Genomic DNA, 143,887 nt, shown 5'->3' with positions numbered 1-143,887 from the left:
GGGATCTGAACTCAGGTCCCCAGGTTTATAGGGCACACACTTTACCAGCTGAGTCATCTCCCCTGTCCTTGGGCACAACATTTTAAATGATCACCATGTCTACGTGTAAAGCTCAGAAGAATTTGACCCCAGGGTTAAGGAGCAAAGGGAACAGACATGACATAAAGACAGATGCCAAGCCTTTTATGTCACTTTAGTCATCCATCAGATACTATCTGTAGGTTACAGTGAAAAGCTAGTGTTTATCAAAGGGCTCCTTCAGGTTCTGAGAAGTAACCTAGGCAACTGTTACCATAACCTACAACAGAGATCTTATCTCCTGCAGGCCAATAGGAAGTCAATAATGTATTGCCCAGCTGTGGGACCTCCAAAATTAGGAATTTTCAGGTCAAGAAAGAGCAAATGCTGTGATTTAGCTTTGACAAGTTGATATTGAAGTTGGTTCTGGAACTTACCAAGGGTGTTTCATGGCACAAGGATCTTCTGGTTAATAGTTTTCCCTGCTTTCATCAGGCGATCTTGTGGCTGCCTTGAGCCACACCGCTTTTAACTTGGTTTGGTTGTATAGGTCCCCTTGTCTGTAAACATTCCAGCCTGTGACTTAATCTACTATTTTATCTCAAAGCTATTGAAAGCTTGCTTTCAGTGCATTTTAGGTTAGGGCCCAGAGTTTGTCCTTTTTGTCCCCTGTGGTCCCTAACTCTTTCTGCACAGTATGCCCCATTATAAACTGAAGGGTACACACTTCTAACACTGGGGCTGGAGATGGAGCTCCTTTGGTAGAATGCTTGTCTGGCATACACAAAACTCTGGGCTCAATCTGAGCCTTGCAGAAACCGGACATAGGGCACACACATAATTCCAGTTTGCAAGAGGTAGAGGTAGAATGATCAGAAGTTCAATGTCATGTCCAGCTACATGGTGATTTCAAGGCCAGCTGGGATACCTAAGACCCTGGGTGCTGGGGATGTTGTTGTTTTAAGAATTGTCTGGTCTAATGATGTGTGCTTTTAACCTGAGCATTTGGGAAGCAGAGGCAGTAGGATTTCTTTGAGTTTGAATGCCAGGCCTGTCTACATGATGAATTCCAAGCTAGTCAGGGTTACATAACAAGATTCTTCTCAAGAGAGTCTGGAGACTAGACATCCTGATTTAATCCAGGAGGAACTGATTCAGAGCCTTCCCATAGAGTGAAATGGGTGCTTTCTCTGGTTCCCTTTTATTCGGTCATAACAATGTTTGCACAGCATTTTGCACAATTCAGCCTTTTTCCATTCATCAGGGAACCTGTGAACTCTGACATCATGAAATAATCTTGTGTGATTCATTTATCTGTCTGTGGTGTGTTTAGGGGCATGTGTGTGTACATGTGTGCCCACTCATTCATGTACCTAGGGACACTAAAGGTCAATGTCAAGTGTCTTCCTCTATGGCTTTCTGTCTTTGTTTTGTTTTATTTTTCCAAGACAAGGTTCCTCTGTGTAGCCCTGGAGGTCCTGGCACTCACTCTGTAGACCAGACTGGCCTTGAACTCAGAGATGTGCCTGCCTCTGCCTCCTGAGTGCTGGGATTAAAGGCATGGGCCATCCCACTCACCTTTTTTTTAAAAAAAATATTAATTTATTTATTTGTAGGAGTGTGTGTGTAAGTCAGAGGACAGACCATGGGAAGCAATCCTGTCTTTCTACTGTATGGGTCCTAGGGATTGAACGCAGGTCATTAGGCTTGGCAGCAAGCACATTTGCCCAGGAAGCCATCTTACTGTTCTTCTATCTTGTTTCTGTTATTGTTTGTTTCATTTGTTTGGGTTGTTTTAAAGTTTTATTTATTTTATGCCAGGTGGTGTTGGTGCGAAGCTTTAATTCCAGCACTTGGGAGGCAAAGGTAGACGCCTCTGAATTCCTGGCTGGTCCATATGATCTGCTACTATCATTGTACTGAAAGCACTAGGGTTTCATGCACTGCCATGCCTGGCTTTCTACACAGGCATCAGGGTGTCATGTCTTTGTGCCTGCTCAGCAGGCAATTTACCCACCGAACCCGCAAGTGCAGCCCTAATTGTTCTTTAAAGAGCTAAGGAGCCAGGCATTAGTGGTGCACACCTTTAATCCCAACACTCAGGAAGCAAAGGCAGGTGGATCTCTGTGAGTTTGAGGTCAGCCTGGTCTACAGAGTGAGTACTAGGACAGTCAGGACTATTTGGAAGAGAAACTCTGTCTCAAAACAAAACAAAACAAAAACAAAAACAAAAAACAAAACACCAAAGGAAAACCAAAACTTTTAAAAAAGAACTAAGTTATGGCTTGGTGATAGAATGCTTGCCTAGCATATGCAAGACCCAGAGTTTGAGCCCCAGTACTGGAAAAAGAAATCATTTTGAATATAAAGCTATTCGTGTTAAAGATTTTTTTGCTTGTTTGTTTTCTCGGTCAACATCTTGGTGGATTCATGGAACTGCAGAAGTCCAGAAGATTTCAGGAACCTGCTATAAAGCAGATTCCTAGTTCCCAGCAACGTTTGCTCTTCTCATCTTTCCTAGCAATAAAAATTTTAATGGTGAACATAGCCACCCAGAATGGAAATGATTCCTGGCTTCCCTATGGAGCAAGCAAGGTCAATGGACTAAATTGGGGCCAGCAGGATAGATGGATGTGAGGTCCCTGTGGCTCACAACCCTTCGTTTTGTTCTTTTTCTTCTCTGTCTTGTTTGTCCCTTCCTTACTTTCTTCTAGTTGGAATTTAACATCACTGGGAGGACTGATCCCTAAAGATTTTCCGAAGCAGACTGCTAGTGTTCAATTTGTCTGTTTTGTTAAGCAACTGTTATTTGGGGTTTTCTTCTTTCACTCACAGCCAAGCCAAATCATTACTAATTCAGTGGCAAGTGGTGTAAGTGAAGCGATGGAGGAGGTGGCACTTAGTGACAAAATTAATAGCTGCATGGCTTCACTGAGGCTCCATCATACAGGCAACGAAGACAATGCTTTTTAATTGTGCATGCTTTTAATAATTTCAAATAGTTTCTTCTTTGGATCTTCACAATAACTGCCCAGGTCAGAGAGGGGAAAGGACCACAGGGATACCTCTAAACTGAGGGCCTGGTGTGTGTGTGTGTGTGTGTGTGTGTGTGTGTGTGTGTGTGTGTGTATTTTGTTTATTTGTTTTTTGTTTTTTGTTTTTTTCTTTTTGAGACAGGGTTTCTCTGTGGCTTTGGAGGCTGTCCTGGAACTAGCTCTGTAGACCAGGCTGGCCTCGAACTCACAGGATCTGCCTGCCTCTGCCTCTCGAGTTCTTAGGATTAAAGGCATGTGCCACCACTACCTGGCAGACCAGCATCCTTGTAAGAAGAGAAAGACACCAGGGATTGCACACGGAGGTGAGGCCTTGGAGAAACCACACCTGTCCACACCTTGACCCGGAACTTCAAGCTTCCAGAGTTGTGAGAAAATAAATTCTGTTACTTAGGCATTTATTTTACATAGAAACCTCAACTTGAGGATACAGGGACTATATAATTATGTCCAAGACATAACCCTGGACTCTCTTCTGCCAATACTAGAATCTTAGCCTCAGCAGCCAACCTGCTTCCTCATGGAGTCTGTTGTGACTCCTGACCCTACTGGGCACAGCTCTCAAGGTCCTGCATTACCACTATGAAGACAAGTCTTCCACAAGCCCAAGGCTGGATCCTAAAATTTAGGTGCTGGGGGCTGGGGCTAGAGAGAGATCTCAATTGATTGAGTGCTTGCCTACCATGCATGAAGCTCTGAGTTTGATTCTCAGCACTGCATAAAACTGGGCATGGAGCTGGGTGGTGGTGGCACATGCTTTTAATACTAGCATTCAGGAGGCAGAGGCAGGCAGATTTCTGTGAGTTCAAGGGCAGCCTGGTCTACAGAGCTAGTTCTAGTTCCAGGACATCTAGACCAAAAACCAACCAACAAAATAACACACACACACACACACACACACACACACACACACCACAGATGGCTTAAATGGCAGATGATTTACACATCAGAGCCAGTCTGCCCTGTTCTGTTCTAACAGTATTTTGGAAATTTGTTCACTTTGGAATTTGTATGTTTATATATGCAGGGTCCAGAAGGATCAGAGTGAAGTTTTGTTTGCTTTGTGACATAATCTTGCCTCAATCCTTCTGCCTCAGACTTTCAAATGCTGGATTGCAGGCATGCACCACCAAACTCACACCACACTTGGCTTCAAGCATGCTATCATTCTGTTTTCTGTTGCTATGATGGACACCATGACCAAAACAATGTATAAGAAAAAGCATTGGAGCCAGGTGTTGGTGGCGAACGCCTTTAATCCCAGCACTCGGGAGGCAGAGGCAGGTGGATCTCTGTGAGTTCGAGATCAGCCTGGTCTACAGAGCTAGTTCCAGGACAGCCTCCAAAGCCACAGAGAAACCCTGTCTCAAAGAAACAAATGAAGGAGAAGGAGGAGAAGGAGAAGGAGGAGAAGGAGAAGGAAGAAGAAGAAGAGGAGGAGGAGGAGAAGGAGGAGGAGGAGGAGGAGGTGAAGAAGAAGAAGAAGAAGAAGAAGAAGAAGAAGAAGAAGAAGAAGAAGAAGAAGAAGAAGAAGAAGAAGAAGAAGAAGAAGAAAAAGAAGAAGAAGAAGGCGGCCACAGAGTCAGGGGAGACATGTCAGCAGGCAGCCAAAGCAAGAGAGCACACCTCTTCCTTCAAGCAGAAAGAAGAAAGAACAAATTCAAAGTGGGGTGAAATTATAGACTCAAAGCTTGTCTCCAGTAATGTCCTTCCTCAAGCAAGGCTCTGCTCCTTTCATCTTCCTTCCTAACTGCCCCAAACAGCACAACCCACCGGGGGACCAAGTATTCAAATTCAAGAGCCTATTGAAGACATCTTTCATTCAAACCACCATCTGCAGTATTTTTGTTTGTTCTTTGTTTGAGACAAAGTCTGATTATGCTGCCTACATTGAATGAATCCCTGGATCATGAGCTTGAACCTCTTCAGTAGGTGGTACTGCAGGCAGGGACCACCTAGCAAGGCTTGAGGTGTTTGAATTACAGAAAATGTTAAACATATACAAAATTCTAAAGCAGGTTAAAATTTCATGTATTATCTCCCACCTTTGTCAATGATGGACTCAAGACAACGTACCCCCTCCCTGCTTCCCTCTATCCCCAAAATTATTGTGAAGCAAAAACTCAGACAAGATTGTTTCATCTGCACCAGGCATTGGTGGCGCACGCCTTTAGTCCCAGCACTCGGGAGGCAGAGGCAGGCCGATCACTGTGAGTTCAAGGCTAGCCTGGTCTCTAGAGCGAGTGCCAGGACAGCCTCCAAAGCTACACAGAGAAACCCTGTCTCGAAAAACCAAAAAAAAAAAAAAAATTAAAAAAAAGATTGTTTCATCTGCAAATATTTTGACATGATTCTGTAAAAGACAAGAAATACTATAGATCTTTGTTTACTTCTGTGTTGGTAGGGTTTTCGTCAACTTCATATAAGGGAATCTCTATCAGATTGGCCAGGAGGTAAGCCTGTGGGTCGTTTTATGATTGATGTTTGAGGTGGAAAAGCCCATCCCACTGTGGGTGGTGCCATCACTGGGCAGGTAGTCCAGAGGGCTCTAAGAAAGCAGGCTGAAGCAGGCCTTTAATCCCAGCACTGAGAGGCAGAGGCAGGCAGATCTCTGTGAGTTTGAGGCCAGCCTGCTCTACAGAGCGAGTTCCAGGACAGCTAGCATTGTTACACAGAGAAACCATGTCTTGAAAATCAAAAAAAAAAAAAAAAAAAAAAAAAAAAGAAAGAAAGAAAGAAAGAAAAGTTAGGTTGAGCAAGCCAGTAAGCAGCACTCCTCCAGGACCTCTGCTTCAGGTTTGCCTGTAGGTTCCTACTTCAGTTCCTGCCCTGACTTCCATTCATGATGGAGTGTGACCTGAGAGTTGTAAACTAAAATAAATCTTTCCTAATCATCAGTTGGCTTTGATGAGTGTTTATCACAGCAGCAGAGAAGCCTATCAAGAACAATTTGCTTCTTTGAGCCACCATAGCCTGTGAGCTATCTGAGAATGTGGCTTCAAACCCTTGTTTTCTTGGAGCCAGGGATTGGGTTTGCTTCAAGAAACCTGCTCAAATAAAGAACCCAGCATTGGGCAGTGGGGGGGGGGGGGGGGGGGGTTGGTTGGTTGGGGGGTGGGGGGTGGTTGGGGATTCCTGCTTGGTTTAGTGTTCTGTAGTTGCTATGTTTGGAGTTTTAACTTTGGAATAAGGGGTTTTCCTTCTTTCTTTTTTTTTTTAGTTTATTTTTTATATATTTGAATTACAAACAAGATTGAATTACATGACAATCCCAGTTCCCTTCTCCCTCCCTTCCTCCCCTACCATTCCCCCCCCCAGGAATAAGGGGCTTTCATTTTCATGATTATATTTTTATTAGGGGCAGGGTACATGCCATAGCACATTGGTAGCAACTTGCAAGAGTTGGTTCTCTCCATCAACCATGTAAGTCCCAGTAATTGCCTTTAGATAGTCTGGTGAGGTGGCAAGCACCTTTACCTGCCTGAGCTCCCTCTCCACCTCTTTATTTTCATCCTGCCCTAGTCTTCAGAAGTCATATTTCTGGTTCTGGATGTAGCTACCCATGCAGTAAACAGCTAACAGGCTTTCTATGCAAGGAAACTAGTATCTTTACTTAAGATCTTTACCAAAGCTGCCATCCTTCAGCAACCCTTAGCTCAAGGGTGTCACCATCCTCCTTCCAAATGGGTAGATCTGAAGCACAGGAATCAGACTGGGCATGTAGCTCAGTAGAAAAGGGTGTGCCTTGCATGTACGAAGCCCTGGGTTCCATCCCCAGCACCACACAATCCAGATCCAATCTTACCCACCTGTTACCCCAGCATTAGGAAGGTAGAGGCAGTAGAATCTGGAGTTCAAGGCCAACTTTCACTACACAGTAAGTTCAAGGCCAGCCTGGGATACATGAGATCAAATCTCAAAATTAATTAATTAAAATGTACAACCTGGTATCATTTTTGTCTCCTTCCTCTCCTTAAGCCTCCCATGCCCCTCCATGTCAGTGACTGCCACCTCTTGCCAGCCTCTGTGTGAGATGAAGAGGGAAGGAGAGATGGTTTTGAGCTGTCTTTGCAAGGTAAGGTTTTTATTTGCTCGGGTTTCTACTTGCTTGAGCGGCCTCTGGGGTTGTGCCTTAGTTTTGGATTCTCTCAGGTACTGGTGGTTTATTTGGGAGGTGGCTTCAGGAAACACTGTGGGTGAATGGGGAAGTGAAACAGGGAACATAACGGAGATACCAGTGTGTGTTCCTGGTGGGTTATCTCTTTACACAACTGGGGGGTGGGGTTCCGTCCTGTACAGTACCTCCTGAGAGACTATTAAGGGCTCACAGAAGATTGTCCACTGTCGGAGAGGAAGCTAGAGGATGTATCCACCCACTCCTGTGTCCTGTTTGGTTTATTGGGGTTTTGCTGGGTGGTGCTTAGGGATTCATAACTGTGAAACACACATCAGACCACTGAGCTACCCCACCAGTCCCCTGAAGCCTGGTATTTGTGTTGCTTCAGGGATCTTAATGCAACTTTTCTATCTGTGTGCACGCTAGCCACAGGCTGCAGGCTGGGAGGCAAAGGGCCTGAAGCAAGAAGGTGCCAAATCGCATTATAGATGTTTGTGAGCCACCGTGTGGTTGCTGGGAATTGAACTCGGGCCCTCTGGAGGAGCAGCCAGTTATCTTAACCTCTGAGCCTTCTCTCCAGTCCCAGAAGTCTTTCTTTTAAAGGGGTCCTTTGCACCTACGTACAGACTATGCAATCATGGAACCCTGGGCTGACCAGAGTACTGCCTGACTGCATTCTGCCAGGTGACAGGGGCAGGCCAGCATAATGCCTGAATCCTTACAGCTGGGATTAAATGTGTGTGCCACCAAGCATGGCCTGTTTTGGTGTTTTTAAATGGTAGTTTTGCTGTTGGTTTGGTTTGAAGACATCTCTTTCTGTTTCTTTCTTCTGTATTATTTATTTGTTTGTTTACTGAGACAGGGTCTGTCTGTCTAATGTAGGTCTGACTGACCAGGATCACAGAAATTCACACGTCTCTGATCCCAAGTGCTGGGATTAGAAGCATGTTTCTGAGTTTAGAGAAAAAAACTAATTACATTTATATATTTTTAATTTTTATTTATCTGTATCCCCTCTCCCCCCTGTAGGGGGAATATGGATTTCAGGGGGAGGACTTTGGAAAGTCATTCTTTTTCATACCTGGAGGGTTCCAGGGATCAAACTCAGGCCAATGTAAAAGACAAGCGAAGCTGTATTTGCTATGCAGTGCCAGCGATTGAATCTGGGCTCTCAAGCAAGTAGGAAGTGTTCTCACCAGCCCAAAGATTTTGTTTTGCTATCAAGTGTGTTCTTTCTCTCCGTATGTAGGTGCCAGTGGAGACCAGAAGAGGGCAGCAGACCCCCCCTCCCCGCCCCCCTGCAGCTGGAGTTACAGGGTATTGTGAGCTAGGAACCAAACTCTGGTCCTCTCCAAGAGCAGCAAACGATTAGACTGCAAAGCAACTGTGGCAGAGGAGGAAGGACGTAAACCTTCAGGTGGGTGTTATTTCTCTGAGTTCCTAAAACACGTACTGGGATGAAAATGCTGGACCTGTCCTCAGCTAGTGTGGCTCAAATCTGTGGTCGTTCACACCAGTTTTTGTTAAGCTGAAATGTGCTGGCTGTACTGTGCAATACCTTTGGAGTTTCAGATGATTTGTACTTTGAGCCGATGGCTTTTTTTTTTTTTTTTTTTTTTTTTTTTTGAGCGGATGGCTTTCTAATGAGCAATATACATGTCACCTCACAACAAGAAATTTCTGTGATGTTGCTAGATTTTTTTTGCCAGGTTAAATTCAATTTTCAACTATATAATTCATGACACCACTAAGAGACCCAAATTATGTGACTCATTGAGCAGGACAACCATGTAAAATATTCTATCATGCATTTAAATTTTTTTATTACATTTTCGTGAGCTTGTGTGTGTGTGTGTGTGTGTGTGTGTGTGTGTAGAAAATTTGAGGGAACCAGTTCTCTCCTTCTCCATGTGTTAGATGGGGATCAAACTTAGCTCTCCTGGCTTTGCAGCAGTTGCTCTTACACGCTGAGTCGTCTTCCTAGCCTCCATCATGCACTTTTTTTTTGTGGTCAAGGCAAAGTTTCTCTGTGTAACAGCCCTAGTGTACTCAGGCCTTCCTGGAACTCACTTTGTAGACCAGGCTGGCCTCAGAGATCTGCCTGCCTCTGCCTCTCTGCCTCTCAAGTGCTGGGATTAATGGCATGTACTAGCCACACCAGGCTCCAACAACATTTTCTTAGAGGTAGGGTTGAGCCTTAGACAGGTCAGGGCGATGAGAGGTGAACAGAAACTTTAGGAAGTTTCTGGAAAAGTTTTTCATTTCCTGATGAAAGGGAACAACTGATGCTCCAAACTTTCCTCTTTGTCCTGTTCAATTGGGGATGTGAGGTCTGTATCTCCAGTAGCTCCTTTCTACCGGGATAGGGTTCTGGGCCCTGCCCTGGGCAAACAGTCCTGGTTGTGTGCTGTCTCCTTTAACTTGGATTATGTTGCCTTCTAGACTGAGTTACACTGTTGCTGACCTGATGTGAGAAATTTAGAGGGGCTAGAATTACCTAACACTGTAAATATCCCAGAGACTATCATAGACTTTAATGTCATGGGCTTCAAAATAGCTCCAGGCAGTGTTGCAAGCTGCTAGCCAGTCCAGCCAGCAGACTCACCCACAAGGGCAGGACTTCTGTGTTTAGAGAGGGATTACAAACCTCTGAACTGGTCTGGTGGGCCTCAAGACTATCCCGTGGCCCTTCTGAGCCCTTTTGAATCAGACCTTGTCATCTAAGGAAGGGAAGAACAAACAGATACATAGGGTTAAAAATGAAAAAAAAAATTTTTTTTCCTCTAGGGTTTTTAAGCCAAGTTCTGAGGTTAAGACTTGTTAGTGGGGCCCACCTGCTATCCTTTTAAGTAGATAAAAGACTACATCCACCATCACCCCTTCTACTCTCTTCCAGTCCACTCCCCCCCACCCCAAACCCTATAATTAAAAAGGCTCTTTTCAGACTGGGATACAATTCAAGCACCATCATTATGAAAGCCCTGCCCCGTTTCTGTGGTTACTGACAACCCCCTTTGTGCAGATCTCATTAAATCAAACCGGGGATTCCTGATTAGGGGATGTGAGTGTGTGATAATTTCTAGCAAGAAAAAAAGCTATGTTGCTCTAAGAAATAATGTTGCAAATACAGGTATGACACCACTTTGGATTAGAAAGTAATATTATTTCTCTTGCTGGAGCCGCTAACAAATCAACCATGAGAAATTGATAATGGTTTTTGTTACTGTGCCCTTTCTCTGTCCTGGCAGCACTCTCTGTCATCACTGAAAGGGAGACACACAGCTTTCTCTGAAAAGCTATTTTATTGCCAGGCCTTTACAGAGATAAATGAAGCTCTACTTTCATCCTATACATCTTGGGTTGTTAAGAGTATTTTACTTCTCATAAAGAAAATGACTCTTAGTCAAACCATAAGCAATAGCAGGTTTTTCTTAAACCTTGAAAAGTAGAATGTGGGCTGTGGAGACAGTCCTGCAGGTAAAGGCACTACCATCAAGCCTGAAAACCTGTGTTCTGTCCCTGCTTCCCACATGGTGGAGGGAGAGAACTCCCTACACATTGTCCTCTGACTTCTACCTGTGCAAAGCGACACATACACACAAACACACACACACACACACACACACACACACACACACACACACACGGGACAAAATCAAATGTAATTTAAATTTTTAAATTGCCTAGTTTGTGTTAGCCGCTGTTATATTTTTCCCACCTTAAATTTTTGCCATTCTAGAAGTTTTTCTAACGTCTTTGTGCTATTTTTCTTGTCTCTGAAACTCAATACCTGGAAGAAGCAGCTTGAGGGAGGAACAGTGTATTTTGGCTCATGGTTCAAGAGACACAGTACAATGTGTTGCAGGGAGGAGGACAAGGTGCCGCTATCTGTTTGCAACGGAGCTCAGGGAACGATGGTTTACATCTCAGTAGTAGCAGACAGAATACAGAAAGCTCTGGCTGGAACCAGAGTCATTTACAACCTTCAAGACCTAGGTAGGCCCCGTGTCTCAGTTTTCATGACCATGCAAAATGCTGTCACCATCTTGGGACCATATGTTTAAACACCTGAACTTGTGCAGGACATATCATAATCAAATGAAAAGCTGGAGGTGACATGGCGGCACACACCTTTATTTAAACCTGATGGGGCAGAGGCAAAAAGATCTCTGTGAGTTCAAGGCCAGTGTGGTATTCAGGACAGCCAAGGCCACACAAAAACTAGCTCAAAACACAAACAAACAAACAAACAAACAAAGAACTAATTAGTTTGGTGTGTGTGTGTTTTAATCAAAAAGGACCCTTTCTTATCATAAAATTCCTGAATGAGCCAGGCAGTGGTGGTGGCACACGCCCTTAATCCCAGCACTCAGAGGCAGGTGGATCTCTCCGAGTTCAAGGCCAGCCTGGTCTACAGAGCTACAGAGTTCCAGGACAACCAGAGCTACACAGAGAAACCCTGCACAAAAAAAAAAAAAAAAAAAAAAAAAAAAAAAAGATTCCTGAATCATCCCTTTTGGAATGCTCGGCCTACTCCTGACAGAGGTACTGGTCTGAACCAACCTTGTATTCTCGTCTCTCAGAGTCTTTATTCAGCTTGAATCAGGGCTCTTTCTTGCCCCTGAATCTAGTCTTAGTGACTGATCAAACCTCTACAGGGCTTCACTTTCTATCTATCTATCTATCTATCTATCTATCTATCTATCTATCTATCTAGTTTGTTTGTTTGTTTGTTTGTTTGTTTGTTTGGAGACAGGGTTTCTCTGTTGCTTTAGAGGCTGTCCTGGAACTCGCTCTTGTAGACCAGGCTGGTCTCGAACTCACAGAGATCCCTAACCTGCCTCTGCCTCCTGAGTGCTGGGATTAAAGGCATGTGCCACCACTGCCCTGCTTGGGCTCCACTTTAAAAAAAAAAAAAAAAAAAAAAAAAAGATTTACTTATTTATTTAATGTATATGAGCACTCTACCTGGATGGCTTCATTTTAACACTTATTTTTACAGACCCATTGCTCTTTAAGGGATCTTGGTGTCCTGCCTCCTGCAAATTCACACTTGTTTCTAATTTGCACCCATTTGCTGAAGCCAGTCCCTGGAGGACACTAGAACAAAGGAAATAGCCTGTTTGAGGATGATGAGTGTGGCTGGGAGCAGAGCTCAAGGGCAGAGCATTTACCTAGCATAGTTGGTCGCTGAGTTTGGTCCCCCAGCACTGAGACTTGTTAGAGAACAGTGTTTCTTTTCGGACACTGTCCACGAATTAAGCTGAGTGAGGATTCTGAGCCTGTGAGAAAACTCCAGGTGTTTGTAACCAAGTGTCTTGTACCCTCTGTCCTCCAAAACACAGGTTTGTTCTTGGAATGTGCTTCTGTGCCCCTCCCAGGCACAGTGAGCAGGAATGGATTTACTTTAGATTACCCGTCTTCTGACCTGTTATTATTCAGAACGGTGTCCTCATGACTGTATACAGCCTAAACTCACATGACCTTGTCCTTGTGACTGTACAAGTGAATTTAAGTGAACTTGGCTTATGTGACCTTGTCCTTGTGACTGTACATGTGAATTTAAGTGAACTTGGCTCACATGACCTTGCCTAACCCTTAGAATATAAATTGTCCAATGCTCTTGAATAAAGATGACTATTACATGAGTCTTTAGTCTGCCTCATTTTTAGGTTCCACTCTCCCAGGTTCACACCGCCCAATAGAGTGGCAGCAGCTTTCTTGATTTCTTTTTTAATTGTATGCCACATGTGTGCAGGACCACAGCAGCCAAAAGAGAGCATCATATCCTAATATAATATAATATAAATCCTCCGGGATTTATAGACAGTTGTGAGCTGCCAGGCTGCTGGAAACCAAACCTGGGTCATCTGCAAGAGTGATAACTGCTCTTAAATGCTGAGACTGTTCAGCAACACTCCCCACTTTTTGAGACAGGGTCTTGGTGTGTCTCAGCTAACGGGGACTCACTGTATAGTCCTGGCTAGATTGAAATTTGGGACTATTGATGGGATTACAGATAGAGGCCACCACGTCTGTAACCTGCCGCTCCACTTGTCTTTCCTGGGCACTATGCTTCAAGGTGTCCTGCTTCTGGGTGGCCCCCAGCCCTGGCACCATGCTTGGCAAAAATGTGCTTTGGTAATCGCATCCTCCTTCTCCATCACAGGGAGTGTTTACAAGTACAGATGCCTAAGTGGAGCAAGGCGGTGCCTAAGCAGGGCAAGGTGGTGACGCCCATGCTTCCAGGACTTGTGAGGCTAAAGCAAGAAAGAGGATTGAGAATCAGAAGCCAGCCTGAACTACACAGTTAAACAGTGTCTTTAAAAAGAAAAAAAGAAAAAAGAAAAACACAAACAAGCAAAATAAAACAAAAAGCCACAAAAAGATGTTTTAAAAAACAACATGGAGGCTAGAAAGATGGCTGCATGGTTAATAGCATTTACTGTTCTTCGGATCACCCTAGTTCAGTTCGCAGAACCTACATCAGGTGGTTCAATCTGTGTGATTCTAGCTATAGAGAATCTAACAACTCTATCCTGCTCAGTCATATGCATATACATACATAAATACATACAGACATACAGACACACATAATTCAGAAAATAGATCTTGCTGAATGAGGTGGACCTGAGTTTAATCTCAGCACTTGGGAGGTAGTCTGAGGCCAGCCTGGTCCACAGAATGAGTTTCAGAATAGCCAGAGCTACACAGAGAAACCCTATCTTGGAGAACCAAAATACATAAATAAATAATAAATTAAATATTTTTAAAAAGGCATTTCCCAATATTTTCAAGGCTGAGGCAGGTGGATTTCTATAATTTTGTGACCAGCATGGTCTATATAATAATGAGTTCCAGGCCAGCCAGGACAACATGGTAGGACCCTGTCTCAAAAGAAGAAATAAAATAAAATTTTATATAGATGCCCGAGAATCTGCAGCTGTTGGAATCTGATCAGTTACACTTTGCAGAAGGTTAGCCTCCTGGTAGTCATCTTCTGACAGAGATAAATAAAGCAAGCTTTAACTCATGAACCAGAAATATCTTTTCCTGAATAAGATGGTGAAGACCTGGAGAGACATTTGGAGGCTTAGGGTTGGAAGGGAAAAGTCTATTGGGCAAAGGGAGGAGGGAGCAGAGGGGAAGAGAGCAGGGTTGCTTCCTGTGAGATTGCCAGTGATTAGCCTGGTAACGATGAATATTTATGAGAGTGGCACTGACTGTTTTGCAGGGCTTCATTTGAATAATCATGAATATGTTTCCATGCATTTGCACCTAATGGGATGGTTTGCAATCTGTACAGTGCCAGGGAGAGAGTGGGAGGGAGGAGACAGGGGATGCAGTGGTAGTGGGGATCACCACCCCTCGACACCTCTATCTGAGTGCTGCCCTCATCCCCACCATGCTGTTCGCATAAAACTTGGAGGAAAAATGTCTAAAATCATGTGTCTGATGCCTAGTAATGATTAAGTGGATACTGGCTGCCCTTTCTTCTGAACCTCTTTTATCCAGGAAGACAAGGGCATCTGCGTGCTGCTGTCTGCCACTCGGGTCTTTATAGTTTCCAAGCTGATACCGCTGAATTTTCAGGGATGTTGAATGACTTTTCCAAGTTCACAAGGCTGTCTGATGTTTGGTTTGGGCATGTCCCCTCTGCTGGGGTCAGTCCTGGCCCCTATCTATTGTCCTGTCATAGTTAGTATTGAACTGCCTGCCCCTGGCACACTCAGTAATAGAACAGTTGGGATGTTAGACCCTTCGGTTTGTTCAGTGGTTTGAGGAAAGCAATCATTTATTCCTTCCACCCTCAGTCCTGTATTAGTTTTCCTGTAGCAGTGACCAAAGCACCTTAATAAGAAGTCATGACAACAGGAACAGGAGGCAGTTAGTCTCATTGTATCCTCAGTGTAGAGAGAGATGATGCTGGTGATGGGCTTTTTTCCTCTTACTCAGTCTGTGACACTACCCCCTCCACCCCCCCGCAGCTCCTGAGACAGGACCACTCACACATTCAGGGTTCGTCTTCCCTTCTCCACTTTCTGGAAACACAATTACATCCAGAAAAGTGTTCCATGGTCATTCTATACCCCATCAAGTTGGCAATCGGGATTAAGGATATCAGGTACCAATAAGAGATGATGGTTGTTTTGAAGGGATTGATGCCTGGAGCACAGGGTGGTGCCGGCAGGGGAGGCAGAAAGATGGGAGCATGGCTGTGTTCCCATGAGCTGTTCTGCGGGAGGGAGCAGCTGAGGGCAGAGGAGGAGAACTTCAGTCCCGCACACGTAGTGGAAAGGAAAAGCAGATGAGAAACCTCCCACAAAAGGCATAAACTAGAAGGAAGCCAACTTAGTTATTTTCTACAAAACATGCAGGCATTATTTTGGGGGCAAGGCATGCCCAGAAAGAGGCGAGATCATCCGGTGTTTGTAGCTAGCCAGTGTGAGTCCAAACTGCAGTTCTAGCCTTTTCTGGCGCTGCTGATGTTGAGCAAGCCCGGTAGCCTTCCAGGCTCCCAACCCCACCCCAAGCTGGGCTGAAAGGCAAGGAGGAGTGTAGGCCAGGGCCTAGCACAGATGCAGCCCAACACGTGGGAGCTATTATTAGGCAATCCCTACGGGCGGAAGCGTATGGCAATGGACTTGCCGGCTCCACCGGAACTGAAATGGGGGAGGCAAGCCAGTGAGTCAGCTGTCGCGGCATCCTTCCTGTGCCAGGCCACACCTGCCACATCAGCCTGCCCCTCCTGCCTGGGAAAGTCTGCATAGGAGTTGCAAAAGCAAGACTCCGACCCTGAGTTTGTTTTCCCAGATCCCACACTAACCCATCCCTTTCTTCTGATTTACATTTTCTTTCTTTGGCTACGGTAGTACCTTCTTCAGTTACATCATTGTCTCCTCTTACTTGGACAGCCTTTGCCTTTTAAGGATACTTTGGTTCTCATGGGCCTTATGCAAAAGGTTTTTCAGTAGTTCACTGTAAAGAGCCATATTTCCAGCCTTGTCTCCGAATATATTCCTTCGTGGGTATCTCAGTCCAGATGACCCCAACTGGGTTCATCCAGAGCTCCATGTGTTTGAGTGACTCTTGGTCAATTTGTTTTTACCTGAAAAAGTTACATATCATTTTCCTAAACTACGAACTGTTAGAATCTGTATAGGAGAGTTCACGAAATGCTGAACGTAGTGGTGTACGCCTTTAATCCCAGCACCCAGGAGGCAGAGGCAGGCGGATCTCTGTGATTTTGAGGCCAGCCTGGTCTGCATAGTGAGTTCCAGGGCCACCTTGTAACAGTCCTGGCTGTCCTGGAACTCAGCTCACTTTGTAGAACAGGTTGACCTTGAACTCCCAGAGATGGGCCTGCCTCTGCCTCTGGACTCTGCCTCTGGAGTGCTGGGATTAAAGGCTCATGCCACCACAGCCCGGCCCCACATCTGCGTTTTTATTTGGGTTCTGAGAATCTGAATTCAAGTCATCAGGCTTGTATGATAAGCACTTTTTACTTGGTGTGCCATCTCCCTGGTCCCAGTTACCATTTTTTCGTTTTAGTTGTTCGATCTCCCTCCCCCCCTCCCTCCCTGCCTGCCTGTATTTCATCCATTCTGAGACTGGATCTCTGGGATTGTCCTCAAACATGTTGTGTAGCTGAGAATGACCTTGAACCCCTAAACATCCTGCCTCCATCTCTCAAGTCCTAGGATTACAGGCATGAGCCAGCATGATCTGTGCCTGAGATTTTTTTGTTTTTGTTTTTGTTTTGGGACTTTTTACTTGTTTGGTGTGTGTTATTCTTTTGCTTAAATTAGAAAGAAGGCACAAGATGAGACATAAGACTATAGCGAATACATTAACCAGTTTATTATAAGGTGGGAAAGCGTGAGGGAGAGAAATGGAAGAACAGAGCAGGGAGGAAGAGGAAAAGACAGAAGTGTAAAAGTAGAGAGTAAGTGGAGAAGGAGCATAAGTGAGCGGGGGTCTGTCTTTTAAAGGAGTCCTCTATACCTGTGTGCAGACTCAGTTCCCATGGAACCCTGGGCTGACCAGGGTACTTCCTGAGTGGATTCTGCCAGGTAACAGGGGTAGGCCAGCATAATGCCTGAACCTTTCAGTGTGTGTGTGTGTGTGTGTGTGTATGTGCGTGTGCGTGTGTGTGATACCTGTGATGTGTGTGTGTGTGTGTGTGTCCATAAATATATGTGAACATGTTCATGTGTGTGAGTGTGCTGGCATGAGTGCACACACGAGTATAACCTCCAGTGTCAGTACATGCCTTTTTCTCTTTGTTTGGGAAAGGTCTCTTTGTTGCTCTCCCCAGTGTATGCCAGGCTAGCTGTCCCACAAGCTTGTGTGGATTCTCCTTTCTCCAGTTCCCATCTCACTATGGGAGCCCTGGGATTATCCTTGTACTATTGTGCCCAGCTTTAACATAACTTCTGGGGATTCAAACAAAGGTCTTCATGCTTGCATGGTACCCATTGAGCCATCTCCCAGACCTGGTTTTGTCTTTTCTTTTGAAATTTTATTATATTTATTTGGATCACGTGTAAATGTATTTACTAGGCAGTACCCAGGCATACCACAAAGCAAACAGAGGTCTGTGGACACCTTGGGCGGTTGGTCTTCTTTCTACCATGTAAAGATCAAACTCAGGTGATGGGGGTTGGCAGCACGTATCTATCCTCGCCTGATGAGCTTGGTTCTGGTTTACTTAGAGTGTTTTGTATAGCTCAGGAACTCTTGCCTTTCCTGCCTTCACCTTTCTGAGTGCTGGGACCACAGACATGTGCCACTGTTGGGAAGAGAGCAATCTCGAAGTCCCACAAAGAAACACACAAAGAGAAAGTAATTCAGCAAAGCGATTTCTTTTTACAAAATGGTTGTACCATAACACAAACTGGGCAATCGAGCACTCACAGGCCTATATCTTTTATCTCTGCTATAGGTGGTAAATTCATCTCATTTACCATTGGTGAGAGCTTAAGGTCACAATCTGATGCAGTGACCTTAAGTACAATCAGTACAAAGGGGAAGGGTTCAGGAAATATGGGCTAGTAGTAGAAAACAATGTTTTTCACACCACCATGCTGCTTTGGACTTTTGAATGAGGAACTATCCCCACATACAGTGTAGAGTCTGTGAAGGATAGAAATAAATTAGCCAATCCCAGTGGTTCCAAAAAATGCAACAAGCAGGGAAAGAAGGAGGAAGAAGTGCAGTGGAGCTCCTAGCATCTGAGATGTGCTACCTAAGTGATGATAACTTCTCTGTTGCTTCTGGGAAGAAGTAAGAACCACATTACATCACTGAGATATAGCCACGGGTCTTCTCAGACCTTTTTTTATTTTTATTTTTATTTTTATTTTATTTTATGTGCATTGGTGTTTTGCCATGCTGTCAGGTCCCCTGGAACTGGAGTTATAGACAGTTGTGAGTTGTCATGTGGGTGCTGGGAATTGAACCCAGGTCCTCTGAAAGAGCAGTCAGTGCTCTTAGCCACTGAGCCAATATCTCCACCTCCATTTCTCAGAGCTTTTTTGTTTGTTTGTTTGTTTCAAGACAGGGTTTCTTTGTGGCTTTGGAGGCTATCCTGGAACTAGCTCTTGTAGACCAGGCTGGTCTTGAACTCACAGAGATCCACCTGTCTCTGCTTCCCGAGTGCTGGGAGTAAAGGCGTGTGCCACCACCGCCTGGCCTTCTCAGAGCTTTTTAAGACAAGGACTCACTAAGTTGCTTCAGCTAAACTTAATTGAAATCATTCTACAGCCCAGGAAAGCCTTGAACTTGTGCCTCAGCCTTCTGAGTAGCTGGAATTACAGGTCTAAGCAACCAGGCTTGACTGACTCAAGGCTTTTAGACCTGGAGATTCAATTCAGCAAGAGACATAGGATCATGGCTCTCACTGCTTGACTTGACTAATATAGATACATGCTTGAGACATCTACTGCATGCCTTAAGTCCCAGTACTCAGGAGGTAGAGGCAGGCAGATCTGTGAGTTCGAGGCCAAGCCTGGTCTACAGAGCAAGTTCCGGGACAGCCGGGGCCACACAGAGAAACCCTGTCTCTGGAGAGAGATCTATTAAGTTTCTTGTTCTGTTGTTTGGTAAAATATCTTGACAGACACAACTTAAAGGAGAGCCCAGCTTGTTTCAGTTCACAGTTGAAGGGTGCAGTCCATCATGGTGATTAAATCAAGGCCTCAGGACCTCAAGACAGCTGGTCATATGACATCTACAATCAGGAATCAGAGAGTGATCAACACATGCTGCTGCTTAGCTTCTTTTTTCCATATATGCAGCCTGGGATCCTAGCCAGGGAATGATGCCACCCACAGTGGGCTGTTTGTTCCATATCAATTAACACAAGATAATCCCTTGGATATTTGTCTAGAGAGGCTGTGAAAAAAAATGAGATATATCCAAGGTTTGTTTCCCAGCAAACCTTGACTTTATCCTCACCATTACAACTCCTGGAAGCCATGGACCCTCTTGGGCATCTGTTGGGGATAGAGGAGGGGATGTCAGCTGCAAGCTAATTTGAGATAGAAACCCCAGGCTTTAAGTTATTTCTTTTGGCTCCATCTTGGTTCTTGCAAACTACAGGTTTCAATGGCTGTTCAGAAAGGGGGATCCAGGGCTAGAAAGATCTAGAAAGATGGCTCTGTGGGTGTGGGTAAAGGCGGTGTCCCTAACAAGCCTGACAGCTGAGCACAGTTCCCAGAACACTTGCAAAGATGAAGGGAGAGAACAGACTCTACAGAGTTGGCTTCTGACCTCTATGTGCACCATAGGTCTTGTTTACATCCCCAAAGAAGCTAATGAATGAAAAGGTGTGACTTGGGGGGGGCTCCCTGCCATGGGGAAAGTGGCCATGAGAAGAATGCCATAACTCACATGAGTTAGTTAGCTGACTAAATAGCTATGAATGATTGGAAGAATATTCCAAACTCCTCCTTATGTAACTGAGGAGTCCAAGCTAACAATACTCAGTTGTCAGAACATTGGCTGAGGCTGTCCTAGTTATCACCTCAGTGTCCACAAGTGTTTTAAAGGCTAGCTGTTGGGAACAGTATCAAATGGATATCATTCTCTTTCATAGCTTAGAAGAACAGAGTATCTCCATGCCAGAAATGCAGAGTTTCTAGGTGAGAATATTCATCAAGACAAGCTGGACATGAAAGGGGACCAAAACCATTTTCATGGCAATTTTCTGACTTCAATCTGACTTGTGTTGGTGGGACTGCAACTGTCCTTTGCCTGGAGTTCAGTTGTTCAGCGTGTTCTGGTAGTAGCCCAGAAAGCAATACTTGTGAGTCCTTGGAATCCCCATGACAACTGGGAAGTTTCTGAGGAGACAGTGGAGGCTAGAAAGGAATGTGGCATGGATTGCATGATTATTGCTGATACCTAGGCCGGTGTGGATTGCCTTCTGCATTCTATCTTCAATTTCAGTATTGTGGGTGCTAACCCTCAGCCAAGCCTGATGATGTCCAACACTAGATGATAGGGATGTATAGCAACAGATCTAACAGACCATGTCTGCACCCTCACAGAGTTTGCCTTCAAGTGGGAGAGAAAGGAATTGAATACAGACTATTTCTAGGGTTTCCATGATAACAAAAATAAACAACAAAAACCCAAGACAACCAGTTCAATTGGAATTTCAAATAAGCAATAGATGATTTTTTAGGATAAGTATGTTCAAAGTATGTTGAGACAGGGTCTTCTGAAGTCCTGCTGGCCTTAAAGTAAGGTGTAGTAAGGTGTACCTTGGACTCCTGATCCTCCTGCCTTTACAGGTATAGGTTGTTTATGTGGTGCTGGGAATTGAATCCTGAGCTTTGTGCATGCTAGTCAAACACTCTACCAACTGAGTGACATCCCTAGTATGCCTCTAGCTCTTGAGTGCTTGGATGAGGTATGTGCTTCATCACGCCCAGCTTCTCGTTCTGTTTGGCTTTGCTGTGGCATGCTTGGCCCTGGTGCCTCTTCTATGCTAAAGGTGTTTAACCGAGCTACATTCTCAGCTCACATTTAATATATAAACTCTGGTTACCTAAGGGCTATTTGATGAAGGGCGGTTGCATGAAAACTATATGATAGTTAAGGAATCATTGTAAAAAAAGGGAGGGTGAGCGGCCATTAGTAGTGCACGCCTTTAATCCCAGCACTCAGGAGGCAGAGGCAGGTGGACCTCTGTGAGTTCGAGGCCAGCCTGGTCCCCAGAGCGAGTGCCAGGATAGGCTCCAAAGCTACACAGAGAAACCCTGTCTGGAGAAAAAAAAAAAAAAAAAAAAAAAGGGAGGGTGCTGGACATGATGATGATGGCCTTTAGTACCACCAAGAGGCAGAGGCAGGCAAATCTCTGTGAGTTTGAGGCTAGCCTGGTCTATTCACCCCGTCTCAAAAACAACAACAACAACAACAACAAAAAGAACTCAGGTGGGAAAATGGTTTCCTTAAAACACATTGACTTGGAGGCTGAGTGTGGTGGTGAAAGAGTTCAATCCCAGCACTCGGGAGGCAGAGGCAGAGGCAGAGGCAGAGGCAGAGGCAGGTGGGATCTTTGAGTTTGAGGCCATCTTGGTCTACAGAGTGAGTTCCAGGACAGCCAAGACTACATAGAGAAGCCCTGTCTTGAGTAACTTACAAACAAAAACTGACATTGATTTAGACAGGTACAGGGCTAGGGTGCTAAGGAAGTTGCAAGAAGAAATGTGCTCTTGTTCCTCTAATGTGGAGGGAGGAAGAGATGGGAAGAGCAGTGTAGATGACCTTGAATGACAGGTTGTGGTGGAGCAGGAGGCCCCTTTTGGACCTCCTGAGCTGTGCAGTGGGGGAAAACATATGTGACTTGGCACCTTACTCGTGTAGGATTAGAAGAGAGATCAAATCTAAACCTTCAAATTTTGGGAGTCATCCGAAGAAATCTGAAGCCCCGAGAGCAAACGCATTCCTTTAAAAAGAACAGATTTAGGAATGAAGAGAGCCAAAGATAGAACCTGCAGCAAATTTGTATTTCAGAGAGGAATGCAGGAAACGAGCCAAGAAGAAAGACTGAGCAGGAATAGCCTTATGGAAAGGAAGATGTCACAGAAGCTAAGAAAGGGGAGACGTGAGAAGGCCTTCCACAGGCATGCAGCGTCCACCACATAATATTTCATCAAGGAAGCTAGCCATCAGCGGCCAGAAGGTTTACCTCAGGTGCCAAGGGAGAGGGGCTATATTTCTTTTTACTTTTTAAAAAGGTTTTATTTTAATTATGTGTAGATGTGGGGGTGAGGGGTAGGGTCTTTGTATCTGTGTGGGGTTTGTACACATGTGTGCAGTGCCAAGGAGGAGGGCTAGGAGGAGGGTGTCGGATCTCCTGGAGCTGGAGTTGCAGGTGGTAATGGGTGCTTGAAACCAAACAGTACATCCTCTTAACCTCCCAGCTGTATCATCAGCCTGTATTCCTTTTTACTTAGTAATTTATGTTGAGAACATAGGAGTCAGGAGGACCAGTTATAAGTGTAGACAGATGGGCAGCATCAGCAAGGGCTTATTGAAGATTCCCTCTGCCAGTCTCCTAAGGATTGTACTTGGTACAGTACTTAAGTACCTGGAGTACTTAAAGGGTGCCTAACTGGTGAATATGTCCTATATATATTTTCTTTTTTGTTGTTGTTTGTTTGTTTGTTTGTTTTTCGAGACGTGGTTTCTCTGTGTAACAGCCCTGGCTGTCCTTGAACTCACAGAGATCCTCTTGCCTCTGCTGCCTCAGTGCTGGGATTAAAGAAATTCACTACCACTACTGGGCTATGTTTTCTTAATATGTTACAGTAAGTTGACATAGTATCTGGGACAAACATACTCAAAGGTGAGAAGCTTGGCATGATGGCTCATTTCTATAATACCAGCACTTGGGAGACTGAGGTAGATAGACTGGTATGAATTCAAGGACTCTGTTTCATAAAACAAAACAAAACAAAACAAAACAGCTGGGGGATGTAGCTCAACAGGTAGAATAGCTGCTTAGCATATGTGATGCCCTAAGTTTGATCCAAGCAGGATGACCCACACCGTATCTATAATTTAGCACTCTATTGGGGGAGGCAGAAGTAGTAATTTTCTACTACATAATGAGTGTCAGGCCAGCCTGGGCTACTTGAGACCCTTTTTTTTTTTTTCAGAGACAAGATTTCTCTGTCTAATAGCTCTCGATGTCCTGGAATTCACTTTGTACTGGAACTCACAGAGATCCGCCTGCCTCTGTCTCCCGAGTGCTGGGACTAAAGGCGTGTGCTACCACCACCCAGAGAGACCCTTTCTTAAAGAATAAGAAAGGAGGAGAAATAGGAGGAGGAAGAGGAGGAAAAGGAGAGGAAGGAAGAGGAGAAACAAAGAGGGAGAGAAGAGGCATTGCCAATGTGGGTGACCCGAAAACCCTCCACACATGGGGACATCCAGACTCTCTGTGTGTCTGGTCAGAGGATGTTATGGTGTGTCAGTGACTTTTGTAAGTGCTAGGATGGAGTGATGGATTAAAAAAACAACAACTAAAGAAAACCTCTGTCTCTCATCTGGCTTCCTACTTTTTCACTTTCTTTTGTCCAGGCCGAAGCCCACAAAATGACACGCCCACACTTAGTGAGTGAGTATTCCCAACTCCAGTTAGTCCTCTCTGGAAGCACCCTCACAGATCAAGACACGTGTCTGTCAGTCCCCTGTTCCGGTTTCTATCTGTTTTTTTTTTTTTTTTTTTTTTTTTTTGAGGGTGTCTGGGGGTACAGAGTCTTATGAAATCCAGGCTGGCCTCAAACTCACTGTATAGCTAAGGATTTCATCCTCCTGCGTTCACCTCCCTAATGCGGGGATTACAGACTATGCCACCATGTCCAGTGAGTCTAAGTGATTTGGCAATGAAGATTAACCATATTAACCATCACACGTGCTGATTTACCAGCCTGCCAGGATCTAGAATCATCGAGAACTCCAACCTCTGGGTGTGTCTTTGAGGGAAATTCTAGGTTCAGTTTACAGGGTAAGACATCTATGTTAACTATGGGGTGTGGTCCTGGGGGCATAAAAGAAGACCATGAGCTGAGGACCAGAGATGCTGTCTACCTCCTGCCTCAGGCTCTGCTGCCAGGCTTTCTCCACCATGACAGACTACTCTGACACTGAGCCAAAAGAACTTTTCTCTTTTTCTGCCATAGAACAGAGATTTTAGGGCAGCTCTGGAAGTAAGTGCCTTGGAGGTTGCATACTGGGTTCAAAGGTATCTTTTACTGTAAATGGGGTTTCTTGTTAGAGTCCTAGAAAATTGCAGGTTTACAGCTGAGAAAGGAGAAAAGCTGTTTGGTCTTACATGGTTCATTACTGTGTTAACATTTTCTTCTTCTTTCTTAAAAAAAAAAAAAAAAAGCAACAAAACCAACAAATAAACAGGCTCTCACTGGGTGGTCTAGAACTCAATCTGTAGACCAGGCTGGCTTCTAACTCACATTGATCTGCTTTCCTCTGTCTCCTGAATGCTGGGATTAAAGGTGTACACCACCATACCTGGCCCTTATTCTTTCTGAGACAAGGCCTCTTGTTACTGGCTGACCACAGAGCCCCAGAGCCCCAGAGATCCTCTTCTCTGTCCCTATCCCCAACAGCCTTGAGATTACAGACACCTAGCGAACAACTCAGCTCTTACCCATGTGCTACGGAACCAAACTCAGGTCCCCCACGCTTGTGTGGTAGACACTTTGCAGACTCAGCTATTATCTCTTGTTACTATCCACTGTTTCTAACATCACCTCAGCCCACAGTGAGACCCCCAGGAAAAAAAACAAAACAGAAAAGCCCAGAAATAGCCAATGTTTCCTTAGAGATACATAGTTTCCATTTAAGACTTCAAAATAGAGTTCAAATATTTATCAAAAAATTCAGCAGTAAACTATAAAGGATTTGATCATCTTAGCCCCCTACATCCATCCATCCATCCATCCATCCATCCATCCATCCATCTTTCTATTGATTGATTGTTTTTCAAGACAGGGTTTCCCTGTGTAGCTCTGGCTGTCCTGGCCTCAAACTCACAGAGTTCCACCTGTCTCTGTGTCCCAAATGCTTAGATTAAAGGCATATGCCACCACTGCCTAGTCTTAATCTTTTATCTTTAAAAGCTTAAAAAAGAAGAAAAAAACAAAACCAAAAAACTTCTATAGGGGCAAATCTAATGCTCCAAATGACTACTTTAAAATGTCAAGCTAGTTGTGATTGCATGGAGTTGTGGAGAGTGGATGTGTGTGTATGGAGGGGTGGGGGAGATCCAATGTGACCCATATAACGTCATTATCTCTGTCCTTTATAGGCATCTTGTCTCATGGTGACAGAATCATACAAAATTTACATGCCACATAAAAAGGAAAACTTGTGGGTCTAGAGAGATGGCTCAGAAGTTAAAAGCACTGGCTGCTGTTCCAGAGGAACCAGGCTTGATTCCTGGGACCCACATGGCTGCTTACAACCATCCAGTTTCAGGGCATCTGACACCCTTTTGTGGCCTCCACAGGAACCAGTACATCCATGGCGTACAGATACACATGCAGACAAAACACATGAAATAAAATGAAAGGAAAGAAGAACAACTTAGTAGTGAGTGCACGTTAGCGAGGCCTTCTCTGAATGACATACATTTAGACCTAAAGAGAAGCAGGCATTAATCAGAGCAAAGTGGAGAAGGCCAGAGACTCTTTCAGAAAGAGGGAATGGGAACAGCATGTATAGACTTGACAGCAAGGAGAAGTAGGTCACCTTTAAAGAATGCAATGTTTACCAAGCCTGGTTCTTACAGTGTTCAGTGGATGAAGCAAGGGAGGCCTTGGAATGGGTTGCATGATAGGAGCCCTTCTAAGTTATGTTTACAGAGTCTTATGAGGAGCGATGGATGCAAAGTCTGAGCAGAGGGATGGTGGGATGGTGGCCTCAGAAAGACTCCCAGAGCATCAGTGTGGAGGATGCTATGGAAACTGGTCAGATTAAAGAGGAGGGGACCTGGTAGTGACCGTATCTAAACTGACCTGAGGGGCTGGAGGTGGAATGTTAGGCAATGGATGTGGAATGTAGGATTGTGATTAACTGTTGGGGATGGCAGTGGTATAGGGTTTCTCTCAGCCTTTGGTGATGGAGTGGATAAGAGGGAACAAGGGACACTTTCAGAGAGAGCTGTTTCTGAGGATGTATGCCAGTGAGGGCCTTGAGCTACAATTACCTGGAAGAAGAGGATCATACAACCAACCTCTGGACCACATCTGTGGGGGAGTGCAGAAGACAGGATTAGAAAGTTCAACCCCCCCAGAACTGTCCATGGTGAAAGGCCTCAGTGGACAGGGCTGTGGAACCAGATGGCTCTTGTAACGAGGTGTGGTCAAATGCAGAGGGAGGGCCAAGTCTTCCTAGCAGTCCTTACTCTGACTTTGTTTTCTCTGGGCACTGTATTATATACCCTCGTGCCAGACAGTTCCTAAGGACTGTCATTAAACAGAGACTGAGGCTATTTGCAGTGAGTGACCAGAAGTCAGAATTCTCAGAAGTGGCTCAGGGGCTAAAAGTGCTAGCTGTGTAAGCCTGATGACCCAAGTTCGAACCCCAGAACCTACATAAAAAGCTGGATATTGTGGTGTGTATGTTAAAGTCCAGCACTCCTACAGGGAGGCTGTGATAGAAGACTGGGTCAGAAGCTTGAGGCCCAGCTAGCCTGGAGTACACAACACAGTACAGCAACAGAAATGAGAGATCCTGCCTCAACAAGGTAGGTAGAAGGAGAACAGACTCCTGAACGTTGTCCTCTGACACCTACACATATGTATGGACATTCATGTCTCTTCCTCCCCACACATTCTCAGCAGCTATAGGCTAGAGGTGTACACTCTGAAGAAAACAACAAAACCCTACAGCATCCAGGCCAGTGGCAAAAGATCTTAGTTTTACTGGGAACATATTTGCTTTTAGGTACTTGAGTCTTTAATGAGTTCGTGCCACCTATGGGATACACAGAACACTGTGACATCTGCAGATGGTGTGGATGGAGGGAGCAGGCAGAATGGTTAAGATGAAGATACAACATGGTGCCCAGGCTTCGTCCTCACTGCAGGAGACTTACCCATAAGATCCCTTCCACCGGGCATTGGTGACACATGCCTTTAATCCCAGCACTCTGGAGGCAGAGGCAGGCTGATCTCTGTGAGTTCGAGGCCAGCCTGGTCTCCAGAGTGAGTGCCAGGATAGGCTCCAAAGCTACACAGAGAGACCCTGTCTGGAAAACCAAAACCAAAACCAAACCAAACCAAACCAAAAAGATCCTCTCCAGGGAGGTACTTAGACGCCAAGGCTTGAAACCCAGGAACCAACCCCAAGGCTTTTTGCTATAGGAGTGTGGTTGGGTGATGGTGGTAGAAGATGGGGGTCCGGATACTCAAGGGATGGAGCCCCATGGTGTTTTCTTTCCTCAGATGCTTTCTCAGCTTTTTCTTTCCCTCCTACTACTCGATAGTTGGAAACAAGCTGGAGCATTGGTTCTTGTCATGGCAGTCAGGTGGAAAGGGTAAGAGAAATGCCTCTAGTTCTCAACAGAGTTCATTTCATCGCCATTTCTGAACAGAATTCTTAACTTCCCCCTAAGCCCCATCCATGTGGCTCTCTGATTCTTCAAGGAACAGCTCACAGACATCACCCCCTTTCTCTTGTCCCCACCCCTCTTCTTCCTTTGAATAAGGCCAAATATCATCGACTTACCAGACAGGTGGAATTAAGCATTGATGTATTTAGTCACTCCTTAGGACCTGGGAGGCCCTTCAGACACTTAGGAGCCCTCTAAGTGCTGCCCAGTAGGAAGGAGCCAGCCACCACAGCCCCCCTTTCAGGACTTCTAGTAAAAGGTCTTTACGGGTCTGGGCTGAAGCTCCAAGCTCCAGAAAGGGAAGGAAGGAAGTGTTCCCACAGAAAGTCCGAAGTCACTAACAAAGAGCAAGTCTGGGGTCTGTTTTACAGTCCAGTTCTGACTGATAACAATGACAAACTGGCGATGACTTCTTTTGGGGGGTATGTTTTTGGAAATATATATGAAAAGAAAAATCCCAATTCTATCAAGTTTGCTGTACTTGATAGGAAATGCTCCCTGACTTTGATGTAACCATCTACACATCTGCTACAAATCATTAAATTATGTTCTAGGGTCAAATATTGAAATGATTCCTTTAGAAACACGCTAGCAAATGGTGCATGTTAAACCCTCTACAAACTACACATACCTAGGCCTATCTTGGTTTTGAGCTAAAAAAAAAAAGTGCAGCTCAAAACCTCCAGCCGCAGTTGAGGAGTTCGTCTGCAAGGCCTTTGATGCTGAGATAAAGAAAAGGCTTTTCTCCCGCCCTCCTCCCTCCAGGAACACACCTTTTGTATGCTCTGCCTAACAAAGGAATTTCCTAATTTCAGAGTGGAAGGAGGGAAAGTATGGTGGCTACAGGCTTTTACAGAGCTGGCTTCCAATCGCAAAAGATTAAATAAAACAAAAAGCAAAAACGAAGCTGGGATTCTCCGATACACTGGAGGGAACACTAAGGCATTCAGCGTTAGCAATAAAAACATCAATAACAAAATCCCAAAGGACTTGGGATTCCTTTAGTTTCTATCTGGCATGAGAAGGGTATGTTTTCTTTGTCCTGTCCTTATCTACTGTACAAAGACAATGCTTTTTCCTTTGTTTTTGTGGTCAAATTACTATTTTATTGCTGCTCAAAGCAATAAAAGGTATACAAGGTAGTCTGACATATGTAGAATATTCGAATGTACCTTTTTGTAGTGATTGTTTTGGAAGAGCTATCATGCCCCTTCACCCCCAACTCAGAATCGGTCTCTTCAGCTGTGAAATTCAATGATTTTGCAAAATGGGTTCAAATGGCTGCTTTGTTTTTAACTATCGGTTCATCTGGCCAAGAGGTTTCTCTGAAACCTTCGTTGTAAAAATAGAAACAAGAGAATTTGCTAGAAATTGTTATCTTTTACTTTTTGGTTGTTTCTGGTTTAAAAGCAGATGCAATGTTAGCTAGCTCCTGTCTTTTGTCCAATTTCCCCCAGCCAAGGGTTGACCTAGCAAGATTCTGGGCTTGTCAGAACCCTGGTCTCAAACTCTTTGGCATTACAAATCCGTGGGGCAGTTGCACAGCTGGATTTCTGGGATAAGCAAGTTAGACTTTGGTTTAGGGGGCACAACTCTTGTAGCCATTTAAATGGTGTTTCCCTAAGCTCTCAGTGCTATGAAGAGGGTGGGGGAGGGGCGGGAGAGCACTATAAGTACAAAAGATTTCAAACCAACCCTCGACCTTCTTATGACATCTGCACGTTCAAATTCCATATATTGCGACGGAGCACGAGCCTATCAGGGTTTCAGATTAGCAGGTCCTTGTATTCTCTTCAATGCACATAATTTTTTTTACATGCATATTAACAAGGGCCTACCTTCAGAAGAAGGAAAAGGCTTCCTTTCAAACGAAATCAAGTCCAAGCAAGGCTGAAACTCAACACACAGAGTGTGTTGGGTGGCATTGTTCTCTGGCTCCAAGAAGATGAGAGTTTCAGTTTCATCACCTTGTAACACTGGCAAACATGATGCTGTGGCTGGCAAAATCTGCAGATTCATAGGTCTTCCTAAACCTGGGCAGATATGCATTGCAACTTGTGTGCATCACAGCACAGTCGCCGGCTGAAACTAAAGAACTCTCATGTGAGACAATAATTCAAGTCATTTGCATGGAGAGTCTCAAAGAGCAAAAGATCTTTTACAGTGTGTACATCCTACAGCGCCCTGTAGAGAACAATGGCTTCCCCAACGGAAGTTAGTGCAAGAGAATACTGAGATTTAAAAGAAAAACTTCTCTGTACACTTTGCAGACAGAAATCCACCAGTCTGTTTTAAAATAAAGCACACAGGATTACTTCTGCTGGGATTCTTTACAGCTATTCCAGTGATAGTGTTGTCTTCAGAGCACAAGCAAACAGGAGGGAGCCTTTTTAGGAGGTAATGGTGGCATTTTTTTTTTTTTTTCAGATCCTTCCATTTTGTCCTACTTCCAGTCAGCACAATTAGCTCGACATGGAGGTGTCTCTTGTTTAAAAAAAAAAAAAATGAAAACAACAACAACAACAAAAACCCCTTCAGTGGCGAGCCCGACTGTACACAATATGGGCACCAGGACATAGGGCTGGAAAACAGTATACTTCATCTGGCATGGAAGGAAACGCTGCATCTCCCTCCCTGATGGGTTACAATTATCTCTCTTCCTGGTCTTTGGCTGGGTTTCTGTATGTATCTTTTTGCCTGTGTTCTGTAAGCCATGACCACCTGCTGTATATACAACTTGTGCTTGTTACATTTGTGCACCATTTCCCTTATAGAACTTAAAGACCCAGCTATTACATTGTGTTTACTCAGTATCATTCCCCCAGTTTAAAAAAAAAAAAAAAAAAAAAAACACCCTACATGAACCGAACATGCCATGCTTCAATCTGGCCCCAGTGGCTTTTTCTCTGAAAGCAAAACGTGTGTCTTTTACACCAGGGCTTTCTCCCCACCCCAGGGGTGTCTTCCATTCTTTTGTGGCTCAGTTTAAGGCGAAAAGGGCTCCAAACCACTAACTAACAGAAGGGAGCCCTTTCTTTCACCTCCTGGGAGAATCTCAGATTGAATTTATCTGAAGATAGCTTGCTCTCTTCTTACTTATTTGCCACCATTACGAGGAGGACAGCACAACCACCACCTTGGCTTCAAGATCCTGGGTAGAGAGGCTCACGGGCATTTTTTTTCAACCATCTTTGGCGAGGCCTTGCTTCCTTCCACTCCAGTAAGTCGCGGCTTGGGGCCATGGAAAAGGACTGGGTGAGAGTCTCAAGTGTCGTTTGAAAAGACAGCAAAACAGCCCCCGCTCGGCCCCGTCCCCAGCACCGCCACCAGCACCTCCGGGCCCGGCCGTGCCGCCGTCTACCCGGGCGAGGCGCCGCGGGCCGGTGGGGCGTCGCGGCCGCGGGCTTCGCGCTCTGCAGCCCGGCTCGGGCTCCCTTCCCCCACGGCCCCCCCCCTCGCCGCGCTCCCTTTTGTTCGCTCGGGGCGGCCCGAGCGCTAGTGGCCGGGCCGAGCCGCCGCCGCGCGGCCTAGAGCCCGCGCCCGGAGCGGGGCCGGCGTCCGGGCGCACGGCGAGGCCGCGGCGGCGGGGAGCCCCAGGGCGGCGAGGCCCGGCTCTGCTCTCGCACACAGACCCCGGCGGCGGGGAGGCGCGACACGCCCGTAGCATGGAAGGCCGCCGCCGCCGCCGCCGCCGCCGCTCGCACTGCAGCGGGCGCAGCAGCAGCAGCCGCCGGCGGCGCGCGGAGCAGAGGTCGCCCGAGCCACGGCCCGGACACTCGGGCTTGAGCGCTGCGGAGGCCCGCCCGGCCAGGGGGTGGGTGTGCGCCTGGGACAGGGGACCGCGGGGGTACGGGCGGACGTGGGCGGGAGGGGGCATTGGGCCCCTCGTGCCACCCCGTGGGTCACGGCGAGCGCGAGGCTCAGGCCCCTTGGCTTGAGTGCGGCGGCCTGTCCCACCCTGGCCTTGGGGACGGCCGGCCTTCGCGCCCAGCCAGCTTCTTGAGGGGGGGCCCGAGGCAGGGCCGGTGTTGCTAGGCCCCAGCGGCTCCAGAGGGGGCCACGTGAGCACGGGCTTGCCTCCCCCGCCAGAGCTGGTTGTGCACAGATGGTTTTCCCAAGGCCTGGGTGCCCCCTCTTCCCTACTGCCCCTTGACTGACTTGTCCCCTAGCGCCCCACACCTCACCAGTGTACTACCCAGAGGTGAAGGGATTTGGACTTCTACCCCCCAGGTGCTTGAAAGAAGAGAAGGTTGGAGGAGGAGGAGACTGGGGGGGCTGCTGCTTGGTGGTGGTGACAGGGCTGGGAGAGAGAGGAGAAGGACGGAAGGGAGGAGGGGGCTGGGTGGGGTGGGGGTGACAGGCAGAGAGGAGCCTGGTCAACAAGCCAGCACCACTCTGCTAGGAGGCCAGGCCGGCTCCTGCAGCCGACGCATCCTGTGTGAGGAGACACACATAGATTGCTTTCTTGGGGGCTCTTTGTCAGCCACCAACACAGAGAACACACACTGACACACACGTACACAAAGATCTGAGCCAGGTTGTGGGAGGTAAGTGGGGGAAAGAGAAGGAGGGGGAAACAGTATCTGCGGTGGGCTTTGGGGTAGAGGGGAGGGGAATGAGCCCTGAGAGGCTGTGGGGGGCTCGTGAGGTGAGCATTTCCAGGGTTCTCTGCTTGTGTGGAGGGGGCACACACAATGACCTTTCCCTCCTCAGGAAGCCCTAAAAGGGAGAGGCAACCCCCAGCGAGCTCCCACCCCGTGCAGATGATTTTCAGGGACTTGTTGGCAACTCAGCGAGGGTTGCCATAGCTTTTTTATGTAGGGTGACCAGAACCGGCTGAAACTGGTTTGAGGCAGATCAGCTCCTGAACACAATGCAGTCACTGAGCTACTACAGTGGGATAGCAGCTTCCTCCCTTCATGGCAGCCAAAAGCAGAGGAACTTGCAGGAAGGTACCATCCCAACACAGTATGTAAATGCACACTTAGACACCACACAGCACTGGTACGTGACTAATGGAGCCCTAAAAGATCCTGTGTAGAGATGATGGGAGAAAGGTGCAGGTTCGCAGGATCTGAGATGAGCTGGGCTTTTCCTGCCTTTTGCTTTTGCTTAAGGGAATGGACAAGGAACTGAGATTTATGACCCTTATTAAAGAAAAAAAGTATGTGCCTTATTAGGGTGGGACACTTGGTTTGTGCAGTCTTTCTCTCTCTCTCTCTCTCTCTGTGTTTTTAGGGAACAACCAGAATGAATTGATGGATTTGTAATGGTAGTTTGTTGCTGGAGAATGCTACTTTGCATGCCTTTTCTTCTCTTGCAGGCTATGTTCTGTTTTGTGCTTTTCCTTTTAGATGCTACTAAAGGGTATTGGGGATACTTGGGACTATTATGAAGGCCAAAAGGTAACAATATTGTTCTAGGAAATGAGCATAAATGCGTTCCAGTGATGCTGTCAGCCATACATGCTGTCTTTTTTTTTTCCTTGTAGGCCTGTTGACTGGGGCTGCTTTTAACCCTTTCATATTTGCAGAGAATGCAACCGTGTGACAGTAACTGAGCACTGGTCCAAAGTCTTTTCAAAAGGTCAAGGTTCACAAGGTGAGATATGCTATTTTTAGCATGAATTTAAATACTAATTTGCACATCCATTCTGACACAGACCAACAGTGGATTGGTACCCTGGAGATGAGTGGGGTTCAGAGTGGAGACCAAATACCTTTCATGTTATCCATGTTTAATGGATCCCACTGACTTTTGATGGTGTTACTATCAAGGCGAGATCTGAATGCCTTCATTAAATCGCATGTGCCTGGGCATTTGAAAGCGGCAGGCCTGGAAAGGCATGTTCAGAGGGTGGTAGGCGGCTGGGCCTTGTGGAGAATGCATTGGTTTTGTATAGAGGCAATCCACATGGCACATTTTGCCCACAATTGTAAGAAAGGGAAGGGCTTCACCAAATCGAGGTAGCCCAGCCAGCTTTTTAGGATTTGAGGAGCCTGGAGGTAGATTCCTCTTTTGTTCATCCCTCACCTCTCCTTTTCCATGCTCTCCGGGTTGACCTGAAAGGTTTTTCAGTCAAGTGGTGGAATGTCTTTTATTGATTTTGGGGGCTGTCGACAGTGAGTTTCGCCATTGGATTATCTGTGGCATACATTTCAGTGTGGAATGCTATCGAAGGACTAGGAGGAACCCAGGTCTGTCCGGTTTTATCTGTGCAAAAAAAAAAAAAAAAAAAAGAAAAATGACTGTTAGCTTGCAAGTTTACTGAAGGGGGTGGGAGAAAATGTCTAATGCTTTACTGTAGTCAGAATTGGGCTGGCAAAAAAATGTAAACCAGAGCTTGGAGAGGAGAGGAGAGGAGAAAGCAGAGGAGGGCAGCAAATTAGTGACGAACAAAGGCTGTGGGAGCTTCCAGGAGAACACTAAACATTTTTGCCTTGGGGTTTCTTGTGCAAAGAACTGCAACTTCCCCAAACAGGAAACCAGTCGCACCAGAGTCAGGTCCAATATGATCTCAGCAACAAAGCTGGTTTTGCCTTTCTGCTGGGTTGGTAAAAGTACAGTCAAGAGGAGCCCCTGGGAGACCTGATTGCAAATACATTTTCTCTCTTTGAAGTGCGTATCATGTTCCTCTCCGGCTTCAGCAGACTAGTCTATTCAGAAATGCAGAGGATCTTAGAATTGTTGAAGTTGTGTACTGGCAGTGGTGGGCATTCTATCAGCAGTGAAGGGAGTTAAGTATGTAGGGGTTTTTATTGTTGTAATGTTTATTTTTTGGGGGGTTGCTGTAGAGAGTCTCCCGTGTGCTAGCACTGGCAAAAAGGGGGAGACTAGAGTGCATGGTTAGCTTGGAATACTTTATGTAGTATTTAATAGAGATAAATGTGATCTCAGACGGATATACCAGCAAATAGCTTCCACGACGGAACAAGGTTCTTTGCAAATCACTGGGCTAAAATTGGTTTTCAATTCTACCTCATTTTCGCCTGCCAGAGTTCTGCAGACGATTGTGGTAGAAATAATGCTTGCGGAGCATATTCCAGTCTATACTGCATGGTGTGTTGGCCCCTGCATTTTTGGTGCCAACTAAAACTCAGATGGCTAATGTGATAAGCCTTAATTAGCTTAATACAATAAGCTATTCTGTCATTTAGTCCTTCATTCCTGTCTTTCTAGGGGCAGGGGTTTTTATTTATTTACCTTTCACAGCTAGCCCCTTGCAATGACCGTTTCTTGAGAATGTGTTTTAAAAGCCCTTTTTAGGTACTGCATGTCATGGAATGTTCTGGTCTGGTGTAGTAGTCTCTTGGTGGTTTTAGCTTTGTTCTTTCCCCTCCCCCCCCAGAAGTCTCTCCTGAAAATAGCATTTGTTTTGCATTTAGGCCAGTCTTTCCAGCTGCAAATGCTGTTGGAGGTTGGGGAGCTGGTTCTCCCAGGCAGCAATCATGAGCTCATCTTGGATTGGAGATGGCCTCAGGTGCTGATCTCACGCTGGGCTTTAACAAGGTAGCAGGCTCAGGTCTCCTGGGGGGAGAGGGACCCACAGACCCAGAGCGGTCTGGAGAATAAGCAAGGGCATGTTCCTTCCTGGGAGAGCCAGGAGGGAACACCATGGCACCCATACAGCTACAGCTGGCGCCTGCTTGCTGTTTCCTGAGGCTGTCTCTGAGGAGGGCCTTGGGGCCTTCCCTGTCTGCAGCAGGAATGTGCGGGTTTGGCGAGAGCACACTGGAAAGAGAGTGTAACTGGGTGGTGAACGCTTGCTTGTTTTCATCCCTTGCCTGAAATTGACTCATATTTTCCATGTTAAGGAGCACTCAATCCAAGGTTGTTTTTTTTTCAGTTCAGTCTAACCTGGTTCAGGATTTCATTCTGTGTTCATAGTCGCTCACTTTCCTCCTCCCCCTCCCCCCTTCCTCCCACCCTCTCCTCTTCCATCTCAAACATTCCCACCCACCTTAGAGATGGGGTTTTGACATACAGCCCAGGTTGCCCTCAAACTTCATCCTTTTACCTGGAACCTGAGTGTTGTGACCAAAGGTGTGTGCCACCACACCCAGCCCAGCCATGTGGCTCATTTTTAAGGACAGTCTAGGAAGGAGGTATACCAGATGGTTTTTTGTTGTTGTTGTTTTTTGCTTATACTTTTGGCTAGGCTGAGTCACAGTGTTAGAATTTGGTCCCTGCCCCTTTCTTTGAAACCCTTCTAGAGCCTCTGTGTTCTGTGGGTTTTGAGTAACCTTGCTCTTGTCCTTGGTAGAACTCAGCCTTGTTAAGTACAACTGGTGCAGAAGTTGCCCTGATAGCGAACCTTAAAAAGGAATGGTGGTACAAGGTGACAAGGATCCGAAGGACATTTGGGGCTGTTTCTTCCTCAGCCCGCAGAGATCTGTCCCTCACTTCTCAAACTGCCAGAACTGAAGCAGCAGCCCTCACAGCAGCCCAGATGTTGGTGTTAAGTATGTTTCAGGGATGGTCACTAATCAAGGTATGGTTAAAGGATTTAAAGTGTTTCCTTTACACCCAGTGACATTTGCTCAGTGTACAGTTTGTTAGGTTTTGACACCTATCTAGGGCCATGTGTAAGTTGATGTAATCCATGCAGAATAATTCCATCATGATGAAACTTTTGCTGCCACTCTGAGGCAAACTCTTCCCCACCTCAGCCCCTGGTAGCTGGTCTCTCTGTACTTCTGTTCTTCCCTGGCCATATTGTTTGGATTTCCCCAGTATGTACTATAAATGGTGTCTTCAATTTGACAAGATGTACCTGAAATTGGTCCTTATTGCTTTGTGTATCAATTCTTGGTTCTTTTTATCACTGAGTACTATTCTACTGTATGGATATACCACAGTTTGCTCATCCTTTCTGTGGCTGAAGAACAGTGTTGTTTTCAGTTTCAGGTGATTCTGGAAAAAACTACCACAAGTATCTGTGTATGGGTTTTCGTATCAGTATTTTTTGTTTTTGCTTTTTGTAAATACTTGGTATTATTTGGTACATGTGAATAAATTTGAAATTTTAAGTGAAATAAATTCAGCTCACTGTATCATGCAGAAGAGATCCCATCTTGACAGCTGCAGTTAAGACTTCCCAGAAAAGAGAACTGGTGACCATGAAGAGCTGGAGAGATGATCATGATAACAGAATACTCTAATGGGATGACATGCTTTATCACCCTGAACTAATCGGAATTAGCCAAAATGGAAACAAAAAGCTGCAAGTGGTAAAACAGCCTTTTATTTCTTCCAGCAATTATTTTTTAGTCTCAAGACTATTTTGGCAGTTCCATTTGTTTTCAGTTCAGTGAAACACCACACAATAATAGATTTGAAATTGTGGAAAATGATACTGATGATCTCTGTTGAAATCTGGTTGTTTATAAATAGTTTTCTTCAAAAATGCCGGTTGTGCCTACCATTTGAAGTCATTGGATACCTTGTAAGGAGGTGAACGTATTTGGGCACTGTCATGGCAACAATGGAGTGGAGAAAACAAGTCCTTTTTTTAATTCTGGAGACAGTTTTCGTTGTGTATAGCCCAGAATGTCCTGGAACTCATTATGTAACAGACTGTTAGGTTTTTCCTTTTTTCTTTTTCTTTTTATCTTACTTAAAATCCTTTGAGTTCATGAGGGAGGAAGAGAGGGCTGAGGATAAAATCACTTCCTGGGTCAAGAAGAATAGACAGAGGCAATGACTGAGGGAGGTGAGCCCAGGAGGTGTCAAGCCATGCAAATGTGAGGGTTCTTGAGCAGCAGGCTTCTTGCCAGGTTCTGGGAATATGCTGAGGAAAGGAAACCAGAGAGCAGAGAGGAGGAAGTAGTCCACAGAGCTGTCATAGAATGTGACTGGCCATCTACTGTTATTGTGGGAGGAGCACTGAAGGGGTGGCTTTGTAGTTGAACCTGGAAAGCCCATGAGTGTGTGAGGCTGCCCGAGGTTCAGGAAGAGCATTCGAGCAATGGGGCAGTGATAGGAAGGTACAGAGAGAGCCTGGTAGGCATGTGGTAGCCATATTGATGCTCACGAGGCAGAAAATGGCAAGCAAGACTGATGAGGATCTTTTTGGATAGTCTCATGATCTGGAAACCAGTATTAGCAGAAAGATTTAGCCTTCATCCCAAAAGGCTTGTGGGAATACCTGGGAATGGAATGGAAGTTGCTGAGGCAAGAGGCAGGGAGATCAAATGGAGTCACCTGCAGCAATTTAGGGGAGGAAATCTACAGCTTTATCATGAAGGCTAGGCACATTACTTGAGAGAATGGAGTTGAGGGGTAGTTTTGCATGGGGCCAGTCACATGTGGTACCTGACTGGATGTGGGGAGTGATGGGACAGGAAGACAGAGGAGGGTCCTGGAGGTGACTTGTAGGTTTCTTGGCAGCTGGTCCTTTCTGTTTTGAGATCAGAAGGCAGGAGAGATGGAAAAAGAGTGGTGGTGAAGAGCCCTGATCTGCTAAATTCAGGTTTGGGCACAGTTGCCCGGGATGGGGCCCTCTGCCTCTTAGCTCTTTCGGTGTGGCTAAATGGGCTAGAGGTCAGATTGGTCAAATGGCAGCGTCACAGCTCTCAGTGGAGGAACCAGTTCCAAAGCTACCTGTGGATGCCTAAGACTCTGACTATTGGTCCTTCTGTGTGGTAGGCTTTTCCTGTTCATACATATCTGTGAGAAAATGAGACAGTTGTCCTGGGCACAATGTAGAAACAGGAAGGAATAGGCAGATGCTTTTGTCTTTATGTGCTCTGAAAGTAAGAGAAAAGCAAAATGAATTTAAAGTGAGATGAGAACAAGGGATTAACAAGAGTCTCTAACAACAAGACAGAACATTTATAGCCCTCTAATAAAAGTTATTTAAAACAGGAATTGTTTATTTTCTGAAGTTTTCAGTTTAATATTTTCAGACCATTGACCTTTGTGGCTGCAACTTTGGAAAGTGAAATCACAGATAAAGGGAGACTATTATCATTACACTAGCATAGAACAGTGGTAACAGGAAGACAGGTATGAACAGTTTGGGGTTCATAACATAATGGCTTGTACAGTAAAATCATCAAGAGGGCTGCAGAATTTAAGATGCATTGTTTCAGAAAGCTGAGGTGTAGCTCAGTGGTGCCTGGCATGCAAGAGGTCCTGGGTGTCATCTTTAGCACTGAAAAGGGAACAGTTGGAGGGTGGAACATTTAGGAAGGTACAAAACGGTATCCACATTTAACACCAGCAGGCACACAAGCATCTGGTTGGGATTTTTGTTGTTTGTTTGTTTGTTTGTTTGTTTGTTTGTTTTTGATACAGGGTCTCACTATGCAGCTCTATCTATCCTGGAACTCACTGTGTATCAGGCTGGCCTCCAACTTGTAGAAGATCTACCTTCCTCTGTCTCCTGAGAGCTGGGATTAAAGGTGTACGCCCCTATGCCCTGCTTTTATCCAGTGAGTTTTAAGTTTAGATGATTTTAACTAATGCTGTAGCAATGAGATGAGCCATCCCATTGGACAGTGAGGAAACTGAGGCAGAGGCTCTGGCTAAAGGATCCCAGATCATGAGTGGTGGTAGAGGTAGGATTTGAGACATGTTCACTATCACATGGATAGTGTTTTTGGGTTATGATGACTCAAAGCAAGATCCCTGAGGCATAGCAGGTGCCACAGAGTAGAGATACTGCACTGCTGAGGCTGGTGGGTGACTGTCCCTTGAGGCTGCAGTGATGAGTTCGGAAATACACCAAGAGCCTTCCTGACCAGTCAGCTGGTGTTCTCTGTGTTCTCTGTACCAGACCTGGCTCTAGAAATAGCACATTGGAAGGACGGAAGTTCTCCTGGACACAAATTGGAAGCCAGAAGGAATAGATGTTTTGTCTTCATGTGCTCTGAAAATAAGAGAAGCAAAGTGAATTCAAAAATGAGATGAGAGTAATCCAACCATAGATAAACATAGCTTAAAGAAATCTCTGAATCATCTATGTCAGGCAGGATGTTCCAGAGGGGAGAGCAAGTTCTGTTTGATCGACACATGCAGACAGAAATATAATTTTAGAAAGATGCCCGGTGGCTTTCTTAGCTGCTGTCACGTGCCTCCCCACTAAGACTGCTGCCTGCTTGATCGTCTTTTGGCCCCACACACCAGCATTGTATCGTTTTTCACTAAAGTTGATCATTACAACTTTACATAACTGAGCTTCCTGGCATGTAGAACAGTCCAGGAGACCTAAAGAGAAACAGGAGTTTTCTAACCTTCACCCTTTCCTTTTTGAGATGCAGACTCATTTTGGAGGCTGATTCTTGGGGCTAGAAACCGGCATTGGTTTTTGTGATTTCTCTTCAGAGGGATAGAGTGTAGGGCTCTGAATGTGAAGACAAGAGCTACATAGGGTTAGATCATTCAAAGCCCACTGCTTTAAAGGATCTCATGGCTGGACATAGTTCAGACACAAATTATAATTTTTGCCTTTTTTTTTTTTTTTTTTTTTAACAGTTAACCCAAGTAGAGGTGGGCTTATCAAGTAGTTCAGAGCAAGTGGATCCAGAACCCTTCATCTGGCCCCTCATCTAAGACTCCTTCCTCTTCTAATGTATCTTTTGTCTTATGTTTTGCTGGCTGGTATATAATTCTGCCCACATTTGAAATTTGTATCCAGTGAACCTGAAAACAGGAGTTAGTCAAATTAAGCCTCCATGAGGACTTTGATAAGATGAACTTTAACAGTTCTGATTGTTTTACATAGTAGGGCCAGGGGATTAAATGGGAATAGCGATGTTCAGTGTTTGCTTAGTCCTGAGTGGTAAGGCCATGGAAATCTTGAGATGCCTTTGTCAAATTCTCTGAGATGTCCTATTTGTGCAGTCCTCTGTGATACAAACCTATGTTCTCTATCTAGCTGTGGGACCTGGAGCTGCTTCCTTAAACGCCAAACCAGACTTTCCCCAAGTGTGAATATGTACAGTACAACAGGGTACTTGGTAAAGGCAAGAATGAAGTCCTTCTTCTCCAACTTGTGCCTGGTTCTCTGTGTTCCCTAGTCTTCCATTTGAGGAAAATGATGTTGTTTTGTACTATTTTGGAGAATCTTGTGCTTCTGTACCTCATCTGCAAGTAGACTTTTAATTTTGACAAATGTGTCTAGAGCTTCAGCTACAGCTGCCTTATATATGGTTAACAGTGGTTGACACAGGCAAGATGATGGTGTGCGTGTTTTAACGTGGCTGAACTTTCATTTTAGTGGAGTTAGACCTTGTGTATCACCTGTGTTCCCTCATGGAACAGCTCAACTAACTCATTAACTATGATCAAGACTTCTGTTTCACCTTGAAACAGAACAAAACTTGTACACAAAAATATGCCAGCTTTGCTGGGTGTGGTGTTTCAGGCCTTCAGTCCGAGCACATGGGAGGGAGAGACAGGTTGATCTCTCTGAGTTTCAGGCCAGCCAAGGTTACCTAGTGAGGTCCTGTCTCCAATAACCCAAAGCACCGGCTTAGCAAATGTCTTCGTCTGGCATTCTCTTCACATATTTATATACATGTTCATGCCTGCACATGAACCAGTAACATAAGATGCATCTAGAAATTGGGCCTGGTGTTCCTGCCTGTAACCCTAACACTAGGGGTTGAGGTAAGTGGAGTGGGCTCAAGGTCATCCCATTACATTTGGAGTTCAAGAATAGCCTGGACTACTGGAGAGAGACAGAAAGAGGTACATGATGTAAAGACCTAAAGGAAATGTGAACTATCTTGTTAATTTTTTTTTTATATTGGTTATATGGTGAGTGAATAATGTTGTGGTTAAATATCCTCATACATTCTGCACACAGTCTGCCACATTCCACAACCTGGTATTCAGATTCATTTTACTCCTTTCTTTTTTGTCTCTCAAAAATACTACTATTAGGAAATTTAAAACTACATAGGGTTTCCATATGTTTCTTTTGGACAGGATGGTCTAGGCTGTTGGGTGGACATTTATTACATAGTTTTAATGTTATAACTCCTGGTGCCTTCCATCATTCGTGTTTATTTAGTGGCCCTTTGGTTGGAAAACAGTAAGTACAATGACTGTGTTAGTGTCCCCTGATGAGAGAAGTCTGCCCTTTCCATGTTCCTAATTCATCCTTTGGTCACGGGGTCTGCACAGCTAGGCCTCAGCATGGGTTCCAGAATGGGAAGGCAAGCATTGCTTGTTGTAGTTACTGGGTGTGTGCTTCATGTTGTAGACTGATGTCCTGTAAGGTGTACTGGCCATCCCCATGAAGACTTAGCAGGAAAGTGACGAGCTAAGATGCACTGTTCTTCTGGGTGTGGTGGCACCCGCCTTTAATTCCAACACTTTGGAGGCAGATGGATTTTTCTAAGTTTGAGGCCAGCCTGATCTACAAGGTGAGTTCCAGCACAGCCAGAGTTACATAGTGAGACCCTGTCTCAAAAACAAAACAAAACCCAAAAAGATTGCACTATTCCAAAGTGATGGATGGATAGATTTGAACCAGGGTCAAGTTGTTCAATACTCAACACAACCTCCCCCCACTCCAGGCACTACTTCCTCTTGTTTTTACATGTAAAATCTCTGCTTGTTTGTGGTGGTCTGTAGCTGTCATCCACAGCTGGGTGCCTGTCTAGTTGTCTAAAGTCACTTGTCACACTTCAACTGATAAACAAATCATGGAGGGATCTTGTTACAGTGTTTGAAATTACTTGATTGAACCCAGGGCCTGTGCTTACCTAGCATTCACTCTAGGAATTGAAATACATCCTCAACCCCTGTTTTGTTCTTGTGTTTTTGAGACTGAACTCTAGTCTGAGCCAACCTTGAACTTGTGGCAACCCTGCCTCATCCTCCTGAATGCTGAAATTGTAGATGTGTGCCACCACTCCCAGCTCCCCTTTTGCCCTTTAGCACCTGTAGTCTAATAAGGCAAAAGATGTCATAGGGCTGTCAGTCCTTAGGCCAGCACATGGGCAATGCCTGCCAGTTTAGGTGCCCAGTGATTTGGGATCTAGGAGAGATAGGAATTCAGAGTCTGTAGTCAGTCTCCATTTCTGTCTCTATAGCTGACAAGGAATTGAAGTAATTGATGACTTCTAAGAGTGAGCTATAAGAACGTCATTGCACAGTAGCTTTGGAAGGTGACTGACACTCCTTTTCCAGCACGTGGTAAAGGGCTATTAGCAGTGAGCCCTGAGGACCAGCTCTTCTGGGAAGGTCGCAGGAGTCCCAGCCAGCCAGGAAATTAGGCTATGAGAGAATACTGCACTAGTGGGTTCTCACTTTGGGAAGGCACACTGATGAACTCTGAGATAGTAATACAATAGTGTCAAATGAGGAAGTTTACCCCCATCTCTAGGAAAGCCTGCCTGACCACAAACATCATAGTGCAGTTTAGTATCATGTTAGACATTTGGCCCCAGTTCTACGAAATATGAACCTGGGGCATTGACAGTGATTTATTAGTTGTTGGCTGAACCTGTCATCTGCTAGTTTAGCTCATAGTCTATGTCCTATGGGGGACTGGCTTCTGGGCTGGTGGGTTGGGCTGCTATGGGGTAGCAGATTGCTGCAATGGGACTGGACTTGGGTTTGGTTGAACAGGTAAAGGCTAGGCACCCTGGAGAAAGAGAGAGGAATTTTGAATGTCAGAACCGTGGACAAATTCAGAATGTAGCTGGAACAAGTTAAACCTAGGTTGAGTATGCCAAGAATCAGGGTGAGCTAGGAGCCAAAGACCAGAAGTCAGCCCATAGAGGACATCAGAAGGCATGTCAGAGATGATGGTCACAGTTCAGTGAAACAAGCAAGGACGTGGGGATGCAGAGTGGCTGGTTGCATCAGAGTGCAGGATGGCTGGGATTGGGCTGAGTAGTAGATGATGCTAATAGGAGAGGCTCCCTGGTGCCAGTATCTGAACAGGTGAGTGAGAGATTCTAGGAAGAACCATGTCAGGGACTCAGCCTCCATGTGGATGGTGACAGAAGTGGGGCATGTGGACAGGGAGCAGCAGCAGCAGCAGCTTCTTGCAGGGGGGTGGTTCATGGTGGAAGACACTGAATGGCCTGGTTTGCTGTTTGTGTGGCCTGGGGGGTCACATGACAAAGAAACAGTTATTGAGGCAGCAGAGCTCCTCAGAAGGCAGAGGCAGAGATGGCAGCTTCCAGGACCTGAGCCCAGGAAGTCACCTGCCATCCTGCTAGAACTATGTTTTTTTCTTTCTAATACATGTGGTCAAATATGGCTATTGCTCAGCCATGTTTCCATGACCTCATTTGCTTCCTTGCTTATTTTTGAGGTAAATCTTGCTATGTAATCCTGGCTGGCCTGGTACTCACAATATAGACTAGGCTGGCCATGAGTTTGTGACAGTCCTCCCGCTTCAGCTTTGTGGGTGCCAGAATTATAGCTATCTGCTGTCATGCCTGGTTCTATGTCCTCATTTAAAACACAAGTGGGCGTCACCTGTACTCATTCAGTTCACCTTCCACTTGTCAAGGCCAAGCATCCAGTTGTCCCTATCAGATGTATCTGTGAGGGCAAGGCTATTGCCCATTCTAAATGACTAACAGTTTTCAGTGGACTTCTAATTCTCCTTTCCAAACCCCAGGACTGCTATGGTATGAGACATAAAGGCAAGGTCACTAGTCTGTGTTAGCATGTTTTCTTTTCTCTTCTCACCCTTCCTTCCTTCCTTCCTTCCTTCCTTCCTTCCTTCCTTCCTTCCTTCCTTTTATTTTTTGACACAGGGTTTCTGTGTGTAGTCCTTGCTGTGCTGGAATTTGCTCTGTAGACCAGGCTGCCTCGAACTCACAGAGATTTGCCTGCCTTTGCCTCCCCGAGTGATGAGATTAAAAGCATGGACCACCACTGCCTGACTAGCAGCATGCTCTTGCTTTTTTGTAGTTAGTCTTCTCTTATCTAGTTAGCTTTCCCTGCTACATTTACTATTCAGTGCTTTCTAGAGAATACACAAAAGCCAGAAGCTGCCTTTGTTTAGACTCTGACAAAACCATTATGTGAACGAGTTAAGCAGTGAGAAATGAGCTGCGTGTGTTCATTAGGTAAGTTTACAAGAATTTATGTGGATGTGTATCTCTGTGGGTTTGTGCACATGCATGTGGTCCTGTAGAGGCCAGAAGAGGGCATTGAAGCTGCAGTTATAACCTGTAATGGAACATGGGTACTGGTGACAGAACTCTGGACAGAAGAGCAATAGGTACTTTTAACCAACCACTGAGTCATCTTTTTAGCTACCAGGTGCTCTTTTTAAAATATTTTTTATTTATGGGGCTGGACAGATGGTTCAGTAAGTAAGAGAACTGGCTGCTTGCTTTTCCAGAGGACCCAGGTTTGATTCCCAGTACCCACATGGTATCTGTGGGTACTGTAAGTCCAGATCCAGGGGATCTGACACTCTCTTCTGGCCTCTGTGGGTACCAGGCACACATGTGGTTTACAGACATATATTCAGGGAAAACACCTTATACAGAAAAAAAATTATGTGTGTGTGTGGGGGGGGGGTAGTGAGATGGAGTGGGGCTTGGGGAGGCAGGTAGGGCTGTGTGTTCCACAGCAGGTATGTGAAGATCAGAGGACAACTTTGTGGCATTTGTTCTCCCATGGGTTCCTTTTATGGGTTCTAGTTTTTTGGGCCCATTGAGCCATCTCATTGGCTTCCTAGAAGGTGCTCTTGCCAATGTGTAAGAGTGACATTGTGGCTGGCTGCTAGAGTTTCTAGTGGTAGGAGTAGATTGATTGATTCATCAAAGTCAGTTCTAACTTCCAGCATTGAGCTGAAGTTAGCTGTTGGTCTGACTTCAAGGTGACTTTTACAGCTTTGCCTTAATTTCTGAACCATCAGAAAAATAACTTCCTGTGGGGGCATGGTAGCACATGTCCTTAGTCTCAGTACTCAAGGCAGAGGCAGGTGGATCTCATTGAATTCCAGGCCAGCCTGGTCTACATAGTGAGCTCCAAACCAGCCAAGGCTATGTAGTGAGACAAACCAACAAACAAAACACACACAAAAAAACTTCCTATGACAAAATTGAACTTTTTTCTTTTGTAAAACTTCTGACATGTTCTCTTGGATTGTAGAGTGAAGGATGCAAAGGAGGAAAGGGTTCTGAGATAAGTTTTGGTGGAATTGTGAAGAAGGAATTTGACAAAAAAGGAAGGGTGATCCAGAGAGATATGATAGAGATACAATCCTCCTGCCACAAGAAGAAAATGTGTGCAGCAGTCACTGAGTGTAGCTGCTGCCTGAAAGGTTTTGCTCAGAAATAATGAAAAACACCAGGTGTGGTGCATGCCTTTAATCCCAGCGTCTGGAGGCAGAGGCAGTCGAATATCTGTGAGTTGGAGGCCTCCCTAGTATACAAAATGAGTTCCAGAACAGCTAGGACTGTTACACAGAGAATCCCTGTCTTGAAAAACAAAACAAAACAAAACAAAAAAACGAGAAATGATGCAACTGAGGAAACCAGTTGGAGCCACTTGCTTTCTGAGTTGTTAGGGCTCTCAGCATCTCTGAAGGGTGGGTGTTTTTCTGTGGCATGCTTAAGGAATTGAGGCTTGGCAGCATCATGGATGAGGTTGTGTTGGCATCAGACCAGCTGTTCTGATCACCTTCACCTTTGTTCATGAGCTGAGCTGTCTGAGATCTTTAATTTGGAACTTGAGTCTGTGTGCAGCTGGGAGATGGATCAATGCCTGTAAATCGAGGCATTCTGAAGTATGAGTGGGAATGTCAGGCGTTTGAGGCCAGTTTGGACTAGAGAGAGCCCAGGCCACCCATGCCATCCTGGGCTAAAGTGTGAGACTCCCAAACCCAAACCAAAAGAATCTGTTGTCTCTCACTTAACAGTATAGTAAGGCAGGTGAGATGGCTCAGAGGGTAAAGGCACTTGCCCCCAAACTGACTGTTTGAGTTCAGTCCCTGATGGAAGGAGGGGACTGACTCCCGCAAGTTGTTTGCCTTCACATACACAATAAATAAGTGAATAATGCAGGAAGCATTTAACCTGCAGCATCCTGAATGGCTCGTGAGTAGTGCTTTGTCCTCAAGTACTGGAGGCAGGAGACTCGGCCAAGTCAAAGGAGGAATTGTGTGGACCCATGTTTAGGATCTTGCATAGGCACATCAGTGTACATTGTAAGCCATTTGTATGTATGCATGCTGGGATCCTCATAGGCACTTACAGTATCTGGTAAAGTCCATATCTGGTGGTCTGGTCGGGTTCTTTTCGGGGAATGATAAATACTTAGTTCTGCACTTGACCCTTTCATGGTTTTATTGAGACAGGTCAGAATTAAAATTGTTCCTCTAATCCTGTGTTAGGATATCCTTGACTCCAGCTGGAGTTTCAAATTGAGCTGTAGTGTCTTTGGTTACACTGTGCTCCAGTTTCAGGCTATTGAGGGTAGGAACATTCTTCCTGTTTCTCTTCTTAGAAGACCTTGCCAACATGCCTATTTTTTAAAGGGGGCTTAAAGACACTGTTACCCCTGGATTTCTGGGAATTATGGTGGCATCTGCCCTCATATTGACTGTTGAAAGCACCACCATTGTGGTTTGGTTTGTTCTGGGACTTTCTGTTAGAACCCCCACACTGGCCTTTTGTCCTTTTCTGTCTTTGTTTTCCAGTGAGGGTCTTACTGTATAACTCTGGCTAGCCTTGAACTCCTGATCCTTCTGCCTCTGCCTAGTTGTGGGTCATGGGTCACCCAGTCTGGCCACTGAACTTGTTCTCATGTTGCTGTAACACATTTGGACAGTGCTGTGTTCTGGGTTCTGTGGGTGAGTGCCTACTTGGTTTCTTTTCTTGCTGTTGTTTACTTACATGATGAGTGTGGCTCTTTGCTTGCATGTAAGTGCACAGTGCGTGTGCACAGAGGGCCAGAAGAGAGTGTCAGATGGCCTGGACTGGAGTGACAGAGAGATGGTAGTGAGCTGCCCTGTCAGTGCCAGCAACTGAGCCTGGGCCTTCAGCAAGAGCAGCCAGTGTCCGCTGCCCACCTCAAGGCTTTTTCCTATTTACTTCAGGAAGTTGTCGGCACATTGTGTCTAACTTTTGGGATACTCTCAGTTGCGTTCAAAGTACTGTTTTGTAATTCAAAAAAAGGTTTTAATGCTTGGCATCCAGTGAGAATTGCCTCATAGTTGATCACTGGAGCCATTTTTGATGATAAGATCCATGGTGTAACTTTTCTGTAGGCCAGCCTGGTCTACAGAGCAAGTTCCAGGACAGGCCCCAAAGCTACATAGAAACCCTGTCTTGAAAAACAAAAAACAAAACAAAACAAAATTGTTGTAAAAGCAATTGGGAGCACAGGCTTCATTTGGAACCTGGGGCTTGGATACAGAAATTCAGAAGGTCTGTTCAGGTGAAGCTGTCATTTCTGCACTCAAAATATCACTTCTAATTTAGGAAATCTAATTTTACCTCCAAGTAGAATTGTGGAGAAGCCACTAAAAAGCCCATATGGCATTTATAGACGGCAGGAGATTGCATCTGGAGTCTGGGTGTGTATGTTCTCCCTCCTGACTCGGAGTGTGCTGTTGGCCACTTTTGACTTAGTTTGAAATACTGGAATCCACTAACTAGGTTTTACTAACTTAGAGGCAGTGTGTATGGAAGTATGAGGGAACTTAGGGAAAGTTCCATTGCTTTCTCTGTAGAGCCACTTGAACAATCCACTGAAGACTAGCCCTGGGGAAGTAGAGGCAGGAGGATTGCCTCAAGCTCAAGGCTGAGAGATGATGGCTCAGCTGCCATGTATGCTTAAGGACCTTAGTTTGGATCCCTGTCATCTACATTAAAAAGTAAAAATGCCAGGCACTGTAGTGCATGCCTGTAATAGTCCAGGTGCTGGGAAGGTAGAGACAGAAAGATAGGCACCTGGGGTTCAGTGGCCAGTAAGCACAGCTGAATTAGTGAGCTCCAGGTGTAGTGAGAGACTGTCTCAAAAAACAAGGTGATGGGTGATAGACTGAAAAAAACACAAGACATGACCTCTCCCTTCCACACTGGTGCCTATACACATGAACTCCCAGGCACAAATGCAAGTACACATACAAACACATACACACAGTATTAATGAATGTTTCTGCTTTCTTTATGGAAACAGGTCTAGCCCAGACCCTTTCAGTGTGCTAAAAGTCAATGGAAGAACACAAAAAATGTAGTCTTATCTGTGGGAATAGAGCTTGTACAAAAGTACCTTCACCAGAAGGCTGTGATCGAAGGAAATCTAAAGTCCCACCTGCTTCCCTTTATGTAGTAAGAGTTTGGAAGCATGAAATTAATTTATATGAATGAGCTTCCTGTTTTGTTTTAGTCTGAGTCGATTCATGGCAATCCTTCTGCCTGAGCATCTTGAGTGCCGCCACAGCTGCCAGGGTTGTTTTTAAGTTTTATAAGAATACAAAAGAAGGGGGGCGGGGTAAAAAAAAAAGAATACAAAATGATTGTGAAGAAGTTTAGTACTTCTGATCTATATGCTTACAAATGGCTCAGGTGGGGCTTCGTGTGGCCCTGCCTTTAATCCCGGCAGAGACAGGCTAGTCTTTGAGTTTGTTCAGCACAGTCTACAAGGAGAGTACTAGGCTAGGCAGAACTACTTAGATCATGTCTCATAGACGAACACAACAGACGTGGTTCAGATGTGCTATAGCTCAGCATTAGAACACTTGACTGACCGGTCTGTGAGACTCACCCGAGTCAGTCTGGACACCACCAAAACAGAAAGGTTAAGATTGTAAAGGGGTTTCTGGGTGTGGTGGCTCCCGCCTTCAATTTTAGCACTGGGGAGGCAGAGGCAGGTGGAGCTCTGTGAGTTCAAGCCCAGTCTGGTCTACATAGTGAGTCCAGGATAGTGAGACCCCCATCTGGGGGGAGGAGGGGGACAAAACCAAAAAGAAAAGGAAAAGAAAAAAGAAAAAAATATAGTAAATGTTATTTGTATTTTACCATAGCTTTTTATGTTTTTTTCTTCTCGTTTTACTGATGGAAATCTACATATTGTTTTAGTTTTTTTTTTTTTTTTATTTTACAAATACCTCTGCCCCTCGTATATTTCTGTATAGGTGTTCTCCAGTTTGAATTTAAACAATGCCCTTATACCCCAAGAGCAATGGCTTGTTACCCTGATGTATCAGATAGGGTTCTTGCTGCCCATTTTTCTTTGGGAGTAACTAAGAAAACATTTTTTTTTTCCTTTCTGGATTTTAAGAATTTATTGGTTCCAAAAGCTTCTGGGAGAGAAACTGTCCCATCATAATCTTCTTAGCTAAGGATTTTCTTTAATTAGCTAATGAACTCAGTCAGTCTGGGCAAGTCCTGCCCTGTGCACTTCTTACTGGTTCTATGCCAGGCATGTGCAGATGTGGTCTTTCAGGTACGGTAGTTCATGGAGGCAGGATGAAGGACCCTTGGGAGAGCACAGTTACCAGGTACCCATGGCTGGGCTCTGTGTTATATTCCACAGCATGTTAGTGAAGAACCTGGGACTTTGGGCAGACCCTGGACTAGCCTCTGTTTCCATGCTGTAGTTTGGTATTAAGTTCTTGTCCTATCTCTTTCTGGGGATTGAACCTAGGGCCCTGTGTGTGGGAGAATCAGAATAAGAAAAGGCTCTGCCACTTAACTGTTTTTCAATTCTCTCTCTCTCTCTCTCTTCTCTCTCTCTCTCGCTAAGACACGTTTCACTAAGTTGGACTCACTCAGTAGCTCAGGCTAGCCTCAAACTTGCGATCCTGCTCCTCCTCCTCCTCCTGCGTGTCTGAGATTTCAGGCCCATCTATAAACACCACCCATCTCCCCCTTGGCTATGTCGCTCTGGAAGATCAGCAAAAACACTCAACTGCTGAGCTGTCTCTAACCCCTCAACTGTAAATTCTTAATGCTGTACTGAGTTTTTCTTGCAGACTATTCCCCTTGAAGTGCTAACCTGAGGGTAAACTTACCTTTTAAATTCATTGTTTTCTACAGGAAACAACTGGAGAGGTATTTTTAGACACTATTTCTTCAATGAGTATATATATTGCCTGTTCAAGAACCTTTGTCTCATAGCCAGTCAGCACAGTTCTATTTCTGAATGGAGCAGAAAAAGAAAACATGTGAGCATGATGCTGACCCTGCCGCTCATGGGCTTTGGGTGGGTGCTGTGGTCTGTAGGGAAGGGGATCTACAGTGTGTTGGGCCTGTCATCTTCCACCTAGGCTGTGACCTAGGCCAGCAATGCCGAACTCCCATTGTCTCCTCAGACAGGCCTGGCCAGAACTGCCCCTGTGGTTCCCAGGCTTCTGGGACCTGGTGTTGGAGACCAGTCTCTGGGAGCAGGACTGGCTGTGGTTGTACCACTTCCTGAGGAAGTGACAGGCCCCAGGCTCCAGGAAGCTTTATCCCTGCGTTCCCCTGGGGTTGGTGGGGAGTAGAAATAATATGCAAATGGTTTTCTTTGAAGACTTCTTCAAAGCCTCTGGTTGGGTCAGTGCTTGGCTTTTCATTATCTCTGACTGCTCTTCTCAGCTACTTTCAGACAATAGGAAGAATTGGACTTTGTGTGTTTTTATAAAGGAGCTCTGTGCTCTGATATAAGTGTTGAAAATGCAATATTTTAAAAGAAAGGAGCTTAGTTGGCTAATAGCACATAGCCCCCACAGAGTATTTTCTGTAAGCAGAGTCTGGGTGAAACCACAGGATGGTTCATTAGAAGAAAAGCAAGAATTTGAGACTTGGATGTGCCTTTTGGAAACTACTAATCAAATCAAATATTAAATTGGTACACTCCATGTGGAAGAACCCTCAAAGAACTTTAAGGCTTACTGCTATACACTTTCTGATTTTTAAAATGATAAGAAATTAACTATTTCCATTTTGGGTTTTCTTTTTCTGCTTCAGTATATGCAGGAACCCCATCTTGCTTCCCTAATTTTCCCTGTCTTTCCCAAGCATGCTAATAGTTAGCACATTTGAGTTGAAAGCTGTGAGGTTAGCCAGGTAGAGGTGGATAAACTCACATGACTGCCACAAGGAAAAAGAGGCACATGTTTCAGGCGGATCCCAACTCAGCAAGTTGTTCACCCATGTAGCTTATGTCAACATCCCTTGTATCTTCTGTAAAATGAAGTTAGGGAGGTAAAAAACAGCACTTAAGTTGTGAACTTGTACGTTTTCCTTAAAAGGGAATTGTTCAGAAGTGAAGCAGGGGCATCAGAGAAGCACTGTGGCAGCTGACATAGGTACCTGTCTCTGCTTCACTGCCAGCACCTGGGCTGATGCAAGAGCTGATGCTGGTGCTCTTCTTCTACCCGAGGGTAGTTACTCTGTTTATGAATAAATATTTGCTTTAAAGTTACAGGATTTTTCTATTTGTGCTTGCATGTAGGCGCACATATTCGTGTGGAGGTCAATGGACAATTTGTAGGAGCCAATTTTCTCTTTGTACCTTGTGGATCATGGAGATTGCTTGATTTTATTTATTTATTATGTATACAGTATTCTGCTTCCATGTATATCTGCACACCAGAAGAGGGCACCAGATCTCATAATGGATGGTTGTGAGCCACCATGTGGTTGCTAGAAATTGAACTCAGGACCCCTGGAAGAGCAGACGGTGCTCTTAATCTCTGAGCCATCTCTCCAGCCCGGATTGCTTGTTTTTGACCTTCATGTGTAGCTGAGGTCTATCAGCAGGTCTCTAGGTCTGCAGTAATGATTGTGAGAAATTTGAGATTTAAGGTAGGGAAGCAAGCTGCTTGTCCAGTGCTGCCTATGTACCCTCTAGCTACTGTGTCTCAGAAATTGTGTATGTGTGTGCTATATGATCATTTGTGTGTGCCAAGCACATCACTGTGACTGTGCGCTGCTGTCATTCTCCTCATTCCCTTGGGGTGTGTGTGTGTGTGTGTGTGTGTGTGTGTGTGTGTGTGTGTGTGTGTGTGTGTGTGTGTGTAAGGGTGGGTTGGGCAGGCTCTCTCACTAAATTTAGGCTAGCAGCCATGAAGCTACAGTGATTCTCCTGTCTCTGCCCTCTGTAGCACCATGGTTACAGGCATGGGAAAGACCACGTGTGGCTTTTTTCAGGGGATTTGAAGATTTGAACTTGGCTTCATGCTTGTATAGCAAGTTGTTGTACCCCTACTGAGTCATCTCTTAAGATCTCCAGCTACTGTTCTGTGAGCCTTTTCTCTCTCCAACTTGTCTTTTTCCTCTTCCTTCCATTTTTCCTCTCTTCCTGCAAGTTAAATGGCTCCTCTCTTTCTCTTTAAAAGGGACCTAGGACTCCTGTGCTTATGAACTTCAGGGGGGAAAAAAAGTTACCAGATAAAATGGATTGTGTTTTACAACCAAGGTTAAAAAGATGTCTGAAGCTGGGTGTGGTAGCACTTTCCTTTAATCTCAACAAACAGGAGGCAGAGACAGGCAAATCTCTGTGAGTTCAAGGCCAGCCTGGTCTACAGAGTGAGTTCAAGGACAGTCACAGCTATGCAGAGAGACCTTGTTTCAAAAAACAAAACAAACAAGCCAAAAGATGTCTCATGGTCTGTTTTTGCAAATATTTTAAGGGTTTTTCCTATTGGGAATCACTTAGACTAGAGGTTCAGTAAAATGCTAGCTACCATTTCCACACCCTCCCCTTTTCTGCTGCTGGTGATGAAACCCAATTCTTCTGTCAAGCTTTTCCTCACTTGGAAGTAGTTCATTATTTACTTTAGGACATTTCCCTCAGGCTAAGATCCTTGAGGAAGGAGAAAATGCCAAAATGTCAGGCTCTACTTCCTATAGGCCTTGCTCTTCACTCTGAAGTTCAGAGTACACTGTCCCTTGGGATGGCTTTCTTCAAGCGACCCTTGAGACATGCCAAGCATAAATGTTAGATTTTTTTTGTTTGTTTTAAACTCAGGGCCTCATGCATGCTAGGCAAATGTCCAACCATTAAGCTATTTCCTTAGCCCTACAGGTCATGATTTACAGGTGAGCTATTTTTTTTTTCCTCTCAGACAGGGTGGCTTTGTAGACCAGTCCTGGAACTAGCTCTTGTCTCGAACTCACAGGGATCTGCCTGCCTCTGCCTCCCGAATGCTGGGATTAAAGGTGTGCACCACTACCATCCAGCTCAGGTGAGCTAATTTTTAAAATGTATCCATTTCCCTAATCTTTCATTTTACCATGTGAGTTAAAAATATAAATCTGGATTTTAAAGCAAATGTATGAAACTCAGCACTGTTTGCTAACGGTTTTTTTTTTTTTTTTTTTTTTTTGACATGTTCTTACTTTGGAAGAATTCTGAGGAAAGATTCCTTGGGGTTCTTTGTGTTAGCATAAGTCTCCCTTTGAAAAGGCTTGGGGTCTGAGCCTAACAGGTGCTCTGGGATAACTGCAGGTATCCTGTTTCTGTGGAATAGTGTAAATGGCATGGTGTAAATGGCATGGTGGGAGCATTCTGACATCAGAACTGTGCCTGTGACTTATGGTTGAAATATAAAAATGGCTATGATGTAATTCTAGCACTCAGAGGGCTGAGCAAAGAGGACTGTATTTGAGGCTAGCATTGAAATGGAGAGAGATCCTGTCTCAAGTGCAAAGCAACAACACAGAGCTTGTGATGTTAAGAGTTACAGGGGTGTGCATACTTACCATCATGTATGTATTCAGAGCTCTCTATCCCAGATGTTACCAGAGCCTCTCGAATGAATTGTTACCCCCCCCCCCCCCCCCGGGCCTTTTGCTGAGTTTTAGAGTATTGGCAAAGAGCATTCTTCATTGGCTAGGAGGTCCTAAACTGGGGCTTGGAAAGCAGGATCACCCAGGCTGCAGCTGAATGAAGAGATAGGATTTGGGTCCTGCCACAAGCTGGTCAGAGGATGATTCGTGGCATGTGGTTTCTGTAGTGCTCTATGCACACAAGGCATCATAAGGAATGGGCTTGTCAGATAACTGCAAGCAAGGCATCACAGCCTATCGACTCAGCACTTTCTGATTTGTACTTCAAAGGGGAAAAAAAGAATAATTAGAAGTTTCTGTGAGCTGCTTTAGACACCCAAGACTATTTCCCTATTATTAAGTTAATGGTTAGCTTTTAGAAATGAGGTAATTGGGAAGCTGAATCTAGTTTTGGGGCTAAGTGCTTACTGCTTAATATATTGATACTGTGATATTGCTTGACCTAACTTCTTACCTGTGAAATGGTTTGTGGTGATCTTGTTTATACTCTAGCAAATAAAGCTTGCCTGAAGATGAGCGGGTAGGGCTAGCCACTAGTTAACCATAGATGCCTGGAGGAATAGGTCTTAATAGTAGTAGCCCAGAGTCAGATATAGGATTAAATGCTGAAAGATCAGAGAGATAAGGGCATAAACCGCAGCCACACTTTACCTCCTCATTGTCCCGCAGCCACACTTTACCTCCTCAATGTCCCGTAGCCACACTTTACCTCCTCAACGTCCCAGCTGAAAAGAGACTGACCTCATGTCTCCTCCCACCTTATCACTTTCTCTGTTGGCCCAGCCATATCACTTCCTGTCTTTACAGATTTCCAGACCTCTGGTCTTCAGGCAAGCTTTATTTGTTAGAGTATAAGCAAGATATCACCACAGTGGTTGCTTTGATAATTGTATGTATTACACATAGATTTGCGTATGGTATTTGTGTATGTTCAAAAAGTTTGCCTTCTGCTGTTGGTGGCCTAAGCCAGAGAGTTGTGATTCCATGGGGACAGGGGCCTCTGCTTTTAACTTTTAATTGTAGATCCCTTGGGTGATACCTGAATATGTTGGTCCTTCAGGAACACCAAGAAAATGTTCCTTGGGTTGATGGTGGCTTTTTCCTGGCCTGTGATTGTAGTTTTTGGGAGTGGGATAGAGGAACCTCTATTTAGAATCAATCATGGAGGAGAATGCTCAGCAGTTTGTCTCCCATTGTCTGCTTGGTGCTCTGCTGTCCCGTTCTGGCCTCTGTTCATTTTCTTTTTTGAGACAGTCATGCTGTATAGTCCTGGCTGGACTGAGGCTCACTATGTAGACCAGGCTGTCTTTGCACTTGTGGCCTCCTGAGTTCAGCACCAAACCTGCCCAGCCCTGTGCACAGAAGTGTGCCCTAGTGATTTTCATCTCATCATTGAGAATGGAAAGAATTCCTCTTGTCCAGGAGTTTAAATAGTAGAGTGATAGTAGTTACTATTCTTACTGTTCCAGCCAGGAACCTCCTTTGCTCATTCTGGGTATTAGAGTGGTAACTTGCTGGGTGTATGCATACCAACCTCCTTATTCCTCCTCAAGAAAGTGATTATCATTGACCCCTTTCAGGTTTACTTTTTTTTTTTTTTTTTTTTTGGTTTTTCGAGACAGGCTTTCTCCGTGTAGCTTTGGAACCTATCCTGGCACTTGCTCTGGAGACCAGACTGGCTTCCAACTCACAGAGATCTGCCTGCCTCTGCCTCTGCCTCTGCCTCCCGAGTGCTGGGATTAAAGGCATGCGCCACCAGCCCTCTTACTTTTTCATTAAAAGCTGACTCGGTAGATTTTCAGGCATTCCTTAGAATTTTATGAACAGAGCTGTCCTACTAGGTGTTTTTTGGGGCTCCCCCCATTCAATTTTGTCCTTTATTTGGGTGTTTTAGAAACTAACATATACCAAGGCTCTGATAGCCTTTTGAATCTTTGGAGCCTGTGGCCTTTTAAATGTTAGAACTCTGGGTCAGAGAAAAGGACTCGTGTAGTGATATATCCGCCTCCACACCTGTAGCACTGACCATGCCCTCACAACAGACTTGTGCATGTCAAGGGAATAATTGCCTGAGCTTTCCCCTCCTTCTCCCTCTGTCTGGATAGCATGAGGCCATTGGCAGAGGCGTCTGTTGGGCATATCTCTGTATAAGTGGTTGTATGGTTTGACACATACTGGCTTGTTCACTTTGACCTATCTACAGAATGCCAGACACAGAAGGTACTGGTAGTCCTCTACTGAGCAGTAGTCAGGTCTTGTGACCTGACTACTTCTGCCGCAGTGTGCTTGGTTGCAGACTAGCAGACCTATTTCTGCAAGGTGGTATTTCCCTGTCCTTGTTAGCTTACTGTTGCTGTGATGAAACATGACTCAAAGCAAGTTGGGGGAAGAGTTTTTTTGGCTTACTCCTCCATATCACTGTTCATTACTGAAGGAAGTCAGGACAGGAACTCAAATAGGGCAGGGACCTGGAGGCAGGAGCTGATGCAGAGACCATGGAGGAGTGCTGCTTACTGGCTTGCTCATCATGGCTTGTTCATGATATCTTGTGGAGTTCAAGACCACCTGCCCAGGGGTGGCTCCACCCACAATGGGTTGGGCCCTCCCCCATCAATCTCTAATGAAAATGTCCTACAGCTTTGCCTATAGCCCAGTCTATGGAGGCATTTTGTTAATTGAGGTTCCCTCCTCTCAAATGACTAGCCTGCATCAAGTTGACATAAAACTAGCCAGCACACCTCCAAAGCACAGCTTACCCTGAAATTCCTTAGGAGTGAAAGGCCAGCTAGATTTGCCAAACCTCTCTTCCCTCGGCTCTTTTCTGCCCATCAGCTTGCACATTGAAACATTAGAAGACCCAAAGGGGAGTGGAAAAAGACTTGGAGAAGACCATTAAGAAGGCATAAGGTGCAGGGCTGGAGAGATCGCTTAGCAGTTAAAAGAATAGCCTGGGTCCAGTTCCCAGCATCTTTGTCAAGCAGATCACAACTGCCTATAACTCCTGTTACTGATCCTGTGTCCTCTTCTGGCCTTTGAGGGTAACTGCATGCATGTGGTACACAAACATACTTAGGTCCACACACATGAACTGAAAATTTATTTTTTTATTTTTTTGAGATAGGGTTTCTCTTTGTAGCTTTGTAGACCAGGCTGGCCTGGAACTCACAGAGATTCACTTGTCTCTGCCTCCCAAATGCTGGGATTAAAGATGAGCACCCCAGCTCTGACAGTCTTCGGTTTTAATTCAGGGTTTTGCCATGTAGTGAATCTGGTTTTGAACTTAGTCCAACTGCCTCATCCTTCTCATGATAAGTTGCAAGTTTGTACCACTGTGTTTGGCAAAACTCAGCCCCCCAGGCAGATGCCCTTTTCTTTATTTTTTTTTTTTTTGTGATGTTAAAGATGGAAACCAATTCCTCCCCCTGTATTAGGCAAATGAGCTATTACTGAGCTAGGTCTCTAGCCCAGGCTATTTTCTGTTTATTTTGAGATAGGCTTTTGTTTTGTTTTGTTTTGTTTTGTTTTTTGAGACAGGGTTTCTCTGTGTAACAGCCCTAGCTGTCCTGGAGTTTGCTCTGTAGACCAGGCCGATCTCAAATTTACAGAGATCCTCCTGCCTCTGCCTCCTGAGTGCTAGGATTAAAGGTGCATACTACCACCTCAGGCTTTTTGTGTAGATGTGGCTGGCCTGAAACTTGCTATATAGACCAGGATGGCCTCAAACTTAAGAATCCACTAGTTTCTGCCTCCTGAGTGCTAAAGGGGTGTGCCGCTATACATGGTCCCACTTAGTGGGTTTTTGTTTTGTTTTTTTTAAAGATAAACTTGGTTTTTTTTGAAACAGGGTTTTTCTTTGTAGCCCTGGCTCTCCTGGAATTTGCTCTGTAGACCAGGATGGCCTTGAACTCACAGATCTGCCTGTTCTCTTCCAGAGTGCTAGTATTAAAGGTGTGTGCCATCACTGCCTGGCTTCTTTTTAGATTTTTGCAGAGTTGAGGATCGAACTCAGAGCCTTGACCAAGTTGATATGTACTGTATTGCTTCAGCCCAGTTAAAAAAATTTTTTTATTGTAGTCAAATGTACATTGCATAATATTCATGATATTTAACTATTCTTAAGACTATAGTTCAATAATAGGATACAGGCTACTCACAATAAACTTTTTTTGACATACTAACAAACATTGAACTAAACAGACCATCATTCTCCCTTCTACTTCTCCCCTAGCCTCTGGGGTTCCTGTAAACAGCTCTCCCTGCCTCTGGGATGAAAAGATAGGGAAGTAAAGAGGGTTGTAGCATACACCATCTCCACCCACCTATCCATCCACCCACCCTTTGATCTCAGTATGGGACTATGGCTTTACTTACCCCTTTCCATTCCTTTCTTTTGTTGCTCCTTGATTTGGCTATAAGCTACCTAAAGTTCTTTTAAAGGTGTTTAATAATAAGAAAAAAATGTTAGTGATGCATGTTTTATGTCAGCATGTAAAACATAAGTAAATCGAAAGGACCTGGAGCAGGTTACAAAGGGACAGGAGGAGGCTGACACATGAAGCCATGAGGAAGCAGATTTTGTGAGGACCCCCATCTCCCCCCCAATGTAGCTGTTGATTTGAGGTTGCAGTCTGGCCAGGTGCAGACACGAAAGGATGCAGACTGGATGCAGACTGGCCTTTGTTCTGGGATCCAGTCTTAGGGTGTAAGCTTATTTTCTCTTTCCTTTCTGCCTTTCCCCTAGGACTTGAGCAGATACACAAGAAATTCTCTAGGTTGGATTTTCCCTTTGATTTGGGCTTGGACTAAAAGGGGATTTTATTAACATTTCATTATGTGGGCTTTAGATTTGGTAAGTTTAATACCAGTGCATTCCTGTGTCTGAACTAACAGATGATTTCTTAACTGTGCAGTTTTTCTGAGCTATAAATAATCTAAAATCACTTAGCTTTCCCTCCCTTCCCACCTCCTTCCCTTTATCACCCCCCCCAAAAAAAACCCTTCACTGGGTAAATGGATTTTAAATGTATTGAAGTTGGGAGGGTAAATAGGTCTAATAATCTTTTTACATATTCTGTTTCTACATAGTCATGAAATTTGATTTTGCACCCTAAAATCTATTTCTGAGTCGAGTCAGGTACTTAACACTGTCTGACAAATAACAGAATTTGTTGTCAGTTTTGGGACAACACTGAACGGGTGAATTATTCACGGGTTGGATTTGCCTTTGTGCTAAGAAAAAACAAAAGCTCCCCACTGTGTTTTGGATGACTGAGATTCATGAGTAGTGTTTTTATGTGTTTTATATGTTAGATATCTTTTCAACACATTGTTCTGGGTAGGAATAATGTATGTATGGATATTAAAAAATGAATAAAACATTCTGTTTGTAATCCCCATAGGTAGTTTGGTCATTTTGTTACTGTCTTGTCATTCTTCTGTTTGGACTTGATTTTGATGTCCATGTTATAAGCCTGGACTGAAGAGGAGGAAGCCCTGGATACTCAGCCATCCTCTGTCTCTTACTGTGTGTCCTGGAATAAGAAGCCTCCCCTGTCTGATGCGTTAAGTAAGAATCACAGGGACAATGATAGCAATAGTCTGTGCCAGCTTGGGCTTCTTATGACCTGGGGCAAGAGCACAAATGGATAGCAGATGGCTAAATATTTAAACAGTATAATTAAATATTTAAAAGGGACATTTAAATATTTAAAAGGTATATACCATATTCCTAAATATTTAAAAGGTTTAAATCATGCTGTGTTTGGCTAGGCCTGGTGTCCACCCAGAGGCTAGAGCCTCCTTCCAGGCTGCTCCCTCCATGCCACTGTCTAACTACCAATGTCCTTAGGCTGCCTGTGATTCCCATAAGCTGGAATGGCTGTGGGATCAGCTGGGTAGGGCAAGACTTCCAGGGAGCCTGGATAGCTAGAGTCTCCATCCAGTACAACTTCCTGTGTTTTCCCCATCTTGCACTCCACCCGCAGCTGCCTTCTACATAGTGAGCTCCAATCCAGCCAGGGCTACATAATGAGACTGTCTCAAAAGCAAAACAAACAAAATAACCGCCCCCCCATTCTACTTCCCAAAACCCACCCCCCCCAAAAGAAGACAGAATTGGACAATAAAGATAAACTTTGAGCTTGAGGTGGGTGGGTCGCCCAGAGCAGAGGTGGGATCTGTCTGGGCAAAGTTCCCATGTGTGCTTGGTTGTTGTGGGGATGACAACTGACCACACACCCCTTACAACTGTGTGTGGGACAAGTAGGACCAGAGAGGCTTGTGCCATGTGCTGTGTTGGCTTTGTATACTGGACTGTCAGGTTGCCAGGTCAGGCAGATAAAAGAGTACAAGCTGCCCACATGAACTAGGGGCCACACTTACTACAAAGACGTTATCTGAAGTGCTTATGTTGCCTGGCCCTCCTGCATTTTCTCTGGTGGCACCATGCTGACCTCTTCAAGTTGGCTTTGGCTGTGAAGCTATTTTTTTAATTTCTGTGATATCCTCCTTCCTGTATTTTTATTTTCTAGAATACTCTAGCTAGCTTTCTTGGTTTCTCTGTGTAACAGCCCTGGCTATTCTGGAACTCACTCTGTAGACCAGGCTGGCCTCACAGAAATCCTGTCTCTGTCTGGGATTGAAGGCATTCTTGACTACTGCTGGCCACCATTTTTCTCTTACTGCCTGTGTTACTTTTCTATTGTGATGAAGCATCATGACCAAGGCAGCCTATAAAAGGAAAGGTCTATTTTATGGTTCCATCACCCTCACAGCAGGAAGCATTGTAGTAGGCAGGCTGGGGCTGGAAGCTGAGAGCTGAGGGTGCATCTTGAACCACAAAGAGGGAGCAGAGAGAGGAACTTGAAATGATGGAGTCCTTTAAACATTTACAGCCTGCCTCCAGAGATGTAGTTCTGGCCACACCTCCCGAGCCTCTCCAAACAGTGTCACTCACTGGGGACCAAGTCTTCAAATGCCAGAGCTTTTGGGGGACATTCAAAACACCGCACTGTCCATATGTCTTTTAGGGTCTACTCTGAGGGAGACACTGGTTTCTCTGACCTTGTCGTCACGCCTCCCATCCCTGTTTTATCTTTCATTTCCACAATTTTCTCCAGGGATACTGTGGCGTGTGCAATATTAGTCAACATTTTGGAGCACTCGTTCTCTTCTTTTTCCTACCTTTTTATTTCCATCTAATGTTCACTGGAGGCTCCCTCCTGTTGATCAGCTTCAGGGACTGGGCTGTGAAAACCTCCTGGGAGCTACACCAACAGGTGGGGCCTGTCCCTAGGAGCTTCTCTGTGGTTCCCAGAAACTGAGCCCTCTCACCTAGAGAACTAGTGTCTCTCCACCAGAGCTGTATTTCCTGGATATAGGAGATATTGTAGGTTCCTGCCATGGCTTTGGCTTGGGGGGAGGAAATAGATGGTGATTTTCCTTGTTCTTTCTCATTTCTTTTTCTTGTAGGGCCTCCTTGACTTTGGTGACCGTACAAGTCCCCCTCTCTTCTCTGTTCTTGGGAGCAGGAATGGGCTACCTAGTCAGGTCCTTGCCTTCCAGCCCAGCTCTCAGCTCCACTCACTTCCTCCTTCCATGCTTTGTTTTCCTCTGCCTCTGGGAGATCCAGATGCTCAATGTCCTCTACCTGCACCACCACTCTGAGCTCTGGTTGGGGTGAAGCTTCTAGCCTGCAGAAGCAGCTGCTTCCTGACCTCTTCCCACCCCGCACCCATGTCTCACTCACCTTGCCCATGACTCCATTTTATCACCGTGGCATTCAGCACCTCAAATATATTTCCATAGCACCCTCGGAGATTTAATTCACACACTATACAATAAATCATTTAAAATGTGTGCCAAGTCTTTTCAGCATATTCTGCACCACCGTGGTCAATATTAGGACCTGTATTTTTCTCTGCTACTGCCTCTTCCATGGCCCTGACCCTAAGCAACTACTTAAAAAATTACTCATTATTTTATTTCTTGTGGTGCTGGGCATAGAACCTCTCATATTAAGTAAGTGCTGTGCCCTGGAGCTGCATCCCCAGCCCCATGCTTACTTGCTTATATCTTTCTGTTTTGTTTTACTTTTGTTTTTTGAAATAGGTTCTCATTGTGTAAGGCCTGGCTGTTCTGGAACTTGCTATATAGACCAGGATGACCTTGGACTCACAGAGATCCCCATGCTACCACATTAGTGCCATATCCAGTCTTGTTTATATCTTCTATCTATCTATCTATCTATCTATCTATCTATCTATCTATCTATCTATCTATCTATTAATTGGGCTATATATTTCCTCCATTCCCCTTCCCTCTTCCCACCTTGTTTATATCTTAAAACAACAAGAACATTTTTTAGTATATGTATCTTGCATATGGTGTCCTTGGAGACCAGAGAGGTCGTCTGATCCACAGGCACTAGAGCTACAGATGGTGTGAGCTGCCATGTGGGTGCTGGGAATTGAACTAGGTCCTCTACAAGAACAGCCAGTGCTCTTAAACTTGTTTATATCTTCAAAAATATTTCTAATGTTATTTTTGTAGGGTTTCAGGAGGAACAAGAAAGGAACCTTGAGGGATCATATTGGCAAGAAGATGGGTGCAAAATTAATCAGCTGTTATTTAAATGGTTTAGAAACCATAAACCATTTTTTCTCTATTTTCTCTCTACCTTTTCTTCTTTCCCTTCATTTTTCTTTCCCATCTCCTTTCCCTTTGTGTGTGTGTGTGTCTGTCTGTCTGTCTGTGGGTAGGTATTTTGCCTGCATTTATGTCTGTGTACTATATGTGTGTTTGATACCTGAGGAAATCAGAAGAGGGCATCTGATGCCCAGGACTGAAGTTACATACAGACAATTGCAAGTCACCCTGTGGGTGCTGGGAATTAATTCCTGGGTCCTCTGAAAGAGCAGTCACTGTTCTTAAACACTGAGCCATCTCTCTAGCCCCATTTCTTTATCCTGCCCCTTCATCTCTCTCCCTCTCCCTCCTTTCTTTTTTTTTTTTTTTAAGGCAGTGTCTCTGTGCAGCCCTAGGTGGCCTGGAAGGAACTTGCTATGTAGACTAGGGTGGCCTCAAACTCAGAGAGTGTGAGCAGCCTGACTCTGCCTTCTGGGTGGTGGGATCACAGACCTATGCTACCATACCTGACCTTCTTTAATCTTTTGAGACAAGGTCTCACATTGTTCCAGCTGACCTTGAACTCACTATATATTTAGTCAAGGATGTTGTGAACTCTTATCTACATGACCCCTTCTAATTGCATCACAGACACACATAGCAGAGCTATGCCTGGCTTTAGACATGGTTGCTTGCTTCCATGGCCCTTTGCCCACCTTTCTTGGGAAAGAATGTTGTGGTTTTAACTTTGCTTGACCTAGAGCTCCTTGCTCTTTCAAGCTCCCTTTCCTAATTATATATAACATCCATACTCTTGTGAGTAAACCAGAGCCCATGCTTTCTGTAGATTTCCTTTATTTTAACCTTGTGTCCTTTTTGTTTCTGGAACCATCCAATCTCAAATCTCTGTAGACTCCTCTGGGTTTAGACCGTTTGTCAGAGTTGCCCAATTTTGATGACCCTGACATTTCTGAGAAATGGTCAGGGATTTTTTGAGTGTTCCTTGGTGGCATTTGTCTGATGCTTAGGCTAAACACTGTGTTTCTGGGAAATAATGTGTCATTGTTACGTGAAGAATACTCTGTAAAGGTGACTTTTCTGCCTACTGTTGACCTACTTTGGTCACCTTGCAGGGTTGTGTTGACAAGTATCCACACTGTAAAATTATCCCTCTCCTCTTTTCCTCTTTCCATACTGAATTATTTGGAAGAAAGTTATTTAAACGTGGGTAGTTGTTTTCTATGAGTGGGTTTTATTATTTATGTTATTTATTTATTGGTAGTTTTGTTTGTTTTTTGTTTTGTTAGCCCTGGCTGGCCTGGAACTTGCTTTGTAGACCAAGCTGGCCTTGAACTCACAGAGATCCATTAGTGTCTTGCCTCCTAAATGCCAGTATTAAAGGCAAGCACCACCGTGCTTTGTGTTTGGTTTTTACTTTTTATTTTTAGTAGTGCTGGGTATGGAACCTAGGTTCTTCCACAGGCTTGTAATTCTGCACAGGAGATAAGTCAACTTTAAAAAAAATCAGTATTGGGGGACTGGAGGGATGGCTCAGAGGTTAAGAGCACTGGCTGCTCTTCCAGAGGTCCTGAGTTCAATTCCCAGCAACCACATGGTGACTCACAATCATGTGTTATTAGATCAGGTGCCCTCTTCTGGTTTGCAGATATTCATGGAAGCAGAATGTTGTATACATAATAAATAAATAAAATCTTAAAAAAAAAATTAGTATTATAGCCAGGTGGTGGTGGCACACACCTTTAATCCCAGCACTCGGGAGGCAGACAGGAGGATCTCTGTGGGTTTGAGGCCAGCCTGGTCTATAGAACAAGTTCTAGGACAGGTTCCAAATCTACAGAGAAACCCTGTCTTGATTTCCCCCCACACAAATTATTATTGTTTGTGATCGTGATATGCACATACATGTATGCACCAGGGATGGGTGCACCCATGCATGACATGGAGGTCAGAGGATTACAGAGAACAACTTCTAGGTGTTGGTTCTCTTCCACTATGGGGTCAAGGGGTTGAACACAAGTCAGCTGGTCAGGCTTGCACAGCATGCCCTTTGACCTGCTAAGCTTTTTTGAGACAGGGTTTCTCTGTGGCTTTGAGGCTGTACTGGAACTAGCTCTTGTAGACCAGCCTGGTCTCGAACTCACAGAGATCCGCCTGCCTCTGTTTTCCTGTGTGCTGGGACTAAAGGCATGTGCCACCACCGTCTGGCCTTGCTAAGCTATTCTGTCCTCATTCACTTTTCTCATTTTACTTCTTCAGTCACTTGTGTCATGTGGACTCGTGGCTTCTTATTGCATACTTGGGGCTGTAATCCACTGTTGCCTTGACATTCATTGTAGTCCAAGTTGCTGTTGCATTTTGTGTTCCCTATTGTAGGTTTGTTTTTGGGAGGTGGTGGGTTTAAATACTGTTTAAATGTATTTTGCCTGCATGTATATCTCTGCATCACATTCGTGCCTGTTGCTGCAGCTTGTGGGACATTTGTGTATTCTTAAGGACTATGCATCTGTAAATTCGTAATTTAATCATGGTTTAGGGGCCGCAGAGATGGGAGCTCTGCCATAACCACTGCCTGACCATCTTCATCCTTTTTTCTGGTTTGACTTGGCGACCTGATCCTTGTGTTGCAGCCTCTCTGGTCTCTGCTGAGGATCACATGGAGCTTCCCCTGGCCCTCATTTCTGGTATCCCCACATGAGAATGTTGTCTCTGCGATTCTCCTTCTTTTGCTCAAAGCCAGATCTATGACCAGGCATCACAGTCTCGGTCTAGAATGTGGTTCTGACTGTTGGCCTGGGTCCTTCTGTGGGTTTGGGGTGGATGAAAAGAGTAGCAGCTTTCTTGAAGTTCTCTGACCATTGGTCCTAATTTGAATTTTGTTTATTGTCTTTTGGTGTATATGTGTTTTATCATCACAGATTCCCTCAAAGACCGTTATCCATCTCTATATTCCAATGTATACTGTTTATTTTTACTTTATGTGCGTGGATGTTAGCCTGTTTGTGTATGTGTGTGCCTGCTGCCTGTGGAGGTCAGAAGTTGGATCCTCTGAAACTGGAGTCACAGACAGTTGTTAGCTGCTATGTGCTCAGAGTCCTCTGTAAGAGCTGTCTGCTCTTGACCACTGAACCATCTTTTTAGCCACCTTGTTTGTTTATTTACTTGTGTAGGGACAGAGTCTTGCTATATGGTGCCTCGGCCACCTTAGTTCTGGAGATTACAGTGTGGGCTACCATGCCCAGCTTACGTTTAATAAAAAAAAGATCCTTATTTTTCAAGTAGAAAGGTTTGTTTAGGAAGTCAAGGAGTAAAACAGGTATTGGAGTGGACTCTTGCTTGAAGGGGTGCTGTGCCCTTCACCTGCCACTGGGACATTGAGTGTTTGTTCCCTTTGCTAGGGTTTGTTCGCAGATGTTCAATGCTGCACTGCTCTGATGAGAGTATAGATTGGCATGCTCTACTGAACCATGCAACTAAGGAAACAGGAAGTGCATGGTGTCCATTCCCAGAACAAATAATCCTCTTACAGCTAGTAAGCCAGTTCAAGGAAGAAGTTTTAACTGCTACAGGAATTACATTTATTTATTAATTTTTTGTGTTTATGTGTGGGCCCACTGTGGGCTGTAGAGGTCCAAGGACAATTTGCAGGATTTGGTTCTTTCCACCATTCGGGGCCTGGGCATTGAACTCAGGTCCACAGGCTTGCAGTGGGCTGTTACGACAAATCTTTCCGCCAAAAGCCACCTGAGCCCCACCGCCACGTGTGAGCTTTATGCCAGCCGCCCGCCCGAGTTAGGGCCCAAATGAATACACAGAAACTTGTATTAGGTACAATGCTGCTTGGCCAATGACTAGGATTCTCATCTGTTAGCTCAGTCTTAACTATCATAAACCTATATATTTTATAAGACTTATCGGACGCCTTATTGGCATCCCTCCTTGCTGGTGATCACATTGTGCCGCTAGAGCAGGAGCCGAGGGGAAAAGAGGGCCCTTCCTGTTTCTCCTTTGCTTAAATATGAGTCTCCTTGCTATGTCACTTCCTGCCTGGATTAGCACTTCTCTACTACATTTCCCAGAATCCTCTTTGACTCCTAGTCCTGCCTAACTTGCCGTTTCATTGGCCAAACAGTATTTTATTTAACAATCAATAAGATAAACATACACAGAAGTACTTCCCCCATCAGTGGGCTAATGCCTTTACCCACTGAGCCATCATGCCAGCCCAAGTTTAACCAAATAATAATACAGAAATTGAAATATAAGGCATCCTTTGTGGCCTTGAGAATTAGCTAATCAGTGTTTGTAAGTTGGGGTTCAAGATGAACTGAAAATAGCTGATGCACACCAGCAGCAACAAACATTTTTGTAGCCTTTTGTGAAGTCATTTTGGCATTTGTGTATGGGCCTGAATAGGTGGCTGACAGTGCAACCCAAATCAGGGAGCTGTTGGCATTCCTCTTACAGAGATTCATAATGATTAGTAGCATAATAGGGGCTGTGAATGAGAGCTGATGAACTCAGAAAATTCAGCATGGCTTTTGTAGATCTCTGTCTTTGTACAAGCCCCAAAACACCCTTCAGAAAGGAAGACCATGCTAGTTCCTGAAAGCCTGCCTGAGAGTTCAGATGCTTTCCTAGAGAAGGTAAATGCCACCGGCAAAGCACAAGTAGGGCTTGAAGGGAGGAACTGCTGATGTAAGCCAGAGAGCTTGGTGTAATGTCAAACTGGCCCTTGGTGGGATGGCTCCTGTTAGAACTAGGGCTGTCCACTGCAAGGTGTGAGAGCCTGTGAGATTGCTGTAATGGTGCAGACTGTTGATTTGCCCTTGAACAGCGAGAGAGAGGCAGCTGAGGTCTGAACAGACCCTATTAGTGGGAAGAGAAGAGCAGGTTTCCTGGAAGGTTGGAAAAACTAAGGCCCCTGGCAGTGGTATGAGGCTATCAGAGGAAAGAAAGCATTACTGGAAGATAGAGCTCTACAGAAAGGCTATAAGCAGCCAGAAAGATCAGGGACAGTACTAACAAAGACAAGGGAATGTGCACACACATTGTGTTTATCTAGTAAGGTTTTTTTGAGTGGCATTGGGGAACACACTACCCCACCCCCACCCCACCCCCGGCCCCCATGCTAGGCACTGTTTTACTCCAGCCCTTTTCTGTGAGACACTTGCTGTACTTTTTTTGCAGTAGCTCCGTGATATAAATAGGTTATCCCTGTCTCAAGTATTTGACATAAGTGTTTCAGACTCTGGAACCCCTTGGGTTCTGTAATACTCATGAACTATGTTGGTTTGAACTCCCTCGTTAGTCAGGTTTGCACTGCTGTGATGAAATACCTGAGAAACAAGATAGGAACAAGGCTTATTTTGGCTCATGGTTTAAGAGGTTTTTCTGTCCATGTTTCTATTACTTTGGGCCTGAGGAGGAGGAACTTCACAGCAGGAGGCATTGGGGCAAAGCTACCAACCCCATTGTGAACAAGTAGCAGAGAAAGAGGCTATCATGTCCCCAAGGACACACCCCAATGACCTAGTTCCTCCAGTTGTCCCACCCTGGAGGCTTCTATCCCTCTGAAAGAGTGCCCCAGCAGGGGGCAAGTCCTTCAGCATTTCCTAAAGTTTTACTACCAGGTAGGGATGAATCCTCCAATGATTGCAATCTAAGATGATATATTTCTAATCTTAAAATCCCCAATCACAGAACTCCAAGAGAACTTTCAGTATGGTATGATGCTTGGAAGGCTTTGGTGTTGAGAACATTTCAGAATGTGAGTTTCCAGATTAGGAATGCACAGTCTGTGTTCAGGGACAGAATGCACTTGGTTGTACCTGCTGATTTTATGGTCAGTGTGACTGGGGTTGAGAAGTGCTTAGCAACCTCTGGTCATGTCTCTGAGGGAGTTTCCAGAGAAGACTAAACAAGGGGACATCCATCCTGAATGTGGGCAGCAGAATCATAGGTGAAATGAGAGGAGGAAGGGGAGAGAGTCCACTAGGGCGGGCACTTGCTCTCTGCTTCCTAGACACTAAGTAGCCTCTTCTTCATGCTTCAGCTACCACTGACCCAGAATGAATGGAGTCCAAGACCGTGGACTAAAACATAGCTTGTGCAGAAGTAAATCTGTACTTTTTCATAGTGATATAGTCTGCTGAACCCAAGGACATTCAGGGAGGCGTTAGGGGACCACCTTAGTCACTGATTGGTTATAGTGTGTAGTGCAGCCAGATCACACAGCCTAGAGTTTCTGTTTGAGACAAGGCCTTGCTTTGTAGGCCAGCCTGGCCTTGAGTTTGAGACCATACTTCAGATCCTTGCAAGCTGGGATTTTTTTCTTTTTGGAGTAATTTTTTTGTTTGTTTTTTTGAGACAGGGTTTCTCTGTGTAGCTTTAGAGCCTATCATGGCACTCACTTTGTAGATCAGGCTGGCCTTGCACTCACAGAGATCCTCCTGCCTCTGCCTCTCGAGTGCTGGGATTAAAGGCGTGCACCACCAATGCCTGGCTGGAGTAATTTTTACTTATGGAAAAGTTGTAAAAATAGTTTCCATTGTACCCTTTACTCAATTTTCCCTACAGTGTCTTGTATTAATCATAATATACTTAGTAACAGCAGACAAATGTCATTGTATACGCCTGCTAGCTATACTCCAGCCTTTATTCATATTTCACTAGTTTTTCCACCAACAAGAGGACAGCATCTGTACTGGGTCCCCTTTTTAGCCTTGTAGTATATACAGTTAGGATTTAGTTTGATTTTTCCAGGTGACTTAGGTCACTCTACTGTGGTCATGCTATTCTCTTGTGATATGGTCAGGGTTTCCTTCTCCTACTCATTCTTGATTGATTTTTGTTGTTGTTGTTTTTAGAGACATGGTTTCTCTGTATAACTAACAGCCCTGGATGTCCTGAAACTCACTCTATAGACCAGGCTGGCCTTGGATTCACAGAGATCCGCCTGCCTCTGCCTCCTGAGTGTTGCTATTAAACAAGGCGTGTGCTACCACTACCTGGCTTGATTTTTTTTTTTTTTTTTTTTTTATTTTCGAGGTATACACTGTATACTTGTCAGTTACTTAGGTTTTGACAGATGTATAGAAGCCCACTTCCACTACTGTGTCTGGAATACACAACAATTTCATCATTACCTCCTCCCCAAATTTTCTTATCCTGGGTTTTCTTATCCTGAGTGGATTACCAAGGTCTGGGAGGTCGTGGGATTTACCTGTGTTGAGGTTGAGCCATAGAGGCAGCATGACAAGGACACTGGATAAGGGGGACAAGTCTTGAGTTGTCAGCTAAGGTTGGGAGCTCTCTGTGCCAGCAGGTCTGGTGATAGAAAGAGAAGGGGGACAAGGTTCACTCAAGGACTGACCCGAAAGACCAAGCATGACATTTCACTAGAGGCAGGAAGTGCCTGGGGAGTTCTGGCCTGGTGACTTATTTGAGTTAACAGTGGAAAGACTGGGGTGGAGTCCGGAAACGGGAAGGATTAGAAACAGCCTTTTCTGTGGCAGGATGAGTTAATAAGGAAGACAGAAAGGGATTTGGCCCCACGTGGACTTCCTTTCTCTGTCCTCACCCAGCAGCTGGGAAGAGCACAGGAGGCCACCCTTGCCTGTGCTTCCAGTGGAGGAGGGGAGAGGCCCTTAGAAAGGGCAGGAGGGCAAGTGGGCCCAGCATTGGTGACCTCTGGGGTGGGCTAAGGTTTGTCTGGGCCTTTGCTTCTATGGAAGTCATTTTCCTTGCTGTTCCTGAAGAATGGGTAAGGCAGAGCTTGTCTGTAGAGCCTTGAGGGAGAAGTAGATACTGCAGGGAAGGGTTTGGGATGATGTGTGCCTGTTTCCCAAGGTTGTGATTAATGGCTTTAGTGAGAAGCCCTTTGTGTGTTTCCGAAAGCAGTTTGAAGATCATGTCTGTCAGGTTTAAATCAGGAATATTGTAACCAAGGAAAGAAGCACACTGCCTGGCAGTTGGTATCTACTGACCTGTGGCCAAAACAGTGTGCTTCCTCAAGTGATAGGGAAAGCAAATTGACTGACCCGGTGTTGGGATGGGGTTAGAGACCAAAGTCAAATAGAAGCAAGAGCTTGGTTGGAGTAAAAGGTGTGATTTCTTTCCATTTTTGGTTGAAGACATGCTCTGTGGTTATCCCTAAAAACCCTCAAGTGAAAAGATTGGTGGTGGAGGAAGAGTTTAGGTTTTCCTCTGGGTGGATGGAGAGAGATGTAGAGAATGTGGGTACACTGTTCAGTTTTGGGAGGAATTAGGTAAATTTGAAACCTTGCATACTATAAGCATGTGCTATTAAGAACATTTTACATTTGAAGGAGAATGATAAAGCCATGTGTTAGTTTACAACAGTGACAGGAGAGTAATGCCCTGTGTGGTCACTGTTTTATGGGAGTTTGCAGAACCCTGTGAACAAGTCCATCAACTAACTTTCTTTCTTTGTTCATTCGTTCCTTCTTTCCTTCCCTTCTTTCCTTTCTTCCTTCCTTCCCCCCCTCTTTTTTTTTTTTTTTTTTTTTTTTTTTTTGAGACAGAGTTTCTCTGTTTAACAGTCCTGGAACTCTGTAGACCACACTGGCCTGGAACTCACAGAGATCTGCCTGCCTCTCCCTCCTGAGTGCTGGGATCAAAGGCGTGTGCCATCAATGCCCGGCTAAACTTTTCTTTCTTTAAACACCACAGTTACAGTTTATAGCAGTCACTGATTTTCATTCAGGGGAATGTCAGTTTTTTCATTATGTGGTAAATCTGACATGTCTCCTTTATATTCCATTTATTTTTGTGTGTGGGTGCTCTTTTGGGCACACGTGGAAGTCAGAGGACAACCTTGTAGATGCTAATTTTCTTCTGGTGCCATGTTGGCTCAGGGACCCAAACTCAGTGGTCAGGCTTGGTAGCAGTTTCTTTTATCCACTGAGGCCTTGTTCATGTTTATATTAAGGTAGAACTATGGCTGGATCTAAGCCTGCATCTTTATTTACTCTTGGGACTAGTCGGATTTCGATTTAGTGGTGGAATGTTCTGAGTCTTGTAACCTTGACTTTTGCTTTTGCCTGCCCTCCTCTCCCTTTCTTTTTGCTTCTTTCCTTCCTTTCTTTGATTTATTTATTTATTTTTGAGGTAGGGTCTTGCTATGTAACTCTGGTGGACTGGAGCTCACAGAGATCACTTGTTTCTGCCTCTCCAGTTTGGGGAGTGAGTGAATGGCATTATTTGTTTTGAGTCTGGGTCTCTTAAGCTAGGCTGGCCTGATCTCGCTGACTTTGCTGTCTTTACTGACAGAGTGGCAGGATTATAAGTGAGTTCCATCATGCTCCACAAACACTTTCTAGTTGGAAAGTGCATAAAGCAACTTTTATTACAGATAAAATAGTTTTTTTTAATTGAACAGCTTTTTATTGTAAAATATAATAAGCATGATTAAGGGGTAAATAGGTTTTTTGAAGTTTTTCTTTTGGAAATTTTCCTGTAATTCCAAAGGCTTTAGTAGGAGAAGAAATGTGTTGTGTTGTCTTTTTAAAAATGTAAACTGGCCTACCATTTTCCCCCTGGCATTATATATTAAGCACACTGCTATTAGTAAATTATGGGTATTTATAAATAAATGACTTGTGTGTGTGTGTGTGTGTGTGTGTGTGTGAGTGACAGGGTTTCATCCACCTGCCTCTGCCTCCTGAGTGCTGGGATGACTCCCAAGTACATGTGACACCATGTCCAGCCGGATAATTGGACTTTTTAAGGAAGGCATATGATCTTCCTTAAAAAGGAACACACCCATAAGCATACATATGCAAATAAATGTAACAAAAGTTAAAAAGGCAGAGATTCATTTTTTAAATGACTTTTAAGCAAGAGACTTGGTTGTTTAGGTTGTAATGCTTAGGTGTGTGGAAAGTGAAGGAAACGGAGAAGGGGGCTTCCTCTTTGTATTCAGGGTATCAAGAAGGTCCCCTTTGTGCCGGTAGGTCATTTGCTTTTGCCTTCCAGAATATAGGAGGGGTCAGGGTGATGGGGAGAGTGATTGGGTGTGAAAGACATTTCTATCAACCAAAAAAGAGGTGTGAAGTTACAGAGTGGCATTTATTACATTAGTTATACAACCCAGAGAGGTGAGCCAGCCTGCCACAGGGCTCTCGGGTTTCAGGTGGCGACGGACTGCCCATTGTACTTGCTTTGCCTTTTTAGCCGGTGGTAACTAAGCTTTAAATCTGCAAAATGCAAGAGAAGAGGGTGAACTATATGAAGGGAGAGTAGGGTATGGGGACAAGGAGCTGGGCGTGGCTGCTTCCTGTGAGACCAGACCTTCTTGTCCCCTCCCCCCCATGTGTGTTGTAGACGGCCCAGCCCTGGGTAAGGCTGTCAGACCTTAACTGTGCTTGAGTTTAGTATACAGGGAAGCATGGGGAACGTGGGGGCAATAAGCTATTGATGAGTAGATGATGTAGGCCTGTGAAGTGGGTCCCTTAGGTGTATCAGGAGAAGGTAATGATGGACAGATTTGATTCTTTAAAAGATGCCTAAGAACACCTGCCACAGTACTTGTGAGCACCTGTCCATTGCTCGTTTGATTTCTTATGGTGACCTTTCATTGTTTCTTGTCGTTTTCTGTCCTGGGCCTGTCACCCAGTGAGTAATTGAATTATCTCCTGCTTTTGTTGTTTCTGATGGACAATGTGCAACTGTGATGTCTTTTGATGGCATCATTAAAGAAAGGGTGAGACACAAATCTCATGTTCCTGTGGAGAAAGTGAGATCCTTAGCTACCACTGCGGTTGACTACAGCTCGAGTCCTAGCTTGTGTTCTTTTAAAGATCTGCCTTTCGACTATGGTGCTGGGTGAAAGGGGTGGTTTGGGGGTTTTTTTGTTTTGTATTTTTTTTTTTTTTTTTTTTTTGTGGTGCTGGATGGGTATTAATCCTAGCATGCTGCCCGTGAACCTCAGCCTGATTCCATGCACTGAGCTTTCAAAAAGTGGAGACCTAAAATATGGAGCCATCTGGTTAGTGGAGCTTCATTATGGGTGTTCAGTTCCCAGCAGCAATGTGATGCTTGGGGATAAGGGGTAGTGACATTCAGGGCTGTACTCAAGTGGGGGGATTCTTTTATATGGCCATACTAGCCAGCAGATTTTTTTTGTAGCCCCCATTTTGCAGTTTGATTGCTCAGTGCTATTTAGAGCATTCAGAAAAAGAAAGTCACAACTATAGGCTTTGCTCCTGTGGTTGACTTCTCAGAGACATTTTAATGTCAGGCTTATCACTCTTTGAATGTTTCTGTTTCTTGGGTGCAGCCTTTGTGTTGGAGATAATGTGATGCTGGGGATATGTCATTCTTTGTCTGGTCCAGCAGTAAAAATATAGTGACCATAGTTTGCCTCAAGGTAAGGAGATCATTAGGAGAAAAGTCCCTGCAACTTTCCCAGCTGTGTGTGTAACTGAGATGGTTTATGCTTCTGCACCCGTTGAACTTGAATTTGTCACTTCCTCAACAGAGGATTTCCCTGAAGCCTTAGTGGCATTTAGATCTGTCCCTGGAGTGGCAATATGCTGAGAGTCTTTTGAGCTGTGGCATATCTGAGGCTTATGGTTTTCCTAGATGTCCACTGTCATCTGTGTTGCATTTTACCTTGACCCCAAGATTGTTGCTCTCCTCAGGTATGCTTGACCTTTTACAGAGTGTGTAAGAAAACTGTTAAGTACTTGAGTAAAATGTGGAAGACAGCCTCTCGGAGACCAGCAGGGCAGATGTAAAAGAGGAGCAGCATAGAGAGTGAAGAGTCCAGGGGTGTTTGCCTACAAGTCCTCTAGGCCGATTGCCCATTTCAGATTTCCAGATCAGCCTCAGCCCTGTTCCCTTCAGACTCCCTTCTTCCTGCTTCCGTTTTCTCCTTTCTGTTTTCCTTCTCTTCTTGGCTGCTTGCCCTTACTGCTGAAGGAAGGACCAAGTCCAAAGACTCTGTTTTTTCCCTGGGTCCAGAGCTAGTGAGTGGCAGAGTGGAGGCCGGGCACTCACTCTGTTACAGATCTTATCTTTGGCTCCTGATGTATGACTTGTTCATTCTTTAGCATTTATGATGTAAAGATGAGTGACACATTGCCTGTCCTTAGGAAGATAGATGACAGGAGGCAAGTGTACACACAGTGGATATGATATACCAGCACATAACAGAGCTCTAAGGTGGAACTGTCCAGGTTCAGAGATGGGGGTGCCTTCCATCCTCACTCTCTTTTTCCTCTGCCAATGGTGTTTCCTAAAGAAAGATCCCAGCACTGCATGTGTTTGCATCGCTTCTGTCTCTGTAATGGCTTGACTTATTTTTTTCCCCCTAAAACTACCTGTCCTACTCCTTTTCAATGTTTCTTTTTCAACACAGCAGGGAAAGCTAGAATTAAAAATGGATGTGATTACTTCCTTAGAGAGTAAGAAGAAAATAAATCCCAGGTGAATGTAGTGAACACCTTGTGGTAGGTTTATATGGTCCTTTCATTCTTCTGTGGATGAAATTTGAAATCTGCAGTTGTTTTTATTGTAATCTTCCGTTAGTGTAGCATCTCAAAGCTGATGGTGGCTGAAATGATGATTATCAGTGTCAATTGCTGATGGAATTCTTTTTCCTTCCTTTAACAGAACATCTGATCAAATTCATGACCATGGGGGATATGAAGACCCCAGACTTTGATGACCTCTTGGCAGCATTTGATATACCAGATATGGTCGATCCCAAAGCAGCGATTGAGTCTGGACACGAGGACCATGAAAGCCACATCAAGCAGAATGCTCATGTGGATGACGACTCTCATACTCCATCATCCTCAGATGTTGGCGTCAGTGTCATTGTGAAGAATGTTCGGAACATCGATTCCTCTGAGGGAGCTGAAAAAGACAGCCACAACTCCACAGGCAATGGCTTGCATAACGGGTTTCTCACAGCATCCTCTCTTGACAGCTATGGTAAGGATGGCACAAAGCCCATAAAAGGAGACACACCTACCTCAGAGGTGACTCTTAAAGACCCAGCATTCAGCCAGTTCAGCCCCATCTCCAGTGCTGAAGAGTTTGATGACGATGAGAAGATAGAGGTGGACGACCCTCCTGATAAGGAAGATACACGGTCAGGTTTCAGATCAAATGTATTAACTGGCTCAGCTCCCCAGCAGGACTATGACAAGCTAAAGTCACTCGGAGGGGAAAACACAAGCAAGACTGGAATCTCTACATCAGGCCATGTAGAGAAGAGCAAAGTCAAGCGAGAGACAGAAACAAATTCCATAACCCTGAGTGTTTATGAGCCTTTTAAGGTTAGGAAAGCAGAGGACAAGTTGAAGGAGAACTCTGAGAAGATGCTTGAGAACAGGGTCCTTGATGGCAAACTGAGCTCTGAGAAGAGTGACACCAGCCTTGCCGCCGTCACATCTTCCAAAGCAAAGTCGTCCTCTAAGCTCTCTTCGTGCATAGCTGCCATCGCAGCCCTGAGTGCTAAGAAAGCTGCTTCAGACTCCTGCAAAGAAGTTGTGGCTAATTCAAGGGAAGCTTCTCCATTACCAAAGGAAGTGAATGACAGTCCCAAAGCTGCCGACAAGTCTCCTGAGTCTCAGAATCTCATTGATGGCACCAAGAAGGCCTCCCTGAAGCCATCGGATAGTCCCAGGAGCATATCCAGTGAGAACAGCAGCAAAGGGTCCCCATCGTCTCCTGTGGGGTCTACCCCAGCAATCCCCAAAGTCCGTATCAAGACCATCAAGACCTCTTCTGGGGAGATCAAGAGAACAGTGACCAGAGTGTTGCCAGAAGTGGATCTGGATGCTGGGAAGAAGCCTTCTGAGCAGGCAGCATCTGTGATGGCATCTGTGACATCACTTCTCTCATCTTCAGCAACAGCCGCTGTCCTTTCCTCTCCCCCCAGGGCACCTCTGCAGACAGCCATGGTTACCAGTGCAGTGTCCCCTGCAGAGCTGACTCCCAAACAGGTCACCATCAAGCCCGTGGCAACTGCTTTCCTTCCTGTGTCTGCTGTCAAGACAGCAGGGTCTCAAGTCATCAATCTGAAGCTTGCTAACAACACGACAGTGAAAGCCACAGTCATATCTGCTGCCTCTGTTCAGAGTGCCAGCAGTGCCATTATCAAAGCTGCCAATGCCATCCAGCAGCAAACCGTTGTGGTGCCAGCATCCAGCCTGGCCAATGCCAAACTCGTGCCAAAGACTGTGCACCTTGCCAACCTTAACCTTCTGCCTCAGGGTGCCCAGGCCACCTCTGAACTCCGCCAAGTGCTAACCAAACCTCAGCAACAAATAAAGCAGGCAATAATCAATGCAGCGGCCTCCCAACCACCTAAAAAGGTATCTCGAGTCCAGGTGGTGTCATCCTTGCAGAGTTCTGTGGTGGAAGCTTTCAACAAGGTGCTGAGCAGTGTCAATCCAGTCCCTGTTTACATCCCAAACCTCAGTCCTCCCGCCAATGCAGGGATCACGTTACCGATGCGTGGGTATAAGTGCTTGGAGTGTGGGGACTCCTTCGCCCTGGAAAAGAGCCTGACCCAGCACTATGACAGGCGTAGTGTGCGCATCGAAGTAACGTGCAACCATTGTACAAAGAACCTTGTTTTTTACAACAAATGCAGCCTCCTTTCCCATGCCCGAGGGCATAAGGAGAAAGGAGTGGTGATGCAGTGCTCCCACTTAATTCTAAAGCCAGTCCCAGCAGACCAGATGATAGTTTCTCCGTCTAGCAATACTACTTCTTCTTCTCTGCAGAGCTCTGTGGGAGCTGGTACACACACTGTAACAAAAATCCAGTCTGGCATAACTGGGGCGGTTATTTCAGCGCCTCCAAGCACACCCATCAGCCCAGCTATGCCCCTAGACGAAGATCCCTCCAAGCTGTGTAGACACAGTCTCAAATGTTTGGAGTGTAATGAAGTCTTCCAGGATGAGACGTCTCTGGCTACACATTTCCAGCATGCTGCAGATACAAGTGGACAAGTAGAGTATCATTTAAATTTTGGTGTTTCGGTGATGAGTCTGTAGCCTCGAGTGCTCCATCAGATACCTTGAATTTGGGGTGGCAGCACAGTTACATGGAGGGGTGTGTGTGTGTGTGTGTGTGTGTGTGTGTGTGTGTGTGTGTGTGTGTGTGTGTGTAAACACAGGGAAGGCAAAAAATTGTTTTCATAGTATAGGTGAAGTGTTGAAAAACAAGGGTAATTCTTTTAGCCAGGTAGAAAGCATTTCACTCTGGTTGAATTATGTAGGTAATTATTCAAGGCATTGGAATATCTAGTGGAAGTCTGAGATGTAGCTGTAAATTTAGAGTATTATCCCATCATATTGAGTGTTTAGTTTGGATTACATTGGCAAAGTGTGAGTTTTTACTCATGGTTTTAGATTTTTGACAATTACTGGTATGTGTAACTCTGACATGACTTACAAGCATATCTACCAGGCACCTACTTTTAGGCATGTCTACTTAGGTGCTATGGTTCAAAAGTATGTTCAGTAGTGTTCATGGCAGTGGATTTTAATTGTGAATTACAAACCATTTGGCACAGTAAACCTTTGTGTCTGCAGCTTTTTTGAGGTGAAGTACAAGGTGCTGTTGGTGAAATACATTTTATAATTTGCATCAACTCATTGTCTTTCTCATTTACTTTCTCCATGAAGCAACATTTGCCTAATACATAACTTGCATAACAAGCATTCCTAGCATGCTAAGTGAAATAATTCCCAAGTAGAGAGAACATGGTATATATGTTGTGGGGTGAGAAAAGCTGTCTGGCTCAAAAGGGGTGGGATGCGTCTCCCCCCCCACGGCGAAGTTGAGATCCTGTCTCAGGCACCTCAAAGTCATGCATTTCAAGGTCATGAACGTCCAGTAGCAGGCAGTCTTTCCTTTGTTTCCCCCAGTATTTTGTTAACTCGGAGCCATGGTCAGAAGCCTGATACTGTCTCTGTAAGTTTTCAATGTCAACTACTGACTTAAACTATTTGTAGGATTGTGAGTTTGGGAAAAGAAAGATAATCATACCTGTTTTGTTGTTTTGTATTTTCCCCTCTGTGTTTTCTGTCTAGTTGAAGTAGAAGCAATGAGTTTTGGCCATATTTTTGTAGATGTGGGTGTTTTATGTATCCCAGAAGAGGATGCGTTGCCATACCAGTTATGGCTCTCAGAGCATGACCTAGTAATGATAGTTGGGTTCTGCCCATGCACATACCCCCTTATCTTCTGACCAATTCCCCCTAAGGGCACTCTTCTTCATCATGAAAATAAAAGCCCCAAAGCCATTTCCTGAGTGGTGTGTGCTGTTGTGTGCCAGTGGACACTGGGGTGGTGGGCTGGGTCCTGGCCCAGAGTTTGCTCACCGTCATGGTTGTGGGTTCTGCTGTTGGAGCTGCCGTCAGTTATGTCATTTCTTTGGGACCTGGAATGACATGGGTAGAATAGCACCCTATGCTCCCCAGCTTTTGTCCTTAGATAAAAATTTTCAGGATTGACATTTGGGATAGGGTCAAACAGCTGTGAATCACTCTCGGCTGGGGGAAAGAGATGATTGTCTCTTGTTACATGGTCATCATTTTCTCTTATTTTGCTGGGACAAGTAAAACCTGTAGATCACATACATTACCTGGAATTCAAGGGAACGAGTCATGGCAGATGTACATTAAGTAAAACATATATACTCTTTCTCCATTTATGCCTCGGTCAACCACCCAGCTCCCCCAAGAGGTGTTTATTTAGTAAGCTTTTGCCAGCTGTGTAGCCAGCTCCTCGGGGCTGGTGTCAGCACTGCCTGTGTGTTACACTCTCCTCCTGGCACTCACTTCCTTGTCTCCCATTGCGATTGTGGTCCAGAAGACCCCGAGTACAGTCTCCAGTGATGCATGGACAGCTGGTTCACCTGCTCAGCAGCTGGGGCCTGTGCTAGCTTTGCATGGAACGGCTCTTCTCTTCTTGCATATAGTTTGAGCCACTTTAAGACTTTCGATGAAGCTGGAAAAGCACTATAGCCCTATAATGTAGTGGGAGCTTGGGTAGTTCTCCACCTTTGCTGGCACAGCAGCAGAGGGCAGGGCTGCAGTGTTTGAGAAGGGATCAGAGTTATTATCCATATTTTAGCTTGACAGCCACATGAATTTTAGTCTCAATTCAGGAAATACTTAACTATTGAAATAGAATCCACTTTGAGAATGGTACTTAAAGTTTCTTAGAAAATTTGGAGGTTGGACCAGGGTACCTCTAGTACCAAAGGCTTTTCTAAGCCTGTTTTCTGTTCTCTGCTATGTCCATGGATTCAGAACCTACTTATATTTTCCCATTAATCTCCACACTCTTGGTTACTCATTGGTGGATTGAGAAACAGGATTTCTTCACAGTTGTAAAAGCGTCCTTGTCCTCATGCCCTAACATGCCCTCTGGAGCAGGTTCCCAGTGCCATCAAAGCCTGGGCTTTCAGCTTGTGTTGGGCCCCCTGCTCTGCATGTTAGTCTTAGTTAAAGACTCATTCCTAGTAGATTCCTGGGGTGACCCTGCTGTCTGTCAGATTCTCAAGGTTTGAAAGTTTCCTTTGAGAGCCCTCAGCAGCAGGTGACTTACACTATGGGTGTGGCCTTTCAGTTTGAGTTAGCTGGGCCCGGAGAAGGGGATGCTGCTTCATTGGTAGCAGGGTCTTATTTTATTATTTTGATGTAATTATAGATTCATGTAAGAAATATGAGACGTTCTATGCATACTCTTCATTCAGTTCTCTGATGGGAACTGCTCACAAAAACAGAACAATATCAGTCAAGACATTATCAGCATGGTCAGGCAGCACAATAATTCTACCCTCATGAAAATAGCTCCCACTGCTACCCTGCTGTGTCCCAATCCCTGGCAACTGCTACCTGTTTTGATTTCTGTAGTCTTGCCAATTCACGAACATTAAAATGAGGAAACCATGCAGTATGTGAGTGGCTTGGCCTTTTTCAGTCAGTACAGTTCCCCGTGAAATGCATCTAGGTTAGGTTGTTGCTGTTATAGTCTCAATAAACCCATCATCATAAGTTGAAAGTATAAGAAAAATGCCCAAGGCAAGACCAAATATCCTAGCTTTGAGACACAGCAAACCATGGTGTGTTAGTTATTTGCCTTTGTGATCTTGTGTCTCCATGATTGACTACCCAGCCTGTGTCCGGGGAAGGTCAGGATTCAGGGTTCCAAGTGTGCTTTTATTGGGTGTATTACTTCCCCACATTAATATTCTGAGCCAATCACAGATAGTTTGGGACCCTGTTTTATTGCTGTGCAGTAGTATAAAGCATATGGTTTTCCCTTAGTTCTGTTTTATTATTATTATTATTATTATTATTATTATTATTATTATTATTATTATTACAAAAAATGTTGGGTTAGAGAGATGCCTTAGCAGTTAAGAGCACTTGCTGCCCTTGAATAGGACCCTGGTTTGTTTCTCACTCACATAGCGCTCACATCTCTTTATTCTAGTTCCAGAGTATCTGATGCCCTTTTCTGACCTCTGTGAGTACTGCACACATGTAGTGCTCATACATGCGTGCATGCTGAATACTCATACACATTAAAATTAAGTATTAAAAAATGTGTTTGTGCACATCAAGGGGTTGATATCTGATGTTTTCCTGTATGGCTTCGCATATACATGCATGTGTTTACCCCATGCCTGCCTGATGCCATGTGGTTGCTAGGGATTGAACCTAGGTCCGCTGCAAGAGCAGCAAGTGCTCTTAACCACTGAGCCACTTTCCAAGCCCTCCACCTTATATCTTGTTTTTGTTTTTATTTTTCTTTGAGGCAGTTCTCTGTATGTAGCTCTGCCTGTCCTGGAACTTGCTATGTAGACCATCTCGAACTCACAGAGATCTACCTGCCTCTGCCTCATGAAGGATTAAAAATACTGGGCGGTGGTGGCACAAACATTTAATCCCAGCAGAGGCAGGGCAGGCAAATCTCTGAGTTTGAGACTAGCCTGGTCTACAGACTGAGATCCAGGACAGCCAGGACTGTTAGATAGAGAAACCCTGTCTCGATAAAACAAAACAAGCAAAGACATGTGCCACATGCTGGACAACCTAAAGGTTTTTAGTTCTGTGTTTCACATTGTGTCTGATCATTTTGAGCTGTTGTATGGGCTTGACTGGGTTTCTCGGTTTCCGGCCGATGCATGTGCCCTTCTCTTGCATTACTTGTTGAAATGCTGTCTTCTGGGAACTGTGTGCACCTTTGTTCCATGTCACTGTGGGGCAGCCTCAGATGTGTGTGTTCATCCCCCACTCCATACACCCAGGCTTGAAGCTCATGATGCATACTACCACCAAGAGAGCAGACGCTGCTTTCTCAGGGTGCCAGGCTGGCCTCTAACTCAGAGTGACTCTACCTCATTGCCTTCCATGGGAATCATCTCATTTGCATCTACAAAGCAGTCTTGTCAGCCCTGTGATAGGAACTATGTGAAAGGTATAATGGGGATGAAACCCAGAGCTACAGATGTACTTGAAGTACATTCCCAGGTGAAATTTGTTATTTTAAAACAATATAATTTTGGTGTGCACAGATTCATTGATAGTATAAAGAGAAATTAATGTTGTTTATTATTGTGTATCTTGTGATTCTCTTGAACTTACTGGTTTCAGAGTTTGAGGGGTTCAGCTGCTGATTTCCCAGGTATGGGAATAGCCATGCCCCACAGAGTGGGTATACCTGGTCTGGCTGCATGACCCTTTTGCTGTAATGTGAATATTACTTTGTTGGGGTCCTCTTGCATCTATATTCATGTAGGTTTACACCCCCTCCCCACCACCCCCAATTCTTGTCTGGCTTGGGGTAGTTTGCTAATAGCTTTGTAGAGTGAAGTGAGAAGTGTTTCTTCCCCTATGTTCCATAGAAATTGGAGTTAGTATCTCTTTAACTGGAGTTAGTTCTCCAGTGAAACCATCTGGGCCTGGAGATTTCTTTGGACCCTTTCCATTCTCACTGGGCTGGTGAAGGTGCTCATTTTCCTGTCCCTCTTGCCTCCCCCTCTTTTGACTCTGTCTCCCCTCCTTCCTCTGTCTGGGCTGGGCGTTTGGGACTCATCACAGTTTCAGGAAGTGGGAATTTGGCATGCCCTGGTAGCCACACTATTTCCTGAGGGCTTGGTACTCACCTAGGTTTCTGTCCTGCCTCTGGCTCGACACCAGAGAGCAGGCTTCGGGATGGGGTTTGTCTTCACTCTGCTTCACTAGTTCTTCAGCTCCATTTTGGGTTGTGAGGTAAAAACAAAAGTGGATTCTTCCAGCTAGTTCTTCACCTCAGGTCCCTGGCCAGCCTGGTTTCGGCTCTCTTTTCAGAGTCTTCCTATGGGTAGCTTTTGGGGCTCCATTTTCCTGGAAGTGGAAGTTGTTCCACTTTCCTTTTTCCTTGTCTTTCTTGTTTGATCTTGCTTTGTAGTTCAGGCTGGCTTTGAACTCAGGATGCTTTGCTCCTCAGTTCTGAGATTGCAGGCTTGTAGCAGCCTGCTCTTTGTCCTAATTTTGAGACTGAGTCCCTCTATTAAGTAGCTCTGGCTGTCTGAAACTTGATGGGCTGATGAGAGTAGCTTTGAACTCACAGAGAATCACCCTCAAGTTCTGGGATTAAAGGTGTTCCCTTCCGGGCTTTTTGTCCTGTCTTTAAGGTGAGGTCTGGAATTTTCTGTTCCACCTGAGACTTTCTAGCAGCTCTTATAGGTGAGAGTATGTTCCTGTTGGGACTTTTTATTTTTAGATTAATATTTTTTTTTGACTAGCATACAAAGAAGTAAATTAACTATGTGCTTTTTTTTTATGTACACCATGGTTGTTTTTGTTGTTGTTGTTGTTGTTGTTGTTGTTTTCCCAAGACACAGTTTCTCTGTGTAGCTCTGGCTGTCTTGGAACTTACTCACTCTGTAGACTAGACTGACCTCAAACTCAGAAATCCATCTCCTCTGTCCCCTGAGTGCTGGGCTTAAAGGTGTGTGCCACCACACCAGGCTCTCTGCTGTGTGTTTATTTGCCCCCTTCTTGGCTCCATTCTCCTCCCATGTTTATCCACTTCCTCCTGGCAAATAGTTCTCCTCCTTCTGTCATGTATATTCCATTTGGGCTTTCTCTTTAACTGACCATTCCCCACCCAGTGTCAGTTTCTTCCCTCTCAGCTCATCTTTCAGAGACAACTTCCTCTCTTCCCTCTCATGGCCTGTAAGCACCCCCAGCCTTTCTCCTCAAGTCTCAGCCATTTTGAGTAGCTGAGCCCTGGTTCCCTTCATTCTTTCTTCTCAAAGCTGAGGATGGCAGCAGAGCCTTCTCTATATTAGTCAGTCTCTCTACCCTAGTACCACACACCTCTCTCTTTCATGTTTCCTCGTCTCACTTACTTTTTGTCTTGTGTATTTTTAGAACAGACCTTGTGTTTCCCTGTGCTTCTCTGAACCCAGAAAGGCTTTCTTCCTGAGAATACTGCTGTGGCAGGGCTGGCCATGGCTCTCTCCACTGACTCCCGCTTACAGTGTTCATTCAGCCTTTGGAGACTGTACCCAAGTCACCTTGCTGACATTTGCTGAGCTTGTCTCATGTTTTATGAATACTCTATAGGAAACCTACAGTCACCGCAGGACAGCACAACACCTCTTTGTCAGGAGCTTGTGCCATGTTCAGCTATGCCTGGTAGTCTCCTGAAAGAGCTGGCTTGCCATATAGAGCTTGTGTAGGCTTCTTTGCCTAACACTGCTCATGTCTACTCTTGAGTTGTGGGATCTTACCATATGCTGGCAGGTGATGTGCCTCCAGGAATCTCAGCATATGCTTGGGTGGCTTCTGCAGCTGAGGGAGAGGACCGTGTCCCCTCACTGCAGCCTGGAACCAAGCAGTGCAATGAAAATGGAGCTGTGGCTAGGCTATACAGCTTACACACTCACAGGCACTCGAGATGCATACCTGTGCTCACATCACACTCAGACACTCTTGCACTCACATGCACATTCATGGGCTCTCACTCATTCCTGCACTTACACAGACAGACTCATAAACTCACTTATGTCCTCACAAATACTCACAGGCTACAGTCTGGGGCTCTTTTTCTGCTTGATGCCCAATACCTGTTCAGGCACCTTGAACAAGGCCATGGGTAGAGAGGACAGAGAAGTGCTCCTGTCAGGGAAATGTTCAAGAGCTGCTATCTTCAGGGTTAATAATTGATGCGGAGGTGCACTTCACCTCTTAGTAAAACATGGCTGAATTTAGTCAGTGGCAGGCTAGAAAATGTATAATGTCATCTCTTAGTTGTTAAAACATCTGTTCTTTCTATAGGTTCCACATTTTGGTATACTCTTATGTTGCAGTTGGAAAAACAAATGTCCAATTAGTGGCAGAGCTGGGACTTGGCATGTGTCCTTCATTACCAGCTCATTGTCTCTCTCTCCTTCATTATGTTGCTGCCCTAGGACACAGAAGCTTAGGACTTTACAGATGGGGACCTGAGGAACCTAAGAGTAGACCCTTGGGCTTGCATCTACTTTGCCCCCCGGAGTGCAGCAGGTGAAGAAGGTATTATTTACTTGGTCCTCACTTTTAGAAATTGATTCCTCATTTCAATTTCAAGAACTTTCTCGGCATTGAAATTTTTCTTTTTAATATTTAAAATTACATTATGTGTATGGTATTTGTGTACCACATACATGCTTGGTGTCCACAGTGGTTGGAAGAGAGCATAGGATCCCCTGGAACTGGAGTTACTAATGACTGTAAGCCGACATGGGTACTTTTAACTATGGAGCCACCTTTCCAGTCCCCTCTGAGCAATTAAAACAATTTTATGTTTTGGAACTGGTAAGAAAGCTTAGCAGGTAAATGTGCCTGCCACACGGAGCTTGAATTCTATCCCTGGAACCTACATATTGAAAGGAGAGAACCAAACTTGCCGTTGTTCTCTGAACTCCACATGAATACCCATATTCCTATACCTATGTGTGTGTGCGCACACATACACACGCCTTTGTGCAAGTGTGCAGGTGTAGCTCCCCCTGGCCAGACGCTCCTGGAACTGGAGGTACAGTCAGTTGTGAGCTGCCCGATAGGGGTGATATGGGTGCTGGGATCCGGTCCTCAGCAAGAGCAGCAGTGCATGCTCTTAACTTCTGAGTCATCTCTTCAGCCCCCTTTCTGGGAATCTTAAATTCTTTGGAGCAGTTCTACCTGTTCTCATTTCTAGATAAACCTTCTCAAGCACGGTCTTCTAGAAGTCATCAGCATCCTACCCTAGGCCACCATTATCCAAAGACTGAGTTTCCTTGCCTCCATTCTTCTTTTCCACTCTCTTCCCTCACTGCTGAGTTATACTCACAGCCTTTGGGCTTTATTTTTTTAGACAGGGTCTTGCTGTTACCCAGGCTGATCTTGAACTCATGATCCTCTTACCCAAACGCAGGGATTACAGATGTGGGCCACTGGCTTTCAGCACTGCTCCCCAGACTGCCAGTTTTGTCTTGTTCAGACTAGTCCTTCCCCAGTTTACATGGTTGTGTTACTGACTCTTAACAAATCTGTATTCTTTAGAAGTAGCCATCCAAGTAGATATTGTGTGCTGCCATACAGCATCCTGTGGATTTCATCATTTAGTCAGCTCTTGCTAGGGATTCTGATTGTGGCAAGTGACCTGGGATCGATTGCTAACTAACTAGCTCTGGGAACAAAGGATGCATGTAGTCAGGACGTGACACATTCCTTGTGTCACTCCCATTTAAGTTAGATATGGAGTAAAGTGTTGTCTAATCGTGAAAATGTGAAAGTCATGCTTTATTATGACCATGAAGATGTCATCTTACTGCCCATGCAGTTATGGAACTATGGTAAAGGGCACAGTGGTTGAGTTAACAGCTGGGTCCCACTGCAGTGGTGGTCTGGCTTTTGCAGGTGTTGGGATTTGCCTGGGACTGGGTGTTTGTGTATTCTCTAGCTTCTTTCACCCTTCCCCTTTTACTTTTCTCCGGCTGTATTTCTCCCTAAAAGAACAGATTGAAGCAAAGAATTGTTTTCCTTGTTGCCCAGGTAATTCCTCACTTATGCAAAGTCCCACAGTCCATCTTTTTAATCGGACATCTGCCCCACCCCCTCCTCCAGCCTGTGATGTTATGCCAGCTGTCAATTTCAGGCTCAGGAAGGACCATGACCTTCCTTTTCAGCTCCCTTTTCGTAGTTTTCTAGTGCTGCTTTACTATTGACAAGTAAACTCATTTGAAAAATCATCCCCTGAGCAAATGAAACTGCCCCAGAGAATTAGCTGCTTCTTCTGAGCATCAAAACCTTTCTCCGAGTTCTGATGGCATTAGGCCTAATGTCCAGAGACATAGGTCCACGTGCCTGCATTTCTTCTGTTTTGTTCTCTTTCCGAGCCACGCACCACTAGGTTTAATGGCTGCTTCTCCTGCCGAGTTGCCCAGCAACCTTAGTTTGTGCCAATTAGGTAAACTTTCTTTGACTTAAACAAAAAAGAAGGCAAGGTCAGACCCAAAGAATCCATATGCTGTCCTGTGCTCAGTGTGCCTCCGAGCCCAGACAGTGTGCATTTTGTCATGAATTCAGAGCATCCCAGAGAGCTGGTGGATTCTCCCCCTTGGTGCCGATGAAGCCCATTTCCACTGTCTGCAGCAAGGACAGTTATACAATCTGAGGCAGCACAGTTAAGGAAACAGTGTCATGTGAGTTCAGAAACATGGGCTCTATGCAAACATCAAGGAGGAGAGAGCTTACAACCCAAATGGAATGGAGGCGAGGCATGCAACAGTAAGCCAAGAGAGAAACACAGGAGTAGTGTGGGTGTGTACACAGATGTGTGTGCACCTGTATAAACTGAAGGTAAGATCCCTGCACATCCGCTGTGATCGATCTGTGACCTCACGCATCCTCCCTTTTCAAGAGCTCTAGGATTGAATGCGTTTGATTTGAGGCTGGAGTCATCCTTTCTTCTTTACTTCTGGGTCTGATATGGGTGGGGAGCCTCAGCTGGTGGCTGTGCATGGTTGGGAAAGAAGGAGTTGTTTTAACAGTGATGTTGGTGTTGGTGATGAGCATAGTAGTTTGTGCATTTTGTATGTATTGTAAAGAGCAACCATTGTTATTATTTCTTCATGGATGATAATGTAAGGTTTTCTTGTTTTGATTTGTTTTTAGCTTCTACAAAACATATGACCTTTGTTCTTTTAGATTTTCTTTTCTTTTGGCTTTGTACTACTACAAAAGTACTATAATCATGTTTTAGATATGAGTGAAGCTATGGGGAAAGAGAAACTAATTTGTTATCGTAACATAAATGGGTCATCGTCGACATTCAGGTTTATTTGTTCATGTTTTTCAACTCATGTGACCCCATTCCACTCTTTCCACTGCACCTCCACCAGAGCCCGACTGAATCCTGATTCTTGTCCTTAGTAACAGTGGGGCATAGAACACCCCTCATTAAGGCTTATTTCTACTTCTGTAAAACAAAGGTGTTAATTGACTTCCTAGATTATGAGAAATAAATGATGCAATGTATTTGAATCTATATAAAGTTCCTAATGCATTTAAAGGACTTAATTCACTGCTTGGCTCATGGTGAAATGAAACCAATCCATATCTAAATCTATATTTATATTTATATACATACATGAGTATGTGTGTATATACCTATGAAGGTGTGCATATGTGTATGTGCAGACATAAATGTATAATGTGTTTTGACTTCTTTTAGAATTGAAAGTATGAGTTTTCTTTTCAAGTAAGTGCACACAAAGATGCCGTCATAATTCTCACCTGGGATAATGGCTTGAGGAGAAAGTGGTAGACTGTAGTTCACAGAGTGAGTGATTGCCAATGACTATGTAATGATAGCAGGCTCTTGTAACTAGCAACCCTATTGACTGGTTTTGTTGTTCTGGCATGTTTTAACCTTTGAAGAATGCGTTACTAGGAGAGGCATCTTTTAATGATGTTAACCTCATCAGCACTGCCTGTAATGCTCCTGTTTTGTCATTACAATAAACGTTTTCTGGGATAAAACTTGTATTTTAGTCCTTTCAGGAGAAAAAACAAGAAATAATTTTCTTTCTTTCTTTTTTGGTTTTTCAAGGCAGGGTTTCACTGTGTAGCTTTGGCTGTCCTGGAACTTGCTCTGTAGACCAAGCTGGCCTTGAACTCACAGAGATCCACCTGCCCCTGCCTCCTGAGTGTTGTGATTAAAGGCATGCACTACCATCGCCGGGCAAGAAATAATTTTAAAGTGAGTTTTCTTTTTTTCTTAGTATAAGCCACTTCAAAACTTGGGGCTTAATTTGAAATAACAGTGAAGAATTAAAAATATTTTTAAAACTGCTGTCAATCTGAACGAATGAATGTCTTTAATCTTAGACAAATCTATAGTTTGAGGCTTTCTTTGACTTTAACACACTTTATTTTAGAGTGCAAAAGGTACTTGTTTTGCACAAATGCCTGGAAAGGGTATGGATTTTCTCACACTCTGGATTTGTTTTGAGGATGTAGTCAGTTGATATTGACTGAGTATTTTTTTGGTTTATGTTTTAAATATATATTTATATTTATACCTAAGGGGATGAAAAATAGAATATTTGGGGCTTTTTGATAAGTAAATATTTTTCTTCAAAGATTTCAGTCTTTATTTTAATAGTCAGATTCTAAGCTTTGTAAAATTGCTTATGCTTTGCAAATTTCAATTTAATGTCCAAATTTATGTATCTGACCTTGAGGTTTTTCCTTTTAATTTCAATTATTAATCATATTATGGCCAGTTCATCCATTTGAAGGCCAGTTTAGGTACAAAAAGAAAACCAATTCCTAAGCCATCCTTTTTGTGTTCCTGTATTTAAGATTTGAAATAACTGGAGTGACTAAGAAATAAAAAGAAGAAACTGGATTAACCTGGGTGAATTTCTGTTTTCCTGAAGCAAGTTCTGGAGTGTGGGAACAGTAGTTCCTATTGGGCTCATGAGCTCGGCAAGGTATAGCAGAGTTGATCTGTCAGCATGGTTTGCAAGAGGACCTTTGCTCTGGACAAAAATGCAAAAGAAACAGGACTGGAAGCATGTAAAGCTGGTGTTTCCTTTAGCTCACACTTGGGCACAAGCCCACCCCTGTAATTCTAACCGTTTTATTTCACAGGGTGAAAAGTTTCCATTAAACATGTAATCTTCAGGTTTGCTCTTCCCTGGGGCTTTAGAGTCGTTTATAGCAGTGTTTGAAATGAGACGCATAACTACTGTACAGCTTACTAAGGTACTTGCATATAGCCATGCTTAGCAGGACCAATCGTGTTTCCCCCTTTGGTTTGTTTAGAAGACTTGCACTGTCTGCCAGATGCTGCTTCCTAACCAGTGCAGCTATGCTTCACACCAGAGAATCCATCAGCACAAATCTCCCTACACCTGCCCCGAGTGCGGGGCCATCTGCAGGTCGGTGCACTTCCAGACCCACGTCACCAAGAACTGTCTGCACTACACACGGAGAGTTGGTTTTCGGTCAGTATGTTGTTCACTTCTGTGCAAGTTGTTCACTGATAACTGCACTGCGATTTGAAGGGTCCATGCACATACGTAGTTCTCTCAGGGTTGGACATTATGACTCACAGACCCTCTGGGAACCTAGCTCATTTGTAGTAGAGTTGATCCGTTTGAATCCAAGTTTAAAGTCCTGTTGGTGATCCCTTGAGGTAAATGTGCATGTTATGGGGCTTGGCCATGACTGACAGACAGCCTTTACAACCTTTCCCCCACCCCTGCTCATATGTTGTCGCACTCCCCATATTTATCCTCTGCAGGAATACCATGCATTTCTGCGCCTCGTATTATCTCCCTTCTAATAAATACAAACACGATGAATCGCTGTAACAACACAGGCGGGTGGGTCAGGTGAACTTCTTTTCTCTCATTAGTCTTTGGAGCTCCCCCTCCAAAAGTCCTTCACTTCTGCCTCCCCCAGTTCCGGCTCTTTCATCTGTTCACTGGCTCTGGAGATTCCCAAATGTGTATTTTTTGACATCTGGCAACTTTGATGGTAATTTATCCAGTGTTAGGTGATGATAGACTTTGTTCTCAAACTTTCTGACCTTCTTAAATGTGCTCCCATCCCATTTACACCTGACCTGATCAAAACCCCTCAAGGGACTATGTCATGGTTCTGTGTCAGAGACTGTGTCAGGGGTGACGTGACATGTCTTTGTTTTAGCAGATGTTTCACCATGGCATGTGTTTATTTTCCTATGTGTGGTTAGATTATTATGTGCAATGATTTTGCTTAGTCGTAATTCTGTCACACGTTTTTTAAAGATGAGGTAGCGTTGGTGTGGTTTTATGACTTTATTTCATTTTAGTTTATGTTCTGGGATCACTAATTCCTGGGTAGCTGTGCCCAATTGTCTTTCTGTTTCTTCCTCCTTCTCCTAAGATTTATTTTTCTTTTTTAGTTTTTGTGTGTAGGTGTTTTGCCTGCATTTATGCATGTCTGTTCACCATGTATGTGTATTGCCCAAGGAAACTCAGATCTCTTAGAACTTGAATTACAAATGGTTTTTAGTTGCCATGTGGGAGCTTGGAATTGAATTCGGGTCCTCTTGAAGAAGAGCCAGTGCTCTTAACTGCTGAGCCATCTCTTCAGCTCCCCTCTGCTCAGTTTTCTAACCACTAAAATATGAGACAGAGTCCTGTTTTTACTCTAAGGCCTTCAAATACTTTATGGGTAGAGATCTAACCGGGTAGGAAACCTTTAGTTTAGGAAACAGGAAACCAGAGTTTTTTCCTTGTGCCAGATTGGATTGTCATGACTTGTGTGAAACTCATGTGTCCTCTGTCCTGTGTACCCTGTGTCTTGGGGGATGCTTGCCTCCAACACTCTGAGATGTGACAGTTAAACAGCTTGGCTCACAGACCCACGCAGAACAGTGCTTTGTTCTTACCACCTGCTTGGGAACAGTGGATTCTGCACACAGCCAGGGAGAGCAGCTGTGCCGCTTGTGTGCTTTCCGCCGTTCTCTGCTGAATGCTGTTCCCAGGGATCTCTTCTCAGTGAGAACAAGGCCAGATTGGAATGAATAGAGGGCAGCAGCCTTCTGCACTCAGGCTTATTCCTGGTATCTTCCCTAAGTTTGGACAGAAGTCTCCCATGCAGGCTGAAAGCCTGCGTCTTGCTGGGAGAAGATTGCACTGCCCTTCGCTTGCCCCAGGCAGACTTGCTTAAATTGGGTGCTTTCAGTTTTACAGTTTGAATTTTATTAAGTTTTTATTAACTAGGTTTCTCCCAGCTAGACTGGAGGGTACACAGACTGTGAAAACATCATGCTTGTGGGTTTTCTGTATTTGCTTTTGACACGGGACCCTACTATGACAACCTGGCTGTCTTCGAACTTGCTGTGTGGACAAGGCTGGCCTCACTCCTAAGCCTAACTCTTCAGAGCTAGGATTATCGATAAGTGTCACTGCACCCATCCCCCATGTTTGTTTATTGTGAAGTTTAGTTCATGTTGACTTCTTTAGCAAAGATACAAACTCTTAAACATTTTCCCTGCCCACCTCCCCCTTTTTTTGGTAAAGGGTTTTTATACTGTAGCTCAGGCTGGCCTGAAACAGAGTTCAGCCTGGGATTATAAACTAGTGTTACTATACCTAGTCCTCCTGCTGTTTTAAACATTGGGGTAGTTGATGCTTCTTGCCTGAGCTTGGCAGCCTGTTGGTCCTGACCTGGCTCTCTGTTTCTGTCTCTTTCTCACCTCTGTCATCTCTCTCTTGTCTCTGCAGTTAATATTTTGTGTATGATTTTTCTGTAGCCAAAGTAGATTTTTCTTCCTAGGCAGGTGCTTGCTTATCTTTTGCTCTTATTGTATCTCTTAAATATGCCCATGCCTGGATCCTGCTTAACTTGTAAATGTCAATTATGAATAAAAGTCAGATATTTTTCTGAATTTTCTTGCCTCCTGATACAAACATTTAGGGAGAGATTATTGTCAGATTGTATGGTGTAAACATTTTTTTAATTAAAAATAAATAATAAAGAGAGCTAGTCATGGTGACACATGCCTGCCATCCCTGAACTTGTGAGGCAGATGTTTAGAAGCATTGTGGTACCATAAGAGGTCTTTGAAATCCTGTGGTCCATGTGCCTGCTTCACTTATAGTTGTCGTTGGCCTCTGTTGCCCTAACCCTTTCTGTCCTTTCTGGTCTCTACTTCCTCTTGGCTTCTGTGGGACTGGGCCCCTGTCATGTCTCCTGCCAACTCAAGAACCATATTTTAGTTTGTTTGCAGCCTGGGAAGCTTTTTTCTTACTCCAAGTGGCTCTGGAACGTCTAGGGCATTAGTACGCTTCTCTTTGCTTCTTTTCCTTTTGGTCATTTGCTTTAGATAGAGTCTAGTCCTGTATTTGGTGGAAAAGTGTGTGTGGTCCACCCTTGGGCAGCACTTGGGTGCCACTGGAAAAGGTGGAAACATCAGGCCCTGGTGCCAGATTCTAACATCTGTCTGTGGGTATGCTTCCCAGATGTGCTTGATTTCATTAGATGGGCATCCTCCCTGAGGCCAGGAACTAGGGGATCTTGCAGGACTGGACCTCATCCCTCTTCTTCTTTACCTTGTAGTCACTAGCTTCTAGGGGAAGGTGGGACTAAAAATGATCTGTCCAGTTTTTATTTTACAAACAAGGACCTGCAGACAGGAGCATTAGGTGGCCCAGAAGGGTGTCAGAATGCTTGGTTGACTTGTGTCTGTTGGGAGGACAGCGAATCTTTCTTGCTCTCCACTCACACAGTGTTTTAGTTTCTGTGTTGGTGAGCACAGTGCCTTAATTATGGCAGTGACACTGAGGATTCATCGTGATTTTCTAAACATGCTTGCAAAGCCTTCTAAGGTGTGCAATGTAGAACACATCGTCTGTGTGGCTTTACAGGAGGTGTCTACATGACTGAACATGGGCCTCGAAGCCCAGAAGGGTATACGTGGCTGTCTGGCGTGGTGTCCTGGAGGACAGGCCCTGTCAGCAGACGTCTTTCCCAGGTGACTTGCATATACATGACTGGGAACATGAATGTCCAGTGACATGTGAGGCATGTTCTCTCCGACGGTTCCCAAATGTTTTCCGTATGTGGATCAAGAAGAGCCCATCATCTAATGGAGGTGTTACAAGTATTGCTGCCGGTCCTTGTGCCAAGAAGATGAGCTGGGGGCAGGGGTGCGAGGCTAGTTTGGAGGGTTGTGTCTATGGGATTAGGTTTTAGTAGGGAATGAGCTAGTTGTCATCCTTAGAAATTCAGAAGCTTGGAGCCAGTCGTTTTCGGAGATGCTGATTTTTTTTAAGAAGTTTACATTGATGTAGTTTAAAGACCAAATACCAGCACAGTCAGGTTGTTTTCCAGCAGACAGAAGACACAGGTGCCGACTTCCACCACCATCTGGGTCACCATGCAGCTCCTCGAATATGTTGCCACACCAGTGTGCACCAGGAGACCCTCTTCATGTGTTCCTCTCTGTCCCTGTGTTGAGGGCATACAGGTGCAGATCCCAAGGGCCTCTTCCATTGGAAAAGTCTCTGGCGTGGTACTAGGACAGGTGGGGACATCAAGCCCTAGTGTCAGTCTAGCACATGACCATCATTCCCCAGTTCAGGATCCCCAGGTTCTTGCTGTCTCCCCTCAAAGTCTGTCAGCCTTACTATATACATCCTTCCTCAAAAGGTTAAAGATGCTCCAAACACTGACAATTTGTACATTAATTTTCTCCGAGATCTTTTAAACACACCAAGTTACCTTTACCCTGTTGAAAGCAGAAAAGGCAAAGTACTTTCCAAAAGCCACGAGAAACCTCTGTGGGCTGTGAGATATGTTCATTTCACCCTGTTCACACAGTGATGTCACTCACAGTGTTCAGTGGTCTGTGCTAATGACAGTGTTGTTTCTCTAACAGATGTGTACATTGCAATGTTGTGTACTCTGATGTGGCTGCACTGAAGTCTCACATTCAAGGCTCTCACTGTGAAGTCTTCTACAAGTGCCCTATCTGTCCAATGGCGTTTAAGTCTGCCCCAAGTACACACTCCCACGCCTACACGCAGCATCCTGGCATCAAGATAGGAGAACCAAAGTAAGTTATCCATGGCTGAGTTTTACTCTGCTGCTGTAGTGTCATTTAGAGGAGGTTGTCATTGCAGTAAATAAAATGTTAAGGTCTGAACATGTGTCAGCTATGTTGATTTTTGATGTGTGACGTTCTGCTTGTAGCTCACCAAATCATTCTACTTTTTTCCAGGTAAAGTTTTGTCCCAAAATGTCACCTGTTATTCATGCTTTAGCATCAGTTTCTGCTCAACAAATGAATACTTACCCATTTTATCCTTAAAATGATTTTTAACAAGTGAGTTTTAGGAAAATTATAAAATATAAAAACAGAAAACCCAATGATGTTACACTCAGTGTTTTCATTGTTTGTTTATTGTAGGGTACACTCTTCTCAGCAGAAGTCAGCTTGAGACACTAGTTACTGAATTTAACTTTATAGCTAGGACAAGCCATTGATTAGTGGGAATAAATCTAATTTTGCTCAATGTTGTTCTTGCTTTAGGGCTGGGCTACTTGCCTGTCTGCTCCAGGGGTCAGTCAGCAGTGGGGAGTGTGGGTACAGGGGCTGGTCAGAGTTCTCCAGCTGCCAGCTGTGAGGCTTGGGACTGTTAACTGTCTCAACCTCTCCTATAAGTGTGGGGCATGCTTGTGTCCCAGGGTCTGAGTGAGTAAGGTGATGTGGCTGAAATTTGTGGCCTGAGGAGCCTGTTTGGGGTATAGAGGAACTCTATAAGCATTGTTTCTGTATTTGCTCCCTCTGTCTTTGTGTCCACACAGTGTACCTGGTGGTGGTCATTTTATTCCTGGACCCATTATAGCCATGTGAAATGTTTCGGTTATGGAGGCTAGATTGGCTAGCTGTCCCAGTATTTCAGTGGTGTGTGTGTGTGTGTGTGTGTGTGTGTGTGTGTGTGTGTGTGTGTGGCTTCAATATCAAAGATCCATTAGGGAAAGAGATGTAAATATGCAGTAGAATACCTGTGCTTCTTTATATGTCCAGTTTTTCTGTTAGTTTCGGGGAAATACAATTGAATATGTACAAATGCCTCTTTACTAAAACAATTTTAAAGTCTGTTTATTCAAATAGGTCTTTATCCTGATGTTTTGTGTATTGATTCTCAAAGAGAGGCAAATTACAAATTAGAGGATTTGAATTCCACTGGAGGCCTTCACTCAGTGACAGGGATTAGTGAGATTAATGTATGTGTCTCCAGTGTTCATGATGTCGGTGTGCATGCTGTCAGCCTTTGCCTTGTGACGAATATAGCCCTTTAGTCTTCACTCAAATAAGTCACATTCTGTCAACTGGAACGGAGAACAGTAGATTATTAAGATAAGACAATATTGCTCAAATTTGAATACAGTAGGTCTAGAATTTTCATAGCTTTACTTAAGGAATCACGTTACAGGGTGCAGTAGTCCTCTGCCCTTTATCCACAATTTCAATTTCTATTAACCAAGATCAGCTGTGGAGTGAAATAACTAAATGGAAAATTCCAGAAGTAAACAATTTATAGGTCTAGGTTATACATCATTGTAGATAGTATCTGAAGTCTCTTATGGTCCTGCTTCTTCACAGCACCAGTGTCCCTTTGTCCAATCTGTCTATCCTGTATAGACTGTCCATTAGCCAGTTAGAGACCAGCTTGACTGTTGTAATATTGCACTCGGTATTGTGTGCAGATAGCTCTGAGCGTACTTCATAATGTCCCCAAAGTGAAAGAGTGGTGCCAGCCCTGCCTAGAGAGGAGCAAAGTGCCTCGTGTAAGTAAAGAAGCTAAAGTTCCAGATCTTAGTAAAGAAACAGGATAAACAATCATGCTAAAATCCATGATTTTTTTTTTTTTTTTTTGGTTTTTCGAGACAGGGTTTCTCTGTGTAGCTTTGGAGCCTATCCTGGCACTCTCTCTGGAGACCAGGCTGGCCTTGAACTCACAGAGATCCACCTGCCTCTGCCTCCCGAGTGCTGGGATTAAAGGCAAGCACCACCAATGCCCAGTGCTAAAATCCATGATAAGAGCAAACGTTCTACCTGTGAAACAGTGAAGGAGAAAAGTGAAGGCAGTGCTAATTATGTCACACCCAGCAAGGAGAAGTGACTGGTAAAGGCGTCACAGTGTTTCTGTGGCTTCCGGACCACACTGGGCTCTTAGGATGGATCCCCCTAGATCTGAAATTACAGGCATACGATACTACTACTAGCTTTTTTTTTTTATATTCTTCCTATCTGTCTGTCTGTCTTTCTGTCTGTCTGTCTATCTATCTATCTACCTACCTACCTACCTATCTACCTACCTACCTACCTACCTATCTATATCTGTCAGGGTTCTTTAATAAGCAAATACCTAAAAATAGGCATAAACTCCTGTGTTTTACATTGTACAATAAATAGCATACTTCTGACATAGAAGACAGAAGCCCCAAACTGGTGCAGCTCTATTTCAGCAGCATTAGCCTGGTGCTCATCCAGTCTTCTGTTCTCAGCTCTCTCTGCTAAATCTGGCCCTGCTGGAAGCCTGGCTCTGTAGGGGGTTCTGCCTCAACTCTGTGGACTCTTCAGGCCTGTGGTACTATGCCTGAGGTAGTGCCCTTCATACCACCTCACCCATTCAAGCTACTATAAAATTTCTTATTCTGTGGCCATTTGGGATCATTTTGGAATTAACTAAAAACAAACCAGTGGTCCTCAAGTCAGAGGGCCTTTAGTGCTGATCCCTCACAGCCATGTTTAGATGGCTCTGGTTATACCAGCGATTCAAAATTATCCAAATGACTTCTGTCAGTTTCATCAGTCAGTTTCCACCATATTCCCATTTTTTGTACTGAGCATATAGATGTCTAAACATATACCCAAAATCCTACAGATTTAGCACTTCAATTTGCAAAGTACTAGGCAAGCTGTAACATGTTTGCTGTGTCCCAGAAACCACTGTTAAGTGCTTTTGTTTGTTATTTTCAGTATGTGAATGGACATATTTCCCCTGCTGTCTAAAAGGACACTTTGAACTCTTTTAAATAGTTACTGAGTAATTTGTGTCATTTTGAGCGTGTTTCAGGCAGAAATGACAGTTCCCAAGTTAAGAGCTGTATATAAGAGGCAGATTTGGAACAAGCCCCTGAGAAGTAAAGCCTATAGGGTTATACTATTAGCATGGCAGGGAACCCCCTAGGTCTGGGGAAAGAGACCTCATTACTGGGATCTATTTATTTATTTATTTATTTATTTATTTATTTATTTATTTATTTATATCATTTATGTATTTATGGCATCAAACAAGTGACCTCATATTTCTGACTCTTACTATGCCACATGGGGCCTGGAAGTAGTGTCAGTTTACCTCGCCAGGACTGTGAAAATCAGCCACATTGTGGAGATCAGAGCTTCATGTCTGCTGGGATTTAATCAGTTGCTCACACTGGCAGTTCCAGGGCTTAGAGCTCCCTACTTAATTATCTGCTACCACAGTGGCCTTCAGTCCAGCCACTCACATTATACACATGATTTTAGAAGTATTTTTCCCTTTTAGTTTTTCTTTGTTTGTTTGTTTGTTTTTGTTTTTTGTTTTTTTGTTTTTGTTTTTCTGTGTAGCTTTGGAGTCTATCCTGGCACTCGCTCAGGAGACCAGATTGGCCTCTAATTCACAGAGATTGCCTGCCTCTGCTTACCAAGTGCTGAGATTAAAGGTGTGCTCCACTACCTTGCTGCTCCCCACCCCAACACACACACACACACCACACACACACACACACACACACACACACACACTGTGGACTTGAGGTTCCCCCAGCTTGCTGATCTCTGCCTTTGTATCAAGGGGATTTCCCTCCCACCCCCAGTTTGGAAAACCTCACCTTTTCTCCTATAGCACATTATTCCTCTCAGGCTTTTCCATTGTCATCAGTAAGTTTACTTCATGTTCATGGTATGTCCCTTAAGTCATACTTGGGGAGTTTGTGGTAGTTTTCTTATTTGCTGTTTCTAGTTTTTAGCATTGGCGGTAGTCACTGCTGTTTTTAATGTTGGCAGCATGCACTGGGAACTCATGGGTGCCCTTCCCTCAGAGTCCCTGGCTGCTGGCATTTTTACACTATCTGGTCCAGCTCATCATGACCCATTCTCCCTCTCATCCTTGGAAGTAACAGGGCATCATGACCTGTTTATGCAGTATGTTCTTCCCTTTACTAAAGCACACTGGTAAAAGTCATGAGTGCACAGCTCCCGTTCAGGGTGTTAGTGCTCGTCCCTGTGCCAGCCAGTTCACAGATTGGATTCAGGTCCTTCCAGTTGCCTAGACAATGTCTTTTTCCTTCCTTTCCAAGATCCTGACCATAGCCACCCCATCTCCCCACCCCAGCAAAACAACAACAAAAAACAAAAAACAACAAAAAAGCCATTCATTCAGGGATGACATTTTCTCGGAGTCAGCCAAGGACCTGCCCTCTTCATCGGGACTCTTGAAGAAATGAGGCTGTGCCTCTTCTCAGTGGGCCACAAAGGGGGCTCAGCCAGTAGTCACTTCTGATAGTGGTATTGTCAGCTTTGGTTGAGCCTGATTGGTTTTTGCCATATTTCTCACCTCTCCCCCCTTTACATTCCTTAGTGCTGTTGTTTGTTTTGCTTTATGAGAACTTGCTGTGTAGCCAGGATAGCCTGGAATTCACCACCTTTCTGCCTTTGCTGGGATTATAGAAGTTTTATCAGTGCTCTAGTTTCATTAGTGTTTCATGTGGAGGTTTATTGATAAGATATCAACAACTTGTTCCTCAGTTTCCTCAACAAATGCTAAGAAATTCTTACATCTTCAGTTTTATCTCTTTCCTAAGAGAATGTACCATGAAGAAAAATGAGAGTCATATCTGTTGTGTTTTTTTTTTTTAAGATTTATTTGTGTGTGTGTGTGTGTGTGTGTGTGTGTGTAGTGTGTATGCATATGAGTGTGGGTACATGCATTACTGGAACTGGAGTTATGGGCAGTTGTAAGCTGCCTGATGTGGGTGCTGGGAACTGAGCACTAGTATTTTAGAAGAACAGTACAAGCTCTTAATTACTGAGCCACCTCTCTGTGCCGTCCACCCTCACCCCATGCCTAGTTTTATAAAATAGTGAGAAATAGAATCCCAAGTGAATAATCACTCCAACTAGTAAATCCTATTGCTTCTTTCACAGCTCTTCCCCACCCCTAGTTTATTTCTTTTCTTTTCTTTCTTTCTTTTTTTTGGTTTTTCGAGGCAGGGTTTCTCTGTGTAGCTTTGGAGCCTTATCCTGGCACTCTCTCTGGAGACCAGGCTGGCCTTGAACTCACAGAGATCCTCTGCCTCCCGAGTGTTGGGATTAAAGGCGTGCACCACCAACGCCCGGCTTATTTTTTTGAATTAAATTTTTAAGTAGACATACAAAGTGACAGGTCTCATTATGACATTTCCATATAGACCCTATTATGAGGCTATTCTTTTTTAAAAGGTTCATTTTTAACTTATAATTCCCTCTCTCCCTCTCTCTCTCTCTCTCTCTCTCTCTCTCTCTGTGTGTGTGTGTGTGTGTGTGTGTGTGTGTGTGTGTGTGTGTGTTCATGAACATGAGTGCAGGAAAGATCTCCCTGAGCTGGAGTTAACAGGCAGTTGTGAGCCACCTGACACGGGACTGTGCTGACACCAAACTTGGGTCCCTTGCAAGTACATTACATAATCATAACTGCTGGGTCATCTCTGCATCCTAGTCTCTTTTTCTCTTTTCTTTCTTCCAACAGTTGAACTTTCATTTTAGGAAAACCCATAAAATAAAGATAAACAGAATAACACAGCATGTACATACTATCTATCCCCAGAGGCAACGATAATTTTATGCCTTTCTCTATCGGTTAAGAAATGTCATCATGGGGCTAGAGAGGTGGCTCTACGGTTATGAACACTTCCTGCTCTTGGAAGACCCAAGTTCAGTTCCTAGCACTCTTGTCTAGAGGCTCCCAAATGCCTGTAATTCCAGTTCCCAGGGATCCAGCACCCTCTTCTAACTTCCAAGAACACCTGCATATATGTGGCATATACATATACATGTGGTATACACACACACACACACACACACACACACGCACGCACGCACGCACGCACGCACGCACACACACACACACACACAAGAATAAAACAAATTGTTAATAAAGAAGAAATATGCCTATATCATAATATACTGCCTTGTTTTAATTTTTCTGAAAATCTCTTAAAGCAGTTTCTTTTAAAAATATGCTTACGTAGTTGCTCTGTATGATGCTTTATTTCACTGGACACTGAGGCCGTTCACCACGTAAGCCATTTTAAACAGTAAGGAAATGAGCATCCTTGGATACCTATTGCAGCATCACAGGGTCCAGTGCTGGGCTGTGTGAGGAAAGCCTGCCAGAAACAAGCTGGATCTTTCTCCCCATCTTCAGTTGAACGTGAAAAGTGACTAATTTGGCAAGACCTTGGAAAAACATGTGTCTTCTGGTTACATTTGAAAGTCTTCCATGAGAGTGAAAGCTAAAGTTAAAAAGTTACAGCTATAATTTTAAAAGAAATTAAGTTGTTTGTTTGTTTGTTTGTTTGTTTGTTTATTTACTTACTTGTGGATAGTCATGCTGTTTAGCCCTGACCACAATGATATTTGCTGTATACTGGGCTGCCCGTGAGTTCATAGGAACTCCCCTGCCTCGTCTTCTCAAGTGCTGGGATTACAGGCATGCACCACCATGCTGGGCTAAATTACAGTTTTGTTTTGTTTTGTTTTGGACAGCATTGCCCAGTAGAGTTTGAAGATCTTGTGAGGAGCTATCTTAACACACCAGGAAATACAGATGGACTCATGGGGCTTCCTTCCACTAGCTTCGTTGTACAGCTTTTAAATTAAACCTCTTTCCCCTCTGGCCTTTGTCTTCAGCCAGTTTGCCTTCCTTTCTCAGCTGTTCCCTAGGCTATTTGTGTCTGCTCTACAAAGGGGATAGGCTCCATGGGCCCTCCCTAAGGACCAGGATGACCTAGAACAGTCCTAAAGAAGGGATGATTGCTCTGTCCCCGCTGCATATAAAGGGAGTGTTGCACACATACCTCCGTGCCACCAAACACCCGTCCCTGAGCTTCAGGAGAGGTCTAGGTGGGTGGAAGAGGTTTGTTTAGAAGATTCCAGTCTGTGAATGTTTGGATAAGGCATTTGGTATGGAAACAGTATCTAGTGTACAGGTACTGTAGTGTGGAAACAGTGTCTAAGGTACTGGTACTGTGGTGTGGAAACAGTGTCTAAGGTACTGGTACTGTGGTGTGGAAACAGTGTCTAGTATATGGGTAGTGTGGTGTGGAAACAGTGTCTAGTATATGGGTACTGTGGTGTGGAAACAGTGTCTAGGGTACTGGTACTGTGGTGTGGAAACAGTGTCTAGTATATGGGTACTGTGGTGTGGAAACAGTGTCTAAGGTACTGGTACTGTGGTGTGGAAACAGTGTCTAGTATATGGGTACTGTGGTGTGGAAACAGTGTCTAGGGTCCTGGTACTGTGGTGTGGAAACAGTGTCTAGTATATGGGTACTGTGGTGTGGAAACAGTGTCTAAGGTACTGGTACTGTGGTGTGGAAACAGTGTCTAGTGTACGGGTATTGTTAACCATTTTGGGGAAGCATTGGTTTTTCCTGTGTTGTGTGTTTTTGTCCTTTTATCTCTGTAATTTGTGTACTGGCGTACAGTTTTCTGTGTTAAAATTGATATAGAAAGGTTAATATTCAAGTGTGAAATTGCCAATTTTAAATGTAAAGTTGGGGCAGGTTGTCCAGATATTAGAGTTTGGGTGTCTTTAGTTTGTTAATCAAATTCTTTTTCTAGTTGAGGGACCACTGTGGAGTTGTATTGCTTTGTTTGACCTTACAAAAAAAATCGTCCCCACACCCTTTTTCAGGTTAGGGTGCTACTACTGTTCAGTTGTATTGCCTTTTTCAAACTTTTTTAAAGGCGGGAAGGAGGGAGGGAGAGAGAAATTGTGATTGTTTCTTCCTGTGTGTACCAGTACTGGGAGGTTTTGTACAAACGCCCATCATAGCCTTGTGAGGCAGAAAATGGTCACTGGTTGAGATTTCTAAACAAAATGTCGCTGAATGTGTCTTAGTCAGAATTGAAGCCTTATCCGTGATTGAATGATGCCAGTTGTCTTGAAAAGTTTGTACCACTGCTAAAATGTTCTTTTGTTTGTGTTCTTTCAATGGCTTCTACCTCCTGCGTTCCTTAGATGCAAAGATGTAGCTTCTTTGACCAAGATGAGGCTGACTGACTGTATTTCGCTGCGCTTCTTCTGTTCTAGAATAATCTATAAGTGTTCCATGTGCGACACTGTGTTCACCCTGCAGACCTTGCTGTATCGCCACTTTGACCAGCACATTGAAAACCAGAAGGTGTCTGTTTTCAAGTGTCCAGACTGTTCTCTTTTGTATGCACAGAAGCAACTTATGATGGACCATATCAAGGTGTGTGTGCGCGTCTCTCCTCCTGTCTCAGCGAGCTGCAGATACATGCATGGTCATAGGGCCCTGGCTGAGCTGCAGATTCCTGTAAAGCATGCTACTATCTAGGGAAAGAGATGGATACCGGCCCATGCTACATGCTGTCCTTTTGCTCAGTTGGCTTTGGGGTGCCATCTACCCAGGAGTCCCGCTGTGTCTCCCAAAGACTGCTGAAAAGGAACTGGTGTGCATGGTCTGGTTCAAAAGGATAAGAAAGTTACTAGGGATCTTTTTATTTACATGAAAACGATGACAGTGAAGCTTTCTTTAGAAAAATGAGGTTTATTTTTGTTTTATTTATGGGTATATATCTGTGTGTAGGTATGTGCATGTGAGTGCCCTTGGAGACCAGACATTATAATTGTCTTGGATCTAGAACAGGCAATTGTGAACAATGTGGCGTGGGTGCTGGGAATTGAACTCAGGTCTTCTGCAACTGCAGTATGTGCCCTTAACATCTTCTGTAGTCTTTTGTTTTGAGAGCTCTGTCATATGGGATTTGGAAACAGGAGTTTTGATGAGTTATGCTAATTTATACAAGAATTGATACATTCAGAAAAATCGAGGTTTCCCCATTGAAATTATGTAAGCACTTAAATTTGCCTTGTATTTGATTTAGTCTTTCATTTTTTTCACCCTATAAAAATAGCATATAATTTGGGCACGATCCCTGTGAGTTCAAGGCCAGCCTAGTCTACATGGCAAGTTCCAGGCTAGCCAGGGCTGCATAGTTATATCATATCTTTTTTTTTGTTTGTTTTGTTTTCTTTAATTTTATGTTATGTGTATGCATGTTTTGTCTGCATGAATGTATGTGTACTGTATGAATGAATGCCTGGTGCCTGGTGCCCTCTGAGGTTAGAAATGGGCATCAGTTCCCATGAAACTGGAGTTATGGATGGTTGTGAGCCACCATGTGGGTGCAGAGGACCAAACCCAGGTCCCCTGCAAGAGAGCAGTAAGTGCTGTTATTCACTGAGTTGCTGGTTTTAAATATTTAAGGAAGATTGGATGTTGGAATTGGTGTGGGTGTTAGTTTAAGTGTCTCTTTTGGATTCTCATTTCCACCCACTGAAGCGGCACCATGCTCCATTTTCAGTCTCAAAGGCTGTTCTTAATTCTCCCTCCCTTCCTTCCCTCCCTCCCTTTCTTCTTTCCTCCCTCCCTCCCTCCCTCCCTCCCTCCCTTCCTTTTTTTTTTTTTTTTAACTTTTTATAGACAGGGTCTTATGATGACACCCTAGCTTGCCTAGAATTTACTATGTAAACCTTGCTACATCTACTCAGTTCTAACTTCTTACTTTCCCCCTGTGATCAGGAGGCAGGCAGAGAGGGGGAAGTTGCCTCTTCCAAGGCTTCTGAGATTTGCTTTCTGAGAACTTAGTCTTGGTATCAGCAAGTGGTGTGGGTAGGAGGGTTCTTTTTGTAATAGTGAATGTGGATGAATACAGGCCCCAAGGAGTAGAGATTGAGGAAGAATGGTATAATCCTGTGGCCATAGGAGGAGGGATTGTTTTTATCTGAATCTTTACCAGCCTCTGTGATAAGAAAATAGTGGGACTGTTTTCATTGTAAGCACATTCTAGTGTCTAAACTCCTGTTACATTGTGCTTGGTAGGTAAGAATAAATACAGTGTTTTAGGGGCACCTTTGTGTTTAAAATGATGCAACTCTTACTTGCTCCCTATTTATCTTGCCTGGTACCTGTGATGCAGTCATGAAGGAGACCTGGAATGGGGATGTTGGAGAGGGTCTCTCTCTCTCTCTCTCTCTCTCTCTCTCTCTCTCTCCTCTCTCTCTCTCCCTCCCTCCCTCCCTCCCTCCCTCCCTCTCCCCCTCTCCCCCCTCCCTCTCTCTTGCTCACTCACTGCTGCTTTGTTTTCTCTTTCTTTCTGTTTCCCAGGTGGCCCTTTATTACCTGATTCATATTATGTCTGTTCTCCCAGAATATGTTTATTTATTTAATGTTTAGATCTTTAAACTCCATATTGATAACCTTTAACTTATAGTCATCCAGGTTAGCTGCTGTTAACAAGAGCTAAGGGAAATCATTTCTGAAAAAATTAAGTTGTATTAGCATTTCTTTTAAAATGGTTCTGGAGAATTATATCTTGCCTATGCTAGATATAATTGTATTCCTTTCATTAAAAAGATAGTTGATTTTTTTTTTTACTTACAATGTACAAATAAATATACAATAAATGACTTAGAAACCTGCATTTCAGCACAGGTACCAGTGCTTTTGTTATCTTGGCAGAATCCCCACTTCTTGGTGACTTCTGTCCCCAGAGTTATTTTACAGAGAAATCCGTTTCTGCCCTCTCTTCCATTTGCCTTGGAACTTATGGAAAGTTGTCCCTTATGGATTTGTCCCTTGTCTTTTAAGTGGTTAGAAATGTCAAAAACCCAGGGGCTGGAGAGAGAGTGTTGTTGACATGGACACATGTGAACCTGTGTACACACACAAGTGTAAACAGGTAAGTTGTGTACTGAGGCACAAACTAGCTGCTGTCTCTGCACACAAAAGTCTGGCATGTACATGAAGAAAAGCAGGAGTGACCATAGGGAAATGTCTGCCCTGCTTTTCCCTGCTCAGAGGGCCTGGTCAGACATTGCTCTCAGCCCCATGGATGGGCCAGTTGATGCTTGTGTGCATGGAGACCTGTCATACAACTCCTTTCTTCCCGAGAAGGATAGTGTGCAAGAAGGCCACTAATTGCAGTGCTGTTTAGTTAAGTCCTTTCTTTTTTTCTTTTTTCTTTTTTCTTTTTTCTTTTTTCTTTTTTTTTTTTTTTTTGGGTTTTTCAAGACAGGGTTTCTCTGTATTGTTTTGGAGCCTGTCCTGGAACTAGCTCTGTAGACCAGGCTGGCCTCGAACTCACAGAGATCCGCCTGCCTCTGCCTCCCGAGTGCTGGGATTAAAGGCGTGCGCCACCAACGCCCGGTAGTTTAGCTAAGCCCTTTCTTAAGAAAGCATCCTGGGGAGTTAGAATGATGTCCTCCTTGACAGCTCAGGAGGAAGTTGGGGACAACCAAACCACAGAGCTGGTCTGGTGACCACGGGGACCTGAGTGTCAGAGCTCCTGAGGGACAGCTCCTGTGAATGTACATCAGAAGCAAGCCACCAACCTGCTCCCTTATCAGGAGAGAAGGTTCCACTCACAGATTACCTGTGTCTTTACCTAGACTTGCCGCTGTAGGTACAGACAGCAAAAACCAAAGTCGTTAGAATCATTTGCATCAGTTGGATCTGGTGGTAATGGCCCATAACCTCAGCCACTGAGTCACAAGTTCAAGGCTTTCCTGAGTTATAGAAAATAAGAAGTACAGAAGTGCACATCTCAGTATGAAGTGCTTGCCTGGAATGCACACAGCCCTAGATGCAATGCTTAGGATTGCAAAGGGGCAAAAAGACAATCAAATTGTACTTATTTTATCCCACCCACATTTGAAATTCTGTGGGTTTTAGATGACTGTTTGTTGACTATTGTATTAATGATAATAAACAGCTACACAATTTTAAAAGACCTTTTGAGTACTCACTGGGTACACTCACAGAGGCAGTACACTCCTCCTGGTAAAGGGTGATTGAGAGGTGAAAATTACCCAAACCCTGGCAGCACCTGTACCTACTAAAGGTTACAAGTATTCCAAGAGTGTGAAAAAGTAGCATGGCTGGCTGAATCATGGGCCTTGGATCACTTTTTGTACATTAGCCTACTTACACAGTTCTGCAAGCAGCAAAGTGAAGCCATCTCCAGAAATGGTCCCCACACAGAGGACTTGCTCTTGACCAGGAAGGGGGGTGGGTACTAATATGTTCCAGTACAGAGTCCTGTCTTCAGAGAGTGTTAAAATGGCACTGATAGATAAGCCTTTAAAAATTATTTGGAACTATGGCCAGTGAGATAGCTCAGTGGGTAAAGGTACCTGACAGTTTGAGTTTGAGCTCTAGGACCATCCTGAATTCCATATGGAGAATGAGATGCTCAGCTCCCAGTAGATCCTTGATTTCCATATGTGTGCTGTAGCATGTGTGTACCCGTGCACATAAACACATGCACACAAAATAAATAAATTGAAATGGAAACACAGCTTAGAGCAGTCATTAACTTATTTATTATCTTCTTTATGGGGCTAGTGATATCACTCAATGGCTAAAAGTGCCTGCTGCCATCCTGATGGCCTGAGTCTCGTTCCCAGGACCTACATGATGGAAGGAGAGAGCCAACTCCTGCAAGCTGTCCTCTGACCTCCACACATGTGCCTTGACATGTGAACTCCCCAACAAGTAAAAAAGTTAATATTCCTTTATCCCCCCCCACCACCATTTTTTTGAGATAGGGTCTCATATCATCCTGGCTTGCCTAGAACTTGTATGTAGACTAGGCTGGCCTCAAATTCACAGACATCTGCCTGCCTCTACCTCCTGAGTGCTGGGTTTAAAGGTGTGCACCATCACTCTTGGCTCCATTGTTTTTAATTCATCTTGATTTATTTTATTTATTTATTTGTTATTTATTTAGTCTCACTCTGTAGCCCAGGCTGGCCTGGAACTTTCTGTGTAGAGATCCTCCTCCCTCTGCCTCCTGAGTGCTGGGGTTACAGGTGTGTGCCACCATGTCTGACTGCTCCTTTATGATTTAAAAAATGTATAGTTTTAGTTTAGTAAATATTTTCTGAATGATTGTCATTCTGTTGAATCTGTGTGATTTGTGATAGGCATTTCTTCTCTTTTTATAATGCAGTCTATGCATGGAACATTGAAAAGTATTGAAGGGCCTCCAAACTTGGGTATAAACTTGCCTTTGAGCATTAAGTCTGCAACTCAGAATTCAGCAAACCACAGCAGAGAGGATGCCAAGGCCATGAATGGGAAAGAGAAATTGGAAAAGAAGTCTCCATCTCCTGCAAAGAAATCCACAGAATCTAAGAAGATGACCAGTCCTGGGTGGACGTGTTGGGAGTGTGACCGTCTGTTTACACAGAGGGATGTGTATCTCTCTCACATGAGGAAGGAGCATGGGAAGGTCAGTGAGAGTGACATCCATGCTCTCCGGCACTAGGAGGAGCATCTGTGCTGGCGACCTTCTGAGATTCAGTCTGTGGCTCTGTCAGGAGTTAGGATTAGTGTGATCTCAATGTCTGTGTGCCCCACTTTCTGTATCTGTGGAATGGATGTTCCCAAACCCCCCCCCCCATCCCAACTGCCTTCCCTTGCACACACAATGGTAGGAGTAGCTTGTCCATCATGTCTGTTGATAGTTGAGGATGCTGTGACCAGTAAGGAAGAGAGGGTGAAAAAAATTAAAAAAATTAAAAAAAAACAAAACAAAAGGAGGAGAGGGTGGAGAGGAGTAGTGATGCTGAGCATTGCCGGGGGCCTTGCCCATCACCCGCCCTTCCTTGAATTTGCAGTATAAGGATGAGCCTCATCCCTTATGAAGCTCTGCAGTCCGACTCCTGAAGACAGTCACCATGGTTGTACTCTCTCTCTTATGATTTATTTGTTTTTACTTTATGTGTATGAGTGTTTGCCTGCACATATGAATACCATGTGCAAGCAGTGTTCACAGAGGACATAAGGTGCCAGGTCCCCTGTTGTGAGCTGTGGGTGCTGGTTGTTGAACTGAGGTTCTATGAGAGCAACCAGCGCTGTTGACTGCTGAGCCATCTCTTTAGCCCATGGCCTTTCTTTTTAAAATAGTAGATATACATTTCTAACTGATAAGAACTTTAAAAACCCACCTAAAAGGGCCAGTGAGAAGGCTCAGCAGGTAAAACAGTTGGTGCTAAGTCTGAAGACCTAAGTTCAATCCCCAGGGTCCACATAGTAGAAGGAGAGAACAGACTCCTGCAAGTTGCCTTTTGAGTGCCACACTCATGGATACATGCGTGGGGACACATACATACAACAAATAACTGTAAAAAAACAAAAAAACAAAAAAAAAACAAACACCTCACTTACTGCTAGACTTAATAGATAAGCAGAATTATTTTTGATGTTACCTGTTACTTGGATACCATATTAGGCTGTGTTTACATTTTCTGATTCATTGGGATCCAGAAAGAATTCTTATTACATTTAGTTATTGTATAATTCCATAGCAGGGTTCTCTAGATTTTAATTTTGAGTGTGCTGTTGGACTATTGTGAAAATTAAGTTTGTTTTTGGTTCTTTTGAGACAGGGTTTCTCTGTGTAGCAGTTCTGGCTGTCCTGGAACTTGCTTTGTAGACCAGGCTGGCCTCGAACTCACAGAGATCTGCCTGCCTCTGCCTCCCAAGTGCAAAGGCATGTACCACCACCACCGCTGCCGCCGCCGCCGGGTGAAAATTAAGTTGTCTAACTGATGGGTTATCTCTGTTGTTACTGTATTTGAAATCTTTGGGCGCGAGTGTCTTCCGTTTATGAGTGTGGGCTCGTAGGTGCCATGGCTCTGACAGAGGTCAGAGGTCAGCCTTGGTGTTGGTCTCCTTCCCCCTCTTGCTCACTACTGCATACACCATGCTAACTGGCCCATGAACTTCCAGGAGTTCTCCTGTCTCTGCCTGCATCCCAGCTCACTGTAGGAGTGCTGGCATAAGCACTATTGGGTGGAGCTCACTATGGGTTCCAGGCATCCAGACCAGTGTCCCTGTGCTTGTTTGGCAGGTGCTCTACTCACCGAGCCATCTCCCGAGCCTCAGGTTGAAATCTCTAGATAAGAATATGTCCTGGGTGCTTCACTGTTTTATATCACATAGTGAGGAATATAGCTTGTCTCACTTCTGATGATTCTAAAACTGATTTGTGAGTTCAAAGGCATAATATCTTTAAAGACATAACATCATCTTATTGCTTTAACCTTTGTGTTGCTTTGTCCTTGGGAAACTGTATAAAGATGTGCCGGAATTGATTAGCAACTAGTTTATAATGGACCTTGGAGAAGTTATTTATATGGGGTATTAGTCACATTTACTAATCAGTCTCATTTATTTGTCTACTTGAGCGACTCATAAAACAAATGTGTTACTTTTTGACCACCCAAATGCTATAAATTCTTTACCTGCTGCCTCGTTTTCTCTTTGCTGCCAGACCTTAGCCGTCATGGATTGCATGCATGCTCCCGGGAGGGGCCTGTCCCAGTTGGTGCTGCCCTACCACTGTAGCGTCCCCACGTTGCTGAAGCTGACGTCTGACGATGTGAAGAAAAAGATTTACAAACAGGCCAAGAGAGGCCTGACTCCCTCCCAAACTGTTGTGATCCTGAGGGACTCACATGGTGTGGCCCAGGTCCGTTTTGTGACTGATAATAAAATCTTGAGAATCCCTAAGTCTAAAGGCCTTACCCCTGATCTCCCTGAGGATCTCTACCATTTGATTAAGAAAGCTGTTGCTGTCTGAAAGCATCTTGAGAGGAACAGAAAGGATAAGGATGCTAAGTTCTGACAGAGAGCAGAATTCACCAATTGGCTTGTTACTATAAGACTAAGCGGGTCCTCCCACCCACTTGGAAATATTAGTCATCCACAGCCTCTTCTCTAGTGGCATAAATTCTCTTGTGTACACAAGCAATAAAATTACTGTGAATAAAAAAAAAATTCTTTACCCATCACAGGGAGTCCAGGTTGTACAGTGGTATTTTTATTGCATTTGCTTTAGTCCATTGTCTCTTTAGATAAAATAAGCGTTCCTTGTGGGATGTGTCTGGCTTCATCTAGGCAGCCCTGCGTTCTTATGTATTCTTCTCAGTGGCAGCAGAGAGTTCATCTTCTTTCTCTTTTCTCCTCTGAGAGCATTTTCTAAGGTGGACTGTGTCTCTTTCTTTCATAAAACATTGTGTTCTCATCACTCTTGAGAGTCAAGTCTTTGTACAGTTCCATCCTGGCTCTATTCCTTCGGCAGCCCTGCTGTGTCTTCATAAGTTGCACCCTGGACAAAGGAAATCCTTTCCTGGTTCTGAACACTGATCATTTGTTTCTTGATATCTTCAGTGATAGTCTAGTAGTGTGAGACCACACTACTCTTGGTAGCTGACTTCTTGTCCTTTAGGTCACAGCTTGGCACCTCATCTAGGATTCTTATTCTTAAATGCTTCCATGGCAGCCCTTACTTTGTCCCACTAAATGTCCTTCCATCCCTACCCCCCATTGGATCTGTGGGCACTCTGGTACCCACTGCATAGCAGGTTGAAAATATTTCTTATATTAATGAGAATGAGTGAGGTCTGCCTTTGAAGTCATCTCACCCCTCTTACATTTAACTTTCTCTCTGAGTTATATGTGCCATCGTGACCTCCAAGTATCCTGTGCTGTAAGGGATCTAGAAGGAGTTGTGTGTGAGGTGACAAACATCCTTCAGTCCTTTTAGGCTAAGATGAGCTGAAGCTCTGAACTCTGGTGTTCTTGTATGGGAACAGACAGTTTGGAGAGCATGGTTGTCACTCCTGTCCAGCCAGGGGCATCCAAGTTTGCTAGTTTACCTGATGAAATGTCACTGTACATTGTTAAGTGCCAGCCAGAGTGAATGTATACTTGACTCTTAAGACTACAGTTCGGACTGGAAAGTAAAGATATGCACGTGTGGGATAAGTTTTCAGTAACCCAAGCAGCTGTGCTGGCCAGAATACAGTCACTGCTTGGCTGTTAGGGCTGATAAAATGGCTATATTAACAAGGTTTGGGGAAAATATTTAAGTTAGGGTATCCTCAACTGGTATAAATTAAGATTTTTATCTAACAATAATTACTGGTGTGTGTGTGTGTGTGTGTGTGTGTGTGTGTGTGTGTGTGTGTGTGTGTCTGGGCACCCACATTTTTTGACATGCATATGAAAATCAGAGGGTCGGCCTTGTAGAGCATCTTCTTCCTCTTCTACTTTTACTTGGTGTTTTACTTTCTATTGCTGTGATAAACTACTCTGATGAAAGCAACTTAAGGGAATAAAGGTGTATCCTAGCCCCGACATGGCAAGTAAGTCAGGGCAGCCAGTAGGAACTTGAAGCAGCTGGTCACGTCACATCATACTTGAGAAGCAGAGGCGATGGATGCTTACTTCTGTCTAGCTTCCTTTCTTTATGTATACAGTCCAAGATCCTGGTGAGGGAATGATGCCACCCACAATGGACAGTCTCCCCACCTTAGGTAATGTAATGAAGACAATCCCTCTCAGGTGTGCCCAGAGGCCCCATCTCCCAGGTGACTCTAGATTCTTAGGTTGACAGTAAACACTATCACTCTTGGGTTCCGGGGATTGAACTCAGGCAGTCAGGCTTACATGGCAAATGTCTTTACCCACTGAGCCACTTTGCTGGCCCAGATAGTATATATTTAGAGTTTAATTAAAAACTTGCAAACTTGCCAAATTTTCAAAACCTTTGCTGTTTTAAAAAATCTTTTAAAAATCTTTTAAAAGTATTTTATTTTTAAAAGGAAAAATAGTTAAAAAGAAGATGGCCACAGGAATTCCTCAGACAGAAAGGTGGACTGTTTGTAGAGTTTGGTGTCATCATTCAGTATGGCTGGATTTAAATGCTCTTTGGTGATGAACTGTTTTCTTTTGAAAGTTTTGGGGTATGTGTGTGTGTGTGTGGGGGGGGGGATTGTTATGCATGCCAGAGAGCCCATGGTTGTCAGTGTGTGGGGGGATGGGGGGTGGTTGTTACCCATGCCACAGCCAGCCTGTGGAGGTCAGAAGAGACCTTTCTGGAGTACATTCTCCTTCCACCTTTCTGTGAGTTCTGGAGTCCAGCTCAGGTCTTCAGGCTTGTGTGGCAAGCACCCTTTCCTGCCGAGCCATCTTTCTGGACTGTGGTCATGAACGCTGCTTCGGGGTGAGTCTTGTGTTGGTTTTGTTATTACTCAGTGCTTCTTTGTCTTTTAATGCAGTGCATTGCAGAGTATCTCTGAAGTCACTAATTGAAGTATTTCTCTTTGGATCAGTACTTTCTATATAGTAAGGGGCTTTTGTGGTAGTCACAAGCAGAGTTGAAGTACAAGTTTGTGAATCTAAATAGTTTTCTTTTTGGTTTTTCGAGACAGGGTTTCTTTGTAGCTTTGGAGCCTGTCCTGGAATTCACTCTGTAGATCAGGCTGGCCTCGAACTCACAGAGATTTGCCTGCCTCTGCCTCCCAGGTGCTGGAATTAAAGACATGAGCCATCACCGCCTGGCCTCAATAGTTTTCTAACCATAAAACACCTTTCATCTTCAGGGTCTGTATACTCTTTGGTGTAAAATTAGTTGGTCAGTGTCATTTACCCAAAGATCTCCAGGCTATGAGTCCTTCTTCCGTTTCAGGTGGGTTATATATCTCCTGTTAGTTTCTTTTGGTTGCTCTATGGGGTCCTTCTAAGGACCTCAAATTAATATCTACTAAATGAGATCATATCTGAATCATTCTTACACATCAACTATTATGGAGTTATAAGAGCAATGCTATGTAATGAAAGAAGTAAGTTGTCTATATTTGTTCAAATCGATTAAAGTGTGATCTGTGATAATTGTCCTTTTCTCATTAAGTGTCTGGTAATACAAATACAAAGGAACTGTTAATAATTTGTTGATACGAAGATTCTGAAGCAGAGGGGCAGGTATGGATTGTGAAACTCTGATGTGTCCAGATAAAGTTAAGGGCCTTAGACTTCTGCCTTGGGGATATGGTTCTGTTCTCTCTAGCTTAGAAGGGGCCTAGCAGACTTGAGTTTGAATGGTGCACTACCACCTACCAGCAGTGTGGCTTTGTAGAATAGTAACTATCCCACTTTACCTAATATGGCCTGGACAATTGAAGCAGTAATGGTCACCCACACAGACTCTTTTGAAATTGATGACATGATGTTGTTATATGTCTTGAATGGTGCAATACTATGGCTATTATTTGTTTGAACTCTGTATTAATTAAAAAAAATTATTTATCGTGTGTGTGTGTGTGTGTGTGTGCTATGGCCTGTGTGAGTGTGGGTGTGTGCTCCCACACACGTACATGCGCTCGCAGTCTGGCATAAATGGGGAGGTCAGAAGACAGCTTGGAGGAGTCAGTCTCTCCTTCTACTACATGGAGGCCAAGGATTAAACTCTGGTTATCAGGCTTAATGGCAGGTGCCTTCACCCATTGAGCAAACCTGCCAACCCTAGAATCCCTACCCCCTTCCCCTGAAACATGGTCTTGCTGTATATCCCAGCTATATGTCTTGGGATAATTAGGTGTGTAGTGACTAACATACAAGCTTTAGATTTTTAAGAATTAAAGTTTACATAAAAAAATCTTTCCATAATAAATGGTTTTCTCCACCCTTTATTATTTCTGAGAAAGGTCTCACATAGGCCAGCTGGTCTTCATCTTGATAGTTATCCAAGGATGGCCTTGAACTTCTGATCCTCTTGCCTTCCAGAGTCCTGGGATTACAGGAATGCACTGTCACAGTTGGTTAATGCAATGTTGGGAGTTGAACCCAGGCTTTGTACTGAGGTACATCTCCAGCCCTAAACTATGCTTCATATACTTTATAAATTTGTAACATTTGAAAATTGTCATTTTGAAGTGATTTTAGACCTGCAGAAATTGGGTAGAACTTCCATTTGTCCATTATCTAACTTGGCCACTGTTAACATCTTTGTAATTAGAGAATGTGATAAAAACTTGGGTGTACATCATCATTGATGAAATACAATCAACAGACCTTCAGACATACTCTAGTTGTTCTTTCTGCAAACATCCCCTTTCTCATCCTGTTCCTAGTCTAGGCCTTAAGTTTGTGTTCAGTTGCTTGGTCCTCCAACTCTATTCCATCTGTGACCATTTGTGTCATCTGGCTGATGATTTAATATGATACCCTACAATTTGGGTTTGTCTGCTGTTTCCCTTGTGATTTGCTCTTTGGTTTTGGTAAGGATATCAAAGAAGTGACATTGTCTTTCTCAGTGCCTCCTATTGGGAAGTACCTGGTGGCTCTATGACTCACTCCTGGGTTTGTCAACCCTAAACACCTGGTTATTGTGGTGACCATCAAGTTTCTTCACTGCATATTGCTGTTTTCCCATTGTAATTAATAAGTGCTTTGTGGGGAGATATTTTAAGATTATGCTAATATCCTGTTTCCCATCATTTTTGTACCTTTTGCTGTGATCATTTACCCAATTCAGGATGGCAGCAGAGGCTATTGCAACTTTTGCCTTGTGGGGACTTCCTTCTGTCATTGTTTTTACATGACAGAATAAACTCAGTTTTTATCAAGAGCTGTATGGGCTTATGACTAATTTTCCAGTGCGTTAGAATTGCTGCTGTTACCCCCTCCTAGTGGTTCTAGTTATTGTGGCTTCCATGGACTCTGCCTGGGTCTTTTGGGCAAGCTTATTCCAGGAATGTCCCCTCTGTCACAGTGGGTACTTCCTTCCTAGCTCTGCAGCCAGCCATTCCATTGGGAGCCTGGATCTTTTGCAAAGAATGGCAGCAACATGATTTATTTTTTATTATTTTTATTTGTATGAGTGTTTTGCCTACATGTATGTCTGTGCACCACTTGTGTTCAGTGTCCATGGAGGCCAGGAAAAGGGTGTCGGATTCCCTGGAACTAATGTTACATACAGTTGTGAGGCAACCTGTGAGTGCTCGAACCAAACCTGGGTCCTCTGCAGAAACAGCCAGTGCTCTTAGCCACTGAGCTATCTCTCCAGCCACAGTAACAAGTTTTTAAGAGACTCTTATGTGTGATTTGGTCCTTACTGCGCATTGGAAAGTGTAATTGGGAAAGGGTAACAGTAGGAACTCAGTTATTTAGTGTGAGGTAGTGATATGTTGGGTCGTTTGTTGTATGCTCTCAGTATGAGAAAACTTGGGCAATTTGCCTAGCTATTGGAAGGGGTGTGTGTGTGTGTGTGTGTGTGTGTGTGTGTGTGTGTGTGTGTGTGTGAGAGAGAGAGAGAGAGAGAGAGAGAGAGAGAGAGAGAGAGAGAGAGATGGTTATGTAGTATGATATCCTACAATTTGGACTTGTCTAGTGACTACACACACAGTCTCTCTCTCTCTCTCTCTCTCTCTCTCTCTCTCTCTCTGTCTGTCTGTCTGTCTCTAATCTCTCTCTCTGTGTGTGTATAAGTTCATTTTTGACCATATTTTCAGCAGGTTCTCATGTTTACTCCTGTGTTGACTAGGCTGTCTGGCTTGGGAGCCTCCCGGGGTTCTCCCATTTCCATTCCCATCTTGCCCCAAGAGCACTGGGATTGCAGATATGCGCTGCCACACCTGGCTCTACGTGGGTTCTGGGGATATGAGCTCAGGTCCTCACTGTCACACAAGCACTTCACCCTAAGGTAACTCACCAGTCCTGGGAGGAGTTTTCGTAAAGGTGTTGAGTCAAATAAGGAACACAGTATGATCATTGTTGTGAGGGAAAGCAGGGGTTGCCTACAGCTAACTAAACAGAGATAGACTGACCGAATTGCTTAGCAGTGTGTTGTTACTGGAGGGAAAGGAGTCATTTTTATTACATGGGATTTAAAGTGGGCTTGAGGGTCACCCCTGTAATTCAACACTTAGGGGGCAGAAGCAGTTTTCAGTGTAGTGAGACTGTCTCAAGAAAACAAACAAAAATGGCTAGTTCTTTGAGTCCTACTATCTAAACAACATAGGCGTTAGTGAGGATGTTGGAGACATCCCATCCCTTGTTCTGGTGTGATACAGTCAACAACCAAGGTCTCAATAGAAAGCATTTTTTTCACAGTTGATCTAACCTGTGGATGGAAACAGCTTCTAGGAAGAAGCCATTGTGTCTTTGGGAGAGCTGCAGGAAGAGCAGTGAGTCTGGCTCAAGGCCTCCTTGGTAGAGCCCTGCCATATCTACTCCCTGAGCCAACAAGCAGTCTCCATGGGAATGGAACTTCCAGGTGATTCCAGTGCATAGCCAGGGTTTAAAACACCTGAGGTCCTCCTTGCAGCATCCCCCATCCCCCTGGCACTTGCTCTGTAATTTTCATAGCTCCAGGCACCTTTGCTGACTTATATTCAAGGTTGATCCCACACACATTTATTTGTTCACAAAATTCCACCCTTTATGTCCTCCTGGTGGTGAATTGGGAGACCCGAGCCCACGGAAGTAGAGCATTTCCAAGGTGGTAGAGTAGTAGGGCTCAACTCTGAGGCTATCTAATGCCTGATTATAGGAGATCATAGGGTGTCTTAATGTTGTTCCCTAAAGGTATAAACCCCAGTTTAAAGTGAAGCTAAAGACATTATCATCAAATTTTATTTTTGTGTGTATGTGCATGTATGTATCTATAGACATACATGTGCTACTGTGCATGTGTGGAAGTCAGAGGACAACTCGTGGGAATGAATCTGTTTTCTCTTTCTACCATGTGGGGCCCAGGGGCTGAACTCAGAACATCAGGCTTGGTGGCAAGTGCCTTTACCCACTAAGCCGTCTTGCAGAATACTACAGATCTCACTTCCAGCATTTTCTGTACTGTGGGTGATTTGTGAAATCAGTCTTTTGTGGAATAGGCTCTCAGATGCAGTTGGAAGAAAGAGTAATGGGAGTGCTGTGGCTTTAGCAGAGCTGGGATGGTGTGTGCTGTCTTGTGCCTTTTAAAATCATGGTTGTATTTGTCTTTCTCCTTGCAGTGGCCTTACCCAGACTTACTGTAATCCTTTACAGACTTCATGCTTGCACTCTCTGTGTGTATATGTCTGTGTGTCTATCTGTCCAAGCATGTACACACACACACACACACACACACACACACACACACATATATTCTTCTAAAAGTATGTGTGTGTTTATTAATTAAAAGTCATCTATCCAACTTGGGGCCCCACTCATGTTTGTAAAAAGGATAAATTTGTGGATTAAATATCATACCTTCCTTTTTCTGTTGCCTTTAACTGGGTGATGACCATTGGCTACAAACAGAAAAATAATCATCTGCCTTGCACATTTTTTTTTTTTTTTTGGCCAGATGGTTAATAGGTATCATTTATACTGTTGGCACAAGGCATGAGTTACTTTAATGTAAATGCAGGATGAGAAGAGTTTTTTGGTTTTTTTTTTTCTTTCCTTCTTCTCAACTTACCTTTAAATTGTGAGGATGTTAACTTGCAGCCAAAATCATACTATCTTGACAACAGGATAAAAATTCAGTTTTTCCCATTCTTCGGTTTTGAATTTGTGATCAGTCACAGATCAGGAGGGATGCATTTAAACTAAAGACACAGGCTGGGGTTCAGAATGCAGTGTAGTGGTAGATATGCCTGGAGTACTTACTCCTGTCCTGGTCCATGTCCATGCCAGTCTCTGAAAAAACTGCAACAGTAGGAAAGCTGCTGTGGCTCAGCTCTGTCGCTGCTTAGCGATGGAACAGGGACTTCTTGTTGGGACTTAGGTTTCCAGACTCATAAACTGGTTTGTACATTAATGCTTTGTGCTAGAAATACGTATCTTATAGTAATGCTGGTTCATTATGGTCACAGACCTTGATATTTTATAATTTTGTTTAGATCATATTACAGTATATGTAATTAATTTTATGGTTAAAATAGTGTTTATAAGAATTGTTTTAATTTATTTTATTGTATGTTATTGGGGTATAGTTTATAGATGTTAAAAATAAGTTAAATAGTTATATCCTTTTAAATATAAAGATATAAATGCCTTGCAAGGATGGGTATTGACAATTTTTAGTTTAAAGAGCACAAAATACACCTAGCTATTGATTTTGATAACTTGTGACTAAGTAGTTACAATGATAAGAGCTGAGACACAATAAGAGCCAAGAGTGGTTGAGGTCTGTGTGGCTACATTTACTCTAATTTGGGACTTGACACATAGACTGAAATCTGGGATCACCTATGAGACAACACTTGGGATTTTTGTCTCCAGGTCTGGCTCCTTTTCTTGTCATAACCATTTTCCATTCCATTGGTTTGGCTGCAAACTAATTTTGTTTTTCTCTACAGTTGGATAAAATTCCATATGTGTATGCACCACATTTTCTCTGTCTACCCAGCTGTTCATGGAACTTACACTATTGTGTTGCTGTTGTGAATAATAACCAGGAGTGAACATGGGTGTATGTTAGTATCCCTGTGATGGGACTTCATATCCTCTGGGCATATGCCCAAGAGTAGTATAACTGGGTCGTATCGTATAGTTCTGTTTTTAGTGCTGGCAGGTTATGTCATCACCTGCGAGCACATGGGTTTGTGTTGTAGTTTCCAGAGTGCCTTGGGTGTGATAATCTACTGTTCTCAGCTGGGGCCCAAGGCTTTTCTGGGATTGTTTGCAGTTGTGGTGAATAGCACAGCTGTGTGTCAGTTAACTGGGAAAGTTCCTGTAGACTCACACCAGGTTTTAGAAAGGCCTATCTTTCTTAGCAGTTGCCCAGGGTGTATTTGGATGTTGCATGGATTCTGGCCATCCTGGGTATGGTTTTGAGTAGTTTCTAGAGAAAGCTTGAGAACCCTAGAGAAATGCATCAGGCAGCCCCAGCCTAGCAGCAGGAGTTCCCTCTCATCAGAGGGAAGCCCTCTGGTATTGTCTGTGTCATTCTTTCTGATGGTGTGGTTGTAGGTGTTGGGGCTAGGGCTGGGGCACAAGGCAGGACACGGGTGGGAGCTTCTCATTGGTAATTGATACTCATGTTCCCTCTTGCTTGCCTGCCCTTTCTTTCCCAAGAACTCTGTGATAGGAAATAGGTTGGTTGACAATGTGTGGTAATTAGCTCTTCACCTGCAGAGCTTGGAAAACTGTCCCAGTAGAAAGGGGGTTTTTGGAGTATGGCTTCAGTTTTAGGATAAAATAAATAAGTATAATTTCCTGTAGCACTGGAGATGGAACCCAGGGCCTTGAGTTACATTGGGATTATCAGCCTGATTCTGGGTTCAATCTCCAGGTCACCCCCACCCCTACCACCAAAAGTGCAACTGTTGAATTACCTTCACCTAAGAGGAGAAGCTGGGAGATTGAGAACACTAAATTGAAAGAAAATGAAATGACAAGCAAATGACCAACTTCTGCATCTAAGATACACTGATTATTGTGTGAGGCCTAGAAAAACAAAACTGCGTCTCTCAGGGAAAGATGAAGTTATTTGAAAATTTGACATAGATAAGCCTGTGGCTCTTACTCCACTTCTTGTTTGTAGCCAAAAGGGCTGTCTGTCGGACAGGGGGTTTACTGTTGGGATGAACTGTGTCTGGTAAGATGTCTGCTGGAGCCACCAGAGAGGCATTTCCTATAAACGCATGTTGAGTTTGTTACAAATAACGATGAGTGGAGTTAGATTTGTGTTTACCAGCCTTCATTGTGTGTCCCAAAGGAAAGGGAATGGCTTTATTAGATGATCATGGCTGGTTACAATGACACTGTGAGGGTTCATATTAAAGTGCATTGATGGGTTAGTGAGTATAAAACCCCCAAATCCAAGGATGTGCAGCCAAGTTATAACACAAAAGAGTAAAGCAAATTTGTTAAGTCCTAGTCATCAAGTCAGTACCTTGTTGTTAGGGGCTGGAATGCCCAGAGCTGGTATAGTCGGGGGTCCCAGTAGGATCTCAAAGAACCAGTCCCTTGTGATTGGAACTCAGTATAGTGGCCCCTCCGTATCCATGGGAATTGGTTCTGGACAGATTCTGCTTCTTTTACCAAAACCCAAGGATGCTCTAGGCACCCAGGCAACAAATGTGATGCAGCACCTGAGCTTAACATGCCTCATCTGTGCATTTTAAATAGTCTCAGGATGACTGAAAAGAGCCCACACAGTAAAGTAGCATGCAAATTGTTGTTCTGCTAATGGTTGTTATACTATTGCTTAGGAATAGTGACAAGAAAAAGTGGCTGCACTTGTTCAGTAGGAACAGCTCCCCGACCCAAACAATTTTTTTTTTTTTTTTTATTCTGTGGTTGGTTGTGTCAGAGTTACTGAACCTCCTGTTTGGGAGCCATCGCCAAAGAGCCCATTGTAAATTCCCCTGGTAGATCCCAGAGTGTTCTCTAGCCACCCAGCAGAACTGCCAGAGCAATTCTGTAGGTCCAGGCACTTCTGCATGTGTGAAGCACCTCTGAGTCCTGGGTGTGTGGACCTTGCCTTCTGTGGTATCTGTGACATAGTGCTGCCTGTAGTCTCCTGACACACGTCATTGTCTTCTTCACCTTTGGTACTTTAACTTGTTCTGAGCTCACTGTGGCCACCAGCAAGCTCCCCTCTTCACTGTGTACCTGCTGTAGCCTTGGGGGCCTGGGGTGACCTCCAAGATCATGCTTACATTCTCTTTGTAGATCACAGTGTCTCAAGGGCAGGGGGCACCTGTGGATTAAGATTATTATAGCTCAGTGGATGTGGAAGGGAGCAGTCCAGATGTACAGCTGTTGTCTCTCTGGTGTGCAAAGCTGACGAAGCTGATTTAGACTGTCAGTTTGGCCAAAGTCTGTTACTGTGGCCATCTGTCACCCTTTGGTAACTATAGATTTGCATCTTTAATTTCACCTTTCTGCTGAGCAGACTGAGGCTTTGACTAGAACTGGCTGAAAGGGCCTGGATGGAACAGTGTGGGCTCACTTGGCAAAACTAGACAATTCCTAAGGGCTGCTTTAGGTACCTCGTAGAATCTTTGTACATGAAGTACAGAAGCACACATGGTCTTCCTGAAGAGTCTGCACCCTTGGAGGTGTGGAGGGAGTAACTGTTTAAAACTGGGAGCTTTCAACACAGCAAGTAAGATGTTTACAGACATCCAGACTTGCCTGCTGCGGTGCCCGCAGGGCTGATGGAGGAACAGGCTTTCTCCCCAAGCTTTCCTGTTTATTTCTAGTATGCTCAGGAGGTGGAGGATGTCTAGATTCTGGGCGGGTGCTGGTGCCCAGACAGGCATCCTGCCATAGTCTGCTCTGGGTCAGCGTTCCAGGCAGGACTTGCTGGCATAAGCACAAGTCTTATTTAAAAACACCACCCACAGCCAGGCACTGAGTTCAGCTCCCTGGCACAGACAGCTGTTTGTTTTCAGCCCTGCTTCCATCATATGTAGCCAGTGGCTCCAGCTTCTTGGTGGTCTGGTAACTAGAGCTTAGGTTTTGCTGTCTGTATATTGTGCCCCATGCTGGGAGCTTACTATATAGCAAGGCCTTAACTTCTCTTTCTGCCAGATAATATATACTAGTATTTCCCCTTCCACCCAACCTCACGTTGCTCTCTATGCCCCAGGCTCCCTCCCTACTCCCCACAACCCCTGCAATATAGAATCTGGCAGCAGGTTGCATGGAGTGTAGATGAAGGAGAGTCTAGACTTTTGTTCCTAGAAGAGCTCACTGTTACCTTTACTGATGCTCTCAGTGTCAGAGATGGTTGTCTGCCCTGTTGTGTCCCAGGATCAGGGATCTGCCATAGTTAAAGAGTTAATGTTACAACCATCATTTGTCATTTCTTTAGGAAAATGTTCCTAAGTCCAACTGGTAGACCTATTTGTAAGTCTGTAGCATTTAATACATTTCTGCCTGTAGATCAACACTGTGTTGGGAATCTGATATGCTGATGTGCTGTAGTGGGGATGGCAGAGGAAATGGCAAACCACTCTGGGCCAGAGTTGATTAAATGGGGAGGGTTTGTTGTTGTTGTTGTTGTTGTTGTTGTTGTTGTTTTTGTTTATGGCACTCACCAGTCTCTGGGAGGCCATAGGTTCCCACTCAGCTCCATTTTATAAATAGGGACAACTTTGGACCCAGGAGCATGTATCCCTTGTATAAAAGCCCTGGAGGGTTCAAGTGACCACCCTGTTAGGAAAAGGTGAAGAGGTGGTGTCTGTGGATAGGCTCAGACTGTATGAAAGTTTACCATGACTACGGGAATGTCTGGCATGTGTTCCAGGGTGATTCAGGGGAGAAAAAGGAACCCCATGGAGTGTCTCCCCTACAAAGCCAAGTACAGGAGTCTACCAGAGTAGCCATCACAGACAATCCTCTAATAGGGCATGTGACACTGGCCAGGACCACCTCCAGGGTTCCTGTTTCTTTACACCTGGCATGACGGTTGGTTGTACCTACAATGATTACATCATAAAATAGTTCATTTAGACAGTTGGGAAAACACTACATGGTGTAGGCTTTGAGTACAACTTGTGGGCATAGCCTGTTGCTGACTAGCTTTAATGTTCACTTTGGGACACTCAAGTTTGCTTCTTAAAGCTATTAACAGATGTCTACAAATCATCTGGTTTTAAAATGGTGATCGTCTTTAAAAGGAATGATCGTTTCTCTTCTGATTTGAAGATGAATACTATTTGAAGTCTACGTAGATCTTTAGACATATACAATTTAGATCATTTTTTATTAAAAAGGATGAAAGTTATGGTATGAAGAGTTGTATTAGAAGGCAAATAGGAAATGGAGATGTAGAGTGTGTACCTGACATGCTCAAGGCCCGTGGTTCTATCAAAAGCCACATAAACTGGCTTTGGCACACACCTGTAATCCCAGTTAGAGTTGAATCCAGTAGGACCAGAAGTTCAGGGTCTAGTTATGTTGTGAGTTCAAGGCTTGGTTGGGCCCTAAGAGACTCTGACTTGAAGAAAAGAAAGGAAGGGAAGGAAGACAGGCAGGCAGTTTCTTTGTAATTCTTTCTAGCAGTTCCTCTTTGAAGACAAGTTCTCTGAGAATAGACAAAGAACACATTTCCCATCTGTAGGCAGACATTGTAGAAACAAAAGATGGCTCAGAGATAGGACCAACCCCTGTGTAAAGGGGAAATAAGACTGGGAGCCAGCAGATGATGGGCAGTGGAGACAGAGACTTCATGGTCACGTGGTATCAACAAATACTGAGAGTTCAGAAAGCACACAGCACATGCCTGGGGCCCTGTCTGTGCCTCCAGCCACAGTGTTCACCTGAAAGAGCCTTGTGGGGAATTGTTAGTCTTGTATACAGTGAGAGGGCCTCCTGACAGGGGTTTGGAGGAAAGATGTATTCAAGCTGATGGAGCGAGTATAGAGGCCCAGGTTCCCTGACAGGCAGAGGAGGGATTTGTTTAGTCTTGTAAGAGGAACCTCAGGCCCTTTTATGTGTAGCCACTGTTCAGCAGGAGAAGATGCAGGGAACCCAGGCAGGCATGGTAGTTCTATTTATTGCCCCAATGCCCAGGGTTTCTGGGAGTGAGTCCTCTCTTCTAAGTATCTGGTGTTGCCCTGAGCTTGAATGGTGTGGGTCTGCATGCTTCTAGTCTCTCTGCCCTGGACTTGGCCTTTCATCATTGTACATTTATCAGCATTTTTGCATTGTATTTTTCAGTTGTACAATGTCACCCGCAGACCAGAGTTTTACATTTATTTATTTTGTATGCACACCTCTCTCTGTCTGTGTCTGTCTGTCTGTCTGTCTGTCTGTCTGTCTGTCTGTCTGTCTCTCTCTCTCTCTCTCTCTCTCTCTGTGTGTGTGTGTGTGTGTGTGTGTGTGTGTGTGTGTGTGTGTGTGTGTGTGTGTTTTCATGTGTATATGGAAGCCAGAGGACAACTTGTCTGGTTTCTTTGCCCACCCATTTCAAAGCTGCTACTTCCATAATCTGGATCACTTCCAAAGATAAACTTAGCCTGGGAATCTGTTTAGAATGTGTTACACGAAACAAGAAAAGTATTCCCCTTGTAATTGTAAGTTATAACTTGTGTTACTTTTTTCTAACTTGGAGGTCATGACTTGTGTCCAAGTCAGGGCTGGCACCTGTCCTCAATAAGACAATTAAAATTGCCAAGTTAAAAGTGAGAAGCAGAAAATGATTTGTTCAATGTGGCTACAGTGAGAAGAGGGACAATGAGATCCAGGGAACTCCCCAGTCTGTCTTTGGAGGTCCTGAAGTGAGATCAAAGTTTAAACTATATCTTAGAGGTCCTAAGATATGAACCTCTAAGCAGTCCTGGTCAAGGTGTGGTCCCACCCACCACTGACCCATTATTATCTGGCCTTCAGTCTTATTTTATAAGGTGGTCTGATAAATTGTTAGGGACTGTATAAAGTCTTTGGGAGAAAAACTCCCCCTCTGGCTGGTGCCTTTTCCTTCTTCCAGCAGGAGATTGATTCCTGGAGAAGTTTCTGTGGGGAATGCTGTTCCATTGTGCAGCAGTCTGCCTGTCGGGCAGAACAAGAGACAAGTATCTCCGAACACCTTGGTTTTTGCCAGCCTGCTACTTTACCCAGACTGATTAGCCACTTTGTTAAGTAGGTTTGGTTCTGCTGGATGTTTTCTATTGGATGTGAGATAACCGTCTAAGTCACTGACCAGGAAGGCACATTTCACGTTTGGAAATACACTCCTGCATTTTATGCCTCACTGCCACTCTCAGACTGCATGCAGAATCACGTAGTTACGGTGGGAACATTATGGCCTGGGAAGCCTGATATGCCTAGAAAAACTTGGCCAACCTGCAGTCTGAATGCACACTGTTCTCAGATGTTTTTCCAGAACTGCAGGATTTTAGCTTGCAGAAACCTGGGTAATGTGATTAATTTTAACACTGTATTTCTCAAAGCTTCCATGTGTAGGCAGTTTGTACTGCGTGCATCAAACATACTATCTTGGTCTGTTCTTGGATATGATGGAATTGGAACAGAAAACTGACATCAGTTACCAGGGTACTAATGTCTCCCTATGAGGTTTAAGGGTTTATTTTTCAAATAATCTTATTTATTTATTTATTTATTTGTTTATTTGTTTGTTTATTTATTGTTTTTCAAGATGGGGTTGGTTTCTCTGTGAAACAGTCCTGGCTGTCCTGGAACTCACTCTGTAGAACAAGCTGGCTTCGTGCTCACAGAGATCCACCTACCTCTGTCTCCCTAGTGCTGGGATTAAAGGTGTGCACCACGACCGATTGGCAGTTTAAGGGTTTATGACCATGTTCCAAATGTTAGGAGGAGGCTGTTCCTTGTCTGTGGAAAGGTCATTTGCCCAGTGAGTCAGGGTCGCAGGGTCAGCAGGTTTATTTCTTGTCATTTGTCATCAGTAACTGGAGGTAACATTATGTACAGAGCCTAGCAAGAAAAATCGAATTTTTTGTTGTTGTTTTGTTTTGGGTTTTTTTTTTTTTTTTTTTTTTTTTTTGAGACAGGGTTCCTCTTTGTGTAGCTTTGGCTGTCTTGGAACTCGCTTTGTAGACCAGGCTGGCGTCAAACTCACAGAAAGTGGCCTGTCTCTGCCTTCCAAGTGCTGGGATTAAAGGTGTGCAACACTAGCACCACCTGGCTCAAAAAATGAAGTATAAAGCCCACACAGCATTAGTTTTCACGTCAGCCTTAAAATTGAGCAATAATTGTTAACACTTGCTGACTTAGTTATACTAACAATTAATTTCAAGTGCATTTGAAAATGAACTACTAAGTATTATTTATGTAAATCTCAGTTCCTATCTTGTAGAAAACTTCATTTATTTTGCAGAAAACTTCATTTTTAGGAGATATACTAGATTTTAGACTTAAAAAATAGACCAGTTTGGGATTATCTAAGCATGTTTTAGTTTTGGATTTTTGTTTTATTCTTCTTTTTTTTTTTTTGTATTTGAACTGACTTTCTTGATTGATTTTTCAGATTGGGGATACTCAATCTTTTTCTTTCCCTCTCCGGTACTTATGCATTCTGGGACTGCATAAACAGGCCATTTGCATGCCATAGGAATGTTAAACTTGTAAGCATTTTTCTTATGTATGTACCACTAACTTCTGTTCAGTAAACATTTACTATATTGCATAGTATCCGCTGTGAATAGTATGTCATGAAAACTAAAACCAGTTTGTAGGCATCTTGGAGGAATCACAAACAGTATGGAAGTCCGTGTTCAGTGAGGGATACTTTGAATCCAGATTCAGGCTAGGAGTTTGCTTGTTGAGCCCCTGTGAACACAGTGCGCCATAAAATACCAGACTGCTTAATGAGGACAGGATTCAAAATTAAAATCCCTAGTGATTATTAGAAGAGAAGCATTGGATTTATATGTAAGGGAAGCAGAGCTGATGGGAGATGAGTGGGGTTCGGAGACTCCAGGGTAGGCTTCTCAGAATCAAGACTCCCCAGAGCATCCTTGAAGGATGTGTGTGTAGGGAATATGAGTGTGTGTCAAGAGCGGATGAATGTGGCACAGACAGAAAGGGGCTAGTGGCTGTCACCAAGGAGTGCTTGGGCATGATGTGCCTGAAGGTGTGCGTGAGAAGATTGTGACCCGGGAGGGGGCAGGTCCTAAGGCCTCTCTTTAAAGCTGCAGAGCACACCACATGGGTTTTAGGCAGAGGAGAGCACTGCTGTGCATGGTTTGCCCCATACTTGTGCAGTATATAGAGGAAAGGAGGCAAGTATGGCAACTGCAGAGACCTGGAAGACCCTAGAGCTGGAGCTGATTCTATTAGCCTACAAAGGTTTGGAATGGGCCTCTGGGAACCTGTGCAAAGGAGGGGTGCATCACTATCTCCAGTAGCCAGAAGGGAAGCTTGAATTTTGCCCTGCACTTAAGAGATGGCCATGGAAACACTCCTACATCCTAATTCACAAAATTGGTCCCTTCTGTTCCAAGGGTGACGGTGTCCATGTCTCCAGCCCCTCTGTGGACTGTTCAAGGACCTTACAACCTTATCTACCCTCATTTGCATCTTCAGTTTTCCCCAAGCATTTGCAAAATCATAAAGGAGGCTACAATATCTCATACTGTAATGGCAGAACAAAAATCCTAACTTCTCGGCTGCCCTTTTCCTCTGTTTCTGTCTTGAACATGACTTACACATCACAGAGGGGCAGATAGTCAGGTGCCATTCTCAGATGCACGGTTTGTTAGTCACATAAAAGGGGGAAACAACTCACAGAAAATAAATCTAACAAACCTAAGGGCAGAGTTCACTCAGGGACAGTGGTGGTGGTAAGTCCCATCTCCCAGTGCACAGCCAGCCACCATGATTCCACCCACTGTTCCAGGAAGGACAGTGAGTGGATGCTGGCTTTGTAGCAGGTGTTTCTTGAGAGCAATGGAGCTAGCTGTTCATAGCCTCAGTTGTGCTTGGCCAGGTCAACAGAGTGTCAGACGGGTCAGAGGCAGGAGATCCTGGTGTGAGATCCTGGTGATTGGTCACTGGAGGGGTCCCTTATTACTAGAGAGCCAGGCACGTGTGCATTGAGGTATATTGGAGACCAGTGGAAACCAGTGTCTGTTAAGTTGCCTGGGGCCTGGGTTTTTCTGTCCTTGTTTCTGATTGGTGCAGGCTGCCTGTTCTCAGGGCCTTGCTGGTTACACCCTGGTACTAGATTCTGCTGTCAGCACATTGGGCAGGGGTGCCTCCATCTTGTGAGCCACACCCCTCCCCCTTATTTTTGTTCTAAGTGTTTACTAGTGTCCCTTTACAACTAATCTCTTCAAAGTCAGTTTTTCTCTTGATATGTTCCTCCTTCCTGCTAGGCCCGGCCTTCCTGTTCTATCAGTGCTGACCTGTAGGTCTCTGTAGCTTTCTTGACTCTGATTTCTTCATGATTATGTCTTGCCCAAGGCAGTTGTCTAGCCTACAGGATGCTGTTTTCTCTTGGTCTCTTCCTTGTTGCCAGCCCCTGCTTAGTCAGTCCTTCCTATCCAGCTTCGAATAATGATGATCTTTACTCTCAGGGGGGTCTTTAAAAAAATTGTATTGATTTTGTGTGGATGTGCATAGGGCCAAGTATGGAGGTTAGAGGACTAAGCGTGGGAGCCTTTTCTTTCCTTCCACCGTTCCGTTCTGGGAGTTGAACTCAGGTTATTAGACCTTTCTGCCATCATCATTACATACTAACCACACAGGCCCTCAGTGGGTTATTTTTTTTTTTAACTTTCTTTTTATTGATTCTCTGTGTCTTTCACATCATGCATTTTTTGAGACAGGGTTTCTCTGTATTGTTTTTTGGAGCCTGACCTGGAACTCACTCTGTAGACCAGGCTGGCCTCAAATTTATAGAGATCTACCTGCCTCTGCCTACAGAGTGCTGGGATTAAAGGTGTGCACCACACATCATGCATCTTGATCCCATTCATTTTCCTGTTCCCTTCATATTTGCCCTATGCCCTTGCAAACCACCCCCCCCCTCCAGTAAAATAAAATTTAGGAAAAAATCAGAAAAAAGGGGGAAAAAATCTCATCGTGGAAGCTGTATCGTGACACAGCTAGTCATGCAGTAAACCCCTTTGTCCATATTCTTTACTTGTGTTTGTTGCAAAGAGTCATTGGTCACTCGGAAGGTTCTTATCCAGCCAATAAATTAGGCCCTACTGACTCCAGATATGAACCCCTGGTACAGCTCTCTCTCCTTTGTCCCAGATTTAACCGGCTGCCTCTTTCACATCTGTTTAGATTATCAACAGACCTTTCACAGTGAACTTAAAACATTTAAACCCAGACCCTCCAGAACATCAGGCATATGTTCTACCACTGAGTCCCCACTCCATCCCCAAGTGTAACTTGGGTCCTCTCTGTTCCTATCTCTACCCACTGAGTCACCCCTCCATCCCCAAGTGTAACTTGGGTCCTCTCTGTTTCTGTTCCTTACTCTACTTTTCTCCAGATCTTCCTTCGTTTCTAAGTGGGAATTCTCTCCTGCCAGGTGCCCATGACAAAGAATATGGATGGGTGCTTAACTCATCCCCTCCCCATTGTCTAATTCAGCCAATCCACAAAAGCTCCCAGCAGCTCTCCACCTCTGAGAACTTCACTAAATCCAGCCATCTTCCCTTTCCTCCATCACTTTCCAAGCCAAGGGCCTATCTTTGCTCAGGTTTCATGCATGGCAGCCAAAAATGATCCAGATCCGTTTACGTTTATCATATGTTAGTCACATGACCCTTTACCCTGAAACTTCCTGGTGTCTTGTCACATACATGCTAATCTCTAGCCCTCACCATGAAGCCCAGGCCTTCCAGTCTGTTCTGTGCTCTTCCTTCTCCCCTTCCCTTACTGCATGAAGGATCTGATTGGACAGTTCACAGTCAGAGTATTCAGTTGGGTAGTCAGCCCTTCTGAGCATCCAGGGAAACTGAAACCTATTTCACTGATCACTGGCAGCATTAGAGAGCAGGGATCTGGGCTGGAGATGGGCACGTGTTTACATTGTTGATGGGATCTGAGGATTTTTTGTCCAGGAGTATCCCAAGAACCCTGATGTTTTTCACAGCTTAAAGGCGTACACCAGCACACCTGGTCCTTTTGAAGTGCAGGCCAAAGAATCTGGGAGTGCTATCGTGGGGATGGGTATTTCACTTGATTGAAGGATGGATGGGTGTGAGGTCCAGATAGTATGGAGGATCTGTCTGCCCCCTCTGTCTGAGCCTTCCTACCTCCCTTCTTCTCAGCTCGCTCTGCCTCTTGTAGTCTCTATATCCCCTGATGTCTGAACACTAAGCAGTGCTTGCTCTGAGCCCAACACTTCATCCTGATTGTTGCCCTGTAGGGCTTACTGGTGTGTTTCTAGTGAATACATACGGATTATTGGTTAATATAACCCAAGTATTTCTGAAAAACAAGGTTCTGATGATGAGTAACAGGCAGCTTCTGTTCCCAGAGAGTTTATGGAGGATAAAAACACCTAAGCACTCCTTTAAGGAAACCCAGAACATTAGGGGTTAGATACACCTGCAAGTAAACACCATACCTATTAACTGGAAAAATTTGCCTTGGACCTAACATTTACAATAGCTTTTTTCATCATTTCCTCCAAACCGGCAATGTTGATATCCACCAACTGGTAAATGGGTCCGTGAACTAGGGTATAGCTATAAGTGGGACATTTCTGTGAAGTGAAAAGGAATACACAGGCGAGTTAGCCGTATATTGTGTTGGGAGCCTGGTATGCTGAGGGGTGGCCTGCTTTATGACAGGTACACAAAGCAAAGCAGAGGTATAAAAAAGAGGGCATGGGTGCTGGACAGGGCTAACCACAAAGGGCCCATGGGAATATGGAGAGTGGCATACCTGTTCTGTATCTTGATTGACATGGCCTAACTCAACTGTATTTTTTAAATATTTATTTGAATTTATGTTGTATATGTATGTGCCTACTAGGGCCAGATGAGGATATCAGATCCCCTGGAGCTGAGTTACAGGCAGTTGTGAGCTGCCTGATTTGGATGCACTCCTAACCACTGAACCATTGCTCCAGCCCCCACAGTCTTACATAGTCCATGATGGCCTTGAACTCTCTCTTGCCTCCCAAATGCTGGAATTAGAAGTGTGAGCTATGATGTTTAGGACTATATAAAATATAAAATGCATCCATGTAAAACTTTACTTCAGTAAACCTAACTTACATTTCTTTTGAGGCAATAGATTAAAAAAAAAAGGTTTATTTAATGTGTACTCTATTTACATGGTCCACAAAGTGAGCATGAAGGAGCTCAGCGGAGTCTTGTTCCTACCCCCACACCTCTAGATTTTTACATATCTTAAGTTTCTTTATAAAAGCATCATCTTGTTCCATCTCTGTGGTTTGACTTTCAGGGTATAAGCATTAGGTTGGAAATTCTAGATGTGCACAACAGTGTGATGAAATCTTGTACTGTCCCACCCAGGGGCTGAATCATCCCTTTGTCTAGTATGCCCTCTACCTTTTGCCCACCGTGATCACTCAGCGCCATAGACCACCTTGGTGATGTTCAACTCACCCTCGTTTTAGTAATGCTGTGTAGAATGCTGCCAGTTCAGACAGGCCATGAAAAGGCTGTAATACACTCTCAATGCAAAGCTAGGAGTACCCCGAGCCCTTTGACTTAGACACATTCGCAGAACTTGGAGGAGCATGAGTTGTAAGTGTTGGCTTATCAGTTCATTTCTTGTCATGTTTGGTTTGTAAATTTAACCCAGGGTATGTACAGCCTGCCCCCAGATTGCTGTAAGTGTTCAACTTCGTAATGAGTTTGTGGGGCTATTAAGTTCACTTTCCACTTGTGGAGAGTTTATTGAGATTCAACTCCATTGTAAGTGAAGGAGCACCTGCCCACACAGTCTTCCAAACTGTCTGAACATCAGGCATTCGGGGGGGGGGGCGCTAAGAATGTTCCTGGTAGTAAAGTGTTGGGGTGGGGTTGTGCAGACGAGACCTACCGTGTAACTGGATCAGACCCTCCATAGATAGGTTCGTGTTTAGAAGTTACCTTGTGAGGGAGTGCTGCTACGACATTTCTTGGAAAGCATTTTGGTCTAGTTGATCGTGTATGTCAGTGTGGCTTGGGAACAACTGGGCACCATTTAGTCAGTTGGCATTCTGCTGTTTCTTGATGGCTGTCACTGGGACTTATTGAACATTGACAGAACATGGACCTTGCCAGTTTCATTTAATCCTGAAAGGAGTTTTGGTCACCCTGTGCTAGTTGATAACTCTGTGTAAATGAACTCAGCAGGGCTGCTTCTCAGATACTGTCCCCTGAGGGTGTCCCCACTGGCATTTCTTTATTAGGAATTTGCTTTGGTGTTAATATATTGGTGTGACAGGAGAGAAAACATTAAACCCATTGCCACCCTAGAAAGAGTCCAGTCCCTCTCCCTGTGCCCTCTTGCTGTGCTACCCTGTCATGTACTTTCTGCTCGGAGTCTGTTACTTGACAGAGCTGTCCTACTTTTAGAAAGCAGTCTTGTGTCTTAGCTGCAAGTTTATCTGATATGTATATGATATGTATAAGATTAATAGGGGAATCGGGTCTTTGGCTTTCTAAATACTACTTTTGAAACAAAAGTATTTGTTGATGATTCTGTGCTTAAAGCTTTATTTTGAAATGGACGTGTGTTGCCTCTTACTCTTTGGCTATATACATAGAGTAGGGTTTCTAATGTTTTGCTCTGTATAATCAAAAGTTGCTATGGCACATGCCTATAACCAAGGTCTCAGGAGAGTGAGGCAGGAGAATTGTGCATTTGAGGCCAGCCTGGAGTACATAGCAAGAGCTTGTCTCAAAAGAAAACACAGATTATGGGGGAAGGCCTTGGGAGACGTCTTAGTTACTTTACTGTTGCTGGACTAAACATCATGACCAAGATAACTTATAAAAGAAAGCATTGACTTGGGCTTAGGGTAAGAATCCATGATGTTAGGAGACAGGAACAGCTGAGAGTTCACATCTTGATCCATAAATAGGAGGCAGAGAAAGGCACACTGAGAATGGCGCTTGAAACCTCAATGCTCAGCCCTGATGATAGCCATGCCTGCTAATCCTCGCCAAACAGGTCCACCAGTTGGGGACCAAGTGTTCAAGCAAATATTCCAAATGGTCTGTGGGGGCCATTCTCCTTCAGACACCATAGGCAAGATTGCAGTTTGTCTCAGAGGCAGCCTGTGGTTATCTCTTTGTTCCTTCTTTCCTCATAAAATATTGATATTTTTATTGTTAGGAGATGAGAATTCTCTCCCTCGCCTTTGTCTGGGTTCCAGATGCCTCTGAACACTCTCTGACCCTTTTTGCTGTATTTAAAAGGCTGGGCATGGTAGTGAACATTTTTAATCCTAGCACTTGGGAGGCAGAAGCAGAAGGATCACTATGAGTTCAGCCTGAGCTACATAGCTTGTTTCATAAATAAAACAAGCCTGTTTCCCCAATCTCGAAAATGAAACAGGGACATGGAACTGTGCTAATGTAACAGAAGAATGAAAGGGGAATTTTGTGTGTCTCTTCAGTTGTTCGTGTTCAGTCTTAGTTGGGTTCAGGGTTTCCACAGTACCCCACAAGGAAGACATGGTTGTGACCTTAGTTCACAGTTCTGGGAATGTCTGCCGTTAGCTGAGTGTCTGCTTGGGGCTACACAGTTGTGAATCACAGAGACAGGGTACCAGCCCCCCTCTGGTTCTATAGAGCCAGACTCACCAGTTAAATGTGTTTGCTTGCCAGTTCACATACTTCAGATGATTAAGTCTAAATGGGTATTTCTTCATCATTTGTACTGCCGATAGTAACGTCTCTCACATGAGAACTGATTCTACACAGCCTGATTTAGTGAAGGCTGAGCCAAACTGGTTCCATTCTAGAGAATGGCAGCCCTTATGATATGGCAGTGTTTGGTTTGTGGCTGCTTAATAGTTGTCATGCCCAAGATCTCTTTTATACTAAACTTCCAGTGTGCTTCAAGGGTCCTGCACAGAGGGATATCTAACTAGCACATCTGTGTCCCTAGCCAAAGTGTGTGTGTGTGTGTGTGTGTGTGTGTGTGTGTGTGTGTGTGTGTGTGTGTGTATGTGTGTGTGTGTGTGTGGCACTTGGGATTGAACTAGGGCCTTGTGCTAGACAAGCATTCTACCATTGAGATGTATCCCCAGCCTGAAACTTCTAGGAAAAGAGTTGTTTTTACTGGTAGTTTTAAAGTATTTTTTATCATGTGTGATAGCTCATATGTAAACATTTTCTCATACACATTAAGAGGCAGCCCACTGAAAGAAACCCTTCAAAAGTTCTATGTTCCCAAGATAATCACATGCATCATGCAGGGATCTTGTGGTTACTTAATCACTGAGAAGCAAAGGTTTTAAATGTTTAAAATCAACCAATGATTTTAACATGGCACATTGAAAAAGGCAATTTCCCATTTACAACAAACCAAGTGATGGTTTTACTTGGTAGTTATTGAAGTACTTGGTGTTTCACATGTTGTCTACTTTTAAAAATAGTAACTTTCATGAAAATAATATTTCTGTAACATATCTGGATATTTGGGTTAGAAAGTTAAGTATTTAGGGGGTGAAATATTCTACAATCCTAAAATGAGCTGCTTCCTAGATGACACTACTGCACTATAATTTTTTTTTGCAATAAATATGTATGAATGTTTTGCCTGAATGTATGTCTGTGTACTGTATGTATACAGTGCCCAGAGAGGCTAGAAGAAGGTATTGGATCCCCTGGAATGAAGTTACAGACTGCTATGAGCTGCCCTGTGGGTGCTGGGAATTGAATTCTGGCCTAACCACCCAGTGGTTCTTAACCACTGAGGCATCTCTCTAGCTCTGTAATTATGTATTTTTCAAAGAACTTTATAGTTTTATTAGTCTTTACACTATTTTAGGGCCACCATAGCTCAGCGACAGAACAATTACTCAGCATGCATATGTCCCAGCATTGGTCACCAGTGCCACAAAATGATTTTTTTGCCTCCACCGTCTTAAGGGGTCCTTTCTTCTCTCCTGCACAGCAAATGAAGAAGCACCCTTGCCGCCAGTGTGACAAGTCGTTCAGCTCCTCACACAGCCTGTGCCGCCACAATCGCATCAAGCACAAAGGCATCAGGAAAGTGTATGCCTGCTCGTAAGTCTCAATCTGCTGTGCACACACAGATGGGGGATGGTGGCCACAAAGCTTCTTGGGCTTTGCCGTTTACTTTTGATTCCTCCTCTGCTCTGGTGTCTAGGTTCTCCGTCTTACCTATATCCTGCTTCAGGGTGTGTGTTTCATGTCACATGTAAAGTGAGCACATTTCTTTACACACACACTGTATTATCTTACTAAGTGGGACACATTTGTATTAGAGTGTGGTGGGCTTCCCGGGTGCACAGTGGATGAGATAGTTCTTATATAGTGATTGGACCATGTTGCCATGTAGGTTTAGGGTTGATTTACTCAGGTTCAGTGGAAGACTAAGAAGGGGACCCATTTATACTCTTAGCTCTAGCCTAGGCCAGTGAGCCATCTGGCTGCAGTCCTCCACCCAAGTTAGAGAAGCTTTGACTGTTGGCTGAGATCAAACAAAATGTGATGGACTGAGGGGCCAGTGTGAACTCACCCACCAGTGGTCAGCCTTAAATTGCCTCCTTGTATGAGATGACCCAGCTGTGGTTATCGTTAGTGGGAAATTTGTGTCACCCACTCAACCCACATGCATGGTGAGTAAATAGGACAAAGCTCTGCTCATAGGAGACCACAGAAGGACTGGAGAGATGGTTCAGCACTTAAGAGCACTTGTTCCTGCAGAAGGCTTGAGTTTGATTCCTGGCACTTACATGGTAGTTTACATCCCTTACTAATACAGTTCCAAGGAATTCAACACCCTCTTCTGAACTCCTCAGTCACCAAGCACATGTGTGGTGTACATACATAGATACATGCATTGCAGGCAGAGAGAGAGACCACAGAGCCTGTGTGGAACGCATTTGATTGTGGTCAGAGCCAGGCCCTTAGGCCTCATGGTGAGGACACATATGACGTTGGCCATCAGATTAATGGGGATTTTCTGTTCCTTGAGTATTTAGGGAATGTTTTCTAAGTAGGAAATCAAAGTGGGGATGATGTGTGTGATGACAACATTCCAGAAGTCTGTGTGTTGGCACTAAGTGCATCAGGCACACCCTGTCCCAGGCTGACAAGATGGAAAAGCCTGGCCTGGGTCTTCTATGACAGCTGCTGCTTTTTTGTTCATTTGGTCTTTTTCTTTTTTCTATTTTTTTTTCTGTTTTTCCCCCTTTTACTGAAAGGTAGTAAAATGAAGAAATCCCCACCCCCACCCCAGCTAATTTACTACCAGCCAAAAACCTCATGAGGAACCAGTTAGATACCTCAGTGAGCCAAAGTGCTTCATAAGTCTGACAATGCAACTTCAATCCCCAGAGCCTACTTAAAGGTGAAAGGGGAGAACTGACTCCACAGGGTTGTTTCTGGCCCTACACACGTACCATGGCACACACAAGCACTACGCACACAGTCACAGACATACATACAGTCACAGACACACACACAACACACATACATGTGCACACAGACAACATACAAACACACACAGACACACATACACACACACACACACACACAGAGTCACTCTCAAAGAAAAAAACCTTTTAGGCTTGAGAACATTTGCTGTAAGGCTGGCTCTTGCTGCCACCCCATAGAACATCTCCTAAGATGAAGTCACCAGCATTTGAGGACTGTCATTAAGATCCCCAGTTGCCTTTTCAAGGTAACAAATGTCTTCTAAAGACAGGAGATGATATCGCCCTTCAGAATACAGTGGATTTTTATGTTTGTTTATTGGGGGTACTGCATTTAGACAGGGTCTCACCCTTTAGCCCAGGTTGGTCTCAAACTCACAATTCTCTGTCTCCGTGTTACTTGTTTCTGGACTGTTTTCTTGGGACTGTTTCGTAAATTAAAACCTTTCCAGGAAATCATCTTTGTAGTGTTCAAAATTTAAGTAATTTACCTCTAATGGATAACATGCTTTCTGCATTTTAATCTACCAAATGAGTAAGCATTTCCAGGTACAAACACAAGTTGCATTTGTGCTTTGCGGAATCTAGGCTAACATTCTGTCTTGGAATGCAGAGGGGGCAGGGTTTCAGAAGGGGCTTCCTGCAGCCTGAGGCATCTCTTACATAAATTCTGAGGACTGCTCTTAGTCACTAAAAAAATTTTGGAAAATTTAGTATTCTCCAGTTTGTTTTCAGACTGAGGCCATCTAGAATTACAACTCAAATAATGCTTTAGCCAAATCTAGAAAAATAGATATCTGCTTGAACCAAAGTAGACTGTTCCTGTGAGGACACAAAATGAAACAGAGAGCTGGAGAGATGGCTCAGCAGTTGAAGAGTTCTCACTGCTCTTCCACACCCATCTGTAGTAACTCTAGCTCCAGGCTGCACCTGTATACATGTGGCATACACATATACATTCTTTTTTAATCAACAGCTTTTACAAAAGCCTAGGGGTAGGACCTTTGCACAATAGGGAGTGGGGAGTCACAGCAGCACTGCTTATTTTATTTGGAGGCCCCAGTGTTAGTTTGCCTTTCTGGGCCTCGTGCACATGCTGTTAGCCAGGTCCCTCTGTAATAAGCACCACTTGGCAACCACAGTTTCTCTCTCAATCTTGGGCTCACAGACACTGCCCAGACTCCCGACGGACGTTCACGAAGCGGCTGATGCTGGAGAAGCATATACAGCTGATGCATGGGATCAAGGACCCTGACGTGAAAGAACTGACCGAGGCTGCCAACGAGGAAGAAACTGACATAAAGGAAGACTCCAAGGTCAGACACCTTAGCTCTATTCTTTCACTGTGACGTGTGCTGATGTGTGTTCCTGTTCATCCCCATCTACATTTTGGGTAGTCATAGTTTAAGTTCAGTCTGTATCAAAACTACAGTAAGCCCTTACAGCCCATCCCAGCTCCCAGCTGCTCCTAAGAAGTAACCTTTTCTAAGATTTTTCTGTATCCGTCTAGAAACAACACATAGGATCTCCTCATATAACTCATAAAATTATATGTTGACTTAGGGAAGTTGTCTCTTCATCCAAGAATTGTATTAAGCTGATGTTTTTCATTGGCTGTGTCAGCAGTGACAGGTGTGACTCTTTGATTCTCATTGGAATGATAAAAGATCAAATCCCACAACCATGCTGTATTTTTGTCTGTGTGGGTAATGAACCTCGGTCAGCTGACAGTGTGTTTATAGGACTCCATGCTCAAGGCACTGGGTGCTCTGCTTGCTGTTGGAGATACGGAAAGCACCACATAGCAGTCACTGCTGACTTTGGTGCCGTGAAAATTCTAGAACGTACTTGGGCTAAAGCAGTTTCTCAAGACAAGCATTAGCAGTTAGTCATTGATCATGGCCCTCATCTAGACAGAGCTAAGTAGGTGTGGCATTAGGAAAGCCAGGGGAAAAGAAAAAGGCAAGTCCAGAGGGGACCTGGAGTGACAGGGAAGACCAGAAGGACAGTTGCCAGGAGCAGGCACTGGGTCCATGTATTCCCCTCTAGTGATATGAAAGCATGTATCAGTGTTCTCTCCCATGAGGTGCTCTGCTCTGCCTCCCTTGGCCTAGTCTTCTGTACTTCTGTCTCCCTCCACCCTGTCATCCTCTAAGCCACACAGGCCTTGCTGCTACCTGGGGCTTTAGCACTCAGCTTCTGATATCTGAACCAGATCCTTGTCCACATTATCACTTGTCACCATGGCCCTCCATGTCCATGTGATATCCTCACTTGACCCCTCCCAGTGTCTTTTCACGTGAACCCTTTCCATGCCTTAGCTTTGTCTTCGGAGTTGTGGAAGGCCTGAGGTGCTGTTCTCCTCCAGCCCAAGATCATAAGCTCCTCATTCACTGCACAGTGGCCCCTGGAAGCAGGAAATGTTTCCTGCTGGGGGTGGGAGGGAGGACTGCAGTGGGGATTTGAACCGTTGAGGCCCCCAACCTCCCTGCATCCAGTGTCTGTTTTCCTAGCAGCACCAGCATTGCTTTTTAGGCACGGAGTCCACCACTTTTAGTTGCATCATTTTTTTGTGTTCGTTCCCCCCAACAAAGGTTCCCAGTCCCAAGCGGAAGTTGGAAGAACCAGTTTTGGAGTTCAGGCCTCCCAGAGGCGCCATCACTCAGCCACTGAAAAAGCTGAAAATCAATGTCTTTAAGGTTCACAAGTGTGCTGTGTGTGGCTTCACCACCGAGAACCTGCTGCAGTTCCATGAACACATCCCTCAGCACAAGTCGGACGGCTCCTCCTACCAGTGCCGGGAGTGCGGCCTCTGCTACACATCCCACGTCTCCCTGTCCAGGCACCTCTTCATCGTGCACAAGTTGAAGGAGCCTCAGCCCGTGTCCAAGCAAAACGGGGCTGGGGAAGACAACCAGCAAGAGAATAAGCCCGGCCCTGAGGATGAGGCCGCTGAGGGTGCAGTGTCAGACAGGAAGTGCAAAGTGTGCGCCAAGACTTTTGAAACGGAAGCTGCCTTAAACACGCACATGCGGACACATGGCATGGCCTTCATCAAATCCAAAAGAATGAGTTCAGCTGAGAAATAGCCACAGATCTTCCACAAGAAAAGCCCTATCCACATAGGAATTGAAAACAAGACTTTTTTGTTACCAAAAGTTTGCAGTATAACAGAGTTAACAGTACTGTCTAAGCTGTCGCAATATATTATCTGTCCTCTCCCCTCACCTCCTCAGATGTGCCCCTCCCCATAAGTATTAAGGCAGTATTTGAGTTTTAAAGAGTTTGTATATATTTAAATAACTTTTTATACTCTTTGTTACATGTTTGTATCAGTATTGGTGGAAAGTGTTTTGAGTTTTGTTTTTTGTTTTTCTTTTGGGTTAGAGTTTTCCTTTTTTGTACTGTTTCCTTAAAACAGAGTTCTTCGTAACAGGGACAGTTCCTGAATTCAAACCAACCATTTTGTATGTTACAAATTTGAATAAGTTCAATAATTACAGGCTAACATGCCTTTTTTAGTGTTTTTAATTTTTAGAACTCACCACATAACTTGTAGGTGATTGTGGGTCTCACAACACTAGCAACTCTTAAGTGTCTTAGCACCACACTTAGTGTGCCTGTTCCTAGCAATTGAGGGCTCCAAGGACAACAGCACCCGGGTGGGGACATGGCCGGAACCCTCCCAGACAGCATCTAATGCAGCCTTGCAGATCCCCTAGTCCTCCAAAGTGAGTAAAAGAGGCCAGGAATCCAACAGGGAATGCAGGCATCCTTAATCCATCTGGAAGAATGAGGAAGAAGGGATCCATAAAGGGGAGAAAACAGCTGGTGATTTTTCTGGGTGAATTTGCAAGGCTGTCTGACAGAGCATGATGAGACAGGCTAGGAAAAGGCCAGCCTACTGTCAAAGTTGAAAGGTAGTCAGACCTGTATGTAGTTCTCTAGTCAAGTTTTGTCATGCAGCTCACCAACTATTACAGAGACACATCTTTCAAGAATATCGAGTATTTCTCTGGCTCTTTGATAGGAACATGAAGGCATGGTTGACTTAACACTTTGCTGTCTACACAGTTGGCGTTTCCTGTTCTGGGTGCTACTGCCAAATGTCCTGGTACTTAGAGTTGGGATGCACAACTTTACCACCGACCTAGCAATGCAGCAGCCTGTACTCTGCAATTGGCCATAGAGGAAGCACTGAGCCGCCAGGCTTCTAGTGTTGTTTCAGCACCCTCTCATGGCCGCCTGATTTGAGCACTGTAGAGGTGCTCTCTGGTCACTTCCCTGTATAGTTCTCTGGGAAAGCTCTATATTTTGGTTATTGTTTGTGTTTTCCGTTGCATTTTATATCTTGTATTTATCTTCAGATATGTTTTGTACTTGTTTGTTTTGTTTTCCTAAGCAAAGAAATCCATTTGTGTATATAGACTTGCATGCTAGACTGTAGTCAGCGTTCAGTTCCTTGAAAGGTCTTGCTGCTGTTGGGTGTGCTCACTACATCCATTGTGACTGTATTCAACCCATTTCACATGTAAATAAACGAGGAACATCTGGCCCTTGAGTTTCTTCAAGAGAGTTATTGGTGGGTCTCTTGACATCTGGAAGTTTGGGAAGTGACTCCTTACCGGGACAGGCTACAGAATATTGCAGAATTCCTTCCACTTTGAAGAATGGCTTGCTCGTTCTCACCAGTGGCCAGCTAGCTACTCTGCCGCTTTCTGTTGACTATATCGGTACAATCCAAGGGTGTGAAAATATTCCTCAACTTGAAATTTAATTGCTGTTACTTGTTGCATCTGTATTGCTCCCAGTTGTGTTCATTGGCACTTTCACATGTTCCCGCATTTGAACCTTGCAATAAGCCTGCGTGGTGGCCACGTGGGTCTGTACAGCCTACAGTTGAGGAAGTACAGTTGAGGAAGCTGAGCTCAGGCTCAGCTCTTCATCTGAGACCTCATAGCTGGTAAGTGGCTTTGCATATTAGAACCCAAATATTTTGCTCTCAATCTAGTACTTGCTCTTTGTGGTTATGTACATATTGACAAATATTCATTTATTCAACAAATAAAGTTATGTGCGAAATACAATAGTCAAACTTTTGTGTAGAGCACCATGGTTTTTAAGAAATTTTATTTTTAACTTACGTGCTTTTGTGTGTCTGTGTGAGAGTAGCACACGGGTGTTGCAGGGGCCTGAGGTGTCAGGTCCGTGAAGCTGGAGTTACAGGTGGCTGCAAACCAGTTACTCGGCTTGTTGCTGGGACCCAAATGCAGGTTCTCTGCAGGAGTAGTACAAGCTCTGAAGTACTCAGCCACCTCTCCAGTCCCACACTACGTTATAACTGGAAGTATTTCTACTTTTAGAATAACCAAACTTGTTTGATAAACAGATATAAAATGGAATTGATACCTGTTAAATGTTTCGTTTTGAAGGGTTACAAGAATGGCTTTTTAAAACACCTGAGGCTCAAAACAGAGAAACCAGAACCCTGGTTACAAATCCATCACTCAAGTGCTGCACCCTGCAGGGAAACCTGGACAGTCACTACCTCAGAATACAGCAGTGATTAGGAGCTGGAGTTTGTGGTAGTCAGGGAAGAAGTAAAGAAAGACAAAATGAGAGAACCCTGTGTTGGTTTAATAGATATTCCAGAGGGGAATAGAGACCTGGAAGAGTCAGAATGGAGCGTTCTTTACCATTGATTAAATTGTACACATTTGAGTTAACACGATTGCTGACCAAGAATCCATATGCTGGGTCCCGTCCATCATTCAGTTACTGCATGCTAAGTGTGGGTGTTTGAGAGAGAAGATACAGCAAACAAATGGCTTGTCCAAGATTTTTTTTTTCTTTTTCTTACTTCCAGTGTCCACTGTGAGTAGACTGAAGGAGGTATGGCTCCCTAATGCCTGACTCCATTTTCCCACTGGGACAAAAACTGAAAGGGAAAGTTCAATTAAGTGTACTGGCCCGGAAGTAACAGTAAAAGCAGTGTGTCCTCTTTAGTCATCCACCAAAACCAGTCATGTGGTCCCTGGGGTAGGAAGAGTATCTCCCTATGTGCTCAGAAGGCAGTATGATGGCCATGACAGGAATCATTGCTGGATCCATGGCATTAGCTCATGCTAAGGACTGGACACAGGTGGGCAGAGTTAGGTCCCCAAAGTAGGGAGGAGAGGGTTTCATGCAATAAGACAAAGAAAAAAGAAGCTGATCAGAAAGTTCAAGCAGAGGTGATTCCAATATTTCTCCTGGAGGCTTAGATTAAATATTGAGACCAACTTGAGTTTTAGATACATGTTTAAGACAGAGTTGTGCCTCTATTGGGGCAACTTGGTTTTACCAGTAATAGTAAGAGCGACCCCCAAGGAAGAATAGTGGCAAGTGATACAGAACACGAAAAGGAAACATGAAGGCTTTGTCCACACGGCCACATTCTCAGCAGATTCCTCCC

The 143,887-nt window shown here is 44.3% G+C and overlaps 1 protein-coding gene across 32 annotated transcripts; it reads left to right on the top strand.

Moving 5' to 3' along the window:
- Positions 1 to 30,743: 30,743 nt before the first annotated feature.
- On the top strand, positions 30,744 to 142,528 carry LOC118237675 (zinc finger protein 532). Of its 32 annotated transcripts, none has more exons than XM_027402718.2 (12): positions 32,200 to 32,385; positions 32,632 to 32,842; positions 33,330 to 33,439; positions 36,102 to 36,329; positions 75,835 to 78,188; positions 90,540 to 90,721; positions 95,149 to 95,325; positions 103,616 to 103,778; positions 108,562 to 108,843; positions 135,927 to 136,039; positions 138,602 to 138,749; positions 140,028 to 142,528. In XM_027402718.2, exons 4-12 carry the CDS (start codon positions 36,314 to 36,316, stop codon positions 140,520 to 140,522), a joined length of 3,930 nt encoding a protein of 1,309 aa, XP_027258519.1. In that variant the 5' UTR covers positions 32,200 to 32,385; positions 32,632 to 32,842; positions 33,330 to 33,439; positions 36,102 to 36,313; the 3' UTR covers positions 140,523 to 142,528. The 32 variants fall into 32 exon arrangements, with proteins under 32 accessions (XP_035296005.1, XP_027258524.1, XP_035295997.1 ...); XM_027402731.2 differs by lacking the exon at positions 32,200 to 32,385 and adding an exon at positions 36,900 to 37,068 and having other exon boundaries at positions 32,481 to 32,842; XM_035440114.1 differs by lacking the exons at positions 32,200 to 32,385; positions 32,632 to 32,842; positions 36,102 to 36,329 and adding exons at positions 30,744 to 31,058; positions 42,051 to 42,213.
- The last annotated feature ends 1,359 nt before the right edge of the window (positions 142,529 to 143,887 follow it).

The sequence above is a fragment of the Cricetulus griseus genome, chromosome 2 (assembly GCF_003668045.3).
Source record: "Cricetulus griseus strain 17A/GY chromosome 2, alternate assembly CriGri-PICRH-1.0, whole genome shotgun sequence".
Classification (NCBI taxonomy): Eukaryota; Metazoa; Chordata; class Mammalia; order Rodentia; family Cricetidae; genus Cricetulus; species Cricetulus griseus.
This window is presented reverse-complemented; position numbering and strand designations above follow the sequence as displayed.

What these genes read in the sequence shown, in the direction of transcription:
- LOC118237675 (XM_027402723.2), top strand. An exon ending in ACACGGAGAGTTGGTTTTCG is followed by an intron (nt 90,722 to 95,148) that starts GTCAGTATGTTG and finishes TTTCTCTAACAG; the next exon opens with ATGTGTACATTGCAATGTTG. An exon ending in ATCAAGATAGGAGAACCAAA is followed by an intron (nt 95,326 to 103,615) that starts GTAAGTTATCCA and finishes CTTCTGTTCTAG; the next exon opens with AATAATCTATAAGTGTTCCA.